General features: G+C 43.1%; 3 protein-coding genes and 1 long non-coding RNA gene across 6 annotated transcripts; 2 read left to right on the plus strand and 2 right to left on the minus strand.

Annotated features, from left to right (window-relative positions):
* The first annotated feature begins 8,545 nt into the window (after positions 1 to 8,545).
* LOC112227245 (anion exchange protein 2) lies at positions 8,546 to 64,334 on the plus strand. 3 transcript variants are annotated; one of them, XM_024392138.2, is made up of 23 exons: positions 8,546 to 8,747; positions 29,726 to 29,897; positions 39,778 to 39,940; positions 40,473 to 40,726; positions 40,930 to 41,075; positions 41,252 to 41,520; positions 47,665 to 47,801; positions 51,539 to 51,719; positions 52,037 to 52,172; positions 52,372 to 52,570; positions 52,788 to 52,893; positions 53,182 to 53,366; positions 53,869 to 54,088; positions 54,262 to 54,465; positions 54,630 to 54,778; positions 55,126 to 55,320; positions 55,949 to 56,155; positions 56,282 to 56,371; positions 56,470 to 56,636; positions 59,109 to 59,362; positions 59,655 to 59,824; positions 60,899 to 61,072; positions 61,244 to 64,334. In XM_024392138.2, the coding sequence occupies exons 2-23, from the start codon at positions 29,829 to 29,831 to the stop codon at positions 61,322 to 61,324; spliced, it is 3,756 nt and encodes a 1,251-aa protein (XP_024247906.2). In that variant the 5' UTR covers positions 8,546 to 8,747; positions 29,726 to 29,828; the 3' UTR covers positions 61,325 to 64,334. The 3 variants fall into 3 exon arrangements, with proteins under 3 accessions (XP_024247906.2, XP_042163672.1, XP_042163673.1); XM_042307738.1 differs by lacking the exon at positions 8,546 to 8,747 and adding an exon at positions 14,720 to 14,853; XM_042307739.1 differs by lacking the exons at positions 8,546 to 8,747; positions 29,726 to 29,897; positions 39,778 to 39,940; ... (2 more) ...; positions 41,252 to 41,520; positions 47,665 to 47,801 and adding an exon at positions 48,447 to 48,663.
* A 1,355-nt stretch (positions 64,335 to 65,689) lies between these two features.
* On the plus strand, positions 65,690 to 84,420 carry ubtfl (upstream binding transcription factor, like). The gene is given in 22 exon segments (XM_042307742.1): positions 65,690 to 66,102; positions 68,648 to 68,754; positions 69,162 to 69,343; positions 69,570 to 69,653; positions 69,772 to 69,927; positions 70,378 to 70,442; positions 70,645 to 70,765; positions 70,926 to 71,036; positions 71,530 to 71,651; positions 71,983 to 72,124; positions 72,343 to 72,384; positions 72,508 to 72,645; positions 73,340 to 73,501; positions 73,834 to 73,962; positions 75,309 to 75,394; positions 76,855 to 77,044; positions 77,283 to 77,330; positions 79,154 to 79,180; positions 79,182 to 79,252; positions 79,254 to 79,290; positions 83,476 to 83,565; positions 83,817 to 84,420. Coding segments are annotated over 21 exon segments (2,145 nt in total). The 5' UTR covers positions 65,690 to 66,102; positions 68,648 to 68,693; the 3' UTR covers positions 83,898 to 84,420.
* Positions 84,421 to 84,833: 413 nt separating this feature from the next.
* fastk (Fas-activated serine/threonine kinase) lies at positions 84,834 to 105,911 on the minus strand. Its single transcript, XM_042307741.1, has 11 exons — positions 105,286 to 105,911; positions 99,033 to 99,954; positions 98,151 to 98,466; positions 95,652 to 95,839; positions 95,394 to 95,542; positions 93,534 to 93,750; positions 90,569 to 90,728; positions 90,356 to 90,447; positions 88,070 to 88,694; positions 87,669 to 87,783; positions 84,834 to 87,296 (listed from the first exon to the last, which is right to left on the minus strand). The coding sequence occupies exons 2-11, from the start codon at positions 99,910 to 99,912 to the stop codon at positions 87,210 to 87,212; spliced, it is 2,829 nt and encodes a 942-aa protein (XP_042163675.1). The 5' UTR covers positions 99,913 to 99,954; positions 105,286 to 105,911; the 3' UTR covers positions 84,834 to 87,209.
* A 29,407-nt stretch (positions 105,912 to 135,318) lies between these two features.
* Positions 135,319 to 137,313, minus strand: LOC121841218. The gene is made up of 4 exons (XR_006080250.1): positions 137,077 to 137,313; positions 136,868 to 136,981; positions 136,370 to 136,450; positions 135,319 to 136,249 (listed from the first exon to the last, which is right to left on the minus strand). It is a non-coding gene; the product is annotated as an uncharacterized LOC121841218 (long non-coding RNA).
* Between the last annotated feature and the right edge of the window lie 6,866 nt (positions 137,314 to 144,179).

Below are 144,179 nucleotides of genomic sequence, written 5' to 3' on the forward strand. Positions count from 1 at the left end.
GCCCGGTTAATATTGCCTGCTAACCTGGATTTCTTTTAGCTAAATACGCAGGTTTAAAAATAGAAACTTCTGTGTACTGACTTTAAGAAAGGCATTGATGTTTATGGTTAGATACACATTGGAGCAACGATACGCACCGCATCGATTATATGCAACGCAGGACACGCTAGATAAACTAGTAATATCATCAACCATGTATAGTTAACCAGTGATTATGATTGATTGTTTTTTATAAGATAAGTTTAATGATAGCTAGCAACTTACCTTGGCTTCCACTGCATTCGCGTAACAGGCAGGCTCCTCGTGGAGTGCAATGTAATCAGGTGGTTAGAGCGTTGGACTAGTTAACTGTAAGGTTGCAAGATTGAATCCCCCAAGCTGACAAGGTAAAAATCTGTCATTCTGCTCATAAACAAGGCAGTTAACCCAACGTACCTAGGCCGTCATTGAAAATAAGAATGTGTTCTTAACTGACTTGCCTAGTTAAATAAAGGTGTAAATCGTTGTCCAAAAATACCGATTTCCGATTGAAAACTTGAAATCGGCCCGAATTAATCGGCCATTCCGATTAATCGGTCGACCTCTAAAATGGATTAGGGCAAGCCCTAGCCTTGTAATGAAGATAGGCCTTAAGCATGACATGCACAGGAGAGGTCATGAGGGTATGATGAAAGCATTATTAAAAAAAAAATATATATAAATGGAAATACAGTTAAAACTTGTTTGCTTCATGTTATTTATCATCCTGATGTAATTGATATGCAGTTCAACATTATCACTACAAGGTGTCAGCACTAGCATTTGTATTATAGTCTAGCTTTACTACATGTAAACAAACAACTAGCTAGGTCTCATAATGTTAGGTCGATAATGCATGCCTCAGCAGAAGCTAGCGGTTTATTAAAACTACAGTATGCTTCTTAATTGAAACTAAGTGGGCAATACACCTAGGTAAAATATAGTTGTGTTTTGTACGAAGCAGACGAAGAGCTAGGAGAGACAGATTGGTGAGGGGGGAGAGAGATGTTGATTGTGGGGTAATTACCGCTGCTAGCGAACTTTTGATGTAAATAATGTGGCCGTCTAACATTGGACTCATATACTAACTACATTTAGTTTAGTTATATTGTTGGTTGTCATGAGAGAAAGTAATCTATCTTGCTGATGGCTAACAAGGTAAGCTGATCATTCTCTACCTTCACATCACGCTAGCTCTGTGGTTATTTGATGTGCTAGCCAAATGTGGCTAACACCAGTAGAGGAAACAGGGATAATAAACAGGAAATAAACATTTTCTGATGATTTTGTTTAGTGGATTTGGTAGCAACAAGGCAATGTGTGTATATATAACTTGTTTGTTACCTTTTCTTTTGGTTGGATCAAGAAATAAGAACTTGTCATTTTGGGAACTAGTAATTATGGCTATTGGTTGCACGTGCATATAGAACGTGTTATTGATTTGATAATTGAAAAGGTCAACAATAATAACTATAAACGTTGGCGAGCATCCACACCAGTGGGCAGTTTATCGTTCTGCAGTACACCCCTCAGTCATTTGATCAACGCATCCTACCTGTCACAGTATACTCCCTCTCCAGCCTCTGGGTCATCAGGCTATTGATTATCCCGCACACCTGTCACCATCATCTCGCGCACCAGCGCCTCATGACACTCACCTGGACTCCATCACCTCCTTGATTACCTTCCCTATATCTGTCACTCCCCTTGGTTCTTTCCTCAGGTGTTATTGACGCTGTTTTCATGTCGGTGCGTTGTTTGTGTTTCGCTTTCATTTTATTTATTAAAAATGCTCACTCCCTGAACTTGCTTCCCGACTCTCAACGCACATCGTTACACTCCCTCACATTGTAGGCCTATTAATAAGATGGTAACACAGCCCTTTCAGTGCTTCAGGGTGAGTTCATTGTCATAGTGACAACTGCAAATAATACTTTATGAATGTAATGAAAAATAACATAGAAACTCGTATTTAAATGTAACAATTTGGGCCTCCCGGGTGGTGCAGTGTTCTAGGGCACTGCATCGCAGTGCTAGCTGTGCTACCAGAGACTCTGGGTTCGCACCTAGGCTCTGTCGCAGCCGGCCGCGACCGGGAGGTCCGTGGGGCGACGCACATTTGGCCTAGCGTCGTTTGGGAGGGTTTGGCCGGTAGGGATATCATTCTCTCATCGCGCACCAGCGACTCCTGTGGAGGGCCTGGCGCAGTGCACGCTAACCAGGTCGCCAGGTGCACGGTGTTTCCTCCGACACATTGGTGCGGCTGGCTTCCGGGTTGGATGTGTGCTGTGTTAAGAAGAAGTGCAGCTTGGTTGGGTTGTGTTTTGGAGGACGCATGGCTTTTAACCTTCGTCTCTCCTGAGCTCGTACGGGAGTTGTAAGATGAGACAAGATAGTAACTACTAACAATTGGATACCACGAAATTGCAGAGAAAAAGGGGTAACATTTTTTAAAAATTAACAATTCAACAACAAATGCTGTTTAGCCTGCGTATCTTTTATATCGTGTCGTTGCCTCGTTGCTCAAGTGATTTGCAAGTGATTTCAATTTTTGTCAATTTGTTTTTTTTTCAATTTGTTTGTATCTTCTTTCTCACTGTGCTCATCTTTCTGTTTGTCCTGTGTAACCATTTGCAAAGCATCAGTTTAACAATGTTATCGTCACTGGCCAAAGTGATCACACCAACACACTCTCCCACAACCTGCTTCTCTCCACAAAAAGGCTTAGGCCTAGTATTAAAATAATTAAAATAAATCTAAAAATACAGGTCCTATAGCTCTTGTAGCCTATACGGTAGGTTTCCCTGGGATTTCAGGAGAACAGGAATAGTGGCAAGGCTTGTTTCTGTAGCCTATAGCCTATTGCGCACAGGAACAGTCGGAAGAGAGAGATTAGAGTTGTGTAGCAGAAGTAAGAAGCTAAATATTAGCTAGATATTAGGCCATTCATTAGCTAAATAGTAGGGCTATAAATATTTACTTGTCAGGTGCAAGTGGAAGGAAAAAGTTAACAGATTATGAAATGGCACATCTGTGCGTTCCTCCAGGCTTCACTTGGTAGTCCCTGGGCACACAGAGCTCGTTTTTAGGCAAGAACATTATTTTACCTAGGCTACAGCAGCATGTATTACTGTGATCAAGTGAGAGTACACCATTTTTGTCTAGGGCTTTAAACTGCAGTGATGTAGGCTAATTTGAATAACCGTTTGAAAGCATGTTTCATTCCGAAATAATTATCTAGCCTAGGCTTGATTAGGCAACCATTTGGATCAGTAAGTGGTCTTTTCTCAACAGGCCAATCACAGTGTGTATTTTTTCAGGATGTATCTGATGTTAACAGATGCCATCGGAAAATATGTCCTTCTCATACCGATGGAAAATTAAACACTAGTTTACGGTACATTGAGAAAGTATTCAGACCTTTTGACCCCTTTTCCACATTGTTACGTTACAGCTTTATTCTAAAATGGATGAAATTGTTTTTTCCCCTCAAATCTACACACAATACCACATGACAAAGCAAAAACAGGGTTTTAGAATGTTTTGCAAATTTATATTAAATAAAAAACTAGAATATCACATTTACTTAAGCATTCAGACCCTTTACTCACAACTTTGTTGAAGCACCTTTGGCAGCGATTACTGCCTTGAGAGTCTTCTTGGGTATGACGCTACACTCTTGGCACACCTGTATTTGGGGAGTTTCTCCCATTCTTCTCTGCAGATCCTCTCAAGTTCTGTCAGGTTGTATGGGGAGCGTCTCTCTAGAGATGTTAGATCGGGTTCAAGTCCGGACTCTGGCTGGGCCACTCAAGGACTTTCAGAGACTTGTCCCGAAGCTAGTTCTGCATTGTCTTGACTGTGTGCTTAGGGCCGTTGTCCTGTTGGAAGATGAACCTTCGCCCCAGTCTGAGGTCCTGAGCACTCTGTAGCAGGTTTTCATCAAGGATCGCTCTGCACTTTGCTCTGTTAATCTTTCCCTCGACCCTGACTAGTCTCCCAGTCCATGACACTGAAATAAATCCCCACAGAATGATGCTGCCACCACCATGCTTCACCGTAGGGATGGTACCAGGTTTCCTCAAGTCGTGATGCTTGGCATTCTTTAGGTACAGGCACCACCAAGCCTGTTTTCACTTTGTCATCATGGGTTATTGTTTGTAGATTGCTAAGGAAAAATATATTTAATACATTTTAGAATAAGGCTATAACGTAACAAAAATGTGGAAAAAGTCAAGGGGTCTTTCTGGGTAAGTCTTTTAAGAGCGTATTCTTAAAACAATTATTCAAGCTCTGTCAAGTTGGTTGTTGATCATTGCTAGACAGAAATGTTCAAGTCTTAGCATAGATGTTCAAGTAGATTTAAGTTTAAACTGTAACTAGGCCACATTCAATGTCCTCTTGGTAAGCAAATCCAGTGTATATTTGGCCTTGCTGTTTTGGTTACTGTCCTGCTGAATGGTGAATTGGTCTCCCAGTGTCTGTTGGAAAGCAAACTGAAATAAGTTTTCCTCTAGGATTCTGCTTGTGGTTATCTCCATTCCGTTTCTTTTTATCCTGAAAAACTCCCCAGTCCTTAATGATTACAAGTATACCCATAACGAGATGCAGCCACCACTATGCTTGTAAATATAGAGTGGTAAAAATGATTTTACCTGTGCTTAGCTCTATTCCTTTTCTTTTTATCGCAGATGATATACAACTTTACCTTTCTGTGCCACCAGAGGATTTTAGCTCCACGGATAAATTATTAGACCGCATTAGTGATTTAAATACTTGGATGGCTCACAACTTCCTCCAGCTAGATCAAGACAAGACTGAGGTACTTATTGTTGGAGCCAAAGCACAGAGAGAGAATCTAGCCACACATTTTAATTCACGGGCAATAAAGCTAAAACACCAGGTAAAAAACCTAAGTGTTATTTTAGACATCATTTTGAATCACACATTAGGAATGTGACCAAAATAGCTTTTTACCACCTGAGGAATATTGCCAAGGTGTGGACGTTTCTCTTTCAGGCTGATACAGAAAGACTCATCCATGCTTTTATTACAAGCAGGCTTGACTACTGTAATTCTCTCCTGTCTGTTCTACCCAAGAATGTCATTGGTCAACTGCAAAACATACTGACCAAGACCAGACGAAGAGCACACATTACCTGTTTTAAGATCTCTGCACTGACTACCTGTGAGTTTAGAATACTTTTTAAGACTATTCTATTGGTTTTTAAATCAATCAATGATTGTGCACCCCAATACATGTCAGACATGCTTTTGAGTTATGTACCCACTAGGTCCCTCAGGTCCTCAGGTACTGGCCTTTTAACTCTCCCAAAGCCTTGGACCAAGAGGCATGGAGAGGCAGCCTTTAGTTACTATGCCCCCAGCCTCTGGAATAGCCTGCCAGAGAACCTGAGGGGGGCTGAAACTGTGGACATATTTAAAAGAGATCTTAAAACCCACTTCTTTAGCTTTGCTTTTCCTTTGGTTGCATTTTAGTTGTTCAGTTTCTGCCATTCTTTCTTTTTTCATCTTATGCTTGTTGTGTAGAAAATAGTTTAGCTTTTATTTTCATAGAATTTTATTCGTTTTTTTTCCCTGTAAAGCACATTTTATTTTCGATTTTATTGCCGATGGCAAGCATACCCGTAACATGATGCTGCCACCACTATGCTTGAAAATATGAAGAGGGGTACTCAGCAAACAATGCTTTTTATTGAGGACAAAAAGCTAATTTCTTTGCTGAATTACTTTAGTGCCTTTTTGCAAACAGGATGTATGTTTTTAAATATTTGTATTATGTACAGGCTTCCTTCTTTTCACTCATTTATGTTAGTATTGTAGAATAACTACAATGTGGGTGCCTACTCCTTAGTTATCTCCTGTCCTAGCCATTAAACGCTAACTCTTTTTAAATCACCATTGGCCTCTTGGTGAAATCCCTGAGCGGTTTCCTTCCTCTCCGGCAACTGGGTTAGGAAGGGCACCTGTATCTTTGTAAGTGGCTGGATGTATTGGTACACCCTCCAAAGTGTAATTAATAACTTCAACATGCTCAAAGGGATCTTTTTTTTAGCTTAACTAGGCAAGTCAGTTAAGAACAAATTCTTATTTACAACAACAGCCTAGGAACAGTGGGTTAACTGCCTTGTTCTGGGGCAGAACGACAGATTTTTACCTTGTCAGCTCAGGGATTTGATCAAGCAACCTTTCAGTTACTGGCCCAACACTCTAACCTGTTTAAGCAGTTTTACTCCTGAACATTTCAGCTTTTTCATTTTTTTATTAATTTGTAAACATTTCTAAAAACATAACTTTGTTGGGTATTGTGTGTAGATCAGTGACACAATTTTATAAATTTTAAATGTGGGAAGAAGTCAAGGGGTGTGAATACTTTCTGAAGGTACTGTATTCAGGAAAGTTGACCATGCGCTCTACCTCCGCTTCAATAGAACACGTTTTTCATTGGTTGTAAGTGTTTTATCGTCTGGAAAAATAGATCTGAAAGTGATCCAAAAAATAGATCTTGTTATCGTTCTCCACTTTTTTTTTGTAGTTATCGTCGTAGTCTGAACGATCCTGTTGACTCAAATTAGAAAGATTTTAGTTTATCTTTATAGTTATCGTCCTTGGTGTAGACGGTCCTTTAGACAAGTTGTAAATGCAACAAGTACTGATATTGTATATAATAGCACTCACAGCTTTTAAAGAAAACAAACATGTTGATATTTATGGTCTGTTTACATGTACAGTATTTTAGAGGAAAATGTGTATAAAATCCATATAAACTGTATTTACACATGAAAATATTTGTTTTGTTGACATTAATTCTATTACACAATTTCTGATATATCACATGTATTACTTTTGTTTTCCTACTAGTAGCCTAGTACAATAAAATGGCCAGTTAATTGATATCACCTTCATTTTTGTTTCAATTCTCACAAGACATTTTATTGGCTGATTGATGTCACCCTGTTCATCATATGCATGTTGCCACGGTTACATCAGGAGATAACAGAAGGGCACTCAAGACCACTCTGAAGATAATTTGACGTGAAATGAACTTTGCCAAGCACTGAGGTTAGTCAGTCATTTTGGCCAATTGGTAGTGAAAATTGGTACTTCAGTAATGGGCGGCAGGGTAGCCTAGTGGACTAATAACCAGAAGGTTGCAAGTTCAAACCCCCGAGCTGACAAGGTACAAATCTGTCGTTCTGCCCCTGAACAGGCAGTTAACCCACTGTTCCTAGGCCGTCATTGAAAATAAGAATTTGTTCTTAACTGACTTGCCTAGTTAAATAAGGGTAATGCCAACACAGAGGGTGATATTCTTCACAAGTCAGCTGTCTTAAAGGGGCACTCCGCCCCTTTTTTCAACATCATCTCCAGCTCTACGCCAAAATGCGTGTTTCTATGTTTTGTAGTCGAGAAGATAGAAGAAGATAGGAATTTCCAATGACGTCATCCGGAAACATTGACGTCATCAACTACGTGTGATTTAAATGTGATCATGTGATTTAAAACCACCTATGAGCAGGATAATTGTATTAGTAGTACAGAAGAAATTATGTTAACTCCAAAAATTGATCTTGGAAAGTGTAAAGCCTCGTGAGAAAATTCAAATTAAATCTTTTTTTTAATTTTTACGATGTAACGGGACATAAATAATGGTGATCCATTACAAGTCTCTCTCTGAGGGCTGAGTGGTTTGTGGTTTAATAGTAATGGAGTGGAATGTAATCTCTCACACACACACAGACACACATACACAGACACACACACAGACACACACACACACACACACACACACACACACACACACACACACACACACACACACACACACACACACACACACACACACACACACACACACACACACACACACACACACACACACACACACAAACTTGGTGACGGAGGACGCTAAATAAACTCACAGCAGGTGAAATTGCCCTGCACATGCAAAATAGTCATTAATAGACACATACGTAAACAAAGCATGCGCACCAATCCAATGCACTGTGAGGTTATTTTATACCTGTGAGAGACCAGTCCCAATAACAGCCAACACTTGATAAACCCTGCTTCCATTGAGGCCAGTCCTCCTACACTTCCTCAAAACAACCATTTGTGTGTGTGGGATGTGTGTGGTCATTGTCTTGGTGTACACATTCATTTTCTTATTTTCTCCCTTCCCACAGGAGTCATAGAACTCAACACAGCGAGATCTCACAGTACTGGGAATAATCACTATTTACCTCAAGTTCATTCCTAAGGGTGTTTTTTTTCTTGGTGTACGATTGAACACGACAGTATGACCACGTATGGATAATAACTGTTGTGTCCTTTTTTTCTTCCCCTTGTGCTATCGAGTCTTCCCTTGGGAGTTAAAAGCTTACCAATTAATCCCACGCTCTTTCTCTCTCACATAGAGTTACACACATGCACACACATTCTGAACCCAACCTTATATATAGTTGCCCTCTTTAGCTTTCATCAATCCTATGTGCATCACTCATTTGCCAAAGGAGAACCTCTCAGATACTGGTGTGATCTGCCGAAACCAATATCAACATCCTTAACAGAGAGATTCATAGGCAAACCTCTCATTTGTTTTTTTATAATTATTATTTTTTTTTTTTAAGTACACGACTTTGTCCGAACGACGATCAGATTCCATAGTCTTGCATGCGGAGAAGAAAACAACGAATGAACATGTAGAGGTGAGTCTCTTGTAATCTTATAATGTGTATGATGCTAACACATTACTATATGAAGCCTTTTTTACACACAGCTTGTGACTAAGTATAGTCACCTGTCAATTCCCTTGGCTATGCTACCAGTCTCAATCTCAATGGCAGTTAGCGTGTTAACATGTCTTGCATCCCAAATGACTATTTCTAAGGCTGGGATTCAATCATTTGCAGATAGTTAATTTCCGGATAGCGCTTTCAGAAGTGCATTTGATTTACACAGCAGACGGACGGAGTTGACACTTGATATGAAATTTGTCAGTCTGGTTGCATGCACTGGACAACTTCTCAGATAGGTTTGCTGTCGAAACACTATGTTACTGAAGAACTAGAACTATTTGTCCCTGTAGGAGAACCCTCTTAAAAAGGTTCTAGGTAAAAAAACATGTTGGGTTACAAATAGAACCAGAGGTTCTATGTGGAACCAAAAAGGTTTGACTATGATCCGAAAAGAGTTCTATCTGGGGTTCTACAGCAGGGCTGGGCAAACCCTTACTGGAAAAACCACATGAATTTCACGTGAACATGAGAAGTGTTCCTAAAGCGCGTGTTTTCATGTGATCACATGTGATCTTATGTGAAGTTAATGTGATAACATGTGACAACATGTAAAGCAACATGTGATAACATGAAACTACATTAAAGCGTGAAGTGTTCCAAAAACACATTTTCACGTGAAAGTTTTGGCTGAAGGGTCACGTCAGGATTTCAAAATTCAATGGAGGGCTGCACAGATTTTCTTTTGACCAATTTGTTGGTCAACATAAATTTGCGGGCCAGAAAAAATGCAGTAAATATATATCTATATTTTTTTACAAATATGTCCATTATCATGTCTACATACTGTAATTTTTATTTGGTTTTAGATGCTCAATAGCGGCCTGGAGTGGGTTTTTTTAACCAAAAAATAATACTCCCGCACCGCGGGCAGGATTGAATGGAGTCGCAGGCCGGATCAGGCCCACCCATGTCCTACATGGACAAATGGTTCTATATGGCACTTTTTTTTTCTGAGTGTAGATGAAACCAAAGTGAGTCCCATAAAGGTGAACCACAGGCAGCGCAGGTTATGTTTTTCAGCTGTCCCCATAGGAGAACTATTTTTGGTTCCAGGTACAACCCTTTCGGGTTCCATGTAGAACCCTCTGTAGAAAGCGTTCCGAGTGGAACCCAATGAGGGTTTTACCTGGCACGTGGAACCCAAAAGGATTCTACCGGGAACCTAAAGCATTCTACATGCAACCAAAAAGGGTTCTTCGAAGGGTTCCCCCATGGGGACAGCCGAAGAATCCTTTAAAGTTCTAGATATCACCTTTTTGTCCTAAGACTGTGGCAGTCCTTTGAGAAAAAGTTGCTGAGTGCCTAAAATCCTTCTGGACCTACGAACAAGGAAGCTTGACGTCAGGTACACAAAAGCCTGTACTTGCCTGGATATCAAACATTCACCAGCCATTCAAGGGTTTACGTTAAACCCTGATGTGGCAAAAAAAAGAAGTAAATTGCATTGTTTTGTTGGACAGTTTGTAAGGCAAAAAGAAACTAAGAAAATTGTGAAAAGATATGTGTGATTTAAACACCTATTGAGCTTTTGAGGAGATGTCCATGCATTAACTCATGCTCATTGGTAAACCAAGTGCTCACCGCTTTCCTGTTTGGTACGGTAAGTAAAAAGCTGTGACGCTGAGAATTCACATCTATGATTATATTTCTATAGTTCTATTTTGATTCATGTCGGAGACTATCAGGATCTCTATTGGTTATAAATTATAGTGACTCTGAACTTCTGTGATTAACTTTACAGAGTTATAAATTCCTTCCAGAGTCACTCCGTTAGATTTATTCTCTCTCTGGCTTCCCTGTTTTACACTAGTTACAAGAGAGTGTATAGAAACCCCATAACTGGTGGCCTTTATAAGAAACATATAAATGGAGGAGATTGAGGTCTTCATTATATTATCATATGTTAGTATCTTTGGATGACCCACATTAGCATGCAAAGCTAACCAGGATCTGCTGAACAGAGAAACATTCCCAGCCAGAGACAAAGAATTGTGACATTTATATCTGGTTTAAACATCCCCTCCACAGACATATATTTGTATGAATTTTCCAGCCAAGATGTACCGCCTGAGCCAATGGTTTTCCGTGAGAATATGAACGTCATTCTTCTTCTGCCATGCTGAATTGCACCGCTCCTTGTCTTTTCAAGTTTTCGACAACAAACAAAAAACACACTGGAGAATGTGACTACACGCTATTAAAACACGCTCGTTTTGGAATCTGCTTTCTTACCCTGCGCATGTATCTAAAAAAAAAAGTACCTTGGCAACATAGATGAGTAATTAGTATATCGTAAAACATGAAATATTGACCATGCCTCTGGCATTGGTTTCATAGTGCGGTTGCGGATTGGAAATCGTGAATAGCCTGATTATAGACAAAGCCTTTTGGATGTCCATGTAAGTGTTGTGGGTTTGGATAATGCCTATTGTTTCGGTTGGTGATAGGCCTACACAGGAGATAAGTTATTATACCATCGATTGTTTTTGAGGCTGAAGTAAAACACTGTTATAGTTCAGGCGATATGTCCAAGTTGTGGGTGGAATCGTTCACTTTTTCATAAAAGCATGAAACTTGGCACACACACACAGTTTGAGGCCCTGAACATTTTCAAAAATGGAGCTATTAAAAAAAAAAACAGCCACTGTGGTAGCCATTTTTCTATTCCGCCATATCCGGACAATGTCATTTCCTTCAATCTATTACATTTCATGCCCAAATCTGGATTGTGGTACTCAATGAACTGGTTTTAAATGATTTTGAGATTATTTGGGCATGAAATGTAATACATGCTAAACAGGGAAGATATACATGGGGTTAGATGAGGAAGTGGTCTGGAAATGCTAATATTGCTCATTGTGGTCAGGTTTATAACTGTTGATGATGTTAAGTCTTTTCCCTGTGGTCACACATATTATCTAATGGAGCACCATGCCCTGACCACATTGCCCTGAGTGGCACCAGCTTGGCTCTGTCTATCACCATGGAAACCGCTCTCACGGTTTAAGATTGTCCCTCATTATCACTGTTTGCGTTGGATTGACGCTCTTGTGTCGGACCGATGTGTGTGTGTGTGTGTGTGTGTTTAGGTTATGACATTGATTTATGTAATCATGACTACTCTTTACAAGGTGAGAGAGGAGACAAACTGGTCTTTAACTAGTCAGTCAGTCATGACATCCATAAACATAGAACCCTAGATAGGCTGATGTCATAGAGCCCACCCCCTCCCCTCCCCCACTGGGCATATCATCATTTTTTCCCCACATCATTTCAACCAAAAATTCAATGTGGAAAACTGAATCAATGTGGATTACTGATTGGATTTGCAAAAAGGTCATCAACGTAAGGGATTATTATGTTTTTTTTACCCAACATTTAACATAAATCCAATGACAAGGTGACCATGTTTGGTTGATTTCACATTGAATTCACATTAGTTGGCAATTCAATCAATTGTGTAAGTCAAAACTAGATGTAGAACTGATGTCTGTTCCCAGTGGGCCTATACATCAGAATGGCACAATTTGTCAGTGATTTTAAATTATTGGAATGTCAACTAGAACGAGAATTCTGATATAACTGATATATGTGTGATATGTGATGACATCAGCAGTGTTTATTATTGTTTATTATAGTCATCAAAAAAATTTTGTAAACTGGAATTAAATAATTAAGGAAAACGTTTTAATAACTAAAACTATACTAAAACTATTATTTTTGATTGCAAAACTAACCAAAAAAATTGGTTTTTCGAGCTTCTGATTCTGGGGGGTAAATGCAATGCTGCCAGTAAATGTTTCAAATAAGCCTAGCATGTGCATCACTGTCACTACCTATCACCAGAGAGGAAGAGGCGAAGCGAGAGGATTACCTCTGCTCAAAATTTGTCCCCGGAAGATAAGAGGTGTATGAGAGAGTATCATATTATGCGAGGCTTATTTGATTAGATAGAGAGTAATGTTTAGGTTGTTACACATTTACTGATATAAGTGGCATAAGTGGCGTTCGGGAAAACTGTAGTTCACACGTGTATCTGCCCTCTCATTGGCTAGAATAGCTTGTCTCCTTCCGCCTGGCTTCCATCTTTGAGGACATGTATTTTTGGTTAGAGCGGATACTTGAACATCTTGTCAATATAATAGATACGTTTGCTATCACTAGCTAACAACAGGGAAGAAATCTGTCAGAGACAGTAGAGAAAGAGAGAGACCCATAAAAAAAATCTGATCATGGCGGGGCCTCTGGTCTGCTTGTTGCCCTCGCCCTGCGGAGGGGGTACCCCAGAGCAGTACCTCTCACAGGCATTTTTTTTCTGGTTGGGGCAGGGGCAATAAGCAGACAATGGTTGCATTCCACTGCTCAGACACTGCATGCATCAACCAATGGTTGCGTGCCACGTCATTGACTGTGTCATCGACTGACAGATTGCTATAACATATGATGAGGTTAGCTGATACTTAAATACTCATCCAGGCGTTGTAGAATCTGTCAGGTAGTCAGCAACGTCTATGCTCTGGAATGCAGCCTAAGATTGATTTATAATTGAAACCAAACCAAACCTATGACTAAATCATCTTATTACTGCCTCACAGTGGCATGAAGTGACATCCACAAACAACTCTAGCCATAGGCCTACAACACATTAATGGCTCCTAGCTTCCCACGCATATAGGCTACTTTCTATCCCCAACACTAAAACTGAAACAAAATAATATAAAAAACAAAATATAAATGTGTTTTTTAATCAAACTGAAATTAAATAAAAACGAGTAAATCAAATTCTGAAAAATAAACAGAATTTCAAATAAAAATCTAAACCTATGGAAACAAATATAAAAATCACCAAACTATAATAATCTTGTTTTAGACCAGTGAACAAATAGGCCTGTCACATTGAGTTGACATTTTCTATGCTCAGTTGGACTTTTGGGGTGTGTCAGTAAGTTCAATGGCTTGCATAGCCCTATCAAGCCCCGTCAAGTCATATTTAATTAAAGTGCATTAATTTCAAGTGTTGCGTCAAAACACACTTAAGATCATTCAAAAATGTATCAAATTGATGTTAAATACCTAGGTGTTTGACATGATGGCATCCATTTTAGTGACCTAATGTTTCTTGTGTGTGTCACTTTTTTTTTTTAAGATTGCTTGTTCTCAGCTGCTTCACCTGGTATAAAAAAAAAATGAATGAATTAAAGTTTGTTGTTATATCTTTGAGTAATAGTTTTTAACTATTTCAAATCACATTTTTTTTCATTGTATATGATTTACATTTTTTTTTCTCGTGGCATAGAATCAGGATCTACTAATGCATAGAACCTTGTCCACATTTTGTAAATATGTAGGTCATTGTCAGATTGTGAATAGCGGCTGTAGAGAGTGTCTTTCGGCATGTGTGTCACTGTGTCATGTTTCACACTGTGTTTAACAATGAGTGTGTGTGTGTGTGTGTGTGTGTGTGTGTGTGTGTGTGTGTGTGTGTGTGTGTGTGAGAGAGAGAGAGAGAGTCCCTTATTGTCGAGTCATCTCCCACGGTCACATGCTTGTCAGAGGGCTAGAGGAGGAAACCCAATCGAGGGGAATGGAAGTTGGGGGAGGGTTTGAAACATTAGTTGGTACTCAATGGTTGCGAGTGTAGAGTGTGTATGTGTGTCAGGGCAGAGTGTGTGCTTGTGTTAGGGGGTGTGCAGAGCCAAGCCAGTAATACAGAACCAACCAGTCTCCCTCGCTCTCTCTTGCTCTGCTTCTCTCTTCATCCCTTACACACACACCGGCCTCTTCCTCTCCCTTACACACACAATCCCTCTCCCTCTCTCACACACTCCCTCTCCCTCTCACACACACTCCCTCTCCCTCTCTCACACACAATCCCTCTCCCTCTCCCTTACATTCACCACTCCCCTCTCCCTCTTCTCTGTGTTCTCTCCTTGCCTGTCTGAATTCACAGTGGGTTTTTGACTCTGCACTACGATGTCTGCAGTTGCAGGAAGCTCTCTGCAGTGAGCACGCCGAGGTAAGCTCTGTCGGGCTCTCTCTCTCTCTCTCTCTCACACACACACACACACACACACACACACACACACACACACACACACACACACACACACACACACACACACACACACACACACACACACACACACACACACACACACACACACACACACACACACCACACACACTCCCTCTGTTTTGCGGCAGTCGAGTTCATTGTCTCCACTCACCTTGATTACGTTGTTGACTGCAAGCTCACAGACACACAGTAACAGACTTCACTCACTTACTTCTGTGACTGTCAGTAAAAAAAAAAATGTTATACGTTAACTGTAGTATTGTGAATGTTTTTCTAGTAGAGATTTGCTCCGGTTATGCTTGTTATGCTGCGGTTGAAGCCCCTTGCTGCGGTTGAAGCCTACACTTACCAGGAGAGTTGCTCTGGATAAATTAAATGATTTAAATGTATACATGTATACCTTCTTCCCTTAAAACTCTGCTGTCTTTCTCAGTTTGGGTTTTGGTGTCCCTTGTCAAGAAGAAGAAATGTCCTCTGTCCTTTGTAAATGCAAGCCTCTAATAAGCAGTTGTAATGTTATCATGTCACATAGGGAGACACAGAGGAGGTTTTGTTAGAGTTTGGCGTGTCATTGTGTGTGAATCTGTCGCGCATGCAAGGAATTGGGGAGAGGGGGGTTTCCCCTATCTGTTGAGTGAAGTGAAAGAAGAAGAAAAAATGGGAAGTGTTCCTGCATTTTTGTGACTGTTTCCTGTTGGACTGTAAAACAGAATTCTCTCCGTTTTGTACCTATGAGCTCCAGCTGAGTAGCTTGAGTCGGAATGAACTTTTTCATTGAGTGAGGAGGTTGTTTTTTCTCTCTCTGCCATTAACACACACAACATGTTCTGAGGGGGATGCGATGAAAAATCATGTCCTTTATGCAGCTTTCAGTTTGTACTGAGCTCTCAATGTAGTCTTTGTCTTGTGAGGTAACACCTGTCTCTTTCGTTTCTATACATTTTCCACCAATCCCTCTATTTGTCTCTCTTTCTCTCTTTGAGAGGAGAGGAATGATAAGGTCTTGAGTTACAGATGGTGTCTAACCTATGATATTGGCTATTTACGAAGACTTCAACATTACACCTGTGTAAAGCCACATTGTGTCTTACTTTCGCAAAGTGAAATCGTTGTGAATGATAATGACCAAATCAAATCAAATGTTATTTGTCACATGCGCCGAATACAACAGGTGTAAGACCTTACAGTGAAATGCTTACTGACAAACCCTTAACCAAAAATACAGTTTTAATTTAAAAAAATACCTGCTAAGTAAAAAGAAAATGTGCGGGGGCACCGGTCAGTTGAGGTAATTGAGGGAATATGTACATGTAGGTATAGTTATTAAAGTGACTATGCATAGATACTAAACAGAGAGTAGCCGCAGCGTAGAAGGGGGGGGGGACGCAAATAGTCTGGGTAGCCATTTGATTGTTGTTCAGGAGTCTTATGGCTTTGGGGGTAGAAGCTGTTTAGAAGCCTCTTGGACCTAGACTTGGCACTCCGGTACCGCTTGCCGTGCAGTAGCAGAAAGAACAGTCTGTGACTTGGGTGGCTGGAGTCATTGACCATTTTTAGGGCCTTCCTCTGACACTGTCTGGTATAGAGGTCCTGGATGGCAAGAAGGTTGGCCCCAGTGATGTACTGGGCCGTACGCACTACCCTCTGTAAGTGCCTTGCGGTCGGATGGCAGAGCAGTTACTATACCAGCCAGTGATGCAACCCGTCAGGATGCTCTCGATGGTGCAGCTGTAAAACCTTTGAGGATCTGAGGACCCGTGCCAAGTCTTTTCAATCTCCTGAGGGGGAATAGATTTTGTCGTGCCCTCTTCACGACTGTCTTGGTGTGCTTGGACCATGTTAGTTTGTAGGTGATTTGGACACCAAGGAACTTGCCGCTCTCAACCTGCTCCCTTGGGGGCCCCTGTGTTACGGATCAGTGTGGTGGATGTGTTGTTATACCTACCCTTACCACCTGGGGGCGGCCCGTCAGCAAGTCCAGGATGCAGTTGCAGAGGGAGGTGTTTAGTCCCAGGGTTCTTAGCTTATGGATGAGCTTTGAGGGCACTATGGTGTTGAACGCTGAGCTGTAGTCAATGAATAACATTCTCACATAGGTGTTCCTTTTGTCCATGTGTGAAAGGGCAGTGTGCAGTGCAATAGAGATTGCATCATCTGTGGATCTGTTAGGGTTGTAGGCAAATTGGAGTGGGTTAAGGGTTTCTGGGATAATTATGTTGATGTGAGCCATGACCAGCCTTTCAAAGCACTTCATGGCTACCGACGTGAGTGCTACAGGTCGGTCGTCATTCAGGCAAGTTACCTTGGTGTTCTTGGGCACAGGGACAATGGTGGTCTGCTTGAAACATGTTGGTATTAGACTCAGACATGGAGAAGTTAAAAATGTTAGTGAAGACACTTGCCAGTTGGTCAGCGCATGCTCAGAGTTCACGTCCTGGTAATCCGTTTCACCCTGCGGCCTTGTGAATGTTGACCTGTTTAAAGGTCTTACTCACATTGTCTACGGAGAGTGTGGTCGCACAGTCGTCCGGAACAGCTGATGCTCTCATGCATGTTTCAGTGTTACTTGCCTCAAAGTGAGTATAGAAGTAATTCAGCTCATCTGGTATGCTCATGTCACTTCCCTTTCTAGTCTATAGACATACTAGCGTCTAGCCTCTAATTTTTGAAAATACAAACCTCTTGTCTTACAAAGTTAATTCTGCCGTTATATATGCTCAAATTTGAGATTTGAGATTTGAGATTTTTTGTTTGTGTGACCTAGGCCGTATTTTCAGTGTCTTACAGTAGGAGTGCTGATCTAGGATCAGGTCCCTCCCCCTGTCCATGTAATTAGGATCTAAAGGGCAAAACTGGACCAGCATTCCACCTCTGAGACACTTTGAGAGCATCGGCCTAGGTTAAACAAACCCCATATTTTATAACGGCAATATTTATTTTATACATTAAGTACTTATGTAAATAAGGTATTTCATTTCCAAAAAAAACATGTTTTTTTGCTTTGTCGCTATGTGGTATTGTGTGTAGATTGATGAGGGGGAAAACAAATGTCATCAATTTTAGAATAAGGTTGTAACATAACAAAACGTAGAAAAAGTTTTAGGGTCCGAATGCACTGTAGCCCTATTGGCGCTGATCAAAAGTAATGTACTCTATAGGGAATAAGGGGCAGTTTGGGATCCAGCCCAAGTAATTATAGAGGGCAAGCTAGGCCAGTCAGCTAGCTCTGATCAACTTTGAACAAACCAGGCAATGTCAATTGCTCAAGATGGTGGGAATAAAATGTTCTGCTGACCTTATGAGGTCATGACCTTATTTCCAAAATGCCCTAGTGGTTGAACTCTATTTTGACTGGATGATAATGGGCAATGGTGTAGACCAGAGAAACACTTTGTACGAACGAGAATTAAATGAATGGAGCGAATAGACTTTCTAAGAGTGGTTCTCATCTGCAACCATCAAAGCAGTTACGCTTTTCAATCCATTGCACCCATATTTAGGCCATTTTACATTCGCATCAGAGTGCCTGAATATTAGATGTGGTTTGCTGCTGAGTCACTGTCCTCTGTTACCTTGAGTCATACCGGTAAAGGAGAGGAGCCGGGGAGAAGAGAACAAAAATATATTATTCTGCAGTTTGCTATTTTCACTTCTCTTTTGTAGGCCTACTCAGGTGTCATACATACTGAAATATATATGGTAATATACATGCTATTTAGTTGAATATAAGCCTACTCAAGTGTCATACATACTGAAATATATATGGTAATATACATGCTATTTAGTTGAATATAAGCCTACTCAGGTGTCATACATACTGAAATATATATGGTAATATATATGCTATTTAGTTGAATATAAGTCTACTCAGGTGTCATACATACTGAAATATATATATGCTATTTAGTTGAATAAAAACCTACTCAGGTGTCAAACGTACTAAAACATTTTGTTATGTTACAGTATTATTCTAAAATGTATGAAATACTTTTTTTGCTCATCAATCTACACACAATACCCCATAATGACATCATAATTACAAAGCAAAAACAGAAATACCTTATTTACATAAGTATTCAGACCCTTTGCTATGAGACTCAAAAATAAGCTCAGGTACATCCTGTTTCCATTGATCATCCTTGAGATGCTTCTACAACTTGATTGGAGTCCACCTGTGGTAAATTCGATTGATTGGACATGATTTGAAAAGGCACTCAACTGTCTATATAAGGTCCCACAGTTGACAGTGCATGTCAGAGCAACAACCAAGCCATGAGGTCGAAGGAATTGTCTATAGAGCTCAGAAACAGGATTGTGTCGAGATCTGGGGAAGGGTACCAAAACATTTCTGCAGCATTGAAGTTCCCCAAGAACACAATGGCCTCCATCATTGTGAAATGGAAGAAGTTTGGAACCACCAAGACTCTTCCTTGAGCTGGCCATCCAGCCAAACTGAGCAGTCAGGGGAAGCTTGTGCCAAGCTTGTAGCGTCATACCAAAAAAGACTCTTGAGGCTGTAATCACTGCCAAAGGTGCTTCAATAAAGTACTGAGTAAAGTGTCTGAATACTTATGTAAATGTGATATGTCAGTTTTTTTGTGGATTTGTCTAATTGTTTATCTTTTTAATGCGTTTGAGCCAATCAGTTGTGTTGTGACAAGGTAGGTCCCCCCTATTTGGTAAAAGACCAAGTCCATATTATAGCAAGGACAGCTCAAATAAGCAAAGAGAAATTACAGTCCATCAGTACCTCTTAGACATGAAGGTCAGTCAATATGGAAAATTGCAGGAACTTTGAAAGTTTCTTCAAGTGCAGTTCAGACCCAGAGTTACCTCTGCTGCAGAGGATACGTTCATTAGAGTTACAAGCCTCAGAAATTGCAGCCCAAATAAATGCTTCACAGAGTTCAAGTAACAGACACATCTCAACATCAACTGCTCAGATGAGACTGCGTGAATCAAGCCTTCATGGTCAAATTGCTGAAAAGAAACCACTACTAAAGGACACCAATTAGAAGAAGATACTTTTTTGGGCCAAGAAACAGGAGCAATGGACATTAGACCGGTGGAAATCTGTCCTTTGGTCTGATGAGTCCAAATGTGAGATTTTTGGTTCCAACCGCCGTGTCTTTGTGAGATGGAGAGTAGGTGAACGGATTATCTCCACATGTGTGGTTCCCACCGTGAAGCATGGAGGAGGAGGTGTGATGGTGTGGGGGTGCTTTGCTGGTGACACGGTCAGTGATTTATTTAGAATTCAAAGCACACTTAACCAACATGGCTACCACAGCATTCTGCAGCGATACTCCATTTAATCTGGTTTGCGCTTAGTGGGACTATCATATATTTTTCAACAGGACAATGACCCAACAGACCTCCAGGCTGTGTAGGGGCTACAGCGGGGCAAAAAAAGTATTTAGTCAGCCACCAATTGTGCAAGTTCACCCACTTAAAAAGATGAGAGAGGCCTGTAATTTTCATCATATGTACACTTCAACTATGACAGACAAAATGAGAGAAAAAAATCCAGAAAATCACATTGTAGGATTTCTAATGAATTTATTTGCAAATTATGGTGGAAAATAAGTATTTGGTCAATAACAAAAGTTTATCTCAATACTTTGTTATATACCCTTTGTTGGCAATGACAGAGGTCAAATGTTTTCTGTAAGCTTCACAAGGTTTTCACACACTGTTGCTGATATTTTGGCCCATTCCTCCATGCAGATCTCATCTAGAGCAGTGATGTTTTGGGGCTGTTGCTGGGCAACACGAACTTTCAACTCCCTTCAAATATTTTCTATGGGGTTGAGTTCTGGAGACTGGCTAGGCCACTCCAGGACCTTGAAATGCTTCTTACGAAGCCACTCCTTCGTTGTCCGGGCGATGTGTTTGGGATCATTGTCATTCTGAAAGACCCAGCCACGTTTCATCTTCAATGCCCTTGCTGATTGTAGGCTTTGTTACTTTGGTCCCAGCTCTCTGCAGGTCATTCACTAGGTCCCCCCGTGTGGTTCTGGGATTTTTGCTCACCGTTCTTGTGATCATTTTGACCCCACGGGGTGAGATCTTGCGTGGAGCCCCAGATCGAGGGAGATTATCAGTGGTCTTGTATGTCTTCCATTTCCTAATAATTGCTCCCACAGTTGATTTATTTAAACCAAGCTGCTTACCTATTGCAGATTCAGTCTTCCCAGTCTGGTGCAGGTCTATAATTTTGTTTCTGGTGTCCTTTGACAGCTCTTTGGTCTTGGCCATAGTGGAGTTTGGAGTGTGACTGTTTGAGGTTGTGGACAGGTGTCTTTTATACTGATAACAAGTTCAAACAGGTGCCATTAATACAGGTAACGAGTGGAGGACAGAGGAGCCTCTTAAAGAAGAAGTTACAGGTCTGTGAGAGCCAGAAATCTTGCTTGTTTGTAGGTGACCAAATACTTATTTTCCACCATAATTTGCAAATAAATTCATTAAAAATCCTACATTGTGATTTTCTGGATTTTTTTCTCATTTTGTCTGCCATAGTTGAAGTGTACCTATGATGAAAATTACAGGCCTCTCTCATCTTTTTAAGTGGGAGAACTTGCACAATTGGTGGCTGACTAAATGCTTTTTTGCCCCACTGTATTTGACCAAGAAGGCGAGTGATGGAGTGCTACATCAGGTGACCTGTCCTCCACAATCACCCGACCTCAACCCAATTGAAATGGTTTGGATTGAGTCGGCCCGCAGAGTGAAGGAAAAGCAGCCAACAAGTGCTCAGCGTATGTGGGAACCCCTTCAAGACTGTTGGAAAAGCATTCCAGGTGAAGCTGGTTGAGAGAATGCCAAGAGTGTGCAAAGCTGTCATCAAGGCAAAGGGTGGCTATTTGAAGAATCTCAAATCTCAAATATATTTTGATATGTTTAACACTTTTTTTGGTTGATTCCATATGTGTTATTTCATACTTTTGATGTCTTCACTATTATTCTACAATGTAGAAAAGAGTACAAATAAAGAAAAACCCTTGAATGAGTAGGCGTGTTAACCATTAGAGGAGCAAAACGCACTGCCACCTGCCTTCCATCAAGGATCGGGCCAAGAAGCATGCAGGAAAGATAATCCCCGACCCATCCCCCCTGGACACCCCCCTCTTCCAAAGACTCTCATCTGGCAGGTGGTTTAGGTCAATCATGACCAAAACCACCCACCACCTGAACAGCTTCTTCCCACGCGCCTCACCAGCCGGCCACCTGGTCCATGATGTTCTTCTCATTCATGGACTTTGCACTATCATCCTAGAACTGTACATTGCTCTTTGCACTCTATGCACATTCTTGTACGCACCTACCAATTTGCACTCAACCACGGACTCTTACATATATTTCCCCCATTACACATAATTCTTAAAAAATGTATTGTTTATAGATATTGCACATGCCAAATGTATAGCTTAGTCTGTAGTTTTTAGTGTTTTCCAGTTATTGTGTATATTCTGTATATTGTGACCAGTTCACCAGGCCAAATTCCTGGTACATGCAAATGTAAGGTGATTCTTAACTGTAAGGAAGAAGTAAAAAACAGCACACTGGTTTACAACCTGGACTCAGGGGTCGACGTAACATAGTAAATGTAAGGTGATTCTTAACTGTAAGGAAGAAGTAAAAAACAGCACACTGGTTTACGACCTGGACTCAGGGGTAGACGTAACAAAGTAAATGTAAGGTGATTCTTAACTGTAAGGAAGAAGTAAAAAACAGCACACTGGTTTACAACCTGGACTCAGGGGTAGACGTAACATAGTAAATGTAAATCTGTCTCCCTCCATTTATAATGATATGTTAAGTTTTGTATGGTATGTATTCATTTGTGCATTTCTATCATCTATTTCGTATGTTAAGAATTACAAGTTCTACAGCTGTACCATAGAGAGCATCCTGACCGGCTGCATCACCGACTGGTATAGAAACTGCTCGGCATCTGACTGTAAGACGTACGGCCCAGTATATCACTGGGGGCCAAATTTGCCATCCAGGACCTATATATTAGGCGGTGTCAGAGGAAGGCCCCAAAAATGGTCAAAGACTCCAATCTCCCGAGTGGCACAGTGGTCTAAGACACCACTGGCCCAGCGCTGTATGGGTTAGGATTTGGCCGGGGTAGGCCGTCATTGTAAATAAGAATTTGTTCTTAACTGACTTGCCTACTTAAATAAAGGTTAAATTAAAAAACCAAAGTCATAGACTGTTCTCTCTGCTACTGCATGACAAGCAGTACCGGAGTGTCAAGTCTAGGTCCAAGAGGCTCCTTAACAGCTGAACAATTAATCAAATGGCCACCCGGACTATTTTCACTTTACCCCTACCTACATGTACAAATTCCCTCGACTAACCTGTACCCCCGCACATTGACTCAGTACAGGTACCCCCTGTAAATAGCCTCGTTATTGTTATTTTATTCTGTTACTTTTTATTTTACTTTTTTACTTTAGTTATTTTGTAAATATTTTCATAACTCTATTTCTTGAACCGAATTGTTGTTTTAAAAGTAATGTCTTACACCTGTTGTATTCGGTACATGTGACAAATAAAATTTGATTTGAATTGCAATTTGTACAATATGTTACGAATTTGCAATAAGTATGATATGTTACAAATGTAATCTTTTTGTGGCTACCGTTAGCTAGGTGGCTAACACTTACGTTACCTAGGCTAAGGGTTAGGGTTAGGATTTAGGTTTAAAGGGTTAAGGTTGGGGGAAGGTTTAGCTAACATGCTAAGCAGTTGCAAAGTTGCAAAAGTTGTTCATGATGATATTCGAACACGCAACCCTTGGGTTGCTAGATGTTCGTATTTTACGCCAACTAATCCACCCGAACAACACCCCTCCTTTCATTTTTACGTTAAGTAACCTTCTGTCTTATGTAACCATACCAAACCTAACATATCATTCAAATTTGCGAGTCCCGAATGTATTTTTTCTAGTTTATGAGACCAGGCTGGCCATCTTACCCTCATGCCCTAAAATCTAAAGTAGAGTCCCTCCTGGCCTATCAAATATCTTCAGAGTACACGTCACTTTCCAACAACCTTATGTTCCGTGAATGGCTACAGTGCCAAAACTTTGATCAAGTCTGACCAAACACGTGTCGCTAAGGTCTTCTATCCTATATACGCTCACTAGTGTTACATAAACAATCATGCTAATCTTTTCACACACACATTCTTAACCCCATAAATCCCTGGCAGGTTGCCTAACATGGACCGTGTAGCGCTTTGCTTCAGTAACCCGGCCCACCGCTTACAAATCCACCATGGATTGACCTTAACATTCCACCGACCCACATCAACAACAAAGGCAAGAGTAGGTACAGCGTGGTAATCTCCTTCATCCCTTTTGCCATTCTCATTGTTTAAATGCTGGCTGGCGAATCTGGAGCTTTTTTTCCCCCCACTAAGCGCTTTTATTATTGATTTTCTATGATTATTATCTGATTTATCCTTGATCCAGAAATGCTGTCCGGAGGCTTCGTATGGAGGGTGTGACATAATTACAGAGCCTCCAGAGGCTTGCAGAGGCCAAATTGATCTCTGTACGACGATACGGTGCGCCTCACAATTTTTGTAATAATGCGGAGGGCTCCGTATAGTTCCATATAGGGGCGGCAGGGTAGCCTAGTGGTTAGAGCGTTGGACTAGTCACTGAAAGGCTGCAAGTTCAAATCCCCGACCTGACAAGGTACAAATCTGTCCTTCTGCCCCTGAACAGGCAGTTAACCCACTGTTCCTAGGCCGTCATTGAAAATAAGAATTTGTTCTTAACTGACTTGCCTAGGTAAATTTAAAAAAATAGCTCCGCATTGACATAATGATTGTGGTTGATGATGGTTGATGATGATAATGATAATGGTTGATGGTCGGTGAGGGCGGGAGGTTCCTGTATAAACACAAACTCACTTCCTTGACAACTTCCTTCACAACAGCCCTGCTCTGCTCTGCGAAGCGCAAGAAGTATGAAAGTCCTGACTTCTACAGAGGCCCTATCACAGTAAATGCTGTATGGCCCATTGCAGAAGTCAGATTGACCATGCAGAGTCTTTTAGCTCTTTGCATCTATGAGGGAGGAGGTGATGCCAGGGGTTGAGGGTCCTCGCCAGAAATAACCATGGTCCCTTTGTGTAGACTACTGATACCTCATTTATCAACCTTGCGAACATTTCTCAATAAATTCTGGTGTGTGTGGAGTTTCTAGGATTTTCCTGCATTTCAAATGATTGGGATTTATCACTGTTTGCACGCAACATATATGCAGGTTTTCATTGATAAATCAGAAACACAGGCTGTTGTATTTGTGCGCCCATGAACAAGTTTTACAACCCCATCTTGAAAACGCACTCTATGCACCTTTTAAGGTCACCAAAAACGCCCTCATTTGCTGTACGATTTGTAGATGTTGGAACTGGGCCATGATAGTTCCTAAAAGAGAAGCGCAATGGCACGTTTGATCACATTTCTGTAGAAGTGTGGGCAGAATGTGCTCATTTTTTTTCATACTTAAAAAGCATGCCTATAGCAAGTGCCAAACACTGGCCGCGCATTCTGCAACATTGATTGATTGTCTAGTTGAGACATTTAAAAGTAAATGCTTCGGCCATCACTTTTATACAGAAGATGAATTGTTGTTCAGTATTTTGTTATCAATACATAGTGTTTTATATCTTCTGCCTTGGTGGCTCTGAGATTTAATAGGCTAAGATGCTGTGCTCCTACTGCACAGCATTACTGTAGCCTACCCATACTGTCAAATATTTTAAATAGGCTACCGGTCTATTTACTTTTGAGCATGCTCTGCTATTGAGGGATGGATAAATGGTAGCATAATATTTCTCCTGCAATATATTATTTAGGCCTATATAATAAAAGTAAAATAAACATATTAGGCTCCATGCTTCTCTGCGATCTCCTTACTAAATGTAAATTCATTTCTGTTATCATTAGGCCCACAGTTTATGAAATATTTTTATTAATCTACCATTATTATAATTCCTGTGCATCAAACCACCTCCATTTCCCCTAAGGGAACAATACAATTGATTAATCACCAGAAGTACGTATGGTCTGAGGTATACTTGGAGATGGGCACACTTTCCTGGGAAAACTGGGGCATGCTGGGTTTAGAGTCTTTCTTGTGTGCACACACCTTTTGATAAATGAGGCCCCTGGCTCTCTGGGTCTTTTAAACCGTCAAAAATAGGTAGTCAGAGATGTCAACACTTCCACTTAACGCTGACATGTGCAGTATGATGCGGTTACAATGCGTTGTAAAACGTGTTATAAGAATACCACTTCTTTTTTTTTTTTACTGAGAATTCTTAGCGATGCCTCAGCGATACCCTCATTATAACTGAATTTCAGTGTGTTCAAAAGAGGTAAGCCCCTGCCGTGGGTTCTCCAGAGGGGACTAGAAGTGAAGTCAGCTGGAAATACTTTTATGTCTTCTTTAGTGTTCTTTATGAAACAGAATCAGTGTGCCAGGAGCAGTGTCGATTTGGTATCAGGGAGGGATGGGTCATGATTTAGTCCTCAGATGGTTCCCAGTGTCGATTTGGTATCAGGGAGGGATGGGTCATGATTTAATCCTCAGATGGTTCCCAGTGTCGATTTGGTATCAGGGAGGGATGGGTCATGATTTAGTCCTCAGATGGTTCCCAGTGTCGATTTGGTATCAGGGAGGGATGGGTCATGATTTAGTCCTCAGATGGCTCCCAGTATCGATTTGGTATCAGGGAGGGATGGGTCATGATTTAGTCCTCAGATGGTTCCCAGTGTCGATTTGGTATCAGGGAGGGATGGGTCATGATTTAATCCTCAGATGGTTCCCAGTGTCGATTTGGTATCAGGGAGGGATGGGTCATGATTTAGTCCTCAGATGGCTCTCTTCCACTTTAATGGAATGAAGGTTGAACTGAAAGGGATGGTAACGTAATCAGAGACAGACTGACACACACACACACACACACACACACACACACACAAACTGCTTCTGTATGTAGGAGTAATATTGAGACTTATGTCGTCCCCTTATTGCTCTCTTTTGTGTGTGTGCGCGTGCGTGTGTGTGAGTCTGCCTGCTTCTGTGTCCTAGTCTTCGAGGGCTTTCAGAGTCACCTGCTTCACCATACGACGGATAGTTAAAGATGAAAGTCGTACCTCAAGCAGATGCAAACACTCTGTAGTGGGTGACGACAACATCTCCACATGAATTATGCTGTGTAATGAACTCCCCCCCCCCGTGACATCACATGATTCAGCACTTATCTGTACTGTGGATCCACCACCCCTAATCCAATATAATAATGTATGATTATCACATGTTATACATACATAATATATAAGTGTCATATCATTCCCAACCAGGAAGTGTCAGAGGATACCTTTAATTAATGAACATCCTCCATCCCGTTTCTCCTCCCCAGTTTACGGATGTACTATTTCTGAAGGCAGTAACCTTGCAGCAGTGACCTTGTTGATGTGAACCATGCTGACACTCCTATGCTCCAGTGGTGAGACGGAGTATATACACTTATCTCTTATCACTTGAAGGAAGAGAGGGGTACATCTCAATAGTCTGAGGTGATGCCCTCTCTGTTCAGTAGATGTAACGGGTCAGGGATGAGGGATGATGAGGAGAGGAATCACCCTGTAACCTATTGAGATGCATCCATGGGAAACAGGAGGATATGGGTCCCATTTGGATTATACAAAAGTGAGAGAAACTTTCAACGAGACCAACATAATGTCAATACTTGACCTGAATTTGAATAGCATCACAATAATGGTGTGGAAAATGCTGACTGTGTCAATTTACTTACGGAAATTATTTGGGTTACACATTAGGGGGATTTCCAAGTGGACTCTGCCTACATGATATGGCAACCCCCACTATCTGACCACAGCCAGAACACAATCTGGCAACCCTGACCCTCAAGTGCTGCGTTGGGATGTTCCTGCGTGTCTGAACATCATTGAAGGGAAATTTGTCAAGATATTGTCCTGTTATCTAAATACCAGGTACCAATCTGGCAACCCTGACCCTCAAGTGCTGCATTGGGATGTTCCTGCGTGTCTGAACGTCATCGAAGGGACATTTGTCAAGATATTGTCCTGTTATCTAAATACCAGGTACCAATCTGGCAACCCTGACCCTTAGTCGCTGCTTCTAAAAATCATACGCAGTCTCATGATAACTGCTATATGTTATTCTCTGTTGAGGAAAAACTCTCCACTAACAGAGAAGCTCTACACTGTTTTAAGTGTTTATGAATGTTATCTCACTTCTATCGAATATGCGAAGCAGTGAGTGAACTGGGTCAGTGTTATTGGGCTTGGCACTCGCACCATTGTTTGACAGTAATTGGACACGGGTCAGCTTCGCACCACTGTGCTGTTAGCCCACCGAGCTAAGGCCTAGGCTTTCGCTCGGGGAGCTAATGTAAGTCTTCAGATCTCAGGCAAAGTTACTCATCACGTTAACCAGGTGGCCACTACCGTAATAGACCATGGTAACACCAGCTAAGTGTTACAAGATGCTGCCTGTCCAGCTGAATGGATTTTCTCCCTCTGGAAAATGCAGCCATTGGATGTTGTGGTCTTGCCAAGGTGGATACATCCTAATCTCGTCTAACCCATTCAGAACACGGCAATGCTTAGCAGTGTTTTCATGATGAAGCTATCACACAGGTTTTCATTGTGAAGCTATCACACAGGTTTTCATTGTGAAGCTATCACACAGGTTTTCATTGCGAAGCTATCACACAGGTTTTCATGATGAAGCTATCACACGTTTTCATTAAATACACGCTCCCATAAACACAGTTCTAGAGAGATTTATTGCTGTTGTTATTTGCCGCTGTGTTGGCCCCAATTAGAATCACAATACTGTGATTGGCTCAGCGGTCTAAGGCACTGCATCCCAGCTGTAGAGGCATCACTACAGACCCTGGTTCGATCTCGGGCTGTATTACAACCGGCCGTGATCGGGAGTCCCATAGTGCGGCGCACAATTGGCACAGCGTTGTCCGGGTTAGGGGAGGGTTTGGCCGTCATTGTAAAATAAGAATTTGATCTTAATTGACATGTTAAATAAAAGTTGTTTAAATAAAATGTTGTTCACTCATAAGGGGTTGTCTGTAACGATGTGCGCTGAGAAACGGGAAGCAAGTTCAGGGAGTGAGTATTTTAATAAATAAACACAACATAATACAAAATAAGAAACACGAACAACGTACAGACATGACACAGGAACAGAAACAATAACGCCTGGTGAAGGAACCAAAGGGAGTGACATATATAGGGAAGGTAATCAGGGAAGTGATGGAGTCCAGGTGCGTGTAACGATGGTGACAGGTGTGTGCCATAACGAGCAGCCTGGTGACCTAGAGGCCGGAGAGGGAGCACACGTGACATTGTCTCATGGTCGATATGGTAAAGCCTTTAATATGGTTAGGGTCAGGACCCTGTGACCTGTCCAGGAAAAACCCTAACCCTACTTATAACTGTTATATTATTACTTTGTTAGGGCTCTGACCTTTACCCTGGTCTGGTGACGTGACCCTAAGTGTGTAAATGATATTGTGACGATTGATATTGCATATGTCATTATTATGGACTTATAATCACTATGTAGGAAGTACAATGGAGATGTTCATTGATATAATTTAAATCACTACCCAAAATAAAATGTGCATGATTGAAGAAAAAAAAGTGACCTAATTTACCAATATTAAATTTGATCAAGACGAACAATACAATTCCTGTCCTTTTTTTGTTGTTGCAGGTTATGCTTCTCAAAAGTCCTCTGTTGAGTCAGAAACAGAGTGAAAAGGGCTAAGGACTGCGTCACAATATACTGCCCTGACCTCGTGACCCTGCACGGAGCCATGAGTAACCCTAAGGATGCCAGCGACACCAATGTCGCCGCCAACACCAAGACCGCGGTCACGTCAGCCGTGAGTTTAAACTTTACATCGATACACATGAGTTATTCTAGACCAGGGTTTCCCCAAACTCGGTCCTCTGTGACCCCAAGGGGTTCACGTTTTGGTTTTTGACCTAGCACTACACAGCTGACTTAAATAATCAACTAATCATCACGCTTTGATCATTTGAATTAGCTGTATAATGGTAGGTCACAAAACAAAACATGCACCCCTTGTGGGTTTTAATTATTATTTTTTTTACCTTTATTTAACTAGGCAAGTCAGTTAAGAACAAATTCTTATTTTCAATGACGGCCTAGGAACAGTGGGTTAACTGCCTGTTCAGGGGCAGAATGACAGAGTTGTACCTTGTCAGCTTGGGGACACTAGGCTACCCTACCGCCCCGGTTCCGAGGACCGAGTTTGGGAAACCGAGTTCTATACACACGCTCTAAACACACATTATTAGACATTTAGTTATGTATTTATTTGTTGGTGTTTTACTTATTGGTCAGGTAATGCTTACATTGCACCAGTAGTACCTGCAAAGCCAATTTCATGCTCTATTACAAATGAATCAAAAACCAAAACCGTTTGTTGAGACAGTGCTGCTGTGTCGTGACCCCAACGAGTAAATGTGGTTGAAATGACATCATTACAACCATTATGACATTTCAATCAATTTTGCTCAGTTTTACCTGCTGGGGACATGAGCTAAACCCCACTAACTAAGACCCAGTTTTGCCTGCTGGGGACATGAGCTAAACCCCACTAACTAAGACCCAGTTTTGCCTGCTGGGGACATGAGCTAAACCCCACTAACTAAGACCCAGTTTTGCCTGCTGGGGACATGAGCTAAACCCCACTAACTAAGACCCAGTTTTGCCTGCTGGGGACATGAGCTAAACCCCACTAGCTAAGACCCAGTTTTGCCTGCTGGGGACATGAGCTAAACCCCACTAACTAAGACCCAGTTTTGCCTGCTGGGGACATGAGATAAACCCCACTAGCTAAGACCCAGTTTTGCCTGCTGGGGACATGAGCTAAACCCCACTAGCTAAGACCCAGTTTTGCCTGCTGGGGACATGAGCTAAACCCCACTAGCTAAGACCCAGTTTTGCCTGCTGGGGACATGAGCTAAACCACTAAGACCCATGAAGTGTTTCGTTTTTTTCGCACTGTTGGCTAGTTCCTCTCAGACATGGGTGATATGTGGTGGTACGACGCCCACACGCCAGCATTCCTGCCTAGATTTACTTATTAATACCAGCTTTGACTTAACCCCAATGCTCATATCGGGGGTGGGAGGGAGTGCTTGTGGGTGGGCGGTTAAGGTGGTCGTGATGATGCTTGCGTGACTGGGAGTATGTGTGTGTGTGTGTTTGTCTGATGAAGGCAATTTCCTCCCCCTCTTGTCCGTTTTGATCTTTGAGGGCTGGTTGCTCTCGGTCAAACAATAGAAGTTAATCTGAACAATTGCAGCCCAAAGAAACACCTTTCATTACTATGGCAACCTGACGGACCATACGCACCTGTCCATCACTGCTGGGATTGGTGGGGCATTACCACTCACTGGCCTTTAGCAAGGTTTTGTTAACCATATTCTTCTCCAAAATTCATGATTACGATCTTCTCTCATCGCTGCAACTCCCCAACGGGCTCTGAGAGGCGAAGGTTGAGTCATGCGTCCTCCGAAACATGACCCTGCCAAACCGCGCTCCTTAACACCCGCTTGCTTAACCCGGAAGCCAGCTGTACCACTGTGTCGGAGGAAACACCATTCAACTGACAACCGAAGTCAGCCTGCAGGCGCCTGGCCTGTCACGAGGAGTCGCTAGAGCGCGATGAGCCAAGTAAATCCCTCCCGGCCAAACGCTGGGCCAATTGTGCGCCGCCCTATGGGACTCCCGGTCACGGCCGGTAATGACAGAGGCTGTAGTGGCGCCGCAACACTGCAATGCAGCGCCTTAGACCGCTCCGCCACTCGGGAGGCCAGAATTGAACTTTCAGAGGCTGTGTGGAATACACTGAGTATATCAAACTTCAGGAACACCTTCCTGATATTGAGTTGCACCCCCTTTTTGGCCTCAGAACAGCCTGAATTCTTCGGGGCATGGACTCCACAAGGTGTCGAAAGCGTTCCACAGGGATGCTGGCCTATTTTTACTCCAATGCTTCCCACAGTTGTGTCAAGTTGGCTGGATGTCCTTTGAGTGGTGGACCATTCATGATACACACGGGAAATTGTTGAGCGTGAAAAACCCAGCAGCGTTGCAGTTCTTTCAAAAAATATAAATATTTACCCCTTTTTCATGGTATCCAATTGCTAGTTACAGTCTTGTTGCATCGCTGCAACTCCCGTACGGACTCGGGAGAGGTGAACAACCAAGCCACATGCTTCTTGACATAATGCCCACTTAACCCAGAAGTCAGCCGCACCAGTGTGTCGGAGGAAACACCGTACACCTGGTGACCGTGTCAGCATGCACTGCGCCTAGCCCGCCACAGGAGTCGCTTGTACGCAGTGGGACAAGGACATCCCTCCCGGCCAAGCCCTCCTCTAACCCGGACGACCCTGAACCAATTGTGCGCCGCACCATGAGTTTCCTGGTTGCAGCCGGCTGCGACAGAGCCTGGACGCGACACCCAAAATCTCTAGTGGCACAGCTAGCACTGCGATGCAGTGCATTAGACCACTGCGCCACTCAGGAGGCCCAGCATTGCAGTGCTTGACAGACCGGTGTGCCTGTCACCTACTACCATACCCCATTCCAAGGAACTTAAATATTTTGTCTTGCCCATTCACCCTCTGAATGGCACACATACTTAATCCATGTCTCAATTGTTTCAAGGCTTTTAAAAAATCCTTATTTAACCTGTCTCCTTCCCTTCCTCTACCCTGATTGACGTGGATTTAACAAGTGACATCAATATGGGATCATATCGTTCACCTGGATTCACCTGGTCAGTCTCTGTCATACTCTGTATATTGACTCATGTATTCATTAAGTCAAGTCACAATGTCATCCTACCAACAGTAGCCTCTATGCATACTGATTCTATAGCCAGCAGAGTACCTCACAGAGTATCTCATTAACTTAAACAAAAAAAAGTTTTAATGTGTATGTCAGTGTGAAAAAATGTTATTGTTTGTAAAATTACAAAATAATTAAAAGCTAGAGCTTTTCCAGAGCTCTAGTAATTTCACCAATGTTGTCGTTCACTCACTGTCCATGAGTCTGCTTCTTCAAGGAGTTACACATTAGCCAGGCTTAATGTCAGTGTTGGTACTTGACTGGGAATGACAGTATTACCATAAATCTATTTTGTTTTATGTTCCTTGTGAGGTGTGTGTTTGATTGAGAGTCACAGTTTGTTTGTTTAGTGTGTGTGTGTGTGTGTGTGTGTGTGTGTGTGTGTGTGTGTGTGTGTGTGTGTGTGTGTGTGTGTGTGTGTGTGTGTGTGTGTGTGTGTGTGTGTGTGCTCTGCATGCGTAGAACCCCAAGGCGGCCTGGTAATCTGCACAGAGATTATATGCAAGTCCCAAATGCCACCCTATTCCCTATATAGTGCACTACCTTTAACTAGAGCCCAATGGGCACTGGACAAAAGTACTGCACTATATAGGGAATAGGGTGCCTTTTGGGACGCCGGCTATGAATATTATACGGGGGTCATTATGTCACCGGACAAGGTCTACTTCCTGTCTGGACGGACTACTCTTGCCATGTGACCAGAGGCTTTCCAAAAAACTGCCCAAACGTAGCTTTCCCCTGCAATTTTAGATTGCCTTTTTGTTGTAATGCTCGTCATGAGCAGCTAGCGTCCTTTCGCTACGTGACTGTGACAGATAGCTGACGCTACATGGACTTCCTGCTTGAAATCAAGGTGAGTGCCCTGGGGGCTGTTCCAGACAGCTGGATCAATGAGTTAACGGCTAACTGTTCAAAATTACTAATAACTTAAAATAAAAAATATAAAAAATAGACCAAAAAAATGTACAAGGTATAATTGAATCAATGTTGTTTCCACGTCAGTTCAATTAAGTGACGTTGAACCAACGTGGAAAAAATGTTGAATTGACGTCTGAGCCCAGTGGGATGTGGCTGTTTATCAAAGTTAGCTGACTAACTTAATAATTCTATGGATGTAGCCATCGGGGTGAACAACATTGACAGAGGCATCAATAACAGTGTTCTTTCATTAAATGATTTAACTGAAACAGTTTAATAAGTAATTTCTACAAATGATTGAATGGACTTGGTACACCATCAATACCATGCATATGGGGGGAAAAAAGATTTGACAAGAAAATCACCTTGAAGAGCTTCATATTTTATATTCAACATAGTTTTGATTTCATTCTATTAAATTATTTCATCACAGCACAATTATGTATTTGTCCAGACAGGCTGTACTGAGCCAGCAGTGTGATGCCAAATCCCTTCACTTTTTGATAACTGTTTTTTACAAAACATTGATTTGCTGTTTCCAGTGAAAAATGTTGTTTCCAACCTTTAAAGCTCATACACATAATATATATAATAAATAAAGTATAATCACTAAGGACTGTAGTTTTGTGAGACTCAAGGTCTCCCCCCCTACAAATGGATAACTGGATAACATACTGTAACTGGGCAAAACTGAATGTTTGTTTACAGCAACCTTCAAGATCTTCACAACACATTCACATTCATCTCAATCACGACCCAGCTAATATCACTCAATCACTGTGAACATCACAGGAAAGAGAAAGCATTATAAGTGTATCAGGATAGTTGAACGTGAAGATTACCACAACCCTTCTCAATCAAAAAGGGTTTTAGTACGCATTTATGTGGTTAACATTGTGTTCCAAAAAATGATAACCCGGGAATTGAAATAACATCACGGATTGGACCCCACCACCGCAGGGGGAGAAAAGGCCACGGAAGGTTCAGACGCAGTTACATAACACCACAGCAGACTCTTAACCACCTGGTTTCCCAACACAGCGGGTCAAACCAAATGTCTCTGCCTTTGGTGGGAAAATGAACAGCAACACAGCCTAGAGTTTCAAATCTTAGTGAGCAAAGTAGCTGTTGACTATGGTTTTGATTCATAGGTACATCAGGTATCTGGGGGGTGGGGGGGGTGGGGGGGGGGGGGGGTAGCCTACTAGTTAGAGCATTGGGCCAGTAACAGAAAGGTTGCTGGATCGAATCCCTGAGCTGACAAGTTCTGTCAAAAAAAATCTGTCATTCTGTCCCTGAACAAGGCAGTTCACCCACTGTTCCCCCAGTAGACTGTCATTGTAAATAAGAATTTGTTCTTAACGGACTTGCCTAGTTAAGTAAAGGTTCAATAAAAAAATATGCATGTATTCACTAAGGTACGAGTTGGGACAACTGTGGGTTACAATATACAACAAATGATGTAGATGCCAGCCAACCAGCGAAATCAAACATATCAAGTTATCACGTAACTGTAGTAGCAGTGCCTGCCTTCCATGAAGGATGGACAATCTATAATACAGAGGCAATTCAATAGCAGGTCTCAGGAGGCCAGTCCATTTCTGTGCAGGCACTGGTCAGATGATGCTAAATGTAACGCTACACAGCCATTTGAGCTAACGTAGGCTAATGTGATTAGCATGAGGTTGTAAGTAACAAGAAAATCTCCCAGGACATAAACATGTCAGATAGTGTCAGAAAGCTTAAATTCTTGTTAATCTAACTGCACTGTCCAGTTTACAGTAGCTATTACAGTGAAATAATACCATGCTGTTGTTTGAGGAGATTGCACAATTTTGAACATGAAAAGTTATTCATAAACAAACTAGGCACATTTGGGCAGTCTTGATACACATTTGTTTGAACAGAATGCAATGGTACATTGGATCAGTCTAAAACTTTGCACATACACTGCTCGGAATTGCTCGAAAATCGGAATTGCAACTGGGCTGAAATAATACATTATGGCCTTTCTCTTGCATTTCAAAGATGATGGTACAAAAAAATACAAAATAAAATTTTGTTTTGTATTATCTTTTACAAGATCTGATGTGTTATATTCTCCTACATTCCTTTCACATTTCCACAAACTTCAAAGTGTTTCCTTTCAAATGGTACCAAGAAAATGCATATCCTTGCTTCAGGTCCTGAGCAACAGGCAGTTAGATTTGGGTATGTCATTTTAGGTGAAAATTGCAAAAAATGGGGCAGATCCAGCTAATATCATATCTACTTAACTGTAGAAGACTAGTCCATATCAGCTAATATCATATCTACTTAACTGTAGAAGACTAGTCCATATCAGCTAATATCATATCTACTTAACTGTAGAAGACTAGTCCATATCAGCTAATATCATATCTACTTAACTGTAGAAGACTAGTCCATATCAGCTAATATCATATCTACTTAACTGTAGAAGACTAGTTCATATCAGCTAATATCATATCTACTTAACCAACAGTGCAGTTCAAGAAGAATAAAACATTTACCGTGTAGACTAAAATAAAAAGTCATAATAAAAACACAATAAGAATAACAATTACGAGGCTCTATACAGTGTGCAGGGGTACAGGCTAGTTGAGGTAATCTGTACATGTAGGTGAGGGTGAAGTGACCAATCATAGGTAACAAACAGCGAGTAGCAGCAGTGTATAAACGGGATGTGTTGGCTCCATTCAAAAAATAAGAGTGGTAGTCAACTTACAGACTGTGGCTTTAAATTGAACCCCAAATAGTGTTCAAATGTTTTTCTCATAGATATTGTATGTAAAAAGAAGGTGTAGGTGAGGTGGGTGTCTTTCAAGAGTAGAGTACAAATTATGAAGCAAAACAAGAAATGAATCCATGAGCTCATATTCAACAGATTTAAGAGGTTGTTTAGGCAAGAGCTATAATGGCCTCTATTGGAGTCAGGTGTTACTGATGAAATTAAATGAGACACATTAGTGTGTGTGCGTGTGTGTGTGTGTGTGTGTGTGTGTGTGTGTGTGTGTGTGTGTGTATGTGTGTATATATATATATGCACTGTTTTTTTTATACATGCACTGATTTTTAATCATTCTTGAGACACTTTTTCTACGTGTGTGCTGTAGTATATTTGTACGATATTAAGATATTTACCCAAGTAGCACTAGTAATTAGGTCTTGTATGATTTGGATTGTTCACTTTTGTGACCTTTTCATAAAATGTACCCGTAGTATCACTCAGCTGTTTTAAGATTCCCCCTGATGCAAGCATCTGAAATGATATTGCGAATGGAAATGTCAAGCTCTGAGCAGATGAAAAATGTGACTGTGTCGTCCCGTCCCTGAGGAGCTGTGTCATGAAACAAGATGGCTGCTTAATAGGGGACCTGAGGTTAATCCTTTGTGGCGTGGAAAAGTTTATTGTTGTGAGGATGTGGTCTGTTGATTTATCTTAGGACTCACTGCTCAGAGAGGGCATTGCTGAATCACAGGGAACAACTTTTACTTTCACTCACTGAGTACCTGCCCGAAGGCTGATATACTGTGTGTAGCTATGCTAGCATTAGCTCAATGGTACCATACCTTTGCATTTGCGATTGTGGCTCTGGTTAGCATTAATATTATGATAACCAACCCATGAATTTGGGGTATTTGTTTCTCCCCTATAGATTGTGCCATGAGTTTTAGACTATGTTTGATTAAGTCAAACTCGTATTAGCATAGATTGTGGCCTATTTGATTGAGTTTTTTGTTGTTGTCCTGTATTTATTTTATATTTTATTTTAAACCCTTACGAAGGTAAAATGTCTAAACAACACCAACCTAAGTACCAAAAGGTTTCAGGCTTGAGCTCAAACTAAGTGACTTTTCCCTTCCTTTTATCTAACCTCGTAGCCTTACCACAAAGAGACAAAACCTCAGAGACACTACTGTTTATGTAGCCATGGGGGTTGCGTTAACCCGAAAGGAGGCCAGCCCTGGGCCTGTATTCATAACGTTCTTCAAAGTAGCTGATCTAGGATCAGGTACCCTCTGTCCATGTAATATTATTTATTATGATCTAACAGGCAAAAACTCCTACTCCTGCGAATATGAACCCAGGCATCGGCGTGGGGCAATATTTCCCCTGCTACCCAGAGGTGGGCCTCCTCTGAAAACAAACTCTGTTGGATGGACAGAAAGCACGCGAGCCACCAGTGAATCCTTGTGATAACATCCCCTAAGTTCCATCCTTATGGATTACATCCCACCGGCAGCAGGGGGCTGTAGCCTCCACCCTCAGCCCCGTTGTCAGAACATAAGTCAGTTTACTGTTCGTGGGGGTGATCTGGTTCAGTTTCATAGCATTTCAAATGGTTTATTTGAATAGGGACAGATACAATTAAAACATTGACACATTGAATATACAAACAGACAGAGATGCATTGCATCATGACCCTTTAAGCATATGCTAATTTGCAGTGTTGTCTCTAAGATGAGAATGATAGACTTGTATCTGGTCATCACTGTTTTCTTAAATGTTTTTTTAATGGAAATACTTAGTCTTATAATGATGCGGTTGACAGTTGGGGTTGACTTGTTAAGATCTTGATATTGTTTACAGGTTGGAAGTACAGTGCTTGGTTACAGCCTATGAATTTGATACATATTATTTTAGGAGAGGGCAACATTTAAAAACATATTTTTATTTAACTAGTGGCAGTCAGTGGCAGTATTTGTTGTTTTGCTACCACTTTACCTGCATTTTATTTTTTTCTTCTTTAAAAAAAAAACTTTGATTTAACTAGGCAAGTCAGTCAAAAACTTCTTCAGGATTGGTGGGTCCCCTGCGGGATGGTTGAGCTAACGTAGGCTAATGTGATTAGCATAAGTTTGTAAGTAACAAGAACATTTCCCAGGACATAGACATATCTGATATTGGCAGAAAGCTTAAAATCTTGTTAAACTAACTGCACTGTCCAATTTACAGTAGCTATTACAGTGAAATAATACCATACTATTGTTTGAGGAGAGTACACAGTTTTGAACATGAAAAGTTATTAATAAACAAATTAGTCACATTTGGGCAGTCTCGATGCAACATTTTGAACAGAAATGCAATGGTTCATTGGATCAGGCTAAAACTTTGCACATATACCGCTACCATCTAGTGGCCAATATCTAAATTGCACCTGGGCTGGAATAATACATTACGGCCTTTCTCTTGCATTTCAAAGATGATTTTACAAAAAAATACAAAAATTTTTTTTTTTGCTATCTATTATCTTTTACCAGATCTAATGTGTTATATTCTCCTACATCCCTTTCACATTTCCACAAACTTCAAAGTGTTTCCTTTCAAATGGTACCAAGAAAATGCATACCCTTGCTTCAACGCCTGAGCTACAGGCAGTTAGATTTGGGTATGTCATTTTAGGCGAAAATTGAAAAAACAAATATATACAGGTATATATATTGCAATGAAATGCAGTACTTGAAGAAGTATCAAGTCAGTCACCTGGCATGTACCAGTGACTTTGTCTCCCCCTAGTGGTGTCTATGATGCCATGCACTTTGCACTTCCTTGTCTACCAATGATATCCTCTAGTCTTCAAACTGAATTCTGTACCTCAAAGCAAGTTCCACTGAAATTTTTTCATGGTTCCCCTCTAATCAGGGACTGATTTATACCCGGGACAGCATGTGTGCGCAATTAATTATCAGGTAGAACAGAAAACCAGCAGGCTTCAGACCTCGTAGGGTCTTGAATACCCCGGCTCTATAGCATAGCACATGAGCTGTTTAATGACGATGCACATTTACTGTTAGCAATTATGCTATTGACATGCCTTTTCTTGAATGTCCTAACAAAAAGTTGCTCTAGATGTAATGTAATGTAATTGTAAATCCGTTGTGAAATCATCACTAACCTATTTCCACCCATACCCTCCTCCCCCCGCTGCCGCTAGCCGGTCCAGCCGCCGCCCTCTCCTCGGCGGATTGACGATGACGAGGACGAAGAGCGGGACCTGAACAAGACCCTGGGAGTGCAGCGGTTCCAGCAGATCCTCCACCCGCCGGCCCGTGGACCACCAGAGAAGCACCGGGCCTATAACGAGGAGGACTTTGAGTGTGAGCCACCCAGCCAGCCAGCCAGCCAGCCAGCCAGCCAGCCACCCAGCCACCCAGCCACCCACCCACCCACCCACCCACCCACCCACCCACAGCTGATTTAGCCTAGTTACCTCTCATATCTATTCAATCACTGTTTCATGCAGTGACCATATAGGGCTATGTAATTACATTGTGTTTGGAAATAACCTGTATAGACAGAGACAAATGTGGCAAATGTGTGTTCGCTTAATATGCATATCCCTGCCAGTTATATACCAGAGGACTTGGATAGGGAGCCATCTTCTCTATGGTAAAATCAGATCAAATCAAAATGTATTTATCACATGCGCCGAATACAACTGGTGTACTGTTGACCTTAAAGTGAAATGCAACTTACAAGCCCTTAACCAACAATGCTGTTCAAGAAATAACAAACGTTTACTCCAGTTATTCTCCTGACCCTGTGGAAATGACCACACTACTGTAGGTTCTGTTTCGCTTTACTTCCTTGTTTGCCTTTGACATCAGTCATATCAATCAATGTCTCCAGACCACCGCCACTCCTCTCATCACATCCACCACCCGCTGTCCAAACTTCCCCCGGAGGGGAAGAAGAAGAAGAGCAACAAGAGGAAGAAGGGAACGGGACGGAGAAGAGGATCTGGGGCCGGAGGAGCTCCCACCATAGAGGAGGACGAGGAGGAAGAGGAGGCGGAGGAAGAGTCCTACAGCCAGTACGATGGAGAGGGAGGGCAGACCACCACACCTGATACAGACATGGACACACACAACGAGGATGTGCAGGTGGAGTCACAAGCTTATAATGGTTTATACAGTACAAAGGGTATACACACACACACACACACACACACACACACACACACACACACACACACACACACACACACACACACACACACACACACACACACACACACACACTCAGCTCCTTTCTTTCTGAAAAGGTAGTCTTCTTCCTCATTGACCCTAGTCTGTCCTTTCTGTAGTTCTTTGTGTCTGAGGATGACTGTGCCAGTGCCACTCCTACTCCCACGCCAAGCCAGCCTGGCAGTGCCAGCTTTCCCAGACACCTCACCATCGTACCCGAGACTGCCCTGGGCACCGACCTGCCAGAGGACGCCACACCTACTGAGTGAGCAACACACACATGCACAGATTGATATAGCAATACACACACACAATCACACATACTGTACATACAAACAGTAATACAAATTCATACAAATTCACACAGAGCCTCTGTCTTTATATCTGTCTGTCTGTCTGCATGTCTGTCTGTCTCTCTGCATGTCATTGCCATGGTACCAGTAAGCCAGTGGACTCGGTGTCGGCCCCTCACAAAGGGAGGAATGGCCTGTCCTCCGGCCCCTCCCGGGAGTCCCCTAGCCCAGCCACATGGGGTTCCATACCTCCCTCATCCAGAGCACCGCCCCCTGGTGGTAGCCGCAGCTATGACCTGCAGGAGCGCCGGCGCTCGGGCAACATGACGTGTGGGCTGCAGGAGCATCACCAGCGCCAGGCCACTGACGACAGTGAGGCCCAGATGTTGGGGTCCGCCGACCTGGATGGGATCAAAAGTGAGTACCAATCAATCAGTCAGTCAGTCAATCGACAAATCAATCACATTTTTCCGAACTTGAACCGACCTGGATTTCAATGAATACACAGAGGGATGATTCCCATTTCACTGTGACATCATATAAGGATTTAATGACTAAACTATTAGCATTGGTTCTGTAACATGTTTTAATAACTAAACTATTACCTTTGGTACTGTGAAATGTTTCAATGACTAAACTATTAACCTTGGTTCTGTGACATAATTTCAATGACGAAACAGGGGATTCATTTTAGTATTACTACGACACCATTGCAGCACCATTTTAATGACTTTACAGGAGACTAACGTTATACATTAGTGGCATCATTGTAGCATTATTTCCATGACCTCACCTGGGATTAACTTTGATATTACTGTGACATCATAGCAGCATTCTCATGACTACACATGAGATTAATGTTGATATTACTGTGACATCATAGCATTTTTTGTGACATCATAGCAGATCTTCCATGAAAACACAGTGGAATTAACTTTGATATAACTTCAGACTTTACTATGACATCACTTTAGCATCACTTTAGCATCCATACATAGGGCTATCATCATTATTACAATTTTTGTATTTCTGATAACCCTTTACTGTGACATCGTTATATGGCATTAATATGAGACCATGCAAGCAAATTACATATTATTTTTGATATACAGTGCCTAGTGAAAGTCTACACATCTATTGCACAGACTTCAACATTTTCTGCCTTTGAATTTTTATTTCAAAATGGATTCCATATTTCTTATGTAATCCACAACCTACTCCACATTTTCAAAGGGAAAGAAAATTATAGAAAGTTTAAAAAATATATTAAAAAAATAACCTTAAAATGTTAATACGTGGTACCTTTTGGCATTACAGCTGTGAATCATTTTGAATAAGATTCTACCAACTTTGTCCTACAACACAACTATGGGAAGTCGTACTCTCGCAAATCACGCCTGACACGGCCAATGAAATACGCGGCTCGCTGAAAGTCACGCCTTCCACAGGTGATAACCCTGAGGCTCGGATTAATTGCTTACAATTCTTCACCTCTTCACCTCGAACGATACATGCCACAAAACAAATAATTGTGCCAACTAAACTGTCCCTTTGTCGTAGAGCGTGCTCACCCCCTGAATGTTGTGTGCTGGAGTTTGCATTTGTTTTGCTAGTTTCCAAACTAGAAACCAATGACTTATTCTTGGATTGCTTTGCCCTGGCTGTAGCAATGAGTGAGATGGCTAACGCGACCGAAACGACGAAGGCTAACAAGCCAGGTTTGGATTCGCGATCATGCCCAGATAAATAAAAAGATACCCACGTTTGTTGTTTTGTACGTGCTCTGGCTGCCGTCGCTCTATTCCGTTTGTTTGTGGGACTGGGGGAAGGGGTCAGTAAAAGTGGCTTGCCCGCGGCTGGCACTGTTCTCCTAGTCCACGGCGCAGGCTCTCTTGACAATCGTGTGGCATTCTTGAGGGGGTTGGTGTTTCCGATTAGTGACTTCCTCTCCCGGGTGCCCGAGTCTGAGTTGTGGGACGCGGAGATGGATTGGGTCTTTGGTCGGAGCAAATGTCTTGTCTGTCTGGGCGGTAGTTGCTCATCCCGGCTTTCTCCCGGCATCATCTCCATTCCTATTTCCAGTTCCTGGAGTTGGAGGAAACGGGGCTTCTGATGAGGAAGAATCCCCCCAGAGTGAGGGGCCTTAGCACAGGTCTGAGCGATCAATCAAATGTATTTATAAAGCCCTTCTTATATCAGCTGATATCACAAAGTGCTGTACAGAAACCCAGCCGAAAACCCCAAACAGCAAGCAATGCAGGTGTAGAAGCACGGTGGCTAGCAAAAACTCCCTAGGAAGAAACCTAGAGAGGAACCAGGCTATGAGGGGTGACCAGTCCTCTTCTGGCTGTGCCAGGTGGAGATTATAACAGAACATGGCCAAGATGTTCAAATGTTCTTAGATGACCAGCCGGGTCATATAATAATAATCACAGTGGTTGTCGAGGGTGCAACTGGTCTGCACCTCAGGAGTAAATGTCAGTTGGCTTTTCATAGCCAATCATTCAGAGTATCTCTACCTCTCCTGCTGTCTCTAGAGACTTGAAAACAGCAGGTCTGGGACAGGTAGCACGTCCGGTGAACAGGTCAGGGTCCCATAGCCGCAGGCAGAACAGTTGAAACTGGAGCAGCAGCACGGCCAGGTGGACTGGGGACAGCAAGGTGTCATCAGGCCAGGTAGTCCTGAGGCATGGTCCTAGGGCTCAGGTCCTCCGAGAGAGAGAAAGAAAGAGAGAAAGAGAGAGAGAATTGGAGAGAGCATACTTAAATTCACACAGGACACTGGATAAGGCAGGAGAAATACTCCAGATATAACAGACTGACCCTAGCCCCACTACACATAAAGTACTGCAGCATAAATACTGGAGGCTGAGACAGGAGGGGTCAGGAGACACTGTGGCCCCATCCAACGATACCCCCGGACAGGACCAAACAGGCAGGATATAACCCCTCCCACTTTTCAGCGATCAGTGCGCCCCTCCACAAAAACATTACTGTGACAAGAGTTCCCCCACGTTTGGTTACTGCTAAACCATGTCAGCCATTGCCAGAGCCCCTTGTGGACATAAGGGGGCTTCATGCAGGCTATACAGTCTTGTGGAAGCACTATGTATGTTGAACACTTGTCCATGTTTAAACCCCCTAGAGTCGATTGACACAATTTAAGTGACATCCTTTTTAAAAATCCCATCAGAATCCCTCAGATATGGGATACCCATGGGTCGGCGCACAGTTGGCCCAGCATCGTCCGGGTTAGGGGAGGGTTTGGTAGGCAGGGATGTCCTTGTGCCATCGCGCTCTAGCGACTCCTGTGGCGGGCCGGGCTCATGCACGCTGACACGGTCGCTAGGTGTATGGTGTTTCCTCCGACACATTGGTGTGGCTGGCTTCCGGGTTAAGTGGGCATTGTGTCAAGAGATAGTGCAGCTGGGTTGGGTTGTGTTTCGGAGGACGCATGGCCCTCGAACTTCGCCATTCCCGAGTCCATACGGGAGTGCAGCGATGAGACAAGACTGTAACTACCAATTGGATAGCACGAAATTGGGGAGAAAAATAGGTAAAAATTTTAAAAAACAGACCATGAAACATCCCGAAAATCAGTCTACAAACTATTATGACCACTCTATGGAAAGGGGAGACTCTCACAAACACGATTCCTTTGTTTTGGCACCAAAGCTCCAACGCCTGCCACTTAAACGCATACAGCCCTCCTTGATTATCCTCGGCCAGAAATTTGGGATCTGTGGGCTTGACTACTATTCGTCTGCAACGGCGTATGCATTTAAGCGGCAGGCGTTGGAGCTTTGGTGCCAAAACAAAGGAATGTATAAAGGAATAATGAAGGAATCCTTTTCGGAGTGCTCTGGGGAACATTTGAATGTCCCTACAGGAGCTTTTTTTGAGCAGGGTTATTCATTCTCCACTTTGAAAGTGAATATGGCGTCTATGTGGGAATTGATGGCTTGTGACCTGGCGGTGAGGTTCCTAAAAGGGTGTGCGTTTTGGGCTCTCGGTGAAGAGAGATACTGAATTAAAGGAATGAATCCGTGCCACAGGGTTATCACCTGTGGAAAGAGCCTTGTCAGGCCTGATTTTGAATTCTTCAATCGAAGTCGAGAAAGAACGACTCTCCATAGTTGTGTTGTATCTCGTTTCCCTCCGGGGAACAGTAGTCATAAAGTTACGTTTATTCACTAGAGTGATGTCCTATTTTTGTTCATCAAAGACAACATTAAAGTCTGTGTTAGGGAACGGTAATTCGGTGGCAAATGAAGGTTGCAAAAGACATAAAAAAAGTAAAAAAGTAAATGTATTTGCCGCGTTATCTTGCAATGTTACTTGTTGCTAACAGAAGGGATGATATGGAGTGGATTATTTAACACAGGCTTGCTTCTTTTCACATTGTCATACAGGCCAATAATGTGGAGTAAATGCAATGTTGTTGATCTCTTTGTATTTTCAAGTATTGTGGTGGCAGCATCATGTTATGGGTATGCTTGTCACCATCGGGGACTTGGGAGTTTGTCAGGATCAAAATACATTTGAAAACGAGCAAAGCCCAGGTAAAAACCTGCCATAGTCTTCTGTTTACCCTGGGATAGAGTTTTTTTTTCTTTTTCTGTGGAACAATTACTCAAGGTTTTATACCAAAGATACACCATAATGGCATTCCAAGAGGTGCCACTCTGTTCTTACTGTAATCTGCTTGAAAACAGAAACAAGGTTTTAATATTGTTGTCCATCAATGATTCCCAACCAAATTTACTGAGCTTCAGCAATTTTGACAAAAACAATGGATGTTTGTTGCCCTAAGAGTTGTGCAAGGTTGGAAGAATATTCTTCAAATTATTAACAGCTATAATGGCTGCCAAATGGGCATTCCACAGGTATTAACTCTGGGGTGTGAAAACATACACAATTAATACATCTTCACTTAATTCATTTAGAAAATGTTCTATAAATTTTCTTTCACTTAGGTGGGTTGTGTAGATCGGTGGGGGAAAATCTAATTTAATCCTAATTTTTTAAATTTAGTTTTAAGGCAGCTAAATGTGAATAATGTGCAAGGGGTGTACACACTGTCACTAGCAACTGTATTTATGTCATTATTTTGACTTTGTTTTTTTTTAACCTTTATTTAACATGGTGGAATTACTCAGATTTGAACCTATTAATTTATTAGACATCTCGTAAACATCACTTTGGCTGTATGTTAAGTTAAGGTATTTGTCAGTAACTTTTTAATGGACAACTCATCCAAATGATATCACCTCTAGGGAGAATGAAAGAAAAACTAAAATAAAGCTTTTACCAAGACATGTTTTTGTGTCTGTCCTTACCCCGATGAAAAGCTTACAAAACCCTAATATTTAGAAACAAAAAGCCTATTCTCCACAGTCAATTTGCATTTGTTATCTTAAATCTGATCCCAATACGGAATTGATTGTTCTGTGTACAGGCAAACAATGCTGTCCATCCCACACTGTGCACCGTTGGAATGTGAGCATTTTCATGTTCAGATAAAAGTCTGTGTGTGTGTGTGTGTGTGTGTATGTGTGTGTGTGTGTGTGTGTGTGTGTGTGTGTGTGTGTGTGTGTGTGTGTGTGTGTGTGTGTGTGTGTGTGTGTGTGTGTGTGTGTGTGTGTGTGTGTGTGTGTGTGTGTGTGTGTGTGTGTGTGTGTGTGTGTGTGTGTGTGTCTGTGTGTGTATCTGTGTGTGTGTGGCGTGTGCTCATCCGTCATTCTTTGGAAAACAATCATTCATTTTGCCCCAAAGTGAAGCAAGGTTTGTGGCTGTGTTCTGAAAGTCAAAAGGTTGCAACTGCGCCTTTCTTTGAGTCAGAGGAAAACATTTTTGTGAGTATCCATGATATAATATATAATACATTTATTATGATATTGTTATAATTAATAATATAAAACTTTTGATTATCTTTCTTTGGGTTTTGACTGCCTGTTTAAAGTTCTTGCAATTATTTACAAGTTTGTAATTCTGATTTACTGCTCTAAATGTTTGTTTCAGTGGTTAGCCAACAGAACCATTATCTTAGCTTGATAGCCATGAATCTGCCTTGATTTGAGCTGTGAGAAGTGAGTGAAAAAAAAGAAGCAATAAGTCGGCTAGTTAATGAGGGTTGGTCTTGATTCTCTAGTCTCACACACCCTGAGTCCTCGGAAAGCTTTCCTATTGTTAAACCAATCCTGAAATGTTGTTTTCAAGAAAAGTACTCCCGTGGGAATCTGAGTGTGTTCTCACCGTGCTTGTTAAAACACACTGCAGCATTAGTAACTAGCTGCAGTGACGTTAATGATGTCTTTTGTGACATGGCGGTCAGTTGTATTCTGATTGTAAAAGGATGTTTTTAAGATATCATTTTAGTGATCAGAAAATTACATCTTTAACTGTTTGTAATCTGGTCAGATAACATCCAAATATTTGACGTCTTTCCCCAGACATTTTGATGTTGTCATTAAAAAAGAAATATTTGTCTGGGACCAGAAAATGACTATCTCTCTATTTTTCTCTTTCCATCTCTCTTTCTCCACTCCCCATGTCCCATAGGCCACAGGTTCGAGGATGTCCCTGCGGTTCGCCGTCACCTGGTCAGGAAGAGCAACAAGGGTCAGGTGGTGCACATCAACAAGGACCACAAGGAGCCTAGTGCCCGCAGCCGCAAGTTGGATCGTACCCCACATGAGGTGGGTACTAGGGGGGCGAGGGGTACTGGTTTATATGGCCCAATTCTTTCCTTGCTTGAACATCCATTTGGTAGACAGGGTGGCAGTATTTGTTGTTTTGCTACCACTTTACCTGCATTTTTTTATTTAACCTTGCAAGTCAGTTAAGAGCAAATTCTTATTTACAATGACTGTCTACCCCGGCCAAACCCAAACCCGGACGACGCTGGGCCAATTGTGCGCCGTCCTATGGGACTCCAAATCACGGCCGGTTGTGATACAGCCTGGAATCGAACCCGGGTCTGTAGTGACACCTCTTGTATTAAGATGCAGTGCCTTAGGTCCATCATACAGTAGACTTATATGACACTGTCATATGCTATTACGCTTTGATTCGACCCCCTACCGAGATGTAGACCAGTAGAATTACTGCTGGTTACAAGTAACAGGCACCGACGTGTGAGTAGCACATGTCAAGTCGTTATTATGATGAGAGTTTGGTTTTAAGAAGTCAATGTGTCACCTGTACTTCAACTCCCTGCTTTGGTACATAGGTCAGTTAGGGAAATGTGGGAGAGAAAGACAGAGATGTTAGAAATGAATGTAGGGACAACTTTCACACGCCACAAGAAAAAAGCAGAGAGGTAACACGACACAAAGGGGCTCTAAGATGTAAGCCAGGGAGTTAAGTTTGTTGTATTAGGGTAACCAGGTAAAGTTCACTCTCTTCTGTGTGTGTGTGTGTAAGGTAAGGCTGCTCTGTCAGATTTGTCAGTATCTCTGCTTCTCGCTCACCCAGCCAGTGGTTGTGTATCGATCCACATCTCTGTTGGACAGAATGGTTCGCTTGGAGTTCGTGGGTCGTATGGCACGGCATCAGAAGGTAGGGTGGTTTTGGACCAGCACAACCCGGTTTTAGCCTAGGTCACTTTGGACTTGCCTTATTAGCCTTCAGATAGAAGTTTAAGTAACTGTGCAGTCAAAATTGAACACCACGCCTATACAGCATGCTGTGTTTGTAAGGGGGAAACCTAGTCAGTTGTAGAACTGAATGCGTCTTCCACATTTAACCTGAGGGCTGCCATAATCAACATCTTCAGCTGTCGGGGAAGAGGGGGTTAACTGCCTTGCTCAGGGACAGAACAACACATTTTTACATTGTCCTGCTCAGGGATTTGATCCAGCAACCTTCTGGTTACTGGACCAACGCTCTAACCACTAAGCTACCTGCAGAGAGTTGATGCATGCTGGATACATATCCTAATGTCTTCATGCACCTGTCCTAAGTTCATTGGAACATAGTCTGGTTGATACAACACTTATTTTGGATAGGGAAACTTCAGGATTCAATAATAATAGAAACACGAATGCAAGTATAGTCTAATGTACACATTTTTTGGGGGGGTTATGTTACACATGAGTAGGAAGTCACCTAAAATGTGTGTGTGTGCGCGCGCGTGTGTGTGATTCTCGTTGTGCCAGTATTGAATTTTAAAAGCCTGTTATATTAAATGATGTGCCCTTTAAAATAAAACACATTGATGTAAAAAACAAAAATCTGATTTCCTGAGTGGCGCAGCAGTCTAAGGCACTGTATCTCAGTGCAAGAGGTGTCACGAAAGTTCCTGTTTTGAATCCAGGCTGTATCACATCTGGCTGTGATTGGGAGTCCCATAGGGCGGCGCACAATCGTCCCAGCGTCTTCTGGGTTTGGCCGGGGTAGGCTGTCATTGTAAATAAGAATTTGTTCTTAACTGACTTGTCTAGTTAAATAAAGGTTACATTAAAATAAATAAAGACTTGCCAAAAATCTTCATTTTGATCATCCCTCGTCATGTTTTTCTGATTTTAACCCTAAGTTTGCACCATCATTGTAAAGCCCTAGTTATTTATTTTTTCTTTGACAAAGTCCTTTCTAAAGATTATCATTTATTTCATGTGATTAGTATTTACATCTGTCATTTACAATCTGTCCGTAATTTTAAGGTCAATCTTGTTACGCAAACATATGGTAAAACTATTCTTTAAATGTTTTATATATATATATATTTTACATATAATAGTCAAATCAGGTGAGCTGCTTCTACTGTTTGTAGCCATTTTCTGGTGTTTTGTGGAAAACGGCATTGAGCATAACACGGCAACCCTGTTGCCATAGATAGATAGATAAGCTAGAAATGGTGTAACAATTCAAATAAAAAAAATATATATATATATATATAATAAAAACATTTATTTAAAGTTTTGTGAAGCTTGCATTCAGTTGCCCCTTCTTGAAATGGGGAAAATATGTTTTTTTTATGACGTTGAACATGTGCTCTTTATGACAGAATGTTAAAATCAAGTTTGAAAAAAAGTTATTATACGACCTAAAAGGAGGAGCAGGCTATTGCTTGACCTGACGGTGGGGGTGGGGTTATGGAGGGAGAGCAGTTCTTTCAGATAAGGAGGAGAATTGCCATGAATACACTGCAAAGTCAACAGGAGGGTTTTTGAATTCAATCCTGAATGAGACAGGGAGCCAGAGCAGAGATGCCAGGATGGGGGTGATGTGATGGTGTTGAGACGGGGAGCCAGAGCAGAGATGCCAGGATGGGGGTGATGTGATGGTGTTGAGACGGGGTGCCAGGATGGGGATGATGTGATGGTGTTGAGACGGGGCCAGAGCAGAGATGCCAGGATGGGGGTGATGTGATGGTGTTGAGACGGGGAGCCAGAGCAGAGATGCCAGGATGGGGATGATGTGATGGTGTTGAGACGGGGAGCCAGGATGGGGGTGATGTGATGGTGTTGAGACGGGGAGCCAGAGCAGAGATGCCAGGATGGGGATGATGTGATGGTGTTGAGACGGGGAGCCAGGATGGGGGTGATGTGATGGTGTTGAGACGGGGAGCCAGGATGGGGGTGATGTGATGGTGTTGAGACGGGGAGTCAGAGCAGAGATGCTAGGATGGGGGTGATTATCCTTCACTTTCACCAGGATCCTTCACTCTCACCAGGATCCTTCACTCTCACCAGGATCCTGGCAGGGTTGCTCTGGATGTTTTGGAGCTTCTGGAGACTCCTGCCAGGGTTCTCGATGAAGAGTATGTTGCATTAGTCCGAGGGGGAGAGCATGTACAGAACAAACAGGATAGGGTCCAAGAACAGATCCTTGTGGGACACTGCAGGTGATGTGGTGGGAGCGAGACTTGGACCCATACTCAGTCCTGTCTAAGAGGTAGGAGTGGAACCAGCTCAGAGCTGGTCCAGATAGTCTGTTGTGTCCCGGAGGCGCTTCAGGAGGATGGGATGGTCGACAGTGTCAAACGCTGCACTCAAGTCCAGGAGGATCAGAGGACAAGGAGAGCCTGCATCAGCCGCCATCAGCAGGTCATTGGTGACCCTGAGTAGGGCCTGTTTCAGTGCTGTAGGCCGGCTGGAAACCTGACTGGAACTTCAGCAATTGGTTGTTCTGATCGAGATGGTCTGGGAGCTGCACAGCAACCACTTTGGAGAGGAAGAGAAGATTGGATATTGGCCTGTAATTAGCCAGCACTTCCGGGTCTAGGGTGGGCTTCTTCAGAAGGGGGCTGATGACAGCGGTCTTAAATGCAGGTGGCCAGATTGGAGGGAGTGGTTAACAATCTGGGTTGTTAGAGGGCTGAGGGCAGAGGGGCATGATTGGAGCAGGGCTGTTGGAACAGGATCCAAGGTACAAGAGGAGGTTTTCATTATGGAGATAGTTTTCTATATTGTATGTGTGACCTCTCTTCCAGGTGTTTGTAGAGCTAAACGAGCTGGTGATGGATAAGAACCAGGAGTTGCAATGGCGGGAGACGGCTCGCTGGATCAAGTTTGAGGAGGAAGTGGAGGAGGAAACGGACCGTTGGGGAAAACCCCACGTCGCCTCGCTCTCCTTCCGTAGTCTCCTGGAGCTCCGAAAGACCATCTCCCATGGTGAGAGAAAAGGGGAGAGTGAGGGAAGAAAGGGAGGGAAAGTAGGTAGGATGAGTGAGGAATAGAAGGGGAGGAGGGAGAGAAGGAGTTGGGAATAGAAGGGGGGGGGGTGGGAAAGGAGAGGGTGAAAGAGAGAGGTGAGAGGGGGAGGTAGAAAAAGTACAGATGAAGATGGGGAGGAAGGGAGAGATTGGGGAGGAAGGGAGAGATTGGGGAGGAAGGGAAGAAAATGGGGAATAAAAAAAAGGGATGGACAAAGGTAAGAAAACAAAATAGTTAGTTGTGTTAAATGGAAACTTTGGGGATGTGTTCTTTAGGTGCAGTGCTGCTGGACTTGAAGCAGAAGACCTTGCCTGGCATCGCCCATCAGGTGGTGGAGCAGATGATCATCTCTGATCAGATCAAAGTAGAGGACCGGGCCAATGTCCTCAGAGCCCTACTACTCAAACACAGGTATGTCTCTCTTCTAGCTGTCTATGATCCGCCTGCTACCCTGCTACGTGCAGTCTATCACTATCATAGACACACGGTACATATTCACAGTGTTTATTTACATCATTTGTCACTTCTCAAACTCAGGTATTACTTTGGTTGTACTACACAAACTCAGTTCAGCCGTTCTCTCTCTCTCTCTCCTCGTCTCTACCCGCAGTCACCCGAGCGATGAGAAGGAACACAGCTCTTTCACGCGGAACATCTCTGCCGCCAGCCTGGTCTCACTGATGGTGAACCACCAAAACAGCAGCAACCACACAGGCCAAGCCGAGCCCTCTGTGACTGACCCCCTCATGGATGGAGGAGGGGCTGCCGGCACCCTCACAGACTCCCGCATCGACGTGGAGAAGAGCGAGGTCTTGGAAGTGTGGATGTGTCTTTGTGTCTCTGTGTACGGGATGTTTGTGTGTCTGAGCGTTTTTGCGAGCTCTGTGTATTACTGTGTTGTTTGAGTTGTGTTTGTGGTGTGTGTGTATTTATCTTTGCCCTCTTGTCTTGGGTGAGTGTTTTATGTTTTTTTTAGTCTGAATGTGTGCGTATTGTTGGTGTCTAAACTCCAGTGTTCATCTACAGAAGGACAATCCTCCCATATTGGGCATGCACAGGTCCAAGTCCAAGCATGAGCTCAAGTTGCTGGAGAAGATTCCGGAAAACGCGGAGGCCACTGTCGTCCTCGTAGGTGCGCCTTGCTATTTCACTCACATTTCCTGCTATGAGGCAGACGTTCCCACATTGGTGGGAGAGCCGATAGTGTCAATTATAGTAGTTTAACATTTTATTGTTGTTATTATTATCTGTATTAAAGCATGAATTTTTGCATGATCCTCCATTAGGATTTTGCTTCAATTGTACTCTAGTCTAACACACTGGATCTGAAAGTGAAAAGCCCCACTGAGTCTGATAGTCAGATCATCCTAAATTCAATAATCCTTCAAGTTCAATTAAATGTAATAACTGTCTCCCGCAGGCGCCGTGGCCTTCCTGGAACAGCCTTCCATGGCGTTTGTACGTCTGCAGGAAGCCGTCCTGCTGGAGTCCGTGCTGGAGGTTCCTGTTCCTGTGCGTTTCCTCTTCCTCCTCATGGGCCCACCCATCGCCAACATTGACTACCACCAGATTGGCCGCTCCATCTCCACACTTATGTCTGACAAGGTGAGTTAACCGTTTGGTGACCCATACTGCCCTGTTGTGGATCAGTTGGTTAAACTGTTGTGTGACCCATACTTCCCCACATGTGGCTCAGTTGGTTATAGCGTGGTACTAGAAACACCAAGGTCGTGGCTTGAACTCCCACAGGGAGCACATACACATACCAACAAAAAACGATGCAGTCACTCTCCTGTAGATCACTTTGAATAAAAGCATCTGCTAAGTGGCGTATCGTTACTGTCTGATGAAAACCTTGGAACAATTTTCACAAATGTTCATTATTTTACGTCTATTGAAAGCAGTAACTCCCCTCAATGTACTCTGAACATTTCATGACACTAGGACCAAGAAATGTATTCCAAATAGCTTCTGAAGTTTGGTGATTGTATGTTCGTTAATGGTAAAATATGGCAGTTTTTTTCCATTTCCTGAAAAGTTTCTGTTTTGGAGATAAGAGATTTTCATCAGACAGCAACGATATATTATTGTTATTATTTTACCGCAGCACTTCCATGAGGCGGCATACTTGGCGGACGAGCGGCAGGACCTGCTGAATGCCATCAACAGCTTCCTGGACTGCAGCATCGTGCTGCCGCCGTCTGAGGTGGGTGGCGAAGAGCTGCTGCGCTCGGTGGCCCGCTTCCAGAGAGAGATGCTCCGCAAGAGAGAGGAGCAGCAGGGCAAGGAGCTCAAGGTCAAAGAGCCAAAGAGCCCAAAGGATAAAGGTAATAGAGAGAAGCATACACAGATATACATACGTATACTACAGAGGAACAGGAGGGCAAACTACAGACCAAAAGCCCAACGATTCCATGGTCAAGGGTGATAAAAACACATACTGAAGGAAAGAGCTTGAGGGATGACCACCAAATAACCCTTTTCCTTCTCTCTCCCTCAGCTCTGCAGGCGCCCTTCAAACCTGGGGTCGACCCTCTGCGCCGTTCAGGCCGCCTGTTTGGGGGTCTGATCCGCGATGCCACACGGCGCTACCCCAAATATGCCAGTGACTTACGTGACGCGCTCAACCCCCAGTGCATGGCCGCCATCATATTCATCTACTTCGCTGCCCTGTCGCCCGCCGTCACCTTCGGAGGACTACTGGGTCAGTCAGTCAGTCAACCATCGGGGGAGGGAGGGAAGTCAGGGAGACAGTTAAAAAGAAGAAGGACAATATTGGAGCGAAATTAAGCTAAAAAAAGAGGGATAGAGTATATTGGTAGTCATGTCATTTTGAGTCGGTATTCACTTCCTCTTCTTCTTCTCTAGGTGAGAAAACAGGGGGGTTGATTGGCGTGTCGGAGCTGATCATCGCCACGGCAATGCAGGGGGTTATATTCTCCCTCCTTGGGGCGCAGCCTCTCCTTGTGGTGGGCTTCTCTGGACCCCTGCTGGTGTTTGAGGAGGCCTTCTACTCGGTGAGCAACTAGCCTAATTCTTCCTAACTCCCCCTTCTCCCCAAATTGGGCACTTGTTCACTCACCTGCAAAGAATTTACAAAGAATTAACTGGTTGCAAAAATCATAAGAGTTTTCTGTTTAAAAAAAATCCCATTTAGAGGAGTTGAAGGATTCCTTTCCTTCCTAATTCCAAAAATCCTTCAACATGAAAAAAACCCTGAAAACTTTGTGGAAGTTTCTGGAAATGTGCAACCCTAGCTGGTGTAAGGAATATGGTTAAATGTGATAATGATGATGATAATGATGATGATAATGACCCTTTCTGAACGTCACCCAACATTTTGTCTGGTGTTTCTGTCATGCAGTTCTGCAATGCCAATGACATGGAGTATCTGACGGGCCGGGTATGGATTGGCTTCTGGCTGGTGCTCATCGTTGTCCTCATAGTGGCCTTCGAGGGAAGCTTCCTGGTCCGCTTCGTGTCACGCTTCACCCAGGAGATCTTCTCCTTCCTCATCTCCCTCATCTTCATCTACGAGACCTTCTCCAAACTGGGCAAGGTGAGGTTGGAAGGAAGAGCGCCCATAAACACTGGGCTGGAGCTGATTGGGTTAAATTGTCCACTGGCTAACAAGTTTGCCATTCATAGCTAGCATAGATGCAGTAACGAGGTCAATGGAACTCAACCAAAACAATAGAAATGCCATGGAAATGCGTGGGGGAAAGATGCCGAAGGGGGGAAAGATCCCGAATCTCCACATTGCCCCTCAGCAAAAAAAGTTACAATACATCAATCGTGACGGATTTGACGAATATCCACTTTGTACGGTCAGATTGGTTGAATGTGTGCCAATCCGACATCCTTCTATCCCCACGGTCTACGTTCCATTGACCTCTTTACCGCATCTATACGGTTGCATGCATTATGACACCGCCGGGAGCATTTGAAACTGAAGTCATCTACAACACACCTGACACAGATGTCATGGTGCAGGAAGGAATGAGACTAATAAGAAAACTGTCTGCCTGTCTGCCTATGTCTGTCTGTCTGTCTGTCTGCCTGTCTATCTGTCTGTCTGTCTGTCTGTCTGTCTGCCTGCCTGCCTGTCTATGTCTGTCTGTCTGTCTGTATGTTTGTCTGTCTGCCTGTCTATGTCTGTCTGTCTGTCTGAATGAAAACCGACCCAGATCTTTCAAGAGCATCCTCTTCAACGCTGTTACCTAGTCAATGGCACATGGACATCATCATCATGCAACCACACTGTGGTCGACGTGCCTGACAAGGTGGTAGGAGAGCCCAACACAGCCCTTCTGACGCTGGTGCTCATGTCTGGAACCTTCTTCATTGCATTTTACCTGCGCAAGTTCAAGAACAGTGCCTTCTTCCCTGGCAAGGTAAGTACAGACCAGAGCCATACAGTGTTGGCCAAGGGAGAAAAAAAATATATTATTCAAAATGCCTTGACACTCGTGGCAGTAAGCAACCATATCATATTCAGTCCGACATGTTCTGTGTCTCAGCTCCGTAGGATGATTGGAGACTTCGGGGTTCCCATCTCGATTCTCATCATGGTGTTGGTGGACTACAGCATAAAAGACACCTACACCCAGGTGAAATATAGGTCACGTTCAAATATAAAGAGAGTCCTATCAGAAGTGAGAATAGCTCAGGTTGACCTTTTCCCGTTGACCCCCCCCCCCCTATACAGAAGCTGAGCGTGCCCACAGGCTTCTCGGTGACCAGTCCTGAGAAGCGGGGGTGGCTGATCCCTCCGCTGGGCTCAGACGGCCAGTTCCCTGTCTGGATGATGGGTGCTAGCATCCTACCCGCACTGCTCGTTTTCATCCTTATCTTCATGGAGACGCAGATCACCACGTAAGGAATCCCTCTAACCCCTCACCTCTGCAACCCCATCTTACATACAGTGTTATAGAGCAATTAAAAAAATAATAATATATATATATAAGTAATGGAGCCAATGTGTGACATTGGGGTCAACATTTCAAAATGGTTTGAAACACACATAAAAAGGGTTTTTCATGCAGTTCCACATGTGTACTTAGAGGAATACAAGTGAATATATATGCGAATCGGCCCATAACTCCACCAATACAACCACATAGGCTTAGGATTATACATCCTTTAAGCAGGATTCATACAGACAATGAAGTTCACAGAAGTAGAAATAAAAAACGTTGGTTTATTTTACAGAAACAAAGCATGTCTGACTTTTGTTAATAAAACATTTGTTTTACTCCTGGCACCATTATGGCACACTGGGTCTCCCCTATTGGCACAGTGATCTAAGGCACTGCATCTCAGTGCTATAGAGGCATCACTACAGACCCTGGTTCAATTCCAGGCTGTATCACAACAGGCCGTGATTGGGATTCCCATAGAGCTGCTCACAATTGGCCCAGCGTCGTCCGGATTAGGGTTTGGCCGGGGTAGGCCGTCATTGTAAATAAGAATTTGTTCTTAACTGACTTGCCTAGTTAAATAAAGGTAAGTGGTCTCAATTGGGCTACCCTGAATAAATACAAGAAACAAATTAAATAGGAAGTACAATGTCCAGGCCATTTTTATGTCTATTTCATATTATGGAGATATTAACCACTTGACGCTGTTTTCCATTGTGCACCTTAGGCTTATTACTGGTGATGGTTCTAGAACTCACCATTGGGCCCTTAGGTTTATTACTGGTGATGGTTCTAGAACTCACCATTGGGCCCATAGGTTTATTAACGATGATGGTTCTGGAACTCACCATTGGGCCCATAGGTTTATTACTGGTGATGGTTCTAGAACTCACCATTGTTCCCTTAGGTTTATTACTGGTGATGGTTCTAGAACTCACCATTGGGCCCTTAGATTTATTACTGGTGATGGTTCTAGAACTCACCATTGTTCCCTTAGGTTTATTACTGATGATGGTTCTAGAACTCACCATTGGGCCCTTAGGTTTATTACTGATGATGGTTCTAGAACTCACCATTGTTCCCTTAGATTTATTACTGGTGATGGTTCTAGAACTCACCATTGTTCCCTTAGGTTTATTACTGATGATGGTTCTAGAACTCACCATTGTTCCCTTAGGTTTATTACTGGTGATGGTTCTAGAACTCACCATTGGGCCCTTAGATTTATTACTGGTGATGGTTCTAGAACTCACCATTGTTCCCTTAGGTTTATTACTGATGATGGTTCTAGAACTCACCATTGGGCCCTTAGGTTTATTACTGGTGATGGTTCTAGAACTCACCATTGGGCCCTTAGGTTTATTACTGGTGATGGTTCTAGAACTCACCATTGTTCCCAAAGCGCTCATGTAGAAACTTCCTATGTACTGGTATCTATCATTATTAATTCAATTTAGACTTACAAATGACCAAACCCGGTCTCAGGCTCGGTCTCCACAGAGTTGGGTAAAGCTGCTTTCAGTTTTCAAGCCCTTTATGTGGAACAACTTACTATCTTTTTATACCTATATTTAACTAGGTCAAATAAAGGTTAAATAAAAAATCTAATATATATATGTATAAGAAGATAGTAGATGGAAGAGAGAGATATTGAGTGGAGGAGAGAAAGAGTGAGGAGAGAGATATTGAGTGGAGGAGAGAGAGAGTGAGGAGAGAGATATTGAGTGGAGGAGAGAAAGAGTGAGGAGAGAGATATTGAGTGGAGGAGAGAAAGAGTGAGGAGAGAGATATTGAGTGGAGGAGAGAGATATTGAGTGGAGGAGAGAAAGAGTGAGGAGAGAGATATTGAGTGGAGGAGAGAGATATTGAGTGGAGGAGAGAAAGAGTGAGGAGAGAGATATTGAGTGGAGGAGAGAGATATTGAGTGGAGGAGAGAGATATTGAGTGGAGGAGAGAAAGAGTGAGGAGAGAGATATTGAGTGGAGGAGAGAGATATTGAGTGGAGGAGAGAAAGAGTGAGGAGAGAGATATTGAGTGGAGGAGAGAAAGAGTGAGGAGAGAGATATTGAGTGGAGGAGAGAGATATTGAGTGGAGGAGAGAGATATTGAGTGGAGGAGAGAAAGAGTGAGGAGAGAGATATTGAGTGGAGGAGAGAGATATTGAGTGGAGGAGAGAGATATTGAGTGGAGGAGAGAGATATTGAGTGGAGGAGAGAGATATTGAGTGGAGGAGAGAAAGAGTGAGGAGAGAGCGAGATGCGTTGTATTAGGGTCTTTCTATGAACAACGGTACCACTGAGGATTTCCTACACTGGACAACTTGTTACAACTAGATATATATATATATATATATATATATATATATATCTTCACTTCCCCTTTTTCTTCTCCACACTCTCTTTGCTCTCTCTTTCTTTCCTTCCATCAGGCTAATAGTCTGTAAGAAGGAGCGGATGCTGTTGAAGGGCTCCGGCTTCCACCTGGACCTGCTCATCATTGTGGCCATAGGTGGGGTTTCAGCCCTGTTCGGCCTGCCCTGGTTGGCCGCCGCCACCGTGCGTTCTGTCACCCACACCAACGCCCTTACCGTCATGAGCAAAGCGGTGGCCCCCGGTGATAAGCCTCGTATCCAGGAAGTGAAAGAGCAGAGGGTGACGGGCTTCTTCGTAGCTCTGTTCGTTGGTAGGCATGACCCCTATAATTTAGGGACCAGGTTTAAATCGAGATCAGGGTTGCAAAATTCCAGAAACTTTCCCAAAATTCACAGGTTTACCAAAAGACCTGTTTGGAGGACTCCGCAGGAATCAAGAGGGGATACGCAGGGAGAGGATCCTCCAACTGAGAAATCTCCAAACAGGATTTCTGAAAGACCTGGGAAATTTGGAAACGGATCTGAAGTTTTGCCACCTGAGACACACGCCGGACTGTAAATGTGTGTTCATTTCCAAGGGAAAAACTCTCTTCTCATGTCTAGGTTTGTCCATTGTGATCGGAGATCTCCTGCGCCAAATTCCCATCGCTGTGCTCTTTGGGATTTTCCTCTACATGGGTGTCATGTCCCTCAACGGTATCCAGCTCACCGAGCGCATGCTGCTGCTGCTTATGCCCCCCAAGTATCATCCTGACCACACCTATGTCCGAAAGGTCGGTACCGCAAAACCCCAACCACGCCCCAACACCCCAAATGCTGTGCTGCAGAGTGGCTGAGCAAAACTTTATTTCATACAACACTGGTTTTATCTTGTAAAAGTGAATTTGGGATCTAAAGGGAAGTATTCTACTGCTGTTTCTACTGCTATTACTGCTACTACTACTGCTGCTACTACTGCTACTACTACTACTGCTACCATTGCTACTACTTCTTCTACTGCTACTACTACTACTGCTACCATTGCTACTACTTCTTCTACTGCTACTACTGCTACTACTACTGCTACTACTACTGCTGCTACTACTACTGCTACTACTACTGCTACTACTGGTACTACTGCTGCTACTACTACTACTACTACTGCTACTGCTACTGCTACTACTGCTGCTACTACTACTACTACTACTGCTACTACTACTACTACTACTACTGCTACTATACTGCTACTACTGCTGCTACTACTACTGCTACTACTACTGCTACTACTGCTACTACTGCTGCTACTACTACTACTACTACTACTACTGCTACTACTACTACTACTACTGCTACTACTACTACTGCTACTACTACTGCTACTACTACTACTACTACTACTACTACTACTACTACTGCTACTACTACTGCTACTATACTGCTACTACTGGTACTACTGCTGCTACTACTACTACTACTACTACTACTGCTACTACTACTGCTACTACTATTACTACTACTACTGCTGCTACTGCTACTACTGCAACTGATACCACTACTACAACTGATACTACTACTACTACAACTGACACCACCACCACTACTACTACTACTACAACTGATACCACTACTACAACTGATACCACTACTACTACTACAACTGATACCACTACTACTACTACTACTACTACAACTGATACCACTACTACTACTACAACTGATACCACTACTACAACTGATACCACTACTACTACTACAACTGATACCACTACTACTACAACTGATACCACTACTACAACTGATACTACTACAACTGATACCACTACTACCACAACTCCTCCTACTGATACTCTCATATGTGTGTGTTCCAGGTGAGGACCCTGCGGATGCACCTGTTCACAGGGATTCAGCTGGTGTGTCTGGCGGCTCTGTGGGCGGTCATGTCCACAGCGGCCTCGTTGGCCTTCCCCTTCGTTCTCATCCTCACCGTGCCCGTCAAATGGTTCCTGCTGCCCCGCATCTTCACCACACGCGAGATGCAGTGTGTAAGTCTAACCGCATGGATGCACACACACACACACAGTCTAGCACTGTTGCTTAAAATAGTTTTTATTTTTATACAGTTGGGTGTTGCTTCAGGGGCCTTTGCCTGGGAAATAACCCTGGCCATAACCTTTACCCTTGACTTGTACCCCTGCTCTCTCTTTGTGTCTTAGTTGGATGCAGACGACGCAGAACCTAAGTTTGATGAGAGGGAGGGACAGGATGAGTACACAGAGATGCACATGCCTGTATAATGCTTGGTTGGGGCCAACGTGATGGACATCCTGCTGACCAATAGGCACCCAAGTCCTATACTCCAGGAAGTTGCTCCTAACCCACCAAATCCTTTGTTTGTTAACCTGATATTTTATACACGCACCACTGATGGTTTGAACGGTTTAATTTGTATTTTATTGAATTATTTTAAAAAGATTTTTAGAGTCCCAACTCCCAAATCATGTTTTTTTTGGTCAGTTTTTACTATTTTGCTCTTCGGAAGGTGGATATATACTTCAAAATTATTTTAGTCATTGTTACAATGTTGAATCATGTTTTTCTGTATCTTTGGGTTATTGTTGGGGTATGTTTTAATTTCAGGTGGGAGTTGGATTTGCTATGTGTCAAAGTAAAAGATTGTTGTCCACATAAAAGCTGCTGTTTGCCATTGTAGTGAAACCCCCCCCTGAGAAGCCTATATTCAGCACCTATTCAAGACTTCTGGTGATAGCAGATATTAATTATTTCTGGTTTACAGTGTCTTCTGTTTGCTTCTGTGGTGGCGTTATCACATATGCTATGTGGCTATGCAAGTTGGTTGTGATGATATACGGTCTGTTACAGTGTAATCAAGCACGCCAAAGAGTTCTGGTTGTGTCTCAGTAAGTTTGTTTTAGAATCGGGTACAGTGGGTAAGTGATTGAACATTGTTCAGGTGTTGGGGGGGGGGGGTACAGGGGTATGATACATTAAGAATAGGGGTGCCTACATCCATTATAATGTTGTTTAAAGAACAACTGCCCCTAAAAACCAACTTCTCATTTAGAAAACTTCCAATGTGGCATCAGTATGAGTCAGAAACATTTATTCTACTGTCAAGATTTACTACAAAGTGTAAATAGGATCATTTTGGTCATGAAGTCAGTCTCGTGCAAAACTGAGTTTTGCGAGACTTGTGGTCATGACTCCATCACAACGTAAATGAATGTTGGGTTTGTTTCTATCCTGCTGGCAGCCCACAAGCAATCATCAATTCCGAGAGCAGCTGCACATGACCCGATCTTAATGCCTGTGGTAAATTTGGGCTGACTTTGGATATTCCTATGGGACCATGGTAAATTACACAATGTATATGGGACATTATGTTAAAATTCCAATAGTTCACATTTCAATGACTTAAAAATCACAAACCAACTATAAATTGTAGAAATTCATATACAAATATTGAAAGCATTTAATGAGAAAACTAAAAGGTTTTGCAACATGAAAATATTGTCTCATTTACATTGTGTAATTTATTGACGGCCACTAACTAGCCCTGGAGATAGGCTATCCAAAGTCAAACCAATTTTGTCACTGTCGCACACCAGCCAGCTGAAGCTAATTTGCTAAATAACTCTTCCTACCTGTGAACACACACACACACACACACGAGACACCCACATCAGACCACACCCCAAAACCAACTTGAGGTTTAAATTCAGTCTTGGCAGCTAGTATTTCTTACGGAACCTAATGTAAAATGAGGCCAAATCAGGAAGTGCAGTCACCCTTTAAAAGCAGCCCTCATTCAAACCGATTCATTATTTGCAATTGAATGAATACAGGCCTAGCACTACTGTAGCACTACAGTACCCTTGGTGTATATTTGGGATGGTACATGGCGGAAGTCTTCATTTGGCAATCTTTGCCTCAGGAAGTAAACGTGTCAAATTTTTCCCCCCTATCCTGTAGGACTGACAAACACTGTATATTTTTTGAAGAGCACATTACTGAAAATGACTTTCGACCGACCCTTTGCTGCTTAGATCTCACCACTGTGCTTTTTTTCCCCAAACGTGTTAAAGATGTTTGGTCTCATTACACAAATAATCCATCATACCTGAATACACTACATACCACTTTTAAGTGAGTCACTTGATTCTCACTGCCATGCACTCCTACCGTAGTCGTGTAGTCTTTGTTTGACTGTCTGAACAACATCTCCACCCATTTCTCTGGGACTCCATTTAACTGTAGTAAATGCCTACTGTGTATTTTGTATATGGAGCCTTGTCTTGTTCCAGAGTATGACTATGGCCTTCCATGCTTGATCTACATATGAGGACCAGCTATGTGGTTGTGCCTGAAAGAGTTAAAGCGACATTCACTACAAATTGGCGTGATCTGAAAGCACCAATGTGAAAATGCAGTCAGTTTAGCCAACTGAGCTTTCCATCATCTTTGGGAGGGAAATCACCTTACATTTCAATTGTGTACTACAGTTTGAGTATGATTATGGCTTTAATGTACAGTCACCAAAAAGTCGGGAGACATTCTATTCCATACAAATTAAGGCATTTGTAAGTATGTATGCACATCTATTTACTTAGGGCCCAGTATTACTCATGTCTATAAACCCAATAAGGCTAGTCCATTCATAACTGCTGTTTCCATCTTAAAATGTAACTGAATGTGTTGTAACAACACATGCAGCCATAATCAAAGTTATTGATATTATGTTTACTATCTACCACATTAAAGTTAAACCACATGCAATGCAGTTGTTTGCAAGTATTCCAAAAGTAATGCAGTAGGAATACTGTGTCTCATTGAATCACTGCAAATGAAGAGCACTGGATTCCTTGAATGTGCTTGCTTTCGCGTGGTCCCCCCCAAATGTTTTTTTTGCCTCTGTTGCAGATTTGCTAGCATCCAGAAATATGCTAAAATATTAACTCATGTTCTCTCACATTGTATTACTCTTTTTTTTAACTGCAAATATTATAGCATTTTATATTTCAAATCTATTGTTGACATGCAGGGATGTAGAAATGAGAGTGAGAAATAAAGAAGAAATAAAATATATTATACAAATATATGCATATATTTTCTTAGGAACCAATCATGGTTCAAGTGCTTTCTGGCTTTAGCTACATTGCAATATGTTAAAATAGACTATCTTCCTTGCTCTAGCCATGCCAAGTTTGTAGAATTAGAGTTTGGCTGATTTTAAATGTTATATTTTTTTTTATATATGTACAAATAAATGAAGCTTAATGAACTGAATCAGATGTGTGTAAAAGTTGTTTTTCTTTTCAATTTTCAAGGCAGGCAGCAGGTAGCCTAGTGGTTAGAGCGTAGGGCCAGTAACTGAAAGGTTGTTGGATTGAATCCCTGAGCTGACAAGGTAAATATCTGTTACTGTTCCCTGATAGGCTGTCTTAACTGACTTGCCTAATAAAAATAATAAAGAAGACTGTGTCTGTTCCTGTGTTTGTAAAGGCAGATACCTGAACATTTAAAGTGGAATATGTATTTTATATTTATTTAACTAGGCAAGTCAGTTGAGAACAAACTCTTATTTACAATGGGGACAGCCTACACAGGCCAAACCCAGACGACGCTGGGCCAATTGTACACCGCCCTATGGGACTCCAAATCACCGCCGGTTGTGATACAGCCTGTATTTATAGGCTATACATTATGTATTGTACACATTCTTCCTGTCATAATCATACATGATGTATCACCTAAACTCCCATAAAGGAAATGTATTAGTCACTGCCTGCATGTGAAAGTTTTAAATAAAAAGTACAATGAGTGCATGGCAAATGAAACAGGATGAAAGAATAGGTTCATCATCTTTAATTATATTGCCTACTGCTGGGTACCGCTACATGTAGGCCTATACATTGCTCAACAGTCACAGCTCAGCTTTTTCACGTGACACACCACAGCCTATCCTGATAGGTCTACAGTTGTGCCGCGTTCATATAATGTCGGAAACTCGGAAATGTCTGAATTGCATACTCGTTATATAAATATGATACAGGTACCTGCGTTTCCACTTGGAAAGTATCAGAACCGACCAATTGGAAGCTCTGCGCTAATAACTGACTTTAATTTGAACTCGGAAGTCCCGAGTTTCTAACAGGACCTGAACGCGGCCTTATTATTACATTCCAGTCTCAAATAGATGAGGGATTGCAGTGAAGGGCCGTCTCCTCCTTTCCCCGTCTATTGGCCAGTTGCACTTAATTCCACAGTAGTGAAATGTGCGTGACGGCTGTTAGCCCACATGAAAGGGAGACTGAGGAAAAAAGTAAAGTATGTCCGCGGCCTGTTGTCATTTCAGATTATGGATAGGCATTAGCAAACACAGAGTTGAGATATATGCAGGACACATTGCTTGCTAGTGCTACACTACTTGAACGTTTAATTAATTAAATTTAATTTATTCCTCATGCCTTTCGAGTCCGAGCCTTGGATGAAACTGTAGTTATTGTCCATCCCTGGATCTCTCAAATCCCACTGTAGTTCGTTTTCTGAGGCCCTGTAATTCCTGGAAACCTGTGGATAGGGTAGGCTAATCGGTTTAGCACTTCATGGACACTGCTAAAATGAAGGGGGTGGCGGATAAATGTCTAGCTAGAATTAAGTATATTATTTAATCATCTCTATAAGAATGAAAGACTTGTCTACAAATATCTCAATTATTTTAAATTGATAAAATGTGTAAACTAAATGCGCTATTGATTAAAGATAAATTACAGCATCACGATCAAGCTATTTCTTATGAAATACTGCCGTATGTTTTTAGCTTGAGCCTCCGCCTTTGTCTCCTTCTTTCTCGCATGTTTTTACTTGGAGTTCCTCCCCCTGCGGCGCTGGGCGGAGTTTCATACCGAACAAGACGCTCCTTTTGTCGGATCCGTTCCGACCTGACTCCCCGGGGTTTACGGCTGAAAAAACGACACTTAAAACAGCCCTAAAATAATTAAACACGAATACCTTGATTTGTAGTAACAACGCTGGTTTCTAACTGCCACGAAAGGTGAGTGAAAAGTTGTGTTTTGATGGCGTTAAAAGCGATTTTTAAGTCGTGTCTCCCCGAGTCTTTATAACATTCATGGCGGCTCTGCAGTGAGAGCTTTGGGGCGAAAGCAAGCAGATGCGTTCGCTCGCGTATCTGTTTTTCAGCAAGTTCTAGCTTTATAAGCATTTCTGAACTTTTCACTTACTGCTTTGGTAGTTAGAGGACCACATTGACAGTGAAATGCAATCTCCAAATTATAACATTTAAAAAGGCGACTTTTCACAAATTGACGATTTAGACTATGCTACAAAATGCACATCCAGTTTGCTAATAGGGCATTGAGTCTACAGTGGCTCTCTTGTCAATGTACTTAGTGTAAAATATAGAAATAGGTTTGGTAGCAAGTTTTCATGCCAGCGGAAGCTGCGTTTTGACTCCTGCCTGAATAAGGGCGCCATTACTGGGGTAGCAAGCAAAGAACGGTCGGTGTTCCCAAAACAAACTTAAAAGGCTGTAGCCTTGATTCAAAATAGAAAGACATTTAAAATAGTAATGCCACGGCCCCTCGAAATATGTGAATGCAGCGTAGCGCTCTCAGCGTAGCATTTTATGTTTTCATAGTTTCAGGCTGTGAAATACTCACAGGATTGTTATCGGTAGATGTATAGATGGATGCGACAACATTTTTTTTTAATGCAATGTAACGTTTAGGCCTATTCTTTAAGTTTGCAGTATATGTTTTCCCGAAGTTTGACCTTGTGAGCGGGCCACGATGACACTACACCGAGAAAGCGACGCCTCGGTCGGGTGCACAGCTGCGCCACAGCTTGGGGGAAGCGGGCGGGGGTAGGCGCGCACTTTCTGGCAGTTCGATTCAGCCCTCCGCCACGGAATGTTAAAGCATTCTATTCCCTTGTCTAGAACGCTCCCTTCATGCTATAAATTTAGGCCTATTATCTAGCCTAGGCTATTTAAGGGATTTCGTATCACCCCATGTAGGAAAATATCTTAATTTAAAACGTACGTAGGCTACATTTGTTGTTTGAGACAGTTGTGGATGTATTTATGTAGCCTTATCAAGTAGCCTAGGCTAAGACTATTTGGATAAGGCACAACTGTCAGAGGGTTCAGCGGCAGGAGTGGTGTTTTGACCGGTACTTGGTGACGTTTTACGGCCGAGCGGTCCCCATTGTTGACACTATCACAAATATGCACTCAAACCTGAAAACAAATGTTTGATTTAGGTCTATCGTGTAACTTAATCATTGGGCTATGCCTTGAAACTATACGTAGGGTTTTAAAAGTTGCCTGGTGCAATATCTATCGACCGACACAGTCGCGGTTAGTTAGCCTATCTAGGCTATGCAGTTCAGGGGTATAGGCCTGATGAAAAGAAGCTGAAAAGACCAACGGCGGCCGCGAAACTATGCGCCCCCGAGATGACTGCATGCCCCTTTGCGTCCCACTTGGTACAGGGACCGTGCGTTTCTCAAATTCTGCATTATACATTTTCAGAACATACCGAAAAAATGAATAAAGAACGGTTGCATATTGCGCTCATTTGTACCATATTAGCCTACAGGCCTAGGCTATTATAAGCGCCTTGACGCGCTCCTGTCTACCGGGTGACAGGCGAGGAGGTTGGCAGGCACACAGCACTTGCGTCTCACGTCCGGAGTCGAGACCGAGGCTTCGAATTTGGAAACGCCCGTGTTTGGATTGCTGGGCTCAGCACTAACTCCATTTTTTAAAAGATACTCTGTTCTAGGGTATTTCAACGCTTATTTTAAGCTGTAGCATTTTATCAATTACTCAGTTGACAAGCAAAAACTTCAGTTTGCTCTCACCGCGCCATCACTTCGGTAAGCTATCCACCACAGTGAAAGGTCAGCTGAGCGCTTTGATAACGTTCCGAAAAGCAGCAATCTCCAAACGAATTAATATGATGTATCCATTCGGCTGTCGTTGAAAAACAACACGATGAAACAATAAATTGATCGATCCTCTCGGTAAATCGTATTGTGTGCCACTCTTTCCAGAAGAACACGATGTACCCTCATATGGGGAAAGGATGGGTAGACTTGGGCGGAGCATCCGCATGACCGACTTTTCCTGTATCAGAAATACACGTGTCGCTATTTTGTGTTTTAAGTGTAGCTTTTGAAAACTTATTTGTGCATTTCCTATTGGTTACCCTACTTGTAGTAAAGACGTTTGACCTTGAGCGTAAAGGTGCTTTGTCAGCTGAATAATTGTCAAGTCGCGCAACTTCTCCATATCAACTAATTTAGTCGTGGATGGAACCATAAAATTACATTAGAACACCTGGATGGAACGTCATGAGTCAGTTCTTGAACTGTAGATATATTCTCGTGTAGATGCATATCTTTACGCTTATATTGGAATTGGTGAGTTTTTAGCATAGGCTGTAGCTCACAGACAATTCTCTCCTTGCTATTTCCACTTTTAGCCATAGTTAATTTGTTTATAATAGGAGTTTTTTTAAATTCTAAAGTTGTGACAGACAGGACCCTAAATATTTGAATAATTTGTGGTTCTCCAGAATCTCTAGAAGCCGGGTCAGTTGAGCTGCCCACAGACGCTGCACCATGAACGGCAGCAGCAGTGTGTCCTCTGCCTCACAGACCATCCAGATAAAAACAGAACCAGGTAGGGTACATAACCAAAACCACCCCTTCATCAACCACAAGATGTAGTATTTCTTCGAATTATAGTTTTGTAATTTTGTGGATCCTTCCATCATGTGTGTCCCAACTGGATGTAAATGTATGATTTATTGGTGTATTCTTGCCTTTAAAGTTGTATAGTGGTAGCCTAGGGTCTCTCACAGTCAGGATAAGTGATGTGTTAAATTCTGGTTGACTATTGAAAGATTAGTGTTTTTTTTTTAATTTGTTGACATTTTACTTAGATTTGTCTGACAGTTGTTTATATATTCTGGGGTCAGCTTGAGGTTTATTGTGTCTAATAAAAAAAAAGGCAAGACAAAACACACCTGCTCTTTGATGTTGCTTGATGGATGTGTGTGTGCGGTTGTGTGATTGTCTATGCTCCAGTTGTGGATGCTTGGAGTAAGGAGGACTGCCTCACTCTTTTGGAGAGGATTCGGAGCCTGTTGCCTGATGGTGATGCCATGAAATACAAAACCACAGAGTCCCACTTTGACTGGGAGAAGGTCTGCTTCGGAGGCTTCACCGGTGACATGTGCAAACAGAAGTGGGCGAAGGTGTCCACCGAGGTTAGCCAATTACAAGTCACAATTTTAGCCAATCACAACAGCAGAAAAATCTATTTTCTGTTTTGAATCTGTGGAGGGAAGTGTCACAAATTACAGAAAGCAAATGTCTGTAGCGTCTTTTTCTACTGGAAAAATCTTACTGTTGCAAAATGAAACACGGCACCATGAACAATTTTTTGCAACAATTTCAGGTTAGACCTTAATCCATTTGATACTATGTGTTCAGGTGCGGAAGTTTAGGACTATGACCGAGCTCATAGTTGATGCCATTGAGTTTGTGAAGAACCCTTACAAAGGGAAGAAATTGAAGGTAAGCAATCAGGTTTTACTTTGTACCCATGAAATGTCACAAAATGCTAAGGTTATACTTTTCAATCTCACATCTTCTACCATACAAATGACCATTGTTCTGTTTTCCACCCTTTCAGACACATCCAGACTTCCCAAAGAAACCCCTTACACCGTATTTCCGGTTCTTCATGGAGAAACGAGCCAAGTATGCCAAGATCCACCCGGAGATGAGCAACCTTGACCTCACCAAGATTCTGTCCAAGAAATACAAGGAACTCCCAGACAAGAAAAAGGTGATGGTCAAGTCTACCATGCTGTTTCATTATGCCTTTGGGATCATCTTTATTTAATTCAAAGGAAGATCCCAAATCTGTACATAACATAACTGTATAAAAAAAAAACAGAGAGTGGTTTGTGACTGGACAACTACCTGAACCAATGACTTACTTTTCTTGCCTCTGAATTGATAGCTTTCTATCCAGCCTCTCTTCTTCCATTAACAAAAGAAGAAGAATTGAACCTTTATTTAACTAGGTAAGTCAGTTAAGAACAAATTCTTATGTACGATGACGGCCTACTCCGGCCTAACCCGGACGACGCTGGGCCAATTGTGCGCCGCCCTATGGGACTCCCAATCACGGCCTGGATGTGATACAGCCTGGATGTAATCACATGGGAGTAACTCTGTTTAGTTTTTCAGTTAATAACTAATTGAGTGAGGGTTATTCTCTGTTCCCCAACAGCAAAAGTACATCACAGAGTTTCAGCGAGAGAAGGAGTCCTTTGAGAAGAATATGGCCCGATTCAAGTGAGTGGCGTTTTTTTTTGTCTCATTGAAGCCAGCCGTCAGTGGCCAAATTAGCTTCCTCTGCTGAATAATAAACAACACTTTCCAAAACTGACACATTTTCCTTGAAAAGAACCCAAGTGATCACTTTCCTCTCTCTGTTGGTTGAAAGGGTATACCACCCATATACAGCTGCCTTAACGTCTTTGCTCTTGTTCCCCAGAGAGGACTACCCGGAGTTGATAGAGGAGAGAAAGAAGTCGGACCTCCCTGAGAAGCCCAAGACACCCCAGCAGCTGTGGTACAACCATGAGAAGAAGACTTACATGAAGCTCCACCCTGATGTGAGTGTATGCAGTGCAACCCGCCCAACTAATTCAGGGATTTCACAAAATGATACTGTCAAGTGTTGTGCTTCCTTGAATTTACCTTAAAAAGAAAATGTCCCTTTTGGAATTGTTAGTGCTGAATGATGAATGCCATTCCTTTCTCTGGGGTTACCAGGTGAGCCAGAAGGAGCTGAAGGAAGCTCTGAGGAGACAGTGGTCCCAGCTGTCAGACAAGAAGAGACTTAAGTGGATCAGCAAGGCCCTGGAGCTGCAGAAAGACTATGTGGTAAGAGGTTTGGTGTGAAGGGGTGCCGGAGATCAGAGGATTGGTACATTTTCAAAAGGATAGCACCTCAAGGCACAACTTGGTAATCCTCTACTATTCTTTTTTTTCCTGGTAGAAGAAATGAGCAAATTTGCCATTTTCTATGTGATATACACTGCATAGAGAGTAAGGCTGTGTTTACACGTTTCATGAATTGGTCTTTTGTTCAATCAGATCAGCTCTGAAAAAGATCTGATGTGATTGGTCAAAATACCAATTATTGGTATTTAGATCAGTATATCAGATCAGTAGATCAGAATTGGCCTGCCTGTGTAAAAGCAGCCTTGCAAGCACATTCTAAATAATTAGTATTTCATCGCCTTTTTGTGGAAATACAGCACAATCAATGACAATTTCAGTGACTTTTAAAAAAATAATTAAAGGCTTGATGAGAAATTTTCATTTGTTTTTTTATTGTCACTTGAAAATTTTGAATCCATGGTTATCTCTCCAGGGTTGTATGAGAGTCTACCAAGAGGCCCATCCAGACGCTGAAGAGCACGTCAAGTCCGTCCTCACCAAAGCCGAGCGGCAGCTCAAGGACAAGTTCGACGGCAGGCCAACCAAACCACCGCCGTAAGTTGCTTGATCGGAGTCGCACAATATTCTTTCAATAAAATAATATAAGTGGAGAGGGGGGTAGCAGAATGGGGAGGGACTGAGGTGGGGCTCACACCCCCATGGTCAGGATGTGATCTAGTATCAGCAGCGATACCAGACTCTGGCACAGCCTATTGACAGTTCTGAAAAGACCAAAGGGATTTTTGCCCCCAGAGATTTATGGATTGGAGATCCTTATGCAAACAGTAGCTCTTGGTTTCTCAGTGAAAACATCTGTTGAGTTTAAAGACCTTTGTCGTCGAATTCTATAGCGCTGAACTAGGTTCTTGGCTTTTCGGGTCTTCAGGAACGGTTACTCCCTATACTGTGCCGAGCTGATGGTGAACATGAAGGATGTTCCCAGTACGGAGCGTATGGTGCTGTGCAGTAAGCAGTGGAAGGTGATGACGCAGAAGGAGAAGGACATGTTTCAGAAACGCTGCGAGCAGGTCAGTCTTGTTCAATGAATCACCAGTATTTTGTCTTTATGTCGTAGACCGGCCCTGCACAGCATCCTTAATAGATACTTTAATTATTTTGGCCTCTATAGGTTTCAATATGTAATGTGAAGGTTTGAAAGGGTTTGGTGAACCATGATGAAAGTTTTGTATTCTTGTCATCCACCAGTCATATCAATGCTCTTTCACCCCTGTGTGTCTCACTACAGAAAAAGAAGCAGTACGAAATTGACCTACAGAGGTTTCTCGAGGTAAGTAGAACTGAATATACCCATCGTACTGTAGTACATATCACATATCACTACACATTCTTGGCTGACCTGAGTTTTAGTAGTGGAAGTCTGGCAGGCTACATGTCGGTTCTCTTTCTCCAGAGCCTCCCGGAGGAGGAGAGGGACCGGGTGATGACGGAGGAGAAGCTGGGGGGCTCGCGGCTGGGCATGGGGGGTGTTGGCAGCCCTCACAGATCCAAGTCCCCGTCCGCCAAGGTGGGTCTCACAAAACTACAACAGGTATGTCACCACCTTTTCAGCCACAAGGTGGGCTTTCTGTTAGATTACAGTGAAGGTGGGCTATGGCTTTCTGTTAGGTTACAGTGAAGCTGGGCTATGGCTTTCTGTTAGGTTACAGTGAAGCTGGGCTTATGGCTTTCTGTTAGGTTACAGTGAAGCTGGGCTTATGGCTTTCTGTTAGGTTACAGTGAAGCTGGGCTTATGGCTTTCTGTTAGGTTACAGTGAAGCTGGGCTTATGGCTTTCTGTTAGGTTACAGTGAAGCTGGGCTTATGGCTTTCTGTTAGGTTACAGTGAAGCTGGGCTTATGGCTTTCTGTTAGGTTACAGTGAAGCTGGGCTTATGGCTTTCTGTTAGGTTACAGTGAAGCTGGGCTTATGGCTTTCTGTTAGGTTACAGTGAAGCTGGGCTTATGGCTTTCTGTTAGGTTACCTTCACTGTAATCTATGTCTTGTTAAGCTACAGTGAAAGTTTGGCACCTGGTCAGTCACTGGGAAGGTTTACTAACTATTTCATATGTTGGGTCAACATCAAATCAAATTTTATTGGTCACATTTAGCAGATGTTATTGTGGGTGTAGTAGATGTTTGAACTATGTCACATGTTAAGATTTTACATTTAAAGGTATACTAGGTACACAATGTATATGCCACCTGCGTTGACACCAGGTCTGTCTCTGTATGGGATTCCTTCAGGAGCGCTGTCGCGAAGCTGAGCAGGGGCACTGGGTACACTCCGGCCTGACGGCGAAAGAGAAGCGCGACGGTAAGAAGAGGACCAAACTCCCTGAGACACCCAAGACTGCCGAGGAGATGTGGCAACAAGGCGTCGTAGGAGACTACCTGGCCAAGTACAGGGTGAGAAAGAGGGACTATTATGATTTTATCTTAATTAATATCCCTATATTCATCCCTATATCTATATTCATTTTTATAGTTCTCTATGTGGTTTTATTGTTTCACATTTAGAGTGAAGTAGTTGTTTTCCAACAACTCAACAAAACCATATTCTTTTACAAACACTGTATACTGTGGCGGGTCAAATTAAATTAGCTCTTGGGCCAGTTGTGGGGCGCAGACCACCAGTTGAAGTCCCATGCTGTACAGCATCTAGGAATGCGCTTTTAATCCGTACAGTCCTAAAGTAAAAAAAAAAAAAAACTTCTGTGTTCCATGTCTTCTGGTTACAGAGTGACCGTAAGAAGACCCAGAGCGCCATGGAGTCAGCCTGGAAGGCCATGGAGAAGAAGGAGAAGATCCCTTGGATCAAGAAGGCGGCTGAAGACCAGAAGCGATACGAGGTTCAGTACCGGCCCGTGGTCAGTGACCAGACGTTTTGACCGCTGTCTTCTCCAGTTGTGCTGAAGAAATGTCAAAATGTTGGTCGCCCTCCCCACCTTCTGCTCCTCCCCATTCCTGTTTCTCCCACCCTCCTCCAAGCCACCTTCTCCCCATTCCTTCCAGCCCCCTACCCTCCTCCAAGTCCCCTCTCCTTCCCCACCCCTCCTCCCTGCCCCCTACCCTCCCCCAAGCCACCCCCCTTCCCCATCCCTCTACGTAAAAATCATCTGTCCTCGGTTGCAACACTCACTACTGAGTTCCAAACTGCCTCTGGAAGCAACGTCGGCACAAGAACTGTTCATTGGGAGCTTCATGAAATGGGTTTCCACGGCGAAGCAGCCGCACGCACACAAGCCTACGATAAGCATGCGCAATGCCAAGAGTCGGCTGGTGTGGTGTAAAAGTCGCTGCCATTGGACTCTGGAGCAGTGGAAACGTGTTCTCTGGAGTGATGAATCACGATTCACCATCTGGCAGTCCTACGGACTAATCTGGATTTGGCGGATGCCAGGATAACGCTACCTGCCCCAATGCATAGTGTCAACTGTAAAGTTTGGTGAAGGAGGAATAATGGTCTGGGGCTGTTTTTCATGGTTCGGGCTTGGCTCCTTAGTTCCAGTGAAGGGAAATTGTAACGCTACAGCATACAATGACATTATAGATGATTCTGTGCATCCAACTTTTTTGGCAACAGTTTGGGGAAGGCCCTTTCCTGTTTCAGCATGACAATGCCCCTGTGCACAAACGAGGTCCATGCAGAAATGGTTTGTCGAGATCGGTGTGGCCTGCACAGAGCCCTGACCTCAACCCCATCGAACACCGTTGGGATGAATTGGAAATCCGACTGCGTGCCAGGCCTAATCGTTTGATCTCACTAATGCTCTTGTGGCTGAATGGAAGCAAGTCCCAACAGCAATGTTCCAACATCTAGTGGAAAGCCTTCCCAGAAGACTGGAGGCTGTTATATCAGCAAAGAGGGGGGGGCAACTCCATATTAATGCCCATGCTTTTGGAATGAGATGTTTGAGCAGGTGTCCACATACTTTCGGTCATGTAGTGTGTGTTTGTTCGGTGTTGGAATATGTAATGTGTGTGTGTATATAATGAGGATCCAATCAACAGTCCCTGTGTTTTGATGGGTGTAATTTTCATGAGCCATATTTTTTTTGACATGGGTTAAGTACTTCCAAATACTTGATTTAAGTTGCCCTATAAAATGGAATCCTTTGAAAGTATTTGACATGTACAGTACACCCAGGTCTGATGCGTTGTTGTGTGTGTGTGCGTGCGCGTGTGTGTGTGGTGAACTGTACTTGTCCTGCAGAGGGAATTGTTGGAGATGAGAACAGCCCAGGCAGGAGCAGGCCAGAGGAAACCCAAGTTTGAAGGGGAGCCCAGGAAGCCACCAGTGTGAGTCACTACACACTGACCCTGGAGTGTTATTGATGTTACTGGTATAGTTTTGTCATATGGCGTCTTTGCTTATCCTTGCCCATATTATTTATTTATCTTTTCACTTGGCTCCATCCCATTTTTCTGTCTCTGCCCCCCTCCCCCCTAAATGTCCTCTGCTTTCCACTCCCCTAAATGTCCTCTGCTTTCCACTCCCCTAAATGTCCTCTGCTTTCCACTCCCTAAATGTCCTCTGCTTTCCACCCCCTAAATGTCCTCTGCTTTCCACCCCCTAAATGTCCTCTGCTTTCCACCCCCCCCTAAATGTCCTCTGCTTTCTACCCCCCTAAATGTACTCTGCCTTCCACCCCCTAAATGTCCTCTGCTTTCCACCCCCCTAAATGTCCTCTGCTTTCCACCCCCCCTAAATGTCCTCTGCTTTCCACCCCCTAAATGTCCTCTGCTTTCCACCCCCTAAATGTCCTCTGCTTTCCACCCCCCCCTAAATGTCCTCTGCTTTCCACTAAATGTCCCCCCCTAAATGTCCTCTGCTTTCCCCCCCCCTAAATGTCCTCTGCTTTCCACCACCCCCTAAATGTCCTCTGCTTTCCACCACCCCCTAAATGTCCCTGCTTTCCCCCCTAAATGTCCTCTGCTTTCCATAAATGTCCTCTGCTTTCCACCCCCCCTTTCCACCCCCCTAAATGTCCTCTGCTTTCCACCCCCCTAAATGTCCTCTGCTTTCCACCTCCCCCTAAATGTCCTCTGCTTTCCACCCCCCCCTAAATGTCCTCTGCTTTCCACCCCCCTAAATGTCCTCTGCTTTCCACCCCCCTAAATGTCCTCTGCTTTCCACCCCCTAAATGTCCTCTGCTTTCCACCCCCCTAAATGTCCTCTGCTTTCCACCCCCCTAAATGTCCTCTGCTTTCCCCCTAAATGTCCTCTGCTTTCCACCACCCCTAAATGTCCTCTGCTTTCCACCACCCCCTAAATGTCCTCTGCTTTCCACCCCCCCTAAATGTCCTCTGCTTTCCACCACCCCCTAAATGTCCTCTGCTTTCCACCACCCCCTAAATGTCCTCTGCTTTCCACCACCCCCTAAATGTCCTCTGCTTTCCACCCCCCTAAATGTCCTCTGCTTTCCAAATGTCCTCTGCCCACCCCCTAAATGTCCTCTGCTTTCCACCCCCCCTAAATGTCCTCTGCTTTCCACCCCCCCCCTAAATGTCCTCTGCTTTCCACCCCCCCCTAAATGTCCTCTGCTTTCCTTTGCTCATTTTTTTTCACCACCTTAATCGGACACGTCAAGCCTAGAAAGATCCTAGGCTATTTACTACTACCGTTTGTGTTGCTACCTGTTAGTATGAATGTATACATTTTAATGAGATGGGCCTATGCCATTAGTTTGCTCATGGCTTGCAGTTTATATTGACTGCTATGTGGGTATAATTAAACCTGTGTGTGTGTGTGTGTGCAGGAGTGGCTACCAGATGTTCTCCCAGGAGTTGCTGACCAACGGCGAGCTGAACCACTTCAGCCTGAAGGAGCGGATGGTGGAGATCGGCAAGCGCTGGCACAAGCTCAGCCAGAGTCACAAGGACAAGTACAAGAAGCTGGTGGAGGAACTGCAGATTGAGTACAAGGCCGAGCTGGAGGCCTGGGTCAAGGTAAGGGTCATAGGTAAAACAAAAAAATATATATTTCTTAGGCACCTTTCTGAAATGTGGACACCCAAGGTTGTCACAGGAGGAGACATTGGTACACAAGGCATGTACTCGGAACCTATGCAGTGTATTCTTAAAAAAAAAAAAAGAAAGTTAAATACAATGTTAGCGACAGCACCTTTTTTGGAAGAAATCAGTCTTTTGTAATTTCTTCCCCCTTTCTTTCTGTCGTCCCCTTCAGTCTCTCTCTCCCCAGGAACGAGCGGTTTATAAAGAGTTCTCCACCACGGTGAGTTTCACACTGTCTAATACGCATGTTGTTGTGTTCTAGACACCTCAACGCAGCACTTCATACACAATGCCCTAAACACTCCTGCTTACAACCCTTCACTCTAATGCAATATGGTTATTCTACATTCATATTCTGTGGCTATAGGTACTGTTTTTCTCTGTAGCTGGGAGTTGTTATAACCTGATACATTTTGTCAATTTTAAATTGACTTTGTAGCCTGATATGACTCTGTATTCACAAGCTGGCATCCAGCATAACTGCATATAAACTCAGCAAAAAAAAGAAATGTCCTCACTGTCAACTGCATTTTATTTTCAGCAAACTTAACAAGATTCAACAACTGAGACAAACTGAACAAATTCCACCGACATGTGACTAACAGAAATGGAATAATGTGTCCCTGAACAAAGGGGAGGGGGGTCAAAATCAAAAGTAGCACCAGCTGCATTAAGTACTGCGGTGCATCTCATCCTCATGGACTGTACCAGATTTGCCAGTTCTTGCTGTGAGATGTTACCCCACTCTTCCACCAAGGCACCTGCAAGTTCCTGGACATTTCTGGGGGAATGGCCCTAGCCCTCACCCTCCGATCCAACAGGTCCCAGACATGCTCAATGGGATTGAGATCCAGGCTATTCGCTGGCCATGGCAGAACACTGACATTCCTGTCTTGCAGGAAATGACGCACAGAATGAGCAGTATGGCTTGGTGGCATTGTCATGCTGGAGAGTCATGTCAGGATGAGCCTGCAGGAAGGGTACCACATGAGAGAGGAGGATGTCTTCCCTGTAACACACAGCGTTGATTGCCTGCAATTACAAGCTCAGTTCGATGACGCACCGCCCCAGACCAAGACAGACCCTCCACCTCAAAATCGATCCCGCTCCAAAGTACAGGCCTCGGTGTAACGCTCCTTCCTTTGACGATAAACGCAAATCCGAACATCACCCCTGGTGAGACAAAACCGCGACTCAGTGAAGAGCACTTTGTTCCAGTCCTGTCTGGTCCAGCGACGGTGGGTTTGTGCCCATAGGCGACGTTGTTGCCGGTGATGTCTGGTGAGGACCAGCCTTACAACAAACCTACAAGCCCTCAGTCCAGCCTCTCTCAGCCTATTGCGGACAGTCTGAGCACTGATGGAGGGATTATGCATTCCTGGTGGAACTCGGGCAGTTGTTGTTGCCATCCTGTACCTGTCCCGCAGGTGTGATGTTCGGATGTACCGATCCTGTGCAGTTGTTACACATGGTCTGCCACTGCGAGGACGATCAGCAGTCCGTCCTGTCTCCCTGTAGCGCGGTCTTAGGCGTCTCACAGTATGGACATTGCAATTTCTTGCCCTGGCCACATCTGCAGTCCTCATGCCTCCTTGCAACATGCCTAAGGCACATTCACACAGATGAGCAGGGACCCTGGGCATCTTTCTTTTGGTGTTTTTCAGAGTCAGTAGAAAGGCCTCTTTAGTGTCCTAAGTTTTCATAACTGTAACCTTAATTGCGTACCGTCTGTAAGCTGTTAGTGTCTTAACGACAGTTCCACAGGTGCATGTTCATTAATTGTTTATGGTTAATTAATTAAGCATGGGAAACAGTGTTTAAACCCTTTACAATTAAGATACGTGAAATCCTGAAAAGGGGATGTTTATTTTTTTGCTGCATTTACATGGAAACAGAACATCATCCTGTTAACATCTAGCTACTAATCATCAATGCTTTGAGCTTGAAACTTGTGTGCTGGTCTTATACTGCCATCTTTCCATCCCCTGCCCCATTATCCCTCCCTCATTCTCTCCCTCTCCACCTCACCCCCCTTTCATGCAGAAACGGCGGAGCACCACCAAGGCGCGGGGGCCCGGGAGCCAAGGTTCGCGTGACTACAGTGAAGGGGAAGGCGGTAGGTGCCAGAGCCGCAGCAGCAGGGGTCGGGGGGCAAGCGGGCCATGGCGTACCGGGCCAAGGTAACCGTGCCGTTCTCGTCGGACTGCTTCCCGCAAACAGACGGAGACACACAGGCCTGCACTCAATCCAGACACACACAGGCCTGCACTCAATCCAGACACACACAGGCCTGCACTCAATCCAGACACACACAGGCCTGCACTCAATCCAGACACACACAGGCCTGCACTCAATCCAGACACACACAGGCCTGCACTCAATCCAGACACGCCTGCACTCAATCCAGACACACACAGGCATGCACTCAATCACAGCACACACAGGCCTGACTCAATCAGACATGCACACAGGCCTGCACTCAATCCAGACACACACAGGCTTGCACTCATTTCAGGCACGGCCTGCACTCAATCCAGACACACACAGGCCTGCACTCAATCCAGACACACACAGGCACGCACTGACACACAGGCATGCACTCAATCCAGAGACACACAGGCATGCACTCAATCCAGACACACACAGGCATGCACACAGGCACGCACTCAATCCAGACACACACAGGCACGCACTCAATCCAGACACACAGGCATGTACTCAATCCAGAGACACACAGGCATGCACACAGGCATGCACTCAATCCAGACACACACAGGCCTGCACTCAATCCAGACACACACACTAATGCAGTCTGATTTTGAAGTGGTGGCATGGGTGTGGTCCTGACATTTTTTGTGATTTTTATGTCTAACGTGCTTATGTTTGTTTTAACCTGTTATGTCTGGGTGGTTGTCCTATAATTGTGTATTCCATGTGCTGTTGTAAACAAGGGTTGGAACCGTTTCAAGGAAAATAACAAAATTATTTGAGGAACAGAACTGAAAGTAATCTATCCTGTTCCGGGAACAAAACTGTTATTTTAAAAGCATGGGAACCAGTTAAATAACGTTAGTTGACGTCCAGGGAGAAGAATGGATTGACTTTTTCAATGCCAGTTAAGGATACTATAGTTATCACGTTTCACATTGGATTTATTATTCACTACAAAAAAAAGTAAGATGCTTTTAATTCTAGTGCTGCTCTGGACACACACACATAAGCTTGTTAGTTAGCTAATGTTTGCTCTGGTCCAATGTTAAACCAACTTGGAAGCAAAGACATTCAAAGTTTCTCCATAGAAGCCACTCCTCCGTAGGTATAATACTGTGGGCCTAATTCGGATAACGCACGTCATAACAAAATGCCCAGCGCTTCAAGGCAGCACAATGTGTTTGTCTTTCATTGTGATTAAACCATGCTGTTACGGCAAAATGCTGTTTCCCGACTTTCCTATACCGATTTTTTTTATTTTTTTTAATCGCTTACCCGCTCCACAGCAAGCAGCTCTGTCCGCACTGACTGGTGAAGTAATTAAATGTCATATCTATCTATACATACAGTACCAGTCAAAAGTTTGGACACCTACTCATTCAAGGGTTTTTCTTTATTTTGACTATTTTCTACAATGTAAAATAATAGAAGACATCAACTATGAAATAACACATGGAATCATGTCGTAACCAAAAGTGTTAAACAAATCTAAATATACTTGACTCTTCAAAGTAGCCACCCTTTGCCTTGATGACAGCTGTGCACACTCTTGGCATTCTCTCAACCACCTTCACCTGGAATGCTTTTCCAACAGTTTGAAGGACTTCCCACATATGCTGAGCACTTGTTGGCTGCTTTTCCTTCACTCTGCAGTCCAAACCATCTTTATTGGGTTGAGGTTGGGTGATTGTGGAGGCCAGGTCATCTGATGCAGCACTCCATCACTGTCCTTCTCAGTCAAATAGCCCTTACAAAGCCTGGAGGTCTGTTGGGTCATTATCCTGTTGAAAAACAAATGATAGTCCCACTAAGCACAAACCAGATGGGATGGCGTATCACTGCAGAATGCTGTGGTAGCCATGCTGGTTAAGTGTGCCTTGAATTCTAAATAAATCAGACAGTGTCACCAGCAAAGCACCAACACACCACCTCTTCCATGCTTCACGGTGGGAACCACACATGCTGGGATCATCTGTTCACCTACTCTGCGTCTCACAAAAACAAAGCGGTTGGGACCAAGAATCTAAAATTGACAGATTTTCCACCGGTCTGTTCATTGATCGTGTTACTTGGCCCAAGGGAGTCTCTTCTTATTGGTGTCCTTTAGTGGTGGTTTATTTACAGCAATTTGACCATAATATGGACTGTTCTTTTACCAAATAGGGCAATCTTCTGTATACCACCCATACCTTATCACAACACAACTGATTGGCTCAAATGCATTAAGAAGCTAAGAAATTCCACAAATTAAGGCTCACCTGGTGACTACCTCATGAAGCTGGTTGAGAGAATACCAAGCGTGTGCAAAGCTGTCATCAAGGCAAAGGGTGGTTACTTTGAAGAATCTCAAATATATTTTGATTTATTTAACACTTTTTTTTGTTTTGGTTACTATATGATTCCATATGTGTTATTTCATAGTTTTGATTGTCTTCACTATTATTCTACAATGTAGAAAATAGTCCAAATAAAGGAAACGGTTGACTGGTACTGTATGTATATTCACATTTTCCAATTCCGAACAGGTTCAGAGCCTTATTTTGCTGGTTGGAAGAGTGGAACGGAATGAGAAAAATAATGGTTCTCCTTCAGAACAAAACGATTTGGAAAATGTCGGTTCCAACCTCTGGTTATACAGGGCATTCAGAACATATTCAGACCCCTTCACTTTATCCACATTTTGTTACTTTACAGCCTTGTTCTAAAATGGATTGAATAGTTTTTTTTCCCTCTCAGTCTACACACAGTTATGACAAAGCAAGTTTTTTTATTTTTGCCAATTTATTAACCACCCTGGAAATATGACATTTACATAAGTATTCAGACCCTTTAGTCAGTACTTTGTTGACGCAGCAAGTCTTCTTGGGTATGATGCTACAAGCTTGGCACACCTGTATTTGGGGAGTTTCTCCCATTCTTCTCTGCAGATCCTCTCAAGCTCTGTCAGGTTGAATGGGAAGCGTTGATGCTCAGCTATTTTCAGGTCTCTCCAGAGATGTTTGAGCGGGTTCAAGTCCAGGCTCTGGCTGGGCCAATCAAGGACATTCAGCCACTCCTGCGTTGTCTTGACTGTGTGCGCTTAGGGTTGTCCTGTTGGAAGGTGAATCTTTGCCCCAGAGGTCCTGAGTGCTCGGGAGCAGGTTTTCATCAAGGATCCCTCTGTATCCCATCTTTCCCTCGATCCTGTCTCCCAGTCCATGCCGCTGAAAAACATCCCCACAGCATGATACTGCCACCACCATGCTTTACCGTAGGGATGGTGCCAATTTTACTCCAGACGTGATGCTTGCATTCAGGCCAAAAAGTTAAATCTTGGTTTCATCAGACAAGAGAATCTTGTTCCTCATTGTCTGATAGTCTTTAGGTGTCTTTTGGCAAACTCCAAGCGGGCTGACACGTGCCTTTTACTGAGGAGGCCTGATTGGCGGAGTGCTGCAGAGATGGTCATTCTGAAAGGTTCTCCCATCTCCACAGAGGAACTATAGAGCTCTGTCAGCGTGATCATCAGGTTCCCCTCCCTGACCAAGGCCTTTCTCCCACGATTGCTCAGTTTGACAGCCAGCTCTAGGAAGAGTCTTGGTGGTTCCTGACTTATTCCTTTTAATAATGATGGTTGTTCTATTCTTAGGGACCTTCAATTCTGCAAAACAATTTCGGTACCCTTCACTACATCTGTGACTCGACACAATCCTGTCTCGGGGGTCTATGGACAATTCCTTCGACCTCATGGCTTGGTTTTGCTCTGAGATGCAGACATGTAGACAGGTGTGCCTTTCCAAATCATGTTTAATCAATTGAATTGACCACAGGTGGACTCCAATCAAGTTGTAGAAACATCTCAAGGATGATGAATGGAAACGGGATACACCTGAGCTCAATTTCAAGTCTCATAGCAAAGCGACTGCATACTTATGTAAATAAGGTATGTTTTTAAAATTGTATTTAATACATTTGCCAACATTTCTAAATTCCTGTTTTCGCTTTGTCATCATTGAGTATTGTGTGTAGATTGAGGGGATAAAAAAAAAAAAAAATCAATATTAGAATAAGGCTGTAACATAACAATGTAGGGAAGAGGTCTGAACACTTTCCGAATGCACAACGTTCTGTAAACGGGTGAGTCTGCAGTAGAGGCGTGACCCTGTGCTCTACAGCAGGATACGTCTGACTCAGATGACGATGACAAGACGGACTCGTCAGATTCCGACGACGAATCATCCGGCAGCTCCGACAGCGAAGATGATGTGAGTTTTCCAAGCCAGGGGTCATCCGCACTATGCTTTAGTGTAGACTTGGGTCAAATACATTAAAGCTAAAAATATTCAAAAGTATTTCAGTGATTTCACTCGAATACACCTGATTTCACAGTGTACATCTGATCAGTTCCATTGTACTGGGCAAACCACATCAAAAGCTGCAGAAGTATTTGATCCAGCTGTTGTCCTGTCTCTGTCCTCTTGAATGACCCAGCTGTTGTCCTGTCTCTGTCCTCTAGAATGACGATGATGACGACGACCAATCTGAGGGCTCCAGCAGCTCTTCCTCAGAGGACAGCAGTGACTCGGACACAGACTAGCCCCCCCACCCCATCCTCCACCCCCCAAAAGAGGAGGGTCTGTGCGGGACACGCTTCCTCGTGAGTCAGGAGCAGTCATGGTGGCGTCATCAAAACGCTTGCACGTTGGCTCCTCCCACCTCTTTCTCGCAAGGGGAAATGAGAGACGGAGAGAATAAATAAACGGAGGAGTTTTGCTCCACCTCCAGTTGTTGACCTGGAGAACTTTTACTCAAAAAAAACGGGACAAGTTCTCATTTACAGGGCTTTGTTACGTGTTCAATATTATTATTTTTTTTGCCTTTATATTAGGTGTTATTACGAACATTTTCATTATTTTTTAAACTTTGAGAAAGACATTTTAAACTTTAGCCGATTTGAGGTTTTTTTTGAACAAGTCTGACTTGGAGGGGTATATTGAGGAGTTTGACGTTTTTTGTCCATGAGTCTCTGACAGTCCGTGCAGAGGGAGGACCGTTGCTGCTTTCCCTCCATTGAAACATCTGGTCAAACCCTCCAATAAAATGCACTTTTTTCTCTTGTATTCTGTGTGATTTCTTTTGTACTGGATATAATTTATTAATGTAAGAGAGGTATGCTCAGCAACCAAAATGGCAGCCTATTTCATATTTTTTATGAAGGGATGATCCACTCAGAAGACAGCCATTTTTTTCCCCCCCCTCCCACTGACCCTGGCTGTAATCAATTCCCCAATACCTGTCTGTATTTTGCTTAAAGTTGAACAACTATTTAGATAAGTATCCCTTTCTGAAGAATGTCTCTGCGTAAGACTTGAAGTCTATTGCAGGTAAAGCCACTTTTAAATTCTGTCAGTGATTTCACTCGAATCACAACAGCTTTCCATTTCAAGACTTGATACAGATCATTTTGTCTGTGAATTATACTTACATAAATATATCCTGACAGACGGTGCTTTTTTTCCCCATTCTTTTAATATTTTTCCATACATTTCAATAAAATCTTTTCACATCCTTCTTTCCCCAAACACACACACACATCCTCTGTACCAGCGGCATTATACCAATAAATAAATACTAACTCAACCACCTGTGCATAATACATTTATACAACCTATGGATCCTTACAAATGATAATGCATTCATTAATATATTACACACAGGTGACTCAGTTACCCTGGTCTCTATCTGGAAGGCTCCATAAACAGAACAAAGAGACAACGCTCCCAGTAATACTGGGGTGGATTAACATCACATAAGCCATTTCTGCTTTACCTTACACAGTTCAAGTGTTTGGGGTCATTCATGTATAAAGCGAATGGAGTCATATTTGTGTGGTATTGTGAAATGTTTCACTGTATGACACAATCACCTCATTCAAACGGAAATTAGGTCAGGGTACGATTTCAAATACCACTGATGGGACCAGCAGAAGGTTTTCAGAGACACTATCCACTTGTCTTTTTCATAGCAATACTCTGAGACCTTCCAATCAAATTCTCTCATTTAAACTAACCTGGGGCCTCATTTATCAAATGTGCGTATGCACGCATGCGCCACTTTCTCCCCCTTAAAGATATCTTTTTAAAAATGGTTTAATACATTTGAATTTGCTGGAAAGTGTGAGTATCTCCCAAGTACAGCTCAGGCCATGTGTACGTCTGGTGGTTGATCAACTGTATTGCACACATTGTTCTTATGGAGATGGTTTTGATGCACAAGAATTATAATGGTATATTAAAACAAAACATGATACTAATGATAACACAGATGCATTTAGTAAGGAGATCTCAGAGAAGCATGTAGCCTAATATGTTATTTTACTTTTATTATATTAGGCCTACATCTCTCCTTTTCTGACTTAACTGGTTCATTCCTGCTGCATAACTAATGAGGATACCATTTATCCATCGCTCAAAAGTAAATAGACCGGTAGCCTATTTAAAATATTTGACAGTATGGGTAGGCTACAGTAATGCTGTGCAGTAGGAGCACAACATCTTAGCCTATTAGAGCCACCAAGGCAGAAGATATAAAACACTATGTATTGATAAAATAAAATATTGAACAACAATTCATCTTCTGCATAAAAGTGTGGGCTGAAACATTTACTTTTAAAATTACTCAAAATAGACAATGTTGCATAGTGCACGGCCACGGCATTTAAAGTTTGAAAAAGTCACTGCAAGAGATGAACAGATTTGGTCTACATCTCTACAGAAATGTGATGCAACTTGCCATTGCGTTTTTCTTTCAGGAACTATCACGGCCCAGTTCCAACATCTCCAAATCATACCGTGATACCGATATCTCCAAATTGTTACCGTGAATGAGGGCATTTTCCAAGCGGGGTTGCAAAGCTCGTTCACGAGCACAAATATAGTATGGCTCTAGTTTATCAATGAAAACATATATGTATATGATGTATGTGACAGTTTGTAGGATTTGTATGGGCAACTATTTATCTTCACGTACCCCAGAATTGAGTGAGATAAATGAGGTCCCGGGTATCTAGCAATTCCCTCCTGGAAAACCTGTTTCATTGTCAATGCAGTTGGTGGAAACTCACTTGAGGAATCAAACTCCTCTCTGAATACAGTCATTCATTAAGATGTCACAAGTGAAGTGCCAAAGACAAAACAAAAGAGAGAGACTAAGTTGACGTTGGACTTCCACCACGCGTTGCTTTGTTCTGGACACAGGAAAAGCCGTTCCAGCAATTCAAAAATATATAAACACATTAAACTAGATTTATAAATGTTCATCCCTCATTAACATCCTACAGTCCATTAGTCTACATACGGTGCACCAGTATTAGAAAACACTATGAAGCCCCGTTTGTTTGTCCTGTATGAACAGTCATGCGTTACAACTGGAGTTAAACAATATAAAATTACACACCCCCCCCTCCAAACACCAGAACATTGTCATCTCTGTATGACTCTATAATAATTATAATAAACATCTTATTCCCCCCACACAAAGCCATGATTAAAACTACAACTATAGAAAAAAAAAAAAAAAGTTTTGTCATGCTACTGTGATACACTAAGAACAGTCCGTAGGCAAGATGGTCAAGAACGGTTGTGAAGTGACAATAACAAGATACCAAGCGTGGCAACATGATACTAGACATGTCATCAACTGGGTATATGGCTCGTTGCAAATAGCGTGGCGCCATTTTGATGAATGCAAGAGCAAAATTGCAACAACAAAAAAAAAAACTCTTGTTTTAGACTTTGACCAGGGTTTGTTCTCTACCCCAAACCACCCCCTTTTCCCAATCCCACCAACAACCCCCTGTCCTATCCCAAGCAGTCGCAATGGCGCACACACACACTCAAGTCTTTTGTTGTCATAAGGGGACCTCCAGGAGCTTTTTGTGGAGGTACTGCTTCACCTCCTCTATGCCATTCAGCTTCTCCAGCTCGTGATAGGGCAGCTGTGGAAGAGGAAACAAGAGGATAGAGAAAACCCAGAGAGAGATGAGTTAAACTAAACAGTGGTACGTACTACCTTATTTGGGCACAGTGGACCGTTAGTTGTCCCTGGTGCCAATTACCACTTAAATGGATGATTAAGGGAAATGTGGTTGTAAGATGGTTGAAATGAGGGTTGTTAGCAATGGAGGCAGTTGAGGGGAGGACGGCTCATAATAATGTCTGGAACGGAGCAAATGGAATGGCATCAAACCATGTGTTTGATGTATTTGATAACATTCCAGTGATCCCGCTCCAGCCATTACCACAAGTCCGTCCTCCCCAATTAAAAGGTGCCGCCAACCTCTTGTGGTTGTATGATGGAAATGGCTCACCTGCAGAATGACATATCCCAGGAGCAACAGATGACGGTCCCTCATGGCTCGGGAGCCCACCAGCACCTCAGAGTTGTGACAGTAGTGCCACTTGTCATTCACCGACATGACCACTCTGAAAGAAGAAAGTTGGATTTCGCAATTAAATAGTTATTTCTCTAATTTTGAAATAAATTACTTATCACACAAGTTACGAAAGATGGTAGACAAATACCGGTGTCTGCCATGAAGACGAGTCACGATTTTCCCAGCAAAACCATCTTTCTGAAAGTTATTTGCTAGCTAGCATTGCTCCACCAAAGAAGCATAATCAAGCGCTTCGTAGTTGGGTAGTATGTATAAAATCACTAACTACAAATCCTTGGTTCTCTATAGAACTTTCAGATCCCATCAGCACTGACCTCTTAACTTGTCGCTGGTCCCCCACTGCCCTCTCTGTGTCGGTTCGATCGGCCGGGTGCAGCCCCACGTCCCCGGCCAACCCCTCATAGAAGACAGGGAGCTCGCAGTCGGGCCCATGATTACCTGGCCCCACCTGCACCCCTCCCTCGTCCTCCAGGATCTTCCCAATAGAGAACTGGAAAAGAGAAACCGGGGCAGCTGTGGTGGATCCTCCTACCCCGGAGGCCATTGGCTGGGCTAGGCTGTCAGAGGGAGGGCTGCTGAGCGTGGAGCTGTCCTGGCTCTCCAGAGAGTGCTCCTTGGCCAGGCTGGAGTAGTAGTCAGCAGGCGTGTAGTAAGTGTTGTAGTCAAGTGGGCCCCCGCCGTTAGGGCCTGCCCTCTGGGCCGAGCCAGGGTTTTCCCCGCGCTGCATGTGGTGTGGCAGGAGGGTCACCGACTCATCCCCTCCGACGGGTCGCTGGTCCCCCCCTTCCTCTAGTGGGGCGAAGGGGGAGAACTTTTGAAAGTCTGAGGCGAGGGCCGTCACAGCCACGGATCCCTCTGGGGCTTTGTGGGAAACACCTAGGGAGGCCCCTGCCTGGATAGGGAGAACCTGGCCAGAGCTGTCAATCCACAGCAGGAAGTCTACAAAGGATTGTGAATATACAGAGGTTTAGGGTTGCAACATTTTCATTTATTTAACCTTTATTTAACTAGGCAAGTCTGTTAGGAAACAAATTCTTATTTACAATGACGGCCACCAGCCAAACCCGGACGACGGTGAGCCTATTGTACGCCGCACCCTATGGGACTCCCAATCACGGCCGGTTGTGATACAGCCTGTATTTGAACCAGGGTGCCTGTAGTGACCTCAAGCACTGAGATGCAGTGTCTTAGACTGCTGTGCCACTCGGGAGATCCATTTGACAGTAATCGTATAATTATGAAGAGTAGTCAAATAAAAAAATACCCACAAGCTTTTTTTCCTCCATCATCTGTATGCCTGACCCAGAATTAGCTCTAGAACAGTTCAAATCTATTTTTCATCATCTCTCTGGCAGACAAACACACTCCCTTTAAAAACAACTTAAGAGTAAAATAAAATAAATGATCCTTGGTTCTCTATAGAACTGTCAGATCTCATGAGAAATCAGGCCTGGGCCAAGGCTAGAAAAACACGGTTGCTGGTTGGCAGCTTGTCAGGCAATTGAGAAATAGATGTACTTCCTCAATCATGATGTAAGTTTCGTCAACATCCAGTAAATCTTTGTTAAAAAAAATGTTTAAAAAATGTAAAAAGAGGAGAAGAAATCTAAATCATTCAGACAACATTCATTCTGGTTATTGACTATGGCGATATCGTCTATATGAATGTAGCTTCTACTCTATTGAAGCCATTGGACACAATGCGCATTGTGCTTTATTGTAGCCGATAGGCCGAGTACAGATCATTGCATATTTTATCAGAAAGTAGGCTGGGCCTCTTTGAAGTCTTGCACTCTTTTTTTTTAAATCAATAAAGCCATCTTGGATAAACTTCCGCCATACCGTACCTGTCTGAAGGTTAACAATGAGGTAAGTTACCAGACCCGAACTCAGGGATGGCTAACCCTGGAGATAGATCCCTTCAATCTCAACCGAATTAGGTAGATGAAAGCTTTTCGCTTTTTTTTTGTATGTAGAATGATTTGGAAAACTCCTTAAAAGCTGGTGGAGTTGGTGCCTCTTGGGTAATTCAGGCAGATGTTTGAGGTCCTTTTACTGAACAATGAGTTTCATATGATTGTTTAGCTTTTCCAGTTTCGTGTGTAGTGTGCATAGATATTATTTTATTTAACTAGGGAAGTCGGTTAACAAATTCTTATTTACAATGATGGCCTACCCCAGCCAAACCTGAACGACGCTGGTCCAATTGTGCGCTGCCCTATGGGACTGTGATACAGCCTGGATTCAAACCAGGGACTGTAGTGACGCTTCTTGCACTAAGATGCAGTGCCTTAGACCGCTGCGCCACTCGGGAGCCCATAGACATGTAGAGTGTTGCCGTGTGTATAGATATGTAGAGCGTAATTGTTGTTTATCGATGTGTTCACACAAGCCTCATCTGCGAAAGATCGTGGTCTCAGCATTGACTGCCTGCTTAAATAAAAATGTTTCCCCTAATATTCCTCAGGTTTCTGTAATTGTACAACCCCAAAGGAGGTTACAGTACTACAGAATAAAAAAAAAATACACCATTGTGTTCAGTAACAGTCTTAAGAGTGGCCTTTGAACAAACATCAGAGCGTGTGTTAAATTCAGTGTACCTGTGTAATAACCAGGAGCCAGAACCTCGTCTTGTTTGTATCCATGCTCTCCAACCAACTGTCTGAGGGCTTCAGCAACAAGACCCCTGTAGCTGTGAAACACACAAACATACTTTGAGATTCACTGGAATTCGCAATGAAAAAAAGGCAGACGTAAATGGAAACTTTCAAAAATAGAATGCCAACTAACAGTTAGTCAACCAATCACCGTACCTGTATTTGCGGTTGACCTCGTCAGCGGTCAGCGCGTGGTCAAACATGAGCACCTTGTGCGTGTCCTGGAGCCGTGGACCGGTGTAGTCCCTGAATTCCAGCTCCACCGCCGCGTCCAACAGAGACAGGTAGCGACGCACGATCAGAGCGTAAGGGCTGTCTACAAATGGGGGGGGACAATAAAAATCGACGGAAACAAGGACATGAGCAACGGTCTAAAATCACCAAACGTGAAAATGAAGCACATCGGAGTGAGTTGAGGTATGTGGGGGTAATATTCAACTTCATGCATCAAATGTGTGTGTGTATAATATATATATATACACACACACACACACACACACACACACACACATGTATGCATCTATTTAAAAAAATATAGATATATTTCACCTTTATTTAACCAGGTAGGCTAGTTGAGAACAAGTTCTCATTTGCAACTGCGTGTACATATGTATATATACATTTAGACCTAGACTTTTTCCATATTTAGTTACGTTACAGCCTTATTCTAAATTGATTAAATTGTTCCCCCCCCCCCTCAATCTACACATAATACCCCATAATGATTTGATTTGTGTTCTGTCCTGATGCAGCAGGTGTGTTCTGTCCTGATGCAGCAGGTGTGTTCTGTCCTGATGCAGCAGGTGTGTTCTGTCCTGATGCAGCAGGTGTGTTCTGTCCTGATGCAGCAGGTGTGTTCTGTCCTGATGCAGCAGGTGTGTTCTGTCCTGATGCAGCAGGTGTGTTCTGTCCTGATGCAGCGGGTGTATTCTGTCCTGATGCAGCGGGTGTATTCTGTCCTGATGCAGCGGGTGTGTTCTGTCCTGAGGGAGCAGGTGTGTTCTACAAATCAAAAACTAAAATATCACATTTACATAATTATTCAGACCCTTTACGCAGTACTTTGTTGAAGCAGCTTCGGCAGTGATTACAGCATCGAGTCTTCTTGGGTATGACACTACAAGCTTGGCACACCTGTATTTGGGTAATTCCTCCCATTCTTCTCTGCAGATCCTCTCAAGCTCTGTCAGGTTGGATGGGATGCGTTGCTGCACAGATATTTTCAGGTCTCTCCAGAGATGTTCGATCGGGTTCAAGTCTGGGCCACACAAGGACACTCAGAAACTTGTCCCAAAGCCACTCCTGCATTGTCTTGGATGTGTGGAGCAGGTTTTCATCAAGGATCTCGCTGTACTTTGCTCCGTTCATCTTTGCCTCGATCCCGACTAGTCTCCCCTGCTACTGAAAAACATCCCCCACAGCATGATGCCACCAGGTTTCCTCCAGATGTGACGCTGGCATTAAGGTCAAAGAGTTCAATCTTGGTTTCATCAGACCAGAGCATCTTGTTTCACATGGTCTGATAGTCTTTAGGTGCCTTTTGGCAAACTTCAAGTGGGCTGTCATGTGCCTTTTACTGAGGAGTGGCTTCTGTCTGGCCACGCTACCATAAAGGCCTGGAGTGCTGGTGGAGTGCTGAAGAGATGGTTGTCCTTCTGGAAGGTTCTCCCATCTACACAGAGGAACTCTAGAGCTCTGTCAGTGACCATCGGGATCTTGGTCACATCCCTGACCAAGGCACTTCTCCCCAATTGCTCAGTTTGGATGGATGGCCAGCTCTCGAACTTCTTCCATTTAAGAATATGATGGAGGCCACTGTGTTCTTGGGGACCTTCAATGCTGCAGAAATGTTTTGGTACCCCTTCCCCAGATCTGTGCCTCGACACAATCCTGTCTCGGAGTGCTACAGACAATTCCTTCGACCTCATGGTTTGGTTTTTACTCTGAAATGAAATGTCAACTGTGGGACTTCATATAGACAGGGATGTGCCTTTCCAAATCATGTCCAATCAATTGAATTTACCACAGGTGGACTCCAATCAACTTGTAGACACAGCTCAAGGATGCTCAATGGAAACAGGATGCACATGAGCTCAATTTCGAGTCTCATAGCACTACTTATGTAAATAAGGTATGTTTATTTTTTTGAATTCCATTTGCTAAAATTAAAAATGGGGCATTGTGTGTTGGTTGCTGAGGAATTGTTTTTATTCAATCCATTTTAGGCTGTAACGTAACAAAATGTGGAAAAAGTCAAGGGGTCTGAATACTTTCTGAAGGCACTGTATACATACATTTATATGCGGATGTCACAAAGTGATATACAGAAACCCAGCCTAAAAAACCCAAACAGTTAGCAAAGCAGATGTAGAAGCACCGTGGCTAGGGGAAAAAAACTCCCTAGAAAGGAAGAAACCTAGATAAGACTCAGGCTCTGAGGGGTGGAGATTCTAAGAGTACATAGCCATTAAGGCCAGACTGTTCTTTAATTAGTCATGCAAACAGTACTCTGCTTATCTTAAATCGGCGTACGGTCATAATCGAAGTAAGCATACATCGATTAAAACATCTAGATATTGGATTTTTTGTTGTTGTTGAATTATTGTAAAAAAATAAATATATTTAAAATCAGAGTACCAGCTGTGTATTTGTTCTGTTCATAAGCTAGCGGGACCAGCACGAGGCTCCATCTTTTGCGCTAGGGATGCGAGTAAGGAAAATGTCAAAGTTTGCACATTAGAAATAGTTCACATACAAATGCTGTGTCCCAACTCATAACCAAATATACTTCCCAAACATTTATTTTGATTGGTGATTTTCTGCATTTATCAGAGTGCCATTAGGGTAGCCTGATCTCAGATGGGTCCATGGAAACTTTTAGGGAAATCGTTTTCTTGAAAAGCATGAAAACATTTTAATCAAACTATTATTATCTTAATCTGAATATTCAAAATAATCGTATTATTGAACACATGTAAACATAGTTATTTATTTATTTGTATTTATTTGTTATTTATTTATTTGAGGTTTAATTGTGTCTGAAAGGGGCCAGTCAAAAAAACAAATGAAACATAGCTGCTCTTTGATGTTGCTTGATCGCTGTGTGCGTCTCCCCACTTACTGGTGACGTTGCTGATGAAGGCGGTGGAGAAGACCTTGTGCAGCACCAGGCCAGGGAAGTGGCCCAGCTGGAACAGGGACATGAGGATGTTGACCGTGGCTAGCGGGGAGCTCAGGGCCTTTAGCTCCAGCACCACTTCTAGCTTGGAGAAGAACTGGACCTCGTTGGACGGCCGGTAGCTCATCCGGCTGAAGGGGAACACAAGCTTTTGGATTACCTTGTGGAGAAAAAAAAAGAAAAAAAAGAAGAGAGAAACCCATTATCGTGATATTACCAAGTATCGCGCGCGATAACTGCTTCAATCAAACCCATATCAACTGCATTTTCCCACCAGAGTTTCCACCAAATTGACTTGATGCAGATAAAAAAGCTGTGCGTGACGACGTAGTGCACATAAAAAAAACTTTTGCGGTTAAATTCCCACCTGCTGGGGGGTTTCTGTCACATTTTCAACTCTACTGATTGTTTTGTCACCAAAAAAAAATGCTGCCGTATAAATTTTAAAGACTCAATCATGGACACTCTTACTGACAGTTGTGGCTGCTTTGCGTGATGTATTGTTGTCTATACCTTCTTGCCCTTTGTGCTGTTGTCTGTGCCCAACAATGTACCCGTTTGTGCTGCTGCCATGTTGTAGTCACGTGGTGTCGCTACCATGCTGTGTTGTCATGTGTCGCTACCATGTTGTGTTGTCATGTGTCGCTACCGTGCTGTGTTGTCGTCTTAGGTCTCTCTCTATGTAGTGTTGTGTTGTCTCTCGTCGTGATGTGTTTTGTCCTATAATTTTATTTCATTTATTTTTAATACCAGCCCCCATCCCTGCAGGATTGCTTTTGCCTTTTTGTAGGCAGTCATTGTAAATAAGAATAGGTTCTTAACTGACTTGCCTAGTTAAAGGTCAGGTGAAATAAAAAACAATATGGGCCCACTCTGGTCTTTGTACCAGTGGAGTATCCTCAGAGGAGGAAAGGGAGGACCATCCTCCTCAGTGAACTTCAGAAACATAGTGAAAGTTTAGATAAAACTATACTAAATACATTCACGTCACCCAATAATTTATTAAAACACACTGTTTTGCAATGATCGTCTACAGTAGCCTCAACAGCACTCTGTGGGGTAGCACCATCGTGCAGCCCGAGAACAGCTAGCTTCCGTCCTCCTCTGGGTACACCGACTACAATACAAAACCTTGGAGGCTCATGGTTCTCACCCCCTTCCATAGACTTACACAGTAATTATGACAACATACGGAGGACGACCTCCAACCTTATCAGAGCTCTTGTATCATGAACTTACATGTCCACCCAATCAAAGGATCAGAGAATAAATCTAGTACTAGAAGCATAGGCTACAGCTAGCTAACTGCATGCTTTCCCGAGTCGTAGGGGGAGGGCCACACAGCATATCATCCCATAACTCCCAAGTTGACTTCGATATGCTGGTAGTATATCAATATTTGTGCATACAGTTTACACCACAATTAATTTTATCGATACAAAAAGACCACCGTGTCTAACATATTTTGTTTTGTTTCAAATCAGGTCTTTAGTGACATATTTTTTATCCAACATGTACTTTACTCACATAAAAAAGGTTGGATGGAAACCTGGTTATTGATAGCTTCTACTATGGAGTAGTGGCCACCCTTTACACTCTAGAATGCCTTTCAAACCAATCAGAAACAAGAATTCAACAATGCCATGGTATAAGAACCCATCACGTGTGTAAATAAACAACACTTTATTTCAGGTGTAATAGCCCTCATACAGCCCAATAATAACCAACAAACACTGTACCCGAGTCGCTCAACAGCTGTTTAAACATAAGACAGAGATTTTGTAGATGAGTGGGACACCTTACCTTGCTATCCAGGTATTCTCCCTTCTTGACCAGGAAATCAGCGATGGTGTCGAGGAGTCGAGTCTCTCTGAGCCGGTGGCGGGCGATGTATTTGGCAATGAGGGCCATGGTGTATGGGGTTATGCTGTCTACTTTTTTAGGCAGCTCCTCTATTAGGAAAAGACCAGGTTATCTTGGGAATGATAGAAAGATGGAGGAAGCGACAGATTAAAACAGCTGTCAGAGAATGGCAGAAGAGCAGAGGAGAGGAAAACTCACCAGCCAGGCTGCACACAAACCTCTCCTGTCTGTTCTGGTAGAATAGGTGGGAGCTGAAGATGATCTCCAGGCTCTTGTTACTAGCCTCGCGTACGCAAGTAGCCAGCATCTCGTCCAGCAGCGCCATCTCCTGGTCGCGCACGCCACTTACGCTAGCCAGTGTGTGCTTGACCAGTCGGAGGATCTTCCTGTTGGTAGGTTGTGCGGGACAATGGTGGAATTTGGTATCATGATAACATCCATTATCGCGATATTACCAAGTATCGTGATACTAATTATACTAAACAAAAATATAAACGCAACATGTAACGTGTTGGTCCCATGTTTCATGAGCTGAAATACAAGATCCCTGAAATTTTACATACGCACAGAAAGCTAATTTCTCGACATTTTTTGGCACAAATGTGTTCATGTCCCTGTGAGCATTTCTCATTTGCCAAAGGCACATGACAGTCCACTTTGAGTTCACCAAAAGGCACCTAAAGACTATCAGACCATGAGAAACCAAATTCTCTGGTCTGATGAAACCAAGATGGAATGCATTAGCCTGAATGCCAAGCGTCACGTCTGGAGGAAACCTGGCAAGATCCCTACCGTGAAGCATGGTGGTGGCAGTATCATGCTGTGGGGATGTTTTTCAGCGGCAGGGACTGGGAGACGTCAGGATCGAGGCAAAGATGAACGGAGCAAAGTACAGAGATCCTAGATGAAAACCTGCTCCACACAGCCAAGACAATGCAGGAGTGGCTTTGGGACAACTCTCTGAATGTTCTTGAGTGGCCCAGCCAGAACCTGGACTTGAACCCAATCGAACATCTCTGGAGACCTGAAAATAGCTGTGCAGCGACACTCCCCATCCAACCTGACAGAGATTGAGGATCTGCAGAGAAGAATAGGAGAAACTCCCCAAATACAGGTGTGCCAAGCCTGTAACGTCATACCCAAGAAGACGCAAGGCTGTAATCGCTACCAAAGGTGCTTCAACAAAATACTGAGTAAAGGGTCTGAATACTTGTGTAAATGTGATATTCTAGTTTATGATTTGTAAAAAATTTGCAAACGTTTTTTTTTTTTTTTAAACAGTTTTTGCTTCGTCATTATGGGGTATTGTGATGTCATTATGGGGTATTGTGTGTAGATTGATGAGGAAGAAAACAATGTAATCAATTTTAGAATAAGGCTGTAACTTAACAAAATGTGGGAAAAGCGTTGTGGTCTGAATACTTTCCGAAGGCACTGTAGTTTGAGAACTTGGCAGTACGTCAAACCGGCTTCACAACTGCCACAGGAACTGATGAAACTGTGGGTTTGCACAACTGAAGAGGTTCTGCAGTGTCAGAAACCGTCTCAGGGAAGCTCATCTGCGTGCACGTCGTCCTCACCAGAGTCTTGACCTGACTGCAGTTTGGCGTCGTAACGAACTTCAGTGGGCAAATGCTCACCTTTGATGGCCACTGGCACGCTGGAGAAATATGTTCTTCACAGATGAATCCTGGTTTCAATTGTACCGGGCAGACGTATGGGCAAGTGGTTCTGATGTCAACGTTGTGAACAGAGGTGGCGGTGGGGTTATGATATGGGCAGGCATAAACTACAGACAATGAACAAATTACATTTTATCGATGGCAATTTGAATGGGCTGATATTTTGACGAGATCCTGAGGCCCATCGTCGTGCCATTCATTCGCATTTATCACGTCCCTTTTCAGCATGATAACGCACAGCCCCATGTCGCAAAGATCTGTACCCAATCCCTTGAGGCTGAAAATGTCCCAGTTTTTCCATGGCCTGCACACTCAGACATGTCACAACATTGAGCATGTTTTGGATGCTCTTGATCGACAGCGTGTTCCAGTTCCCGCTAATAACCAGCAACTTTGCACAGTCATTGAAGAGGAGTGGGAAAACATTCCACAATCAACAGCATGAGAATGAGATGTGTCACGCTGCATGAGGTAAATGGTGGTCACACCAGATATTGACTGTTTTTTTTTTGCTCCACACCCCTACTTTAAAAAAAAAAAATGTAAGGTTACTTTGACCAACAGATTAATATCTGTATTCCCAGTTATGTGAAATCCATAGGGCCTAATAAAATGTATTTTCAATTGACTGATTTCCTTAATGAAATGTAACTCACTCAATTCTTTGAAATCGTTGCATTTATATTTTTGTTCAGTGTACTAAGTATCACCATAAATGCTTTCATCACAATAACTGACATTTAAAATTACACTCAGGAACAGATCACACCTAGATTGTGTTCAGTAAACAAAAATGGGATAAAAGGTTTTAAAAACAGAGGTAGTACCTCTGTAAGGCATGTGCAATAAGAATACTATGTTATTTTTGAAAACATTTCCTCCATTTATGACTATCGATAGTGACCTAGTCGTACTGCATAACTCTCATTTCCTCTACTTGGATGGCCTCTTACAAACAAGAAAACATTTGTCTATTTTACCATGAATGGGAAATCAACCGTCATCCCAACCCTACCTGTTGGCCAGGAGCTGTTCCGGGTTGGGTGGTATATTGGCCACGATCTCGGCCGTTGCAGCGTCGCTGGATTGCAGCGAGCGCCACTTGAGGCGGTAGTAGGAGAGCAGCAGGAAGAGGGTCTGCGGGTGACGCTCCCGCTCCAGGTTCTTCTCCAAGCCCGCCAGGCAGGCCTCGGTGAGCGGGTGCTGGCTGCTGGGGTGCAGCTTCATGCTGGAGCTGAACACCATGGACACGTCCTTCTGGTTAAACTGGCCCAGTCGTGATTGGGACTCAGCCTCCAGCACCTGCACTACCCGCGAGTCGCTGGGAAGGCCTGGAGGAGGCGGGAGGTTTAGGGTTTATTTGGCTTACTTAATTAATTTATTTTTCAAGTAATGTAAGTCAGTTTAATATTCCAGACAAGTGCATTCAGTTTTTTTTTATATGTACACAAATTATTTTCATATCTATATTCGATACCAAGTGAATACACATATAAAGTAGTAGATGCCATTTCACATATCCTACATAATATAAAATACATTGTACTAAAAACACCTGCAGATCATACACTAGCAATATGAAAAAGATCACTTTCACACTCCCAACAAATCCAAGTATGGGAAACAGAGCTGCCTCCATGCGATCACCTAGACTCACCTAGCGCAGCCACAGATCACCTAGACTCACCTAATGCTGCCACAGATCACCTAGACTCACCTAATGCTGCCACAGATCACCTAGACTCACCTAATGCTGCCACAGATCACCTAGACTCACCTAATGCTGCCACAGATCACCTAGACTCACCTAATGCTGCCACAGATCACCTAGACTCACCTAATGCTGCCACAGATCACCTAGACTCACCTAATGCTGCCACAGATCACCTAGACTCACCTAATGCTGCCACAGCGTACAGGCAGTTGACAATGCTGAAGTTGTCAAACTTGGCACAGTCCCTCACAATGGAGTCGCACAGCGTCTGGAAGTCCTGGTGCTCCAAGATCTGTCGACCTTCATTCTCCACTCTTTCTCCTCCACTGACTCCGGGAGAGGGAACCAGGGCTGTATCCGAGCCACCTCCGCCGCCCCCTCCTCCTCCTCCTCCAACCCCAGCCCCGGCCTGTAGTAGCTGGCCGATCTTCTGCAGTGCGATGGGGTAATGGTTGTGTGAAATCTTGCCTGGGTTCTGCGTCACCCAGCGCAGCACCTCGTCCGCTCTCCGCGAGCGTTCGATCAGCCTCTTCATGGTGAAGAAGGTGTCGTAGCTCATCTTCTCGTGGATGAAGTTCCACGTCTTCTTCTTGTTGTTGCCGGCGGCGCCAACAGTGCCGTGGTGGTGCAGGTGGGCATGTGTCTGGTAGTGGGGATGCGGGGGGAGGGGTGGAGGTGGAGGAGGGGCCATGTGTGGGTGGGGATGGTAGTGTTGGTGGTGGTGACTGTGAAAGTGGGGCCCCCGGTGAGGGTCAGGGCGCCCCTGGTAGATGGGCGGGTAGCTGGGAGGTGGAGGAGGCACGTGGTGGGGATGTTGGTGTGGTGGGAGATGGTGGTGGTGGGGGTGGTTCTCCAGCATGGGCAGACCTCCACCCCCCAGGCCCGGCCGGCGTCCAGGCTTTCCTCCTCCACCACCACCTACTGCGCTGTACAGGCGGGTAGTGTACATGCCGGCGAGGGCAAGAGCGAGGGCGCTAAGGCGGCAGGCGTGTCGCTGGCAGAGGGGCGAATGGATTATGCTTTCGCAGCTCAGGAGGCCTGGGCTGGAGGACAGCCACAGCATACTACACAGGCTAGTACACCGCTGAGGCACTGCAGACTACACCTACAGGGAGAGAGGAAGGGGTGAAAAGGGAAAGAATTTACTAAACAAAACACACATTCCAAATGAGAATCTGTGTGAGAATACCTGGAGATTCCCATTGTGCGCACACACACACACACACACACACACACACACACACACACACACCTAAGTGCAAAGCAGTACAGTGACATCAAGTAAATGATTCAAACACAGCACAGGAAACAAGAAAATAGACATTAATGAAAACAAATAGGCTACATTGAGATGAAAACCTTCCTTGAAGGCTGTTCAGACCAAGATCAAAAACTCAGTTGAGCGTGTCAGGACGGATTCATAGATCTGGAAGAACTCTTGTCTCTTCATCAGATGGCATGTTCACGTTCTTCATGTTTGGCTGCACGCTCATCTTGTCTTTCCCTGTTGCTCCAATTTTGCCTTTACTTTACGGGATTCACCCCACTAACAACGGTAGCGCCCTTTTCCATCAGCCTCTCTCGCTCTGTCCGGATTTCCTCCTCCTCCAAAGCAGTACCGATCAAGTCTGACTACTGCATTCGGATGGCCAGATGTCATAATGCTTTGCAATGACGAGCGGATTTGCTTTTGTACATTAATCTAGTTAAATCTAGCAGCTCACAAGTAGGGTTTTCCACAAATGCTTCCAACGTAAAGTCCACGGCTTTATTTTTTATTAGCCTGTGTGTTCATGCAACTTTCAAAACTATTCCACAAAATCTAATAACCTCTCAGGGTGGATGTCAGTGACTACCACATAAGTGTCTTTTGAATATCTTGGCACAGCAGAGCATCAGATTAGGTGACTAGAGCAACTACCATACTCATGGAAAACTAAATCCCGGACGAACACCCATTTCCCAGCAAGAAAAACAAATAATGTCGCAAACAGTCACTGACAACAACCAAAACAGGTGGGTTTTTAGGAGGGGTTCTGAGACACTCATGGGGGTGTCCACTGAAAGCAACAAGTGGAACTGAATTAGATCCTTTGTTCGTACCCCCCGCAGGGCAATTGAACTTAACCCAGAGGCTGCTCCAAGACACCGCCAGCGGAGAAGAGGTCATCTAGTCCAACTCAGGAGGCGTGCACAACATCCACCGCTTCCGAGTAATTTACTCGCAAATGTTCCGTCCCTGGACATTAAAGTAGAGCTCAGGGTAAGGATCTCCTTCCACAGAGACATCAGGGACAGTAACATTTTCCGTTTCACGGAATCGTGGCTCTCTCTGGATATACTGTCCCCGGCCATGCAACCAGCTGAGTTCAGTAAATAGTGCAGACAGGAATAAAGAACTCTCCGGGAAGAAGAAAGGCGGTGGTGTACGTTTCATGATTAACTACTCATGGTGTGAATGTGATAATGTACAGGAACTAAAGACCTTTTGTTCACACGACCTAGAATACCTCACAATCAAATGCCGACCGTATGACCTCCCCAAGAGAATTCTCTTGACTTGATTATTCATGTCATTCTTTAGTGCGTTCTCAAATGGACATTGTTAATTCTGGCTAACTACTTCTATTTCAGAGTGCAGAGTAACTTGTGAATTTACAAACGCTCAACACCTGTTGAATATGGCCTGTGTCAGTATACACCCCCCCCCCAAAAAGACTTCATTAAATTGTTGCCAGCAGCACAGTTAGTCACCAACGATCTGAATAACATGAAAACAGCCTAACCAGCTCTGCTAGGGTGAGTAAATTGGTCAGAGTGAGGTGTTCTCTCATGTGTCCAGAAGTAACTAGCTGACGTTAGCCAGTTGGCAGTCAAGCACCCAAGCTGTTGTAAGGTCAGAACGCTCGATCAACCCCACTCCTCAGCCAGAGTGCGTTCTGAACTCCCCGAGAGCGAAGCGATCAGAATTTACGAACACAACGAAAATCGTAAAAATGTGTAGCTAGTCATTTGTTATGCTAACAAACTAGCAAGAGGTTGCATAGCAACAACATCAACTTCCAGTAGACAGGTAAAGCTCTGGTACGCGCAAATAAAACGATACCGTTCACTAAAATGAACTCATAGTATATACTCATTAAGTATGTAGTATACAGTATGGGTTATCAAAAAGAAAGGTGGCCCAAGGCACTTCATATAATAAATAAAAATGACTTTATTTGTGTGGCATGTTCAATGAAAAAAAATGTCCAATGAACATGCCATAGAAATAAAGGCATTTAAATGTATTATACGAAGAGTGCCTTGGTCCTTCTTTTTGATAACCAATTTACCCCTTTTAAAAAAAAGAGCCCCTTCTGTCTACCAAAATCTACTATTGTGTACCTTAGCAACGCTTCCCTTCCTCTTTCATTCTACATGTTAGTATGGGTATTTGAACACAGCTATGGAATCACTGGTCACTTTAATAATGTGTACATACCGTTTTACGGTTGAGCCTCACGAGCCAGATGAAGCTAGCTGGCTGCTTATAACGTTTGGGCAACAAACGGTTAAGTTGCTGACTGGCTATTTTCATGAACTGAAGTTAAATTTCAATAGGCGAACAACAAGTGGCAACTGAGCTAATATTTACAAAGATTCTTAAATCATTGCTAAAAATAATGAAAATGACTGCAGGTTTACTGGTCATTGTTTTCAGGCTGGTTGTATTGGTGCTAGCTAAGTACCAAGCTAAAGCTAGCTACCCCAGAAGTTGCGGTCAAACAAATTATACTTTATTACCAATGCGGTATTGTAAACACATCGTTCGTGGCCGGTGTTTGTTTTCAGACTTTCTTGTACAACTTTGACAGTGCTACTGTATCTTTTTTGACATGCAAAGACAAACGGCGTTCCATAGTATGTATGTGGTGAAGCTAATAGCAGTGACGCTATTACTATGCAACTATGGTAGGGAAACATCTGAAAAATAACGCACTTGGCAGTGTGTACCGGTGCTCGACCAGTCTGGCGAAAGCCAACGTCACCCACAACAGAGAACAGTTGATTATCAAGGGCAATGAATTCCATTATATGGTCTTTAATGGATTTCTCCTTTGAGTTGTCTCGCTGAAATATTGTTACTCTTTCAAATGACTGTTCGATCCACACAGCAGACATTGGGGGCTAGTTTGAGAACGCTGTTGCAGGTATAGAGCAAAATGTTACGTGGCGCCATTATATAATGTACCTACGTTATATAGGTATGCACGTCAGCCTTAACATCGGTTTTGCACATCGGGGCGTTAAACTAGACAGCGGCTGATACCGATGTTGGCATTTTTTTTTAGCTAATTTCGTCCGATTCCAATATGTTAACCGATATATCGTGCATCCCTAGTGTGTATTGTTGTAAATTGTTAGATTTCGCTACACCCGTAATAACATCTGATAAATATGGTAATGTGACCAATTTGATTTGAAAAGACATTCACAAAATTTTCCCAAGAGGCAAACAAAAGAAAACACACCAAACTTAGACAGGAAGAAAATCTAAGTTGATCAAAACAAAAATAGGGATGAGCAGACAAAGGCATGTTGTTTTCTAGAACTCAAATAGGGCACACCAACTAAAAGGTGTTGACCCTCCACTCCTCTCAAGACAACTGGAGCACTTGGGCCAGCCACTTAAATAGCACCTGGGCCAGCTCAGGTGAAACACCTTCCGACTAATGAGATGGACAAGCCAGCACAGGTGTAACACATACTGACTAACGAGATGACTGCCCATGTGCTATACATGATAAAGGTCCAACCTCAACATAAACAGAAAAAAACAAAACCTGTAACATCTACCATTTTTCCATTGCAATAATGAGGTCCGACTGAGTTTTGTCTGATATATGGGAAGCTTCACTGACAAAATGAGGTGAGTTATGGGATCTGTCCCAAATGGCCCCCCTTTTCTTTATGTAGTGTACTTCTTTTGACCAGGGAAACACAGAATAGGGTGCCATTTGGGATGCACAAATGGGAGTACAACGATAAACCATCCAACTCAGACGGTGAAGGACTAGGCTGTGGGCTAAGAGACTAATTCTATCGACCATAGACTAGTCTGCAGACTCTGCATTCACAACAGGTCACAGGTAGCCTGCAGCTAGAGGGGGAGAGGGTGAATCCCTCTAAAACAAAGAATGGGGATAAGGGAGGGGAGACCAAGAACCATTCTGAAAATGTGTTAGTGTACACCTGATTGGTGTAACCACCACACCAACTAGACATGTTTGTTAAATGTTTCGTAACGTGAAAATGTAGGCCACTCAATTGTAATTGTCACATGCGCTGAATACATCAGATGTAGACCTTACCGTGAAATGCTTACTTATAAGCCCTTAACCAACAAGGCTAACAAGGTTGAATAGTACCAAGTCAATGTAAGGGGATATAGCTTAGTTGAGGTAATATGTACATATATTGTACATACATGTACATACATATTACCTGATTTATGCATAAATAAACAGCGAGTTGCAGCAGTGTAAAAACAGAGGGGGTGGGTCAACAGTCAAGGTAGCCATTTGAGTAGCTGTTCAGCAGTCATGTGTTCACTCATTGGTCAACGAGAGACAAACTGTCAGCTTTATAATCTGTCATAGGCAAAAGTACTACTTCTAATATTTCTTAATCCTACAAGTATGCCACGTCCAAATACAGATTTTATAGCTGATCATTAAACATGTTGACAGGGCAGTATCTTTAGTTGGGCCTAGAATAGAGTATTCAGTTACATTGCAGTAATGTTAGTTGAGTACAGAGTCAGTAAAAAAAAAAAAAATCCCATTCGTATACCCAACCTCCCCCCGAAGTAAATTTGAACAGGTGACTAACCAAATTTGCCCTACAGCATAAGGAATGTTCCCACTCAACCTTTGACGATTTCCCTCAACTAACTACTAATGCCATTGTTAGTTGAGCTATCCTGAAAACAAAAACACCCAAATGTCTGCAAAAAATCTAAGCGTAGGATATCTAGCATGTTTTAGTCAACTAGTTAGCTACGGTATATGTAGCTAACTAGTTAGCAGTAGGACGCTAAATGTTTAAGGCTGCAAATCTAACAAATCAAAGTCAAATTGCATTTATCACATGCGGCGACTAGAACGGGTTACACCAGTGAAATGTGTAAATCATTCAAATTTAGTTAGCTACATAACATTTCCACTGATACTTGCAACACTAACTACTACTAGCAGGGGAAAATCTGCCATTGGCAACAAGTGTCTAAGGGCCGGGGGACATTTCAGATAGTAAGGATAGTTAACTAGGACGGCTACAAGGCGTCAACTGGCCCTGCTACCTAAAACCATCATTTAAAAAAAAAAAAAAAAAAGCAATGGGATTAATATGGTAAACAAGTTAGCTACAATGACAATCACGAACATGTACTTACATGTTTGTCAACGCAAGAGGAATATCCTGATGGGTGTTGCCGTTGAGTATCTCACTGGGAGCAATGACAGTCAGTCTGTCATCTGACCGTGACACTCCCAAGAAGTTAAGCGAAACATAGGAGTGACAGCCAGCCCGTCAATTAAAACGTTCACTATATCGGTTGAGCATTTTAACTAATTTACCAAATTTAATTAGCTAGTTAATCGTGGAATACTGTATTTCTTTGGTCATGGACGTCCATTGCAATGACACCGTTTTTTTGCAAACTGTCTTGACCTAGGTTTCAATTCGCCTCGCTCTGTCCTCTCTATCCAGGAGCGGATATGGGTTGGTATTATTGACAATGCGTTTGACTTATTCACACTGACACAATATATTATTTTCCCTGGTAGCTCGGACGCACCTACACCGGAAATCGTTTTAAAACGATTGACGACATTTGCCGCAAGAACTGTATTCGGTTTCTCGTCCTCTCATTCTTCACTAGCCGCACTGGTGTCGGCCATCTTCCCAGCATGCAACTTTTTTGGTCTTCTTCTGTTGACGGCTAATGCCAACATTTGGTTCATTTACAGCAAAGATTATGGAAATACTGACAAGATGTGCATGTCTCTCCGCCCTAACAATGGGAGTCGTTGTCCACAAAGTTGCCCAGTGGGCTGTCTAGCTCCCGCCTATCCTTTATTTGGATTGGTGGATCTCTTATTATTGTCACCCTCTTTTGAATATTCGAGGATTATTGACGTCAACCACATGTATTTAAGGGAGAGATGCTATCCTACTAGCCTCATCTAATCCATAGCCATCTCGAGACAGTGCTGATGTGTGTTTTTCTCATCATTACCAGGATGTCAGGTGTCCTAATTTATATCAGTACACTCGAAACAATTTAAGCATTAAGAAATGTATATTCGATTAAATAAACCTCACGTAGCAAATAAGCAATTCATGTTTTTGTTGCTCAAATTCGACACTCATTGACCTCCTTGTTTGACAACACAACGAAAAACGCGACTTGCTGGATGGAGGCCGAGTTGGGCCTCTCTTTCTCTGATCACAGCCACCTACTGGGCTGGAGGGTAAACTTCTTATGCTTTTCTGGCAGACTTGAGGCAAAGATTTGCAAAACTACCTCAAGATTGACCAGAGCATGTCGTTTCCATTGGGAGCAGAACAAACAAGGTGGGCAGAGCTAACCGAGGTAGTGAGATCCAATTGGCCGCTCTAGCATTTATTTGCATATTTACATTAGGGAACACCTACTTGCCCTTGCAATCCTAAACAACATTTTTTTTTAGACTTTGTCAAAGGGTAGTCCACTCTGTTACATTATAGTTTTGGAAACAGAACTGTATGGAGACCAAATGTCTGTCAATTGATCTTGCTCCATCTTCTCCCCTTGCCGGTCACTGGGCTTCCTCTCATCACCATATTTCATAGTGAGTGGAAATGCCACATTTATACATCTGGTGAAATATCTGTCTCATTGTGCAACAGGCACTTCTTTGGTATATAATGGAAGATGAGGGATCAGCCCAGAACTACACGGCAGGACCTGGTCAATGACCTGAAGAGAGCTGGGACCACAGTCTCAAAGAAAACCATTAGTAACACACTACGCCGTCATGGATTAAAATCCTGCAGTGCATGCAAGGTCCCCCAGCTCAAGCCAGCGCATGTCCAGGCCCGTCTGAAGTTTGCCAATGACCATCTGGATGATCCAGAGGAGGAATGGGAGAAGGTCATGTGGTCTGATGAGACAAAAATACAGCTTTTTGGTCCAAACATGCCGATGCTGTATCTGACCAGAGCACCTTCTTCCAGTCATAATTTAAATGACGTTTGGCAAACTCCAAGAGCTTGCGTCTGTGTCTTGGGGTCATTAAGGGCTTTCTTCTGGCAACCCTTCCAAAGAGCCTGTGGTTGTGGAGGTGGCATCTGATGGTGCTTTTGTTTTCTTCTTTTAAACCTGGTGACCCCAAGATGCCACCAAGGCCACCAAGGCCTGCAATTCTTTCACAGTGATTCTTGGGAATTGTGTTGCTTCTCTCACGATCCTCCTCCTTATCCGGTGGGGCAAAATGCATTTGCGTCCTCTACCCGTGAGGTTAAGGATAAGTTTATCTGAAGTTCCATGTATAATACTTGTATCTTTTATCAATGTTTATTATGAGTATTTCTGTAAATTGATGTGGCTCTCTGCAAAATCACCGGATGTTGGAGGCAAAATACACTGCTCAAAAGAGTAAAGGGAACACTAAAATAACACATCCTAGATCTGAATGAATGAAATATTCTTATTAAATACTTTTTTCTTTACATAGTTGAATGTGCTGACAACAAAATCACACAAATTATCAATGGAAATCAAATGGAGGTCTGGATTTGGAGTCACACTCGAAATTAAAGTGGAAAACCACACTACATGCTGATCCAACTTTGATGTAATGTCCTTAAAACAAGTCAAAATTAGGCTCAGTAGTGTGTGTGGCCTCCACGTGCCTGTATGACCTCCCTACAACACCTGGGCATGCTCCTGATGAGGTGGCGGATGGTCTCCTGAGGGATCTCCTCCCAGACCTGGATTAAAGCATCCGCCCACTCCTGGACAGTCTGGTGCAATGTGGCGTTGGTGGATGGAGCGAGACATGATGTGCTCAATTGGATTCAGGCCTGGGGAACAGGCGGGCCAGTCCATAGCATCAATGCCTTCCTCTTGCAGGAACTGCTGACACACTCCATCCACATGAGGTCTAGCATTGTCTTACATTAGGAGGAACCCAGGGCTAACCGCACCAGCATATGGTCTCACAAGGGGTCTGAGGATCTCATCTCGGTACCTAATGGCAGTCAGGCTAACTCTGGCGAGCACATGGAGGGCTGTGCGGCCCCTCCAAAGAAATGTCACCCCACACCATGACTGACCCACTACCAAACCGGTCATGCTGGAGGATGTTGCAGGCAGCAGAACGTTCTCCACGGCGTCTCCAGACTCTCACATCTGTCACGTGCTCAGTGTGAACCTGCTTTCATCTGTGAAGAGCACAGGGCGCCAGTGGCGAATTTGCCAATCTTGGTGTTCTCTGTTACTGTTTTTCCTCACTGTCCGATCCCCTCATAACTACTGTAGTTACCAGTTTCCCAAATTCTGTCTGGCTTGAGCCCAACGTACCCTGACTCTATTATGTGTCCCTTTCGGTGCCGCGTGGACACCGTGTCCGTCTCCCCTTTATCTATCCTTGTCTCTCTAACTGAAATGTTCAGGTAAATGATGACAGTGACAATTATCACATTAAATCATGCCAAAGAGTCCTGCATGATTATGGTGAAGGGAGTTTCATGTACAGTTGAAATACACTTAGGTTAGTGTATTAAACTCGTTTTTCAACCACTCCACAAATTTCTTGTTATCAAACTATAGTTTTGGCAAGTCGGTTAGGACATCTACTTTGTGCATGACAAGTAATTTCCAACAATTGTTTACAGATTGTATCACAATTCCAGTGGGTCAGAAGTTTACACTATACACTAAGTTGACTGCCTTTAAACAGCTTGGAAAATTCCAGAACATTATGTCATGCTTTAGAAGAGTTTGATAGGCTCATTGGAGGTGTACCTGTGGATGTATTTCAAGGCGTGCCATTTTGCTTGACATCATGGGAAAATCAAAAGCAATCAGCCAAGATCGAAAAAGTTTTGTAGACCTCCACAAGTCTGGTTCATCCTTGGGCACAATTGAAGGTACCACGTTCATCTGTACAAACACCATGGGACCACGCAGCCATCATACCGTCTCCTAGAAATTAATGTACTTTGGTGCAAAAAGTGCAAATCAATCCCAGAACAGCAAAGCACCTTGTGATGATGCTGGAAGAAACGGGTACAAAAGTATCTATATCCACAGTAAAACGAGTCCTATATCGACATGACCTGAGAGGCCGCTCAGCAAGGAAGAAGCCACTGCTCCAAAACCGCCATTAAAAAAAAAACACTACAGTTTGAAACTGCACATGGGGACAAAGAGCGTACTTTTGAGAAATGTCCTATGGTCTGATGAAACAAAAATAGAACTGTGTGCCCATTATGACAATCGTTATGTTTTGAGGGGGAGGCTTGCAAGCCGAAGAACACCATCCCAACCGTGAAGCACGGGGGTGGCAGCATCTGGGGCGGCAGGGTAGCCTAGTGGTTAGAGCGTTGGACTAGTAACCGGAAGGTTGCAAGTTCAAACCCCCGAGCTGACAAGGTACAAATCTGTCATTCTGCCCCTGAACAGGCAGTTAACCCACTGTTCCTAGGCCGTCATTGAAAATAAGAATTTGTTCTTAACTGACTTGCCTAGTTAAATAAAGGTTAAAAAAAAAGTTGTGGGGGTGCTTTGCTGCAGGAGGGACTGGTGCACTTCACAAAATTAGATGGCATCATGAGAGTCAAATTATGTGAATATATTGAAGCAACATTTCAAGACATCAGTCGGGAAGTTAAAACTTGGTCGCAAATGGGTCTTCCAAATGGACAATGACCCAAAGCATACTTCCAAAGTTGTGGCAAAACGGCTTAAAGACAACAAAGTCAAGGTATTGGAGTGGACATCAAAGCACTAACCTCAATCCAATAGAACATTTGTGGGCAGAACTGAAAAAACATGTGTGAGCAAGGAGGCCTACAAACCTGACTCTGTTACACCAGCTCTGTCAGGAGGAATGGGCCAAAATTCACCTAACTTATTGTGGAAGGCTACCTGAAACGCTTGACCCAAGTTAAACAATTTAAAGGCAATGCTACCAAATACGAATTGAGTGTATGTAAACTTATGACCCATTGGGAATGTGATGAAAGAAATAAAAGCTGAAATAAATCATTCGCTACTATTATTCTGACATTTCACATTCTTAAAATAAAGTGGTGATCCTAACTGACCTAAGACAGGGAATTTTTACTAGGATTAAATGTCAAGGATTGTGAAACTGAGTTTAAATGTATTTGGCTAAGGTGTATGTAAACTTCTGACTTCAACTGTAGCCGTTTTGCTGGGTGATAAACACCTTCCCTTACGCTAGTACACCACAACCACATGTTACATTTTTTAACATGCCACGCCTATGTTGTAATTATGTAATATATTACTCAGTTAAATCACTCCCATAAAATAATGATGGTCACTACTACCACTAACTGCCACTTTGAATAGTTGATGTACCAGGCTTAGCTAAATGTACAATTGGCTAGGTACAAGGTGGTCTACATAAATGCAATGTATGTAGATACCGCACCACCATTGTCAGCTGAAATGTGAAAATGTCAAGTAGTGAAAGACATGCAAAGTCTAAACAAATGAGCTCCTTTTTGGACAAACAAATGTACTACATTTTAGGAATATCAGATACATTGAAGAATGCAGGTAGCATAAAAACCAAACATCTCTCTCACCAGCACATTGCCGCCCCTGACATGTGTAAGAAGATACCTTTTTACTATGGAGCACATCATATTTTACAAGGTGCTTCACTTGGATAAAAGAACAAAACATATCCACCCGCACAATGGACACAGTCCTGCCCTTTGCACCTTGCATTTCACCTAACATACATATTAAATTAATGACATTAAATAAGCTTTGAACTGACTGCAATCCATTTCAAAATGTAGTTACATACCTTCTTTCTTTGGCCCAATTGCTGTAGAGCAACGGCTGCAGACTTTAATTCAATCTGGAGATGTTTTCATAGAAGGATTATACTGTATATTATGTATAATTCTTAGTGCAGAGTTGGAGATCATCCAAGATGACAAAAATGAGTGATACACACCTAATTGGGCAAATAGGTCAAGGCTTACATTTGGCCGAATGACACACGTGCTCGGTCCACTGTGCCAAACTGTACTACTTGCAAAAACGTTCTTGAAAAGAAATTATGAAATGCTCTTTTTAAATGTAATATATCTAAATGTTTTCAAGACCAATTTCTCCATGTGGATACAAGTTAGGAATATGTGTACATTTGACCATTTATTGTGTGGACATCATTGCTCGCACTGACCTTCTGCTTTGGGTGGTCAAATGACTTTGACATCCCTTAGCTTCTGTAAACATCCTGGAAGGTACAGTTGTTACTGTTTAACCTATCCACTAACAATAACTTCACCAAGAGGTCAATGACCACAGGTTTAATGGTGGTATGTCTCCATCACTAGTGGGAGGAGCTATAGGAGGACAGGCTCACTGTAATGGCATGAATGGTACAGAGTCAAATGTGGTTTCCATATGCTTGATACCTTTCCATTCCAGCCATTAATGAGCCTCCTATTGCTTCTCCCAAAAATCTAATCTCTTTTATTTAGCAAAAAATAGATAAACAGCAAGTATCCACAATGTAAAAAAGGTGGTCAATGCAAATAGTCTGGATAGCCATTTGATTAACTGTTTAGCAGTCTTATGCCTAGGGGGGTAGAAGCTGTTGTAGTCTTTTGGACCTAGACCTTGCCGTGCGGTAGTAGAGAGAACAGTCTGACTTGGGTGGCTGGAGTCTGATCATTTTTAGGGCATTCCTCTGACACCGCCTGGTATAGAGGTCGTGGATGGCAGGAAGCTTGGCCCCAGTGATGTTCTGGGCCATTCGCACTACCCTCTGTAGCAGGGTTGCCATACCAAGCGGTGATGAAACTAGTCAGGATGTTCTCGATGATGCATTTGTAGAATATTTTTCAGGATCCCTAAGCCAAATAAATATTTTCATTCTCCTGAGGGGGGATTAGGAATTGTCTTGCCCTCTTCACTACTGTCTTGGTGTGTTTGGACAATGAGTTTGTTAGTGATGTGGACACCAAGCTCTCGAACCGCTCCACTACAGCCCCGTAGATGTGAATGGCGGCGTGCTTGGCCCTCCTTTTCCTGTTGTCCACAATTAGCCCCTTTGTCTTGCTCATGCTGCAGGTTACCTTTGTTTCCTTGGGCATAGGGACTAGGGTGGTCTGCTTGAAACATGTAGGTATTATAGACTGTCAGGTAGAGGTTAAAAATGTCAGTGAAGACACTTGCCAGTTGGTCAGTGGATACGTCCTGGTAATCCGTCTGACCCTGCGGCCTTGTGAATGTTGATCCATTTTAAAGATCTTTCTCACATTGGCTATGGAGAGCGTGATCACAGTCGTCCGGAACAGCTAGTGCTCCCATGCATTGTTCAGTGTTGCTTGCCTCGAAGCTAGCAGAGAAGGCTTTAGCTAGTCTGGTAGGCTACTGTCTTGGTGTGTTTGGACAATCACTGGACAGCTCCATGCCACATCTGACAAGCGTCCGAGCCAGTGTAGTAGGATTCAATTTTAGTCTTGTATTGAAGCTTTGTTTGTTGGAGGGCATAGCAGGATTTCTTAAGTGTACGGATTAGTGTCCCGCTCTTTGAAAACGACAGCTCTACACTTTAGCTCAGTGCAGATGTTGCCTGTAATCCATGGCTTCTGGTTGGGATATGTAAGTACGGTCACTGAGGGGACGACGACGTTGTCGATGAAGCCGGTGACTGATGTGGTATACTCTTCGTCATCGGATGAATCCCAGAACATATTCCAGTCTGTGCTAGCCAAACAGTTCTGTAGCTTAGCATCCGCGTCATCTGACTACTTCCGTATTGAGTGAGTCACTGATCCTTCCTGCATTCGTTTTTACTTGTAAGCAGGAATCATAGAATTATGGTCAGATTTGCCAAATGGAGGGTGAGGGAGAGCTTTGTACGTGCCTCTGTGTGTGGAGTAAAGATGATCTAGAGTTTTTATTTTTTTATTTTTTAAAAACTTTTTTATTTTATTTTTTACTTTGGTTGCGCTTGTGACATGCTGGTAGAAATCTGGAAAAACGGATACATTTTCCTGCATTAAAGTCCCGGCCACTAGGATTGCCGCTTCTGGGTGAGCATTATCTTGTTTGCTTATGGCCTTATACGGCTCGTTGAGTGCGGTCTCGGTGCTTGCATCGGTCAGTAGTGGTAATTAGACAACTATGAAAAATATAGATAACTCTTGATAAATAGTGTGGTCTACAGCTTATCATGAGGTACTTTACGAGCAAAACCTCAAGACTTAACATTAGAGATTGCGCACCAGCTGTTATATACAAATAGACAGACCACAACCCCTCATCTTACCGATGGTTGCTGTTTTGTGTTGCCGATGCACAGAAAACCAACTGTTTATAATCCATGTTCTCTTTCAGCCACGACTCGGTGAACGAGGACATGGATTTAATGTCACGTTGGTAGGATAGTCTCGAAGGGAGCTCATCCAGTTCATTCTCCATTGTTTGCACGTTCGCGGGTAGGACAGATGGTAAAGGTAGATTATCCACTTGTCTATGAATTCTCCTGTATCGGCGTCTCCTCAGGTGAATGATGAGGATTTGGGTCTGGTCCGGGAGGAGCTGTAATTCTTTCACCTTCGATTCATTAAACTGACAGATTATGGGGATTTTACTATTGTGCTAATTAGATCTCCTCGGGGCATGGATATTAGGGGGTTGTCAGAGCTGAAGAATCGCTGTTCTGATGGTGGCAGAAACATTATGTACAAACGTGAAAAAAACACAGAGGCCCGTAAAACGGCAGCGATCCCCTTGTATTGCAGTCATTGTGGGGTAAATACTATGTCTCTATAAAAGTTTTTCATTAACCACATTTCCATCCAAGTAAATGTCATTCGGTACAATTTTATTAAAACTGACAGATCATTTGTTTGTTTGACATGGTGGGATCTTTTGTCGGTAAAATTCACTTAAAGCGAGAAATTAGCAAATATTTAATAACCATATCGAAGTAAACTTGGAGTCACGCTATGGTGTGTGTGTGTGTGTGGTCCTCAAACGACAACTCAGGAAACCATGCAGTTTATTAGGCTACAGATTAAATAAATTATGATGAACTTCACGGCTATATAACAAGTGCTCAGCATACGTGGGAACTCCTTCAAGACTGTTGGAAAAGCATTCCAGGTGAAGCTGATTGCAAACTCTGGGCATTTTCTCAAAGCAAAAAATAAATAAAGGGAACACTAAAATAACAGATCCTAAATCTGAATGAATGAAATATTCGTATTAAATACTTTTTTCTTTACATAGTTGAATGTGCTGACAACAAAATCACACAAATTATCAATGGAAATCAAATGTATCAACCCATGGAGGTCTGGATTTGGAGTCACACTCAAAATGAAAGTGGAAAACCACATTACAGGCTGATCCACTTTGATGTAATGTCCTTAAAACAAGTCAAAATGAGGCTCAGTAGTGTGTGTGGCCTCCACATGCCTGTATGACCTCCCTACAACGCCTGGGCATACTCCTGATGAGGTGGCTAAAGCATCTGCCAACTCCTGGACAGTCTGTGGTGCAACGTGGCGTTGGTGGATGGAGAGAGACATGATGTTCCAGATGTGCTCAATTGGATTCCGGTCTGGGGAACGGGCGGGCCAGTCCATAGCATCAATGCCTTCCTCTTGCAGGAACTGCTGACACACTCCTCCACACTCGGATGGGGCCACAGTGTCTCCTGACCCCTCCTGTCTCAGCCTCCAGTATTTATGCTGCAGTAGTTTATGTGTCGGGGGGCTGGGGTCAGTTTGTTATATCTGGAGTACTTCTCCTGTCCTATTCGGTGTCCTGTGTGAATCTAAGTGTGCGTTCTCTAATTCTCTCCTTCTCTCTTTCTTTCTCTCTCTCGGAGGACCTGAGCCCTAGGACCTGAGCTCCAGGACTACCTGACATGATGACTCCTTGCTGTCCCCAGTCCACCTGGCCATGCTGCTGTTCCAGTTTCAACTGACCTGAGCCCTAGGACCATGCCCCAGGACTACCTGACATGATGACTCCTTGCTGTCCCCAGTCCACCTGGCCATGCTGCTGCTCCAGTTTCAACTTCCACCTGACTGTGCTGCTGCTCCAGTTTCAACTGTTCTGCCTTATTATTATTCGACCATGCTGGTCATTTATGAACAGTTGAACATCTTGGCCATGTTCTGTTATAATCTCCACCCGGCACAGCCAGAAGAGGACTGGCCACCCCACATAGCCTGGTTCCTCTCTAGGTTTCTTCCTAGGTTTTGGCCCTTCTAGGGAGTTTTTCCTAGCCACTGTGCTTCTACACCTGCATTGCTTGCTGTTTGGGGTTTTAGGCTGGGTTTCTGTACAGCACTTTGAGATATCAGCTGATGTACGAAGGGCTATATAAATAAATTTGATTTGACACTCCAGCCACATGAGGTCTAGATGCACATGCACATTTGTGGCCTGCTGGAGGTCATTTTGCAGGGCTCTGGCAGTGTTCCTCCTGCTCCTCCTTGCATAAAGGCGGAGGTAGCGGTCCTGCTGCTGGGTTGTTGCCCGCCTTCGGCCTCCTCCACGTCTCCTGATGTACTGGCCTGTCTCCTGGTAGCGCCTCCATGCTCTGGACACTACGCTGACAGACACAGCAAACCTTCTTGCCATATCTCGCATTGATGTGCCATCCTGGATGAGCTGCACTACCTGAGCCACTTGTGTGGGTTGTAGACTCCGTCTCATGCTACCACTAGAGTGAAAGCACCGCCAGCATTCAAAAGTGACCAAAACATCAGCCAGGAAGCATAGGAACTGAGAAGTGGTCTGTGGTCCTCACCTGCAGGACCACTCCTTTATTGGGGATGTCTTGATAAATGCCTATAATTTCCACCTGTTGTCTATTCCATTTGCACAACAGCATGTGACATTTATTGTCAATCAGTTTTGCTTCCTAAGTGGACAGTTTGATTTCACAGAAGTGTGATTGACTTGGAGTTACATTGTTGTTTAAGTGTTCCCTTTATTTTTTTTGAGCAGTGTATAAAATATATTTGGATTTGTTTACCACTTTTTTGGTTATTGTGTTATTTCATAGTTTTGATGTCTTCACTATTATTCTACAATGTAGAAAATAGTAAAAGGAAAAACCCTGGAATGAGTAGGTGTTCTGAAACTTTTGACCGGTAGTGTATGTTTATTTAACGAGGCAAGTCAGTTAAGAACAAATTCTTATTTCCAATGACAGACAGCATCCTTTTAGGCTATCTGTGGATTAACCAACTAGGCTCGTAATTTAACATTTTTATTTACAGATTGAATACAAGTTTAAGGCACATGAAAGTGCACATGTTCCAGAAGGCATTTCGATAAAGTGTTCAAATGTCTCTCCTGTGAAGTAGTGACCAGCGACATACATTTGACTCATTTCAGGAAACTAGGCGTATGTCATGGCTAAGCTGTTGGCTCTGCAACTGAAAAGCTCTCGTCTCTGTCTTCTGCTATATAACCATGTATGTCTTTTCTATTCCTATTTCAGTCAGGCAAATGCAGCGTTATCATGGATTCAGTTCATATTGACCATCAGGACACTTCAGTCTGCTCAGAGGTGGTCCCCGTATGATGGCTTTATGGGTTCTTCACTAAAATGTTCCTTCCCTTTAATCATACATGATCTTAAATTGTTTGCATTATGGACTCTCACATGTTAAACGTACTCTCCCAAAACCCCTAGATGAAAGAATTAGCATGGAACATCAGTCGTCACTACCAGAACTAACTGCTTTGTCATGTTGGGCAGCACCTGGTGAACCTCGGTTCAACATTGATGCAATGACAGAAGATGGCCCCTCACCCTCACTTTATACAGTGCCTTGCGAAAGTATTCGGCCCCCTTGAACTTTGCGACCTTTTGCCACATTTCAGGCTTCAAACATAAAGATATAAAACTGTATTTTTTTGTGAAGAATCAACAACAAGTGGGACACAATCATGAAGTGGAACGACATTTATTGGATATTTCAAACTTTTTTAACAAATCAAAAACTGAGAAATTGGGCGTGCAAAATTATTCAGCCCCTTTACTTTCAGTGCAGCAAACTCTCTCCAGAAGTTCAGCGAGGATCTCTGAATGATCCAATGTTGACCTAAATGACTAATGATGATAAATACAATCCACCTGTGTGTAATCAAGTCTCCGTATAAATGCACCTGCACTGTGATAGTCTCAGAGGTCCGTTAAAAGCGCAGAGAGCATCATGAAGAACAAGGAACACACCAGGCAGGTCCGAGATACTGTTGTGAAGAAGTTTAAAGCCGGATTTGGATACAAAAAGATTTCCCAAGCTTTAAACATCCCAAGGAGCACTGTGCAAGCGATAATATTGAAATGGAAGGAGTATCAGACCACTGCAAATCTACCAAGACCTGGCCGTCCCTCTAAACTTTCAGCTCATACAAGGAGAAGACTGATCAGAGATGCAGCCAAGAGGCCCATGATCACTCTGGATGAACTGCAGAGATCTACAGCTGAGGTGGGAGACTCTGTCCATAGGACAACAATCAGTCGTATATTGCACAAATCTAGCCTTTATGGAAGAGTGGCAAGAAGAAAGCCATTTCTTAAAGATATCCATAAAAAGTGTTGTTTAAAGTTTGCCACAAGCCACCTGGGAGACACACCAAACATGTGGAAGAAGGTGCTCTGGTCATATGAAACCAAAATTGACCTTTTTGGCAACAATGCAAAACGTTATGTTTGGTGTAAAAGCAACACAGCTCATCACCCTGACCACACCATCCCCACTGTCAAACATGGTGGTGGCAGCATCATGGTTTGGGCCTGCTTTTCTTCAGCAGGGACAGGGAAGATGGTTAAAATTGATGGGAAGATGGATGGAGCCAAATACAGGACCATTCTGGAAGAAAGCCTGATGGAGTCTGCAAAACACCTGAGACTGGGACGGAGATTTGTCTTCCAACAAGACTGATCCAAAACATAAAGCAAAATCTACAATGGAATGGTTCAAAAATAAACATATCCAGGTGTTAGAATGGCCAAGTCAAAGTCCAGACCTGAATCCAATCGAGAATCTGTGGAAAGAACTGAAAACTGCTGTTCACAAATGCTCTCCATCCAACCTCACTGAGCTGTTTTGCAAGGAGGAATGGGAAAAAATTTCAGTCTCTCGATGTGCAAAACTGATAGAGACATACCCCAAGCGACTTACAGCTGTAATCGCAGCAAAAGGTGGCGCTACAAAGTATTAACTTAAGGGGGCTGAATAATTTTGCATGCCCAATTTTTCAGTTTTTGATTTCTTAAAAAAGTTTGAAATATCCAATAAATGTCGTTCCACTTCATGATTGTGTCCCACTTGTTGTTGATTCTTCACCAAAAAAATACAGTTTTATATCTTTGTTTGAAGCCTGAAATGTGGCAAAAGGTCGCAAAGTTCAAGGAGGCCGAATACTTTCGCAAGGCACTGTATGTATATATATATATATTTTTTTACATGTGTTCCTGTAATGGGAATGGTGTTTCGGGCTCGTACAATATTTGATTAGAGGCAGTCTGTCATGGCTTTCTATGGGTGGAATATACTTCGTATTCATTTCTATTTAATCGTTGATCTCACGATTTCTGACACTCCACCTTAGACACTCACCTGTTCACCATGTTGGTAAAGCATTCTTAAACTGATAGGAAGGGTAAAGATGGTTTTACCACTGGACTAACACTGCTTTCTGTCCTCTTTCATGTTACGCCACCTGCAATGGCGACCACTGGCCGTGCCGGGCGATCCATTATCTATTGGTGTGGCAAACTAATGACGAAATACTGGTTTGTATCACGGCTCCGTCAATGCCAACGAAGTGGGCTAATCTCCTGAGCTATACGCAGCCTGTTAATTTCACGTCGGTGCTGCTTCAATATCTGTCCTTGTGTCCACACTGAAGATCAAGGGGCGTTGGTCCTCTGTTTCCTACAAAAGCTATATTAGATTAAATGCAAAGGACATTTTGGATGCCCAAAATTGGGTTAGTTCATCTGCAAGTTCCATGCCTTTATATAGGTCACTATGTCGGTGTTCAGCCCACAGTCAATTGCATTGCTTTAGTGGTTATCGTAATAAAGTTCAGTGCATATTACCTACAACTGGTTGGCTGGGTGCATATTGCTTGTTAGACAGTAGATACATCATGTAGGCATACAGACGATTAGGCTACTTGTATAGTTCAGTGAGCGGACCCGGCGTGTGTGGGTCTCTAGGGAGGCTGGGTTCACTCTGCTACATTGGCAAGATGGGTAGGGATGTGGATCAGAAAACCAGTCAGTATCTGGTGTCACCACCATTTGCCTCATGCTGTGCAACACATCTCCTTCGCATAGAGTTGATCAGGGTGTTGATTGTGGCCTGTGGAAGGTTGTCCCACTCTTCTTCAATGGCTATGCAAAGTTACTGGTTATTGGCGGAAACTAGAACACGCTGTCATACACGTCGATCCAGAGCATCCCAAACATGCGGGCCATGGAAGAACTGGGAGATTTTCAGCTTCCAGGTATTGTGTACAGATCCTTGCGACATGGGGCCATGGATTATCATTCTGAAACATGAGGTGATGGTGGCGGATAAATGGCACGACAATGGGCCTCAGGATCTCGTCATGTTATCTCTGTGCATTCAGAACGATAAAATGCAATTATGTTCGTTGTCCGTAGCTTATGCCTGCCCATACCATAACCCCACCGCCACCATGAAGCACTCTGTTCACAATGTTGACGTTATCAAACCACTTGCCTACACAACGCTATACACGCTGTCTGCCATCTGCCCGGTACAGTTGAAACCGGGATTCATCCATGAAGAGTACACTTCTCCAGCATACCAGTGGCCATCGAAGGTGAGCGAGAAGTTTCCCTATGAAGTCCGTTACGACGTTAAACTGCAAATCAAGTCAAGACCCTGGGCCCTCATTTAACAATGTTGCGAACAAACAGAAATGTTCGTAAAGCACACATGCAAAGTGTGGGATTTATCCATTTGTACTTGAGAATGTGTGTAAATTCAACACACACCTCTGACCATGCGTACCCACAACACCTTGTGGGTAGAAAAGTCAAACTGATAATGAAATACCATCCACCAAATGGAGAAATTTATGATTTGTTCCAGTATGTCAATCCTATGAAGAAAAAATATGATTATTTATTTGTTTATTTATGCATTTATTTTAGACATTTAAGCTACTAAGAGTTCTCAGGGTGCTATCGAATTCATAAACATTTAAACTTATTTTAAGCCTAATTGAATAATAAAGTCAATTAGAAAGGGTGGAATGTAAGGTTGGAGGCAATTTTAGATAAACCAGTTAAACAATATAAAAAAGGCAACACAGGCATTGTGTCCAAAATGGCAAAGTCTTGCACTGCTGGAGGATCTGGCACAAGCTGCATTACACAGGAAGCGTGTTTTCAATGAGCGTGTAGATTTTTTTTTTGCTGAGAGCAACGCTTGGTTTATTAGATTTTATTTTCCAAGGCATATTTTATGGTATCTCTGCAACCAACTCTCTCTCGTATTGGAAAAGGAGACGAGACGCACCAATGCCACCCCAGTGCATACCCAAGTCCTCTCCACCCTAGGAGTTTTGGCCACTGGAACATTCCAACGGGAGATTGCAGATCGATCTGGCATTTCACAACCAACCATGAGCCGACTATTGCCTGCAGTCCTTCATGGCATTATTTTATTGACCCCACAATACATACAGTTTCCGTACACTGCTGTGAAAAGGGATTTCCATGCCATAGCTGGATTTCACAATGTCATTGGAGCAATTGACTGCACCCACATCGCAATAAATGCACCGTCATTGAACAAATTCAACTTCGTCAACAGAAAAGGTTTCCATTCTGTCAATGTGCAGGTCATGTGATTCACATTTGGCTTTGTTGAATGTAGTGGCCAAATGGCCAGGTGGGAGACACTATTCAGTCATTGTGCAGAACAGTTCAGTCGGGCCTTAACCTCCAGGAAGGAGCTGTTGAGGATGGATGGCTTATTGGTAAGTGACTTATGTTTTATTTGCCATGTTAGACCTCTACTGGGAAACAATATCTGACTGTTGTGCTCATAACTGCAGGAGACCGGGGCGACCTATTAAATAATGGCTGACTCTCCTCACAAACTACTCAAACCAACCAGAGGAAAGGTACAACCAAGGCCACTGGAGTGCACCATAGGCCTGCTGAAGGGCATTGGCTGTGCTTGTCTGGGACAGGAGGCACACTGCAATACCAGCCTAGCAAGGATTGCCTCTGAAATTATTCCTTCAAATGTATTTATATAACCCTTCTTACATCAGCTGATACATCAAAGTGCTGTATAGAAACCCAGCCTAAAACTCCAAAACAGCAAGCAATGCAGGTGTAGAAGCACAGTGGCTAGGAAAAACTCCCTAGAAATGCCAAAACCTAGGAAGAAACCAGGCTATGAGGAGTGGCCAGTCCTCTTCTGGCTGTGCCGGGTGGAGATTATAACAGAACATGGCCAAGATGTTCAAATGTTCACAAATGACCAGCATGGTCAAATAATAATAATCACAGTAGTTGTCGAAGCACCTCAAGAGTAAATGTCAGTTGGCTTTTCATAGCCGATCATTAAGAGTATCTCTACCGCTCCTGCTGTCTCTAGAGAGTTGAAAATAGCAGGTCTGGAACAGGTCAGGGTTCCATAGCCGCAGGCAGAACAGTTGAAACTGGAGCAGCAGCATGGCCAGGTGGACTAGGGACAGCAAGCAGTCATCATGCCAGGTAGTCCTGAGGCATGGTCCTAGGGCTCAGGTCCTCTGAGAGGAGAAAGATTTAGAGAGAGCATACTTAAATTCACACAGAACACCGGATAAGACAGGAGAAGTACTCCAGATATAACAAACTGACCCTAGCCCCCCGACACAAACTACTGCAGCATAAATACTGGAGGCTGAGACAGAAGGGGTCAGGAGACACTGTGGCCCCATCTGATGATACCCCCCTGGACAGGGCCAAACAGAAGGATATAACCCCACCCACTTTGCCAAAGCACAGCCCCCACACCACTAGAGGGTTATCTTCAACCACCTGAGACGAGGCCGAGTATAGCCCACAAAGATCTCAGCCACGGCACAACCCAAGGGGCGCCAACCCAGACAGGAAGATCACGTGAATGTAACACGTGAATGTACTACATTGTCAAGGCTTGCAGTGTGCTCTACAACATTGCAATCAAAAATGGCATTCCACTGAAAAATCCACCCAGACCTGACAGTTAGTGATTCCCACCACCCATAGCTCTGGCACTGAGGACAAGAGTCAATATCATACAAATGGTTTTAGGCATCTGTTCTTCCAAATCGACAAGGAAAACACATTTACATTGCACCAGAATTTGTCTCACATGTTTGACACAATCAACAAGCCCTTTCAATGATTTTTTTCTCTCTCAGGCTGTTGCATACATCATTGATCTGTTATTTCAGGACTGCGTCAGTCAAAACATGCGGCGCAGCTGAAGCACTCGCCAAAAAGGATACCCTTCCTGTAGACCTGGGAATGGCTGAGGGGGTCAGTCAAATCACCCACATTTGTGAAGATTTCATGTTTTGTCACATTTATTGTCAAGAAAAAATATTTAGATGTGGTACTTGACTTACCATCAGTTGGTGTGTCTGGCATCACTTGTGATGGTGATACTGAGGACCCTCTCCCAGACCCTGAAGGAATACCAGACACTGAGGTCTCTCCCATTATGGTGCTAATGCACTGGTCCATAGCAGACAGTGAAGAGTCACTCTACCCTCCTCCTGTTGTACTTATCCCTTTGGTAGATCATGTGTTTTCACATCAAACCATTTCTTTTTCATTTCATTACCTGTTCTGCACTCAGATGAGGCAATATTTCCAAACCCCCATACATAAACATTCATGCGTATACACACACTTAAAAAAAGAATTATTATTTTTATAAATTTATTATCCCCTGTAGACACTTCCACCCCTCCAGTTGGATTAAACAATAACACTTCGGCTTCTACCTTCAGTTTATACTTTACAATAGTTATTTTGTTTTCAGTCCTGGCCTTCCTTTATTTCGGATGGCCATCCAGTTTGATTTCTATTTCGAATCCTATATACATTTTACAGACCTTGTATGTTTTACATTTGTTATCTTGTTGTTATTGGTTCCGCCCTTCTGCTCCATTCAACCCCTCAACATCATCCATTTTGGTTTTCTATTTGCCACATTTCAACTGTGCTGTGATGCTACACAAAAGTACTGAACCTTTCTATTCTCATAGTTTCTACAGATTATAAATTAAAGAAACATTTTTGCTAAAATAATAATTATTGATCGATCGACTGACTTTTCAAAATCACCCAGTATTGCTATCTGCAGCGTTAGTTCTAGGTCAATGTTGCAATTCTTCAGCCATTCCTGGACCTGTGACCAAAAACGAGCTACATATGGACAGTACCAAAATAAATGATCTAACTGCCTCACAGCAAAATCTGCTGAGTTGGAAAGATTGTATCCCCCATATATATATATAATTTTATTGGTTGCAAGAATTTTGTTTAGAAATTAAATTTAGTTTTGAATCCGGCGTTGGTTTGTGTGTCAATTCATATTCCATGGCACATGGAAATCTCTTCCCAACTATTGCAAATTTCTTCCCAACTATTTTGCAATTTATATGGCACAGCTGTCAATTTTTATCCTTAAATGAAATTGTCATAAATATACCAATTTTTTTTTAACGCAGGGCCGACAGACAAGTTTCTTACTTTTTCCCCCTTCTACTTGCCTCTTCCATTTTTGTGGTAATGCTGTAATTAGTTGGTTGTAATTTTGGGTAGAGCAGACACTTCCATGTGTGACAACTCCACCAGTCCTATTTGATATCATTTACAAAGATAAAGTTATCAAATAGTGGTTAAACTCAAATATACTATTTGTTGGATTAAACTGAAATTGCAACCAACTTTCTAATGCTTGTTTAAAAAATTATTAGTTTTTTTAGATTTCGTTTTCAAACAACCAAATGTGAGCAGCTGTAATCTGAATAAAGGGAAAAAGGCCATTCTTGAACATGGGGTGAGACATTCTTACTAATTTACTAGAGAAGTGTAACTGATGCCTATAGTGAGGTCTAATGATTTAATCATTTCTTCCCTCCATATTTGTTAAATAAATAGGCCCTATTAATTAGGTCAGGCTTGCCATTCCAAATAAGATTGAATATTTTTTTGTTCATTTCATTTAAAAAGCAGGTCACTAGGTGTAGGAAAAACCATGATATGACTAAAGGGTGATTTTCCCCACAAAATACAGGTTTTATTCTTTCTAACTTTCTATAAAAATGTATTGAAGTGAGAATTTTTATTTCGGGATTTGTATACCGAGTACATACCCGCCAGACCATTTTATTGGTAAACTACACGGTAAAGTAAAAGTTGCATTTTTTTTGTGATCCAATATCACTTATCATAATTTGGTTTTAATCCAGAGAGGTTAGCAAAAGTATCTAGACACTGTGGAGGGATTCTAATTGAAAACATGAATCATCAGCGTACAATAACACCTTTGTTTGTAAGCCACGGATTTCTAATCCCTTAATATTATTGTTGGATCTAGTTTTAACAGCTAAAATTTCGATGGCAATAATAAATAGATATGCTGATAGCGGGCAACCCTGTTTTACTACTCTTGGCAGTTTAAAACTTTGAGATGGAGCCATTATTTTACACCTAGGGTTACTTTTCATAACTCTGACCCATTTTATAAGAGATTCTCCAAATTGAAATATTCCAGGCATTTTATTTTTATAACTCCAATTGTACTTTATCAAAAGCCTTTTCAAAATCATCTATGAAAAACAGGTCGTCGTCGCCGGCTTACTAGCTGCCACTGATTCTTTCCTCCCCCTCGTCTGTTTATTGGTTACACCTGTAATGCATTGTGGTGATTAGTTGGGCTTTATTAGTCAGCCGCCCCGCCTGTTTCTTTGTGCAGGATTGTTAGTGTAACATTTGTGCATGTTTGAGTCGAACGTGTTTGTTCGTGGGTTTTTGCTGGACTGTTTTAGTCCCCGTGTTTGGGGCATTTGTTCTTTGAGCGCCCAGTGTTTCTTTGGGTGGCCTATGTTTGCCGTGTGTGCATTAAAGAGCACTACCTTGAACTCTGTTTCCTGCGCCTGACTTCGCACCCACAACACCCAGATCGTTACACCTGGGTTAAATAAATGTCCTTATGTCTCCAGAGTTTTGCCTGCCCAAAACTCTAACATCCAAAGAATGTTGGGGGCTATGGGAAACAAATAACATTGGTTTTCATTTTGAGATGTCAAGTTTCCATCCAATACGATATGTAAATAATATGAAAAGTGATGAAGGTGTGTGTTAAGATAGAAGATTTGATTGAGTCCAGTAATTCGCTGATGCGCGTGACGATGGTGGCAGGAGTGCGCAGTGCTGGGCAGCCTGGCACCCTCGAGCGCCAGGGGGAGAGAGCAGGACAGTACCTACCCCCTCCCAGGGGCGCCACCCGGCGTCCCACCTGGACGAGCCTGACGGACCAGCCGGCTGTGGCGTGGGAGCCTGGCGATCCGGTTGAGGTGTGACAGCCTGACGATCCCGCTGGGACGCGGGAACCTGGTGAGCCAGCTGAGGCATAAATAAATATAAATACGATCCGGCTGAGGCCTGACGTGGGATGGGGAGCCTGCCGAGCCAACCAGGGCAAGGAAGCCCAGCTCCACCGGCGGTAGCCCCCTGGACCCGACGTCACCACCAACCGAAAAGCCAGCACTCGCTGATACAGAATGCAGCAGCCATGAAATGAAGTAAAGACCGACACTGAAAATGAGAAGCAGTTACAGAGAGTAAACATGTAATTTGGAAATAACATGGAACAGCGTCAGCACAAGGACATACAATAATTCATGCAGCAGCGGGGAACAGACAAATATAGGAGAGGTAATAAAAACAGGTGATTGAGTCCAATAATTTGCTGACGCGAGTGATGAGGGAAGCAGGTGAGCGTAGTGCCTGGCGCCCTCGAGCGCCATGGGGAGAGAGCGGGAGCAGGCGTGTGTCACGCCCTGACCATAGAGGTTTTTTTAAATTCTCTGGTTAGGTCGGGGTGTGACTAGGGTGTGTTATGTAGGTGATTTATATATCTATGTTGGCCTGGTATGATTCCCAATCAGAGGCAGCTGTTTATCGTTGTCTCTGATTGGGGATCATAATTAGGCAACCATTTCCCCATTATGCTTTGTGGGATCTTGACTACGTATAGTTGCTTGTGAGAACTATTGTAGCTTCACATTTCGTTTTGCGATTTCTTTTTTCTTTGAGTTTCTTTTCAAAATAAAGAGAATAGAAACATACCACGCTGCATCTTGGTCCACTCCTTATAACGATCGTGACAGCGTGACACCTAATGAGTTAATTGTTACATGGGTAACAATTAAACATAGTTAGTGGAATCAGATTAATGAAGGTAAACGCTCACCCAGAGGCGGCCCTTCTAGAAGCAGGGGAATTTAATGCAGGGAAATCTGTTTAACCAAATTTCTATCAGCATTTTTAAATGTGCAACCATAGGGGGAAAAAAACTCTGGACCACCTTTACTCTACACAGAGATGCATACAAAGCTCTCCCTCGCCCTCCATTTGGCAAATCTGACCATAATTATATCCTCCCGATTCCTGCTTACAAGCAAAAATTAAAGCAGGAAACACCAGTGACTAGATCAATAAAAAAGTCAGATGAAGCAGATGCTAAGCTACAGGACTGTTTTGCTAGCACAGATTGGAATATATTCCGGGATTTCTCCGATGGCTTTGAGTACACCACATCAGTCATTGTCTTCATCGATGACGTGGTCCCCACAGTGACTGTACATGCATAGCCCGACCAGAAGCCATGGTTCACAGGCAACATCCACACTGAGCCAAACACTAGAGCTTCCGCTTTTAAGGAGCAGGACTCTAACACAAAAGCTTATAAGAAATCCTGCTATGCCCTCCAAATGAACCATCAAAAAGGCTAAGTGTCAACACAGGACTAAGATCGAATCGTACCACACCGGCTCCGAAACTTGTCACAGGGCTTGCCAACCATTACAGACTACAAAGAGAGCTGCCCAGTGACACGAGCCTACCAGATTAGCCCATTTCCATGTCAGATCTTTTTTTGTTACCTGTCAATGGTCATTTACATGGTTCTTGTGAAGCTGAAAACCCTGAAAGACTACTGGAAAACTGCTCCCCTCTATCAGCTGCCTTTTCCCTCCACTGTCATGTCATGCAAAAGGTTTCTGACAATCTCACGGGCGCTTCATATCAGTGACCCAGAAATTGATGAGGACAACTAGAAGGGAGGCACAGCAAGGTTTGAAAAGCTCTACCACAGTGTGGTTGAGGCCTGCAATACCTATTTTCAGCCCACCCAGAACCTTTCCATCGATGAGAGGATGGTAGCCTCAAAGGCCAGAATTGGCGTTACAAACTGTTTGTTTTGGCTGATTCTGCGTGTGCATACATGTGCAATTTCTTTGTTTGAGGGGAAGAGCAGTTTTGTGACCGGTAAGGGACTCAGTTATGATTCCGTTATGGAGTTATAAGATTTAACTGCTGGGGAAGGGCTACAAACTTTGTGGACAACTTCTATACAAGCCCTACCCTGAGGAAGCTGGAAGTGTGGGCTTGTGGCACCATTCGGAACAACAGAATGGGCTTTCCAAAAACCAAGGTGAATGACATGCCTAAGCAGGCTGAGCGGGGTACCATGAGATGGATTCGCCAAGATGGCCTGCTCTTTGTGAAGTGGATGGATACCAAAGAGGTGGTCATGTGCTCCAGTATCCACAAGTCCTTCAGTCACGTCGTCAGGCGTGTGAAGGGCGCTACTGGGGCATGGACCATCAAAAATGTCCCCATTTCTGCAGCCATAAAGGATTACAACAAGGGCATGGAAAGTGTGGACCTGTCAGACGCGCTGATAGATTACTACAATGTTCTCCACAAGACAATCAAATGGTACAAGACATTTTTCTATCATTTCATCGACATTGCTGTGGTGAATTCCTTCAACCTCCAGAAGGAAATGGCTAAGCGCTGTGGACAGCCCCCCATCTCACAGCTAGCCATTCGAGAATCCAGGATGGAGAGACTGGTGAGGTAAAAATCCTTTGCATAAATTGCCTACATTACTACAAATATGAATAACTAATTATGGAAAATAAGATACAGGACATTTCTAAATTTTTTTAATGGCTATATATAATACAAATCGAGGTAAAGGCGATGGAAATGCATTTGGCAGGTGATATGCTTCTGTTGTATGGGTGGCACTGTGCTCTTTTTGAAGGATGGGTCCCGGTCTCTCCAGGGCTATGGGATCCGGCGGGGGTCGGGGGTGATCTGCTGGGCATTGGGATGAGGGCTTTTAGCGGGTGGAATAGTCGGGACCAATTGGAGGTTTACTTCATAGCAATGCAAATATCATGGTACGTTTACAAACATATATTTTGATAAATAGGAACTTGTCTCATTATGGCAGTCCTTCTCAAATAGTGGGGCCGATGCCAGGGGGGGCGCGTGTGACCCCGGGGAACATGCTTTTTTTGCACCGAACAGGAGATATGAAGTGCAGATAACAAGATAACACACCCTTAAGAGACACCATGGACAAATATTTAACAGGGATGAAAAGGCGGAGAGAGACGGAGATAGAGACAAACATAAGTCTCCCGAAAGCTAAGACGAGGAAATATGACTAAGCGTACGTAGCGCTTGGCTTCACTGTGACTACGGTGGGAGACGAGGAAAGACCGGTATGTTTACTGTGTCTAAAAATGTTGGCAGCGGACAGCATGAAGCCAAATAAATTAAGGCGTCACTTAAAGACATGACACCCCAATCATGCTGATAAGCCGCTTGAGTTTTTTCAGTGAAAACGTGCCGAATATTGCCAACAATCGTCCCGCTTTGTGAATGCTACTTCAGTAAACCAGCGAGCACTGTTGGCATCATATAAGGTGGTGTACCAAATTGCTCAGTGCAACAACTCCACTCCATAGCAGAGGAGCTGATACTGCCTGCAGCATTAGACACGGTCTCTGTCCTGCTGGATGACGCAAGGGCTGCAAAAATAAAAACTATCCCTCTGTCCAATGACACTGCCGCCAGATGTATAAATTACATTGCTAATGATCTTAAAGAACAGCAGGTAGATAAACTCCAAGACAAACGTTTTGCCTTACAGTTCGGTGAATCAACTGACAGCAACTGTTACGGATACAAGTGTTACGGATACAAGTATCCTGTGTGTGTATCCTGTTTGTGTTTCTTTTCTCTCCTTCTCCCCTCACAGGTGAACATCATCACTCCCCAATCAGTCAACAATCAATCATCAATCAGAAGACACACCTCCTCCTGTTTCCTACCCTATCACAGTTCCTTCCCCATGGTTTAAAAACCCCATCATTTGTTTGCTCTAGAGCTCAATCTCTCTGTAAATGCCATGTCTGTAGGTCTCTGTGTTTCAATCTCGCTTTGTGTCTTAACCTCTCTTTTGTTTGAGCACCTCCATAGCACTTTGTCATCACCTGTGAGTATTGTTTTTGGTTATGGTGTTTGTTTGTTGCTGGTGGGAAAAGGGGGAAACCAAGACAAGTCGCCCATGGGCATACACTACCCGTAGGTGAACTTTGTTAAATACACTAGTTAGAACTGGGCGGACCACCCACTGTATTTTTGGCTAGTTAGTTAGCTGTTGTTAAAGTAGGCTAGTCTAGCTTAGGGGTGTTTTTGTATATTTATTGTTTCTTTCCTTGGGTCCAGCTCAGCCCCTTTTCCTGCTTCCCCCCCATTACCGTGTGTTTATAAATAAACCTGGAGTTTGACGGTAGATTTCTGTTGTCGTGGTTATTTTGTTCACACTTTTACTTTGTCACAATAATAATTTGCATGAGTTATGTTACGGGTCTCATTACCATCCCCCCCTAGACTGTCGGGCCAAAAGGGATTCGTAACAGCAACAAAGACGGTTTGTTTTTCTCTTATGTATGTTTTGACATGACAAACTCCCTGTATGAGGATCTACTGTTTTGTAAATATGTCAGAGACAGAGCCACAGCTGAAGAGCTATTCAAAATGCTGGACTGCTTCCTGACTGAGAATGGGCTAAAGTGGGAGAACTGCATTGGTGTTTGCAGTGATGGTGCACAGACCATGGCAGGGATGAGAAAAGGACTTTGGGCACTCATCAAGAAGGCCTCACCTGAGTGGACACTGTGTTATACACAGAGAAGCACTGGCATCAAGGCACTTTTCCTCTGAATTAAGTGAGGTTATGACTGACATTGTAGGTGTAGTCAATTTTATAAAGACGAGACCACTAAAAACAAGAGTCTTCTCTGCTATCTGTGAGGAGATGGAAGCTGAATATCAAACTGTGCTGTTTCACAGTGAAGCAAGGTGGCTGTCACGAGGAAACGTCTTGTCCCGAGTTTTTGAGCTCAAAGAACAGATAAGAATGTTTTCAGAGCAGGAGCACAAGTATGACCTCGCAGAAATTTAGTGATGAACTTCCTGGCAAAACTGGCCTACCTGAGTGACATATTTGGAAAGCTAAATGAACTAAATCTACAGCTTCAAGGGGAAGATAAACACTTCCCTCAGGTCACAGACAAGACACTACTGACTATGATGCCACCTCAGTGATTCCATATATTAAGGAACATATTTCATCACTGATGGGATTCTTTAAAAGTACTTCCCTGAAAACAGTTCCCAATATGACTGGGTGAGAGATCCTTTCAACGCACCAGCTCCAACTGGTTTCAGCTCTGCAGAGGAGGACCAGTTCACTGATATGACGTCTGACTCCACATTGAGACTGAGGATCACATCACAGACACTGAGTGAATTCTGGCTGAGTGTAGAGAGGCAGTATCCACTCTTAGGGCCATGGGCATTTGTCTTCCTTTTGCAACATCTTATCTTTGTGAGACTGGCTTCTCTGCTGTTGCTGCACTGAAGACCAAGTACAGGTCTCAGCTAAACATTGAGCAGGAGCTGAGAGTTGCAGTATCATGCTTCAAACCCCGCTTCGAAAAAGCTGTGCACTGCAAAACGTGCTCATTGTAGCCATTAATCCTGACTTCCTCGTTTAATTTTTTTTTAATCAGCACAATAGGTCAAAGTGTTTCATATATCGTGCTCCTGAGTTAATGTTGCTGATCAATTTGAATGTATTATTATTTATTGATTTTATTTTTCAGTATCAAATGGTCAAAAAATGTTTAAATAAGGATGTTTTTTTTAAATTTCAGGCAAATTGATGGACTTTACGTCTTTTCTGTTACAGACTAAAAAACAAAGTTATTCTTTGTTGTACTTTTTTTTTCTTTGTTAATAAGGATACAATATTATGCAGAGGTGTGCGTATAATTTGTCTATAAAATTGTTATACTATTTACAGTCGGGTGGCGAGTTGGGGGCGCAAAATGTTTACTTCTTCCTAGGGGTGGGGGGGGGACTACCTAAAAATAATTGAGAAGCACTGCGTTGTGGTAAGTGGTGAAATAAGTATAGCCAGTTATATTTGTAATGGCTTAGCAGATAAGAAAAGACTATCAGTATTTACCTGGCTGAAAGAGGAAGGAATAGAATATCTATTGTTTCCAGGAAACTCAACAATTTGATGAAGTTTTGTGGAAATAGGACTGGAGGGGGCGAAATATTTCTCCCATGGGCAAAATTATTTAACAGTATTTCTGATCCAAATTGTCCAAACAGATCATCAAGGTAGATGGATCATTTTAAATATGTTATTGGACAATAAACAGATATGGCTTATTAACCTGTACGGTCCAAATAATGATGATCCAAGCTTCTTTGAAAATATATAGAAGAATTTATCAACTCTACAAGCAACACTAGACTATTATTATGGTGGGTAATTTTAATACGGTTTTAAATAACTCTGGACCGTTAAGGAAATCATGAATGTCGGAATTAGTGGATTTATGGAGGCTTAAATATCCTGACCTAGTAAGATATAGTACATGGTGGAGGCTTGATTACTGGCACCAAAAAAAAAAAAAAATTGTTGATAGGGGGCAGAATGTGGTCGGATCATCACATAATTGGCATATATATTACTCTTACAGAATTTCCACGTGGGCGAGGATTTTGGAAATTTAAATCAAAGCCTACTGGAGGATAACTTGTTTTATAACTAGGACAGAAGAGTTTATAACTTACTTTTCCCGACATAACATAGGTACAGCAGATCCCCTTATTGTAAGGGACACTTTTAAATGTGCCTTTAGAGGCCATGCAATTCAATACTCATCTATGAAACAAGTCCATTGAAGGACTAACTGTACCATAGAGGCACAGAATAACTTAGAGGAAAAAGAAAAGGAAGATCATATTCAAGAAAGATCCAGTGTAATATACACTGCTCAAAAAAATAAAGGGAACACTTAACCAACACAATGTAACTCCAAGTCAATCACACTTCTGTGAAATCAAACTGTCCACTTAGGAAGCAACACTGATTGACAATAAATTTCACATGCTGTTGTGCAAATGGAATAGACAACAGGTGAAATGTATAGGCAATTAGCAAGACACCCCCAATAAAGGAGTGGTTCTGCAGGTGATAACCACAGACCACTTGTCAGTTCCTATGCTTCCTTGGTGATGTTTTGGTCACTTTTGAATGCTGGCGGTGGTTTCACTCTAGTGGTAGCATGAGACGGAGTCTACAACCCACACAAGTGGCTCAGGTAGTGCAGCTCATCCAGGATGGCACATCAATGCGAGCTGTGGCAAGAAGGTTTGCTGTGTCTGTCAGCGTAGTGTCCAGAGCATGGAGGAGCTACTAGGAGACAGGCCAGTACATCAGGAGACGTGGAGGAGGCCGTAGGAGGGCAACAACCCAGCAGCAGGACCGCTACCTCCGCCTTTGTGCAAGGAGGAGCAGGAGGAGCACTGCCAGAGCCCTGCAAAATGACCTCCAGCAGGCCACAAATGTGCATGTGTCTGCTAAAACGGTCAGAAACAGACTCCATGAGGGTGGTATGAGGGCCCGACGTCCACAGGTGGGGGTTGTGCTTATACAGCCCAACACCCTGCAGGACGTTTGGCATTTGCCAGAGAACACCAAGATTGGCAAATTCGCCACTGGCGCCCTGTGCTTTTCACAGATGAAAGCAGGTTCACACTGAGCACATGTGACAGACGTAACAGTCTGGAGACGCCGTGGAGAACGTTCTGCTGCCTGCAACATCCTCCAGCATGACCGGTTTGGCGATGGGTCACTCATGGTGTGGGGTGGCATTTCTTTGGGGGGCCGCAGCCCTCCATGTGCTCGCCAGAGGTAGCCTGACTGCCATTAGGTACCGAGATGAGATCCTCAGACCCCTTGTGAGACCATATGCTGGTGTGGTTGGCCCTGGGTTCCTCCTAATGCAAGACAATGCTAGACTTCATGTGGCTGGAGTGTCAGCAGTTCCTGCAAGAGGAAGGCATTGATGCTATGGAATGGCCCGCCCATTCCCCAGACCTGAATCCAATTGAGCACATCTGGGACATCATGTCTCGCTCCATCCACCAATGCCACGTTGCACCACAGACTGTCCAGGAGTTGACAGATGCTTTAGTCCAGGTCTGGGAGGAGATCCTTCAGGAGACCATCCGCCACCTCAGCAGGAGCATGCCCAGGCGTTGTAGGGAGGTCATACAGGCACGTGGAGGCCACACACACTACTGAGCCTCATTTTGGCTTGTTTTAAGGACATTACATCAAAGTTGGATCAGCCTGTAGTGTGGTTTTCCACTTTAATTTTGAGTGTGACTCCAAATCCAGACCTCCATGGGTTGATACATTTGATTTACATTGATAATTTGTGTGATTTTGTTGTCAGCACATTCAACTATGTAAAGAAAAAAGTATTTAATATGAATATTTCATTCATTCAGATCTAGGATGTGTTGTTTTAGTGTTCCCTTTATTTTTTTGAGCAGTGTAGTTTAAAAATGAACGGAACTGGATGGAATATGGGGAAAATGCACCAAATCATTTAATCTTCAACAGATTTTTTTTTATTGAAACTTGCTACAAATGTAAAATTTCACCAAATTTTAAGAATGTTTTCATTTCAGTCTCCTCCATTTTCACTAACCAAAGTTAATTGTATGGATTTTCTTCCTATTAATAATGTAAAATTAACATTTGTATAGAAAGCCTCATGTGAAGGCCAAATTACAGAGGAGGAACTTCTTGATGCAATTAAAGGCTGAGAAAACTCCAGGGCTGGATGGCATACCAGTGGAGGTATACAACACTTATTTTGATAAAGGACCATTATTAGCATGTTTTAACCACTCTGTCACGCCCTGACCTTAGTTATCTTTATCATTTTGGTTAGGTCAGGGTATGACTAGGGTGGGTATGTTAGTTTTTGTAAGTCTAGGTATATGTAGGTCTATGGTGGCCTGATATGGTTCCCAATCAGAGGTAGCTCTTTATCGTTGTCTCTGGTTATGGACCATATTTAGGTAGCCATTTTCCTAGGGTATTGGTGGGTTCTTGTCTATGTCTAGTTGCCTGTCAGCACTCGTTTATATAGCTTCACATGTCCTTCTGTTATTTTTAGTTTGTTCAGTGTTCATTCTATAAAAAAAGAGAATGTACGCATACCACGCTGCGCCTTGGTCTCCTCCTTACAATGACCATAACACACTCCTATATAAATGGTAGATTATCAGACAAGGTCTGATTTCATTACTGAAACAGGATCCAAGTGGTATATATAATGATCCATTAAACAAATTGGAGGCCTCTTACACTTCAGTGGTGTGTGCAAAGATTCTAGCTAAATGCTTGGCACATAGAATTAAAACAGTATTGACAGTTTTTTTTTACATGGACGATACATTGGAGACAAATAATATAAGACAAATACTGGAAACATTGGGGACACCATGCCTGGTTTTCATAGCTGATTTTGAAAAGGCACAATTGGAGTTTACAGTGGGGCAAAAAAGTATTTAGTCAGCCACCAATTGTGCAAGTTCTCCCACTTAAAAAGATGAGGCCTGTAATTTTCATCATAGGTACACTTCAACTATGAAAGACAAAATGAGAAAATAAAATCCAGAAAATCACATTGTAGGATTTGTAATGAATTTATTTCTGTAATACAGCTGATCCACCCCTTAAAATAATATTTGATTGAAGTCCGACAACAATCTAAGCCAAGTTCCGGTTGTTGTTAACCAACCAAACCGTCATCGAATCTAAAATAAAAAATATCACCTTTTAGAAAGTCAAAACCCAAAGCAAATTTTAATGCTGTTTGTTCTACAGACATATGTTCACAGTGACTGAGGAAAATACTGAATTGACAATGTGCAGACTCAGTGAACACAGCCTGGCCATAGGGACCAGACCCTAAGTTCATTATGTTACCTATAAAAACCTAGTAGTGATCTGCGGTCACAGGCAGAACTGGCTGCCCAGAGAGAAGTAGAAACAGAGCTGCAATCATTTTACACTGCAAGACATATGCAGACATTCAGGCAATTTTCTTCCCAAAATTGTAAAACAAACAAATTTTAAGATTCAGAAAAAAACGAGTCCAATAACATCCTTATTTCATTTTTCACCCCTCATACTGGTTAAATTAGAGTAAGCTTTACTTTCAACAGTAATATTATTTTGAAATAAGCAGTAGGGTAATCCATGTGAATCTCAAGTAGCAGACTGCTCTCAATTTTTCTTTGAATATATGTGGAAAATCAGCAAAGGGTACATTTACAATATTTATCTGTGTATTACGAGAGATTCAAAACTGGAAAGAGTATTTTTGAGACAATTGCATTGTGTTAAATTCCAACCGAAGCTCCCAAAATGCTACATTATAAATCCAAAGACAGAAGTGCTTTATAAGGACGGCCTCTGACCATCAGTACACGTTCTTTCATTAGTTATCAGAAACAGTCAAGGCATCCAGTCTGAAGGTCTTCTTCGGCAGGTAAGAGTAACATTGTAGGCCCTCCATGAAGAAGAGATGAACACTTGTCATATCGGATGTTATCTTGCTGAAAATAATGATTTTGTTAGGAGAAAAAGATGATGAAATTACACAAAATTTGTGTATTTTTAAAGTAGAAGTTGTTGTTTGTGTATGACATTTTTCTCTATGTTTTGAAGCATATTACCTTCTTCACATCTTTCTGGAGAACACAGTCAATGTAGGGGTCATGGAAGTCTTTGCGGCAAACAACACAGTTTATATAAGGCTGCAGAGACAGAGAAAGCACATTAAGTAAAAATGTATAGACGTGGTTGATTAATTTGTTTTTACATTTAACTAGGCAAGTCCGTTGAACAAATTCTTATTTACAATGACAGCCAAACTCGGACGATGCTGGGTGAGCTTGTACTGACCTCCTTCATAGTCCAGGCTCGAGGTAAATTCAATATTTTAACTGAAATCTACACCTCAGAAATTATCAGAGGGCTACAACTCTAATCACACACATGGAGGATCCTTACTACTGCCATGAAGCACTGCTCTAAACCAGAGCATGGAGTTGAATGTATCCTTTACAAAGAAAACTATTTCAAATATTATGTGGATATTTAAGACACACAGCTATGGCATGTTACCAAGCGACAAGAGGATATAAGACACATGGAGGATCTGAACTACTCACCCTTCCGGATTTAAAGTGACATTCAGGGCGATGTTTATGTTCACTATCACTACTGGCTTTAGGGCAGTCTGTTGCTTTCAACAACAAGTTGATTTTATATTCCCGAGCATTGATCTGTAGACAGAAAGATGGAAGGAGCCATTTATCATTTTTATGATAAACAGTGAATCATACATGAAATAAACAAACAGTTAAATTATTAATCTTACCTCTTATTTTCCTAGAACTTGTAAAAAATTGAGGTGCTCTTTTGGATTATTTTTCTGAAACGCACTATTCTTATTTGCATATCTTATAGCCATGTCAACATGTTTCTTGTCAACCTCCGTCAACATATCATAGTTGCTCTGTCCGTTAGCTATAAACAGCAAGGCTGCTGACGTGACCAGCAGAACACTCAGGAGGCCACTCATCTCCATCTCAACACTGGACAGTTAGACACAATGCTGATAGGTATATATGTACATGCTGATCAAACATTAACTTTGGTTCAAGGACTTTCACTCAAGTTCATTGGATCTTGGTCCAGTGCAGAGCAAATAAAGATGCTTCATATGTTGTCTTGCTAAAGTCCAGTGACATTTTCATGAGCGCACGCCAAAGCCATAGTGTTAACACAACATGCTGACTACACTCGGCACGCGCTTGCGTCCGCATGGTGATTTTGTCCATCCACACCAGACACGATCAGGACAAGTAGGTTGAAATATCAAAACAAACTCCTCCCCCAAAGTAATATCATTGGTTCAATGTTGTTAGCGCCTTTTCTTGCCAGTTTACAATAAATAGTAGTTGCACTTTCAGACGTCCCTTGTTTCTTCCTATTTCCTTCAGCTCTGGCACAAGGCTGTGTACAAATGCCTCATCCTTCAAGGTAGCAGCAGAAGGGATTGGCTTCCTGACAAACGCAAGCAGCTCTTTATCCACATCTTGATGGTTGACCTTGTGTTTTATTTTTCTTGGCTGCCAGTCTTGAGCCACGTCTGTTAGTGGTTGGTCTTGACTGTTGTTCAGGGGTCTGAAGCACAGGGTCACCATGTCGTCGGGCTCCACAGGTTATGGATGGAGGCAAATGAGTATTTTCAAGGCTGAGGTTGCCTTTTGAGCTGAAAATAGGTCAACATGTTAATGAAAAGTCAAATGTGTTTAAGTAAACTTTAGAAACCTCAGCTCTGGCTTAATGAATCATTTCTCAAATCTGGGCCACAAAGTCTAACAATGGTGGTTTTCATCATTGATCTGTTTCACCTGTCTTTGTGCTTGTCTCCACCCCCCTCAAGGTGTCGCCTATTATCCAGTTTGTTTTGTTTGTAAAATCTACCAGCGTTTGTTCCCCTGCTCCTTCCTAGTTTTGACCGTTCTGCCTGCCCTGCCCTGACCCTGCCTGCCGTTCTGTACCTAGCCCCACCTCACTGGATTATTGACCCCTGCCTGCCTTAGAAAGAAATGTTTCTTCCACACCGTCTACATCTGGGGTCACACCTGAAATGTGATATAAGGCACCAATTCATAATCTATAAGCCAGAAGTTGACATTCACCAATCAAGTAGTTACTTAGCAGCTCGACAATAAAGCCAGCAATACTGCAAAACCTTGAGGTTCGGAATTCAGTGCGATCAATTCAAATGAACAGTACCAGTCAAAAGTTTGGACATACCTACGATGGTTTGTTCTTAAATTTTACTATTTTCTACATTGTAGAATAATGGAAGATATTAAAACTATGGCATCATATAGTAACCAAAACAGTGTTAAACAGATTCTTTAAAGTAGCCACCCCTTTGCCTTGACAGCTTTGCATTCTCTCAACCAGGCTGGTGTTTTGCAGGTATTATTTAATGAAGCTGGCAGTTGAAGACTTGTGAGGTGTCGGTTTATCAAACTAGACACTAATGTACTTGTCCTCTTGCTCAGTTGTGCACCGGGGACTCCCAATCTTTCTATTCTGGTTAGAGCCAGTTTGTGCTGTTCTGTGTAGGGAGTAGTGCACAGCGTTGTACGAGATCTTCAGTTTCTCAACTAGTCTAAAGAAGGCCAGTTTTATTGCTTCTTTAAATCAGCACAACAGTTTTCAGCTGTGGTAACATACATTGCAATAGGGTATTCTAATGATCAATTAGCCTTTTAAAATGATACACTTGGATTAGCTAACATGCCATTGGAACACAGGAGTGATGGTTGCTGATAAATGTAGATATTCAATTTATTTATAAATCTACCATGTCCAGCTACAATAGTCATTTACAACATTAACACTTTCTGATTAATTTGATGTTATTTTAAAAATGGACAAAACATTTCTAAGTGACCCCAAACTTTTGAACGGTAGTGTAAGTCTGTCTAGCTTGGAAGAACAATATTAGAAAACCTGTACCATGTTTGCTGCTGCGTTATTTATTCAGTTTGTGTGTTTCATGTCTATTCACTACTCGCTTTTGATATATTGTTCGATGTTCCGTTCCGGCTCAAGAGCTGGTATCAGGAACAGATTACGGAGGCAGGGAAGACGTGACCCGTCAGCCTCAATGAAAGGAGATGAATTCAGGTTTAAAAAAATACAGTCCCTTGCAAAAGTATTCACCCCCCTTGGCGTTTTTTCTTATTTTGTTGCATTACATGTAATGGAACACTCGACTGGTTTAAGGGGAAACATTTGTGTCTTGGAAGGGCCTAGTCAAAGCCCAGACCTCAATCCAATTGAGAATCTGGGGTATGACTTAGATAGCGGAACCCATCCAACTTGAAGGAGTTGGAGCATGTTTGCATTGAATGGGTAAAACTCCCAGTGCCTAGATGTGCCAAGCTTAGAGACATGCAGCAAAGGGTCGCTCTACAAAGTATTGACTTGGAGGGTGAATAGTTATGCTACACTGACCTCTGTTTTTGTCTCTTATTTGTTTCACAATAAAAAGTATTTTTTTCATCTTCAAAGTGGTAGACATGTTGTGGAAATCAAATGATACAAACCCATTTTAATTCCAGGTTTAAAGGCAACAAAATAGGAAAAATAACAAGCGGGGTGACTACTTTCACAAGCCACTGTATATAGAAAGGATGAAGTGGAGCAGAGGTTCTATACAGGCAATCCAAGACAAGCATGGGAAGAGAAAACAATATGGCAGACTGTTCTTATGGTTCAGACTGTTCTTACTGTTGATTTTAAAGACGAATGTAAACAAATGTGAGAGTATGTCCAGATAAGAGAACGAGGTGGCCTCATGCTTGTCAAATATTAAGCCACACGAAGGTCTGCGCCGACCAGCTCAAAGGCGTTCACACACGACTGTTTCAACTCCTGCTGAGCAACTGTACAGTGCCAAAATCCTGGAAGGTTTCGACCATTGTACCGGTGCCTAAAATGTCACTGGCCTGATCACCTTTTTGCCAAATGCATGGAAAGGGTTGTTAGTAAGCACCTTACCCTTTCCATAGCAGATCAACTGGACCCGTTACAGTTTGCCTGTAGGAAGGAGGAGACTGAGGATGCTACACTGACCTTGGTGAACATGGTGGCTAGTTACCTTCAACATGCAAAATCATATGCACACATTTAAATGTATTGATTTTAGCTCAGCTTTCAATACAAATACACACGGCTGAAACGATTACTGGACCGCCCAGAGGGTCCTCATGAACGGGGCCCTCTCTGATTAACTGGCCCTGAACACAGGGGCGATTTACAACTGTCCCGTTAGTTTACAGACGGTAGGCAATTAAGGTCACAGTTATGAAAACGTAGGACACTAAAGAGGCCTTTCTACTGGCTCTGAAAAACACCAAAAGAAAGATGCCCAGGGTGCCTGCTCATCTCCATGAACGTGCCTTAGGCATGCTGCAAGGAGGCATGAGGACTGCAGATGTGGCCAGGGCAATAAATTGCATTGTCCGTACTGTGAGATGCTGGACAGCTGATCATCCTCGCAGTGGCACAACACATGTAACACCTGCACAGGATCGGTACATCCGAACATCACACCTGCGGGACAGGTACAGGATGGCAACAACTGCCCGTGTTACACCAGGAACGCACAATCCCTCCATCAGTGCTTCTGACTGTCCGCAATAGGCTGAAAGAGGCTGGGCTTGTAGGCCTGTTGTAAAGGTAGGTCCCCACGAGACATCACCAGGCACAAACCCACCGTCACTGGACCAGACAGGTTTGGCAAAAAGTGCTCTTCACTGACGAGTCGTGGTTTTGCCTCACCAAATGATCGGATTCGCGTTCATCGTCGAAGGAATGAGCTTTACACCGAGGCCTGTACTTTGGAGGTGGAGGGTCCATCATGGTCTGGGGCGGTGTGTCACAGCATCATCGGACTGAGCTTGTCATTGCAGGGAAGACATCCTACTCCCTCATGTGGTACCCTTCCTGCAGGCTCATCCTGACATGACCCTCCAGCATGACAACGCCACCAGCCATACTGCTCCTTCTGTGCCTGATTTCCTGTAAAACAGCCCAGATCTCAATCCCATTGAGCACGCCTGGGACCTGTTGGATCGGAGGGTGCAGGCTAGGGCCATTCCCCCCAGAAATGTCTGGGAACTTGCAGGTGCCTTGGTGGAAGAGTGGGGTAACATCGCACAGCAAGAACTGGCTAATCTGGGGCAGTCCATGAGGAGGAGATGCACTGCAGTACTTAATGCAGCTGGTGACCACACTAGATACTGACTGTTACTTTTGACCCCCCCTTTGTTCAGGGACACATTATTCCATTTGTTAGTCACATGTCTCAGTTGTTGAATCTTATGTTCATACAAATATCTACACATGTTGACAGGGTGTATCTTTTTTTGCTGAGTTTATTAATCCAACCCTTCCCCATTACTCTTCTATTTCCAGGAGTACATAGGACCTGATGGGGTTGGTGGATACCAGCACGTGGTTCTCCTGGTCAAGGGTCTGCTGGAGGGGCCATGGATCTCTGGGAAACTCTTCCAGAGAGACAAGGCGGCTGTCTCCTACCCTGAGAGGTTCCAGAACCGAGTCCTGCAGGGGCGCTTCAAAAATTCAAAGACCTCAAACGTGAAGAGCTACGTACTGCACATTGTTCTAATCTCACTAACACACTTCACACAAAGCCACGAGTGTATTTCTCACTAACAATCTAATTTAGCTCCCTGCTTGGGCAAGGGTCTGGACCTGGGAATCAGGTCAACAGGTGAGCTGCCATCCTGGGGGACAACAAGAGAATCAGGAACATAATGCTGGGCAGCCCAAACCTGAAGATCCACACAAGGCTGCATCTGTTCGAGGTCAACAAGTTGACCTTGACACAGTGGTACATTTTATATGTAGTTGACAGTGTTACTGATAACAATTACACTTTTTTGTCACACAGGTACATGCCCTCTATGGAGAGGGTGATCCTTGACCAGACCTGGGACAGTATGACTGCAGGGTGGGGCTTCAGGCCCCTTCCACACTGCAGTCAGGAGCACCCCACCAACCAGCAGCACTTACTGTACCAGCTTCCAGAGGACAGCACAGGGCAGGCTACACAGCAAACACTGTCACCCAGTCTGCCTACCACCACCCTCCCTATTTCTCCAGTCTCCCAAGACCTGTCCTCGACTTGCACTCCTCTGCCCCCTCCTGCTGGTGGACCCAACCATTCTAAATCTAAGCCCAAAACTTGTGAATTTGGAACTGTGCGATTCTGCACCAGTACATCTGGCGGCCAAACTGTGGAAGAGTGTTTGACACTCATGAGGGGCCAGGCCCAGTAAATTTGTTATGGCAATCATTTTCAAAATCACCTTAACTGTACAGTAGGTGTAGGGGACATCATGCTGTGTTGGGCACATGACATTTCCTGTGACAATCAATAATACTTTTGAATAATCAATTCATTGATTTATTTTCATACACTTTAAAGTTTAACAAAATTAAAGTCAAATTTCTACTCAGTCAATAAATACACTGTTTACAGAGTTGTACCACACAAAAAATATGTTTCTACTCAGACTTGAGATGACCAGCAGTTCTATATGGTGAAGCTCTGCTCCAAGTGGTTTACCCCGCTGCCTAGGCAGCCAATAGCCTGAGAGAAGATTCTGCAGCCAATAGGAGTAAAGGCGTCCCTATATGTCCCTTCAATCAGCATCCCATTATCTTCAGCGACAGGACTGGACTGAAGAAGCCGAGATCTCAGGACGAACCCGCTGTCGATATCCTGTTCTCGACGGCATGCCTTTTCCACCTCCAAAGGCTCTTTTAAGAGCTCAGTGTTGCTGCTCCTCTATTGGCGGTTTCGGACCCACATGTTTCGTGTGCTTTGGTTCAAAGGGGCGGCCTCACGGATCCTCTGGAATGGCCTAGCTGCACCCTCGGGGCGTTACTCAGGGAGAATACCTCTCTAGAGGACGCCAACTCTATGTTAGCCTCAGGAGATGAGGATATTAGGAAGTGTCTACCGAGAAACCCAGTCTACCGACCGAGACTGAAATGACCCCCCTCCCTAGGGAGCGAGAGGGGAATAGAGTGCGCCCTGGCCCAGTCATCAGATTGTCTACCTGGGGTTACAGCTAGACACTGATTATAAAGGTTTGAATTTCGGATACGACGGGCTGCCCTGTTGTTGCTAGCCCTACGAAGGTTTTATCCGAATCACATGGTGCATTTTAGCATAACAATTTTGGGTCTCATGTCATCTGCCCACACGCACAACACAGCGATTGTTTGCCCAACTACGACTGGACCCAATGAGGCACCGTCATCAGTTGTTGGTAGTTCCTCTCACTCAGAGCGGACCTGAACTAATTGGAGAGACCCATGCATTTTGATGCAAGGAATCCCAATAGGCAGTATCATCCTACATTCCAGTGTATACAGACGCTTCCTCACCCTTCCTGTAGGGTCGTGATGGGTCCATTTGCTGTCATCTAGTGGACATTTTGCTCAATTGCCCTCAACTATGGTTAGACTGTTGTTGTTCATGTTTTGCTGTGTTCTAGTGTACTATGGAATATATAGCTTTCTTATTCTTGACACTTCTTCCAGTCATATTTAACTTTTTAGGGATAGGGGGCAGCATTTTCACAAATGGTGTGCCCATGAACAGCCTCCTACTCTGTCTCAGATGCTAATATATGCATAGAAAACACTCTGAAGTTTCTAAAACTGTTTGAATTATGTCTGTGAGTATAACAGAACTCATATGGCAGGCAAACTTCCAAACAAGAAGTGGAAATTCTGGGGCTGGTTGATTTTCAACTCATCGCCTATTCACATCCCAGTAAGATATGAATCTGTTCGCACTTCCTACGCCTTCCACTAGATGTCAACAGTCAGTAGAACATGGAATGAAGCCTC

The sequence above is a fragment of the Oncorhynchus tshawytscha genome, linkage group LG28 (genome assembly GCF_018296145.1).
Source record: "Oncorhynchus tshawytscha isolate Ot180627B linkage group LG28, Otsh_v2.0, whole genome shotgun sequence".
NCBI lineage: Eukaryota > Metazoa > Chordata > Actinopteri > Salmoniformes > Salmonidae > Oncorhynchus > Oncorhynchus tshawytscha.

Coding starts and splice junctions, on each gene's coding strand:
- LOC112227245 (XM_024392138.2), top strand. CDS start 29,829: ATGAGTAACCCTAAGGATGCCAGCGACACCAATGTCGCCGCCAACACC. Junction 52,894..53,181: donor GGCCACTGTCGTCCTCGTAG/GTGCGCCTTGCT, acceptor TGTCTCCCGCAG/GCGCCGTGGCCTTCCTGGAA. Junction 56,156..56,281: donor GTGCCTTCTTCCCTGGCAAG/GTAAGTACAGAC, acceptor TCTGTGTCTCAG/CTCCGTAGGATGATTGGAGA.
- fastk (XM_042307741.1), bottom strand. CDS start 99,912: ATGCTGTGGCTGTCCTCCAGCCCAGGCCTCCTGAGCTGCGAAAGCATA. Junction 98,467..99,032: donor GTACGCTGTGGCAGCATTAG/GTGAGTCTAGGT, acceptor CGCCTCCTCCAG/GCCTTCCCAGCGACTCGCGG. Junction 90,448..90,568: donor GAGGTCAACCGCAAATACAG/GTACGGTGATTG, acceptor TGTGTTTCACAG/CTACAGGGGTCTTGTTGCTG.